The sequence below is a fragment of the Tamandua tetradactyla genome, chromosome 6, assembly GCF_023851605.1.
Source record: "Tamandua tetradactyla isolate mTamTet1 chromosome 6, mTamTet1.pri, whole genome shotgun sequence".
In the NCBI taxonomy this organism is placed as follows: Eukaryota; Metazoa; Chordata; class Mammalia; order Pilosa; family Myrmecophagidae; genus Tamandua; species Tamandua tetradactyla.
In genome coordinates, this window is record NC_135332.1 from 50,258,746 (window position 1) to 50,382,560 (window position 123,815).

Sequence of the window (123,815 nt, forward strand, 5' to 3'; positions counted from 1 at the left end):
ATTTATTGACTTTATAGACAAGGAGGAAGTAACAGACTCAGAGAAGTTGAGTAGTTCCCCAGGGTCACACTCCAGGGTCCCTGAGCCATTTGCTTGGTGCCTGGTGAAGGTTAGATGGAGGCATTTGCCTCCCAGCCCTTTACTCCCGCCCATTTCTCTTCTCTTGTTATCTTCTCTCCACCCTACGCACCATGCCCACCCCGAACATCCCTTAGAAAACATGACAGTCATACAGACTTTAGAGCTGCAAGAGACCTTCAATGTTAATGGCGTCCAAATCGCTTATTTTACAGATGGGCAGACTGAGGCCCAGAGAGGGGAAGATCACACAGTGAGACGACTGATGGTGGAGTGGGGCGTGGAATTACGGCCAAGGATCTCAGTATCATTGGTGAGACTAGCTCAGCCCCCTCTGCAGAGCAGCCCCGCAGCCTCCCTGCTGGCTGGTCCCCTGCGCCTGCTGCCCCGCCCAGGGTCAAGGCTCACTCTTGAGTCCGTCTCTCTGCGTGCCCCTTTGCACCTGACCCTTCCATGGCACCTACAGCCTAGGATGCCCTTTACTCCTTCAGAGTCTCAAGTGATCCTCACAATAGCCCGACGAGCTGGTCCCAAGTGCATTGGAGATGAGGAAACTGAAGCCCAGAGAGGTAACATGGCTTGCCAAATGCCCCATAGGGAGGGTGTGTTGAAGTCCAGGCAGGACTGGCTTCCTTGACATGTGACCAGTTGCACAGGGTTTAATGGACTTCAGTCTCCATCTTAGTAATTTTAAACAAGGAGTCCCACATTTTCATTTTGCACTGGGTCCAATGAATTAAAGCCAATCCTGAGCCCAGGCCTCCTGACTCCTCTGAGCCCCGTTTCACAAGGACATGCTCTTCCCCGTCCACCTGTGGACCAGACAGGGCAAGCCCTTCACGGGTAGGAGAGCACGCTTTGGCGAGAAGGGTCCAGGAATTGAGGGAAGGACAGGCAGACACTGAGGCCTGGACTCAAGGGTGTGACGCCCCCCCAGGGCTAGGGTGCAGGGACTGGCAGAACCCACTTTGGGAAGCACTCCCTCATCCCTTGTTGCCTACTAGGTTTGCTGAAGCTCTTATTTGGTTCCCCTCCTGAGAATTAATGGAGAAGGCCAGTGGCTGCCTACCCCTCTCCCCCTCCCTGCTTTGTGCCCTTTGTCCCCTTTTGTGCCCAGAATACAGGGCTCCATTGTGTGCCCTCATGTCAGGCAGCTGGGCCGCCTGGGAAAGTGGATAAGCAAGCAGCTGAGCATTTCGCCCTGAGGCCCAAGGGGCGGGCCCCCTGGGGCCAGGGGAGGAGGCTATCACTGGAGAAACCAGCCTGGAAGGAGTTTCGATTCCAAACTTATTTGTTGGGGAATGAGGCTAGGTGTTGGCTAGTGTCTCCAACTGTAAGATAAGAATGACAGCAGCTCTTTCACAGAGCCGTTGAGGTGATTGCAAGGGGTGATGTCCATGAAGGGCTTAAAATAGTGCCTGACACCAAATACTCCCCAAATGCTGCTGTCCTTTTAATGGCTGTGCCATCCTTAGTGCTTCCACGTGCTCCAGCGTGGCTCGCGAGGCCTTTTGCACCAGCCCCTGGTTCTTCCGTCTTCTTTAGCTTACACTGATTTCCAAACCTTGAACCTCTCTGACTTTAACTCTTGAATCACCCCACTTTTCACATGGTCTCCCCACTTACCCTCCGACCACCCCAGTCTACACCCACAGTCGGCCTCACCTGGATGCCTCCCAGGAAACTGTTCCACTGGCGCTGGTCCCGGGATTCTTGATGCCTCAGACACATGATGCCTTGAGTCCACGCACTGTACTCCAGTGTCCCCACGAGTGTCCCTCAAGCTTGGGGCCTCCAAAGGCGCCCTCCCCAGAAGCATTTCAAAGGTGAGCAACCGTGCGCCTGCGTAGTAGCCGCGCTGTCCTGAAGAGCACCTCCTCACCTGCTGCAGGGAAACTCAAGGAGCCCCGATGCGTTACTATGCTGGAAGGGCTCTCCCTGCCCTTCCCCTCTCTACCTGCCTGCCTTCCACTGTGGCTCGTGTTTTATGCTGGGGAGTTTAACACTCCACTCTAACCCCAAACCCAGCCCTGGAATACCTTGTGCAGGTGCAGGAGATTTCAGGTGCCCCCCAGCACCGGTGTCTGCCCAGGGCAGCAGGACTGGTAACTCCCAGGCCTATGGGGCACGAGGCAAAGCAATCTGCTGTTGGGGAGGCAGGCGGGGGTTGGGGGGTCTGGGGTGTAGGGGATTACCTGGTGCACTGGGGAGCAGAGCATATGCCTTGTCTAAAGAATTGCAGTTGTAACCAAAAGGAAGAAAAGGAAGTGTAACAAGTTAAGGCATCAATGGCTAGGAGAGCTCAAATAGAGTTGAGAGACTGTTCTGCAGGCTGCTCTTATGCAAGCTCCAGTGAGATATTGCGAATTCTGGTGGTTTGCCAAACCCCAACCAACAGCATTACTGTTAACTCTTAAGAACAGCTATAGAAGTTTCATGCACTAAGTTTATTTTCTTGGAACCTGTAACCTCCAGAGGGTTCGTAGGCCAGATAAATCCTGAAATCCAGAGGGACCAGCCTCTCCAAGATTATCAGCTGATTACATCCCCCTATTTTTTATTGTCGATACCCCTTCATCAACATGAAAAAGTTAGAATGGGCATTGCCCAAAGATCACTTATAGATTAGGAAAAAGATCAAAGGAGAAGAAGGAGTTATAACAGAGAAAGTAGGATTTAACAAAACAGTATGACTGCTGAGTCACTATATGGATATTTCTTTTAGACTCCAATGTTTTGGAGCAGCTAGAAGGAAAAATCTGATATATTGGAATGGTAACCCATAACAAACTCTGAAATCTGTTCTTTAACTACTTTGTTAAAATGTATTTTGAAAATTACTGGGGTTTTTCTCTTTCTTTTCTTTTTATATATGTTACATTTTATAATAAAAAACTTTTTTTTTAAAGAGTATGTCATAACCTCCCCTTGTTGCTGTGAGGAAATAGGACCTCGTGTTGCCCAATCTATAGATTAAAAAAAAAAGGTCAGACCACTGCATTTCCTTGATTTAGAAAGAATTTAAATTTATGTATAGTAAAATTCCTTTTGGGGGGTAGGAAGGAAATGTATGATTCCATAAATTTCATTTACAATAGATTCCTGTAACCCTATCACAGTCGGGGTACAAAACAGTTCACCCCCAAATATTCCTTCCTGCTGCCCCTTTTTTTCAAATCCTCCCTCTCCTCCTAACCTTTGTCAACTGCTGATCTGTTCTCTGTCACTGTAGTTTCGCCTTTTCCGTATACATAAAATCACACAGTTGGACCTTTTGAGATGGGTTTTTTTCACTCAACATAATGCATTAGATATTAATCGATGTTGTTATATTTCAGTAATTTGCTCCTTTTATTACAGAACAGTTTGCTTATCCATTCACCTGTGGGAGGGTATTTGGGATGTTTCCAGTTTTGGGCAATTATATATAATGTTGCTGTAGACATTTGTGTATAGTTTTTTGTATGCTTGTATGTATGTTTCCATTTCTCTAGGATAACGAAATTCCCTTCTGTTCCTAGTTGGCTGAGTTTTTAATCATGTATGGATGTTGCATTTTGCCAGTCACTTTGTATTTATTGATATGATCATGTGGTTTTTCTTCCTTAGTCTTCTTTAGATTACATTGATTGATTTTCACATGTTGAATCAGCCTTGCTGGATAAACCCCACTTGGTCGTAGGCATGTGTTATATATATCATATAAATATATGCATGTACTATTTGCTAGGTTCAATTCGTTAATGTTTTGTTGAGGATCATGCATCTATGTGCATGAGATATTGGTATGCAGTTTTCTTTTCTTATCCTGCTTTTGTCTTGGTTTGGGCATCTTGGTAATGCTGGTCTTATAAAAATGAGTCAGAAAGTGATCTCTCCTCTCCCATATACTGGAAGAAATTGCGTCAAATTGATGTATTTCTTCCTTAAATGCCTTCTGAAACGGTCTGGCCCGAAGTTTTCTTTTATAGAAGAATTTGAACTATGAAATTGATTTCTTTAATATCTAAAGGACTATTCAGATCCTGTGTTTCTTCTTGTATGAGTTTATAGTTTGTGTCTTTCAAATAATAGTTCCATTTCACCTAAGTTGTAGAAATTATGTATATAGAACTATTCACAGTCTGTAAGACTGTAGTGCTATCCCTGCTTCTGATATTGGCAGTTTATATCTTCTTTTTTTTTTGTCCATCTAGCTAGAGATGCACCAGTTTTGTGGGGGTTTTTTGCCTTTTTTTTAAATCAATAAAACCAATCAACATACAACATGAATGTTCTTAATGTATGAACATTCCATACTTGGTGTGCAATCAATGGCTCAAGCTATCATCACATAGTTGTATATTCATCACCATGATCATTTCTCAGAACATTTACATCACTATGGAAAAAGAAATAAAAAAGAAAAAACTCATACATACCATACCCCTTACCCCTCCCTCTCATTGACCTCTAGTATTTCCCTCTATCCAATTTATTTCAACATTTGTTCCCCCTATTATTTATTTATTTTTGATCCATATGTTTTACTCATCTATCCATACCATAGATAAAAGGAGCATCAGAATAAGGTTTTCAGAGTGACTGTGTGACTCTTATGTATATCGTTATACAGTCATCTTCAAGAAACATGGCTACTGGAACACAGCTCTACAGTTTCAGGCACTTCCCTCCAGCCTCTCTAATACACCTTGAACTAAAAAGGTGATATCTATATAACGCTTATGAATAACCTCCAGGGTAACCTCTCGACTCTATTTGAAATCTCTCAGCCACTGACACTTTATTTTGCCTTATTTCTCTCTTCCTCCTTTCAGTCAAGAAAGTTTTCTCAATCCCTTGATGCTGAGTCCCAGCTCATTCTAGGATTTCTGTCCCACGTTGCCAGGAAGGTCCACACCCCTGGGAGTCATGTCCCACGTAGAGAGGGGGAGGGCAGTGAGTTTGCTTGCCATGTTGGCTGAAAGAGAAAGAGAGGCCACATCTGAGCAACAAAAGAGGCTCTCTGGGGGTTACTCTTAGGACTAATTTTTTTGAGGGTGAAGGAGGTGTATGGACTGGGAATCGAACCTGCATCTCCCACATGAAAGGTGAGCATTCTACCACTGAACCACCTGTGCACCCAGGTCTAATTTTAAGGAGGCTTAGTCTGTCCTTTGTGGAGAAAAGTTTCCTATGAACAAAGCCCAAGATTGAGGGCTCGGTCTGTTGATTTTGCTGTCCTCGCTGCTTGTGAGAATATCCAGCCTTCTTCAAATGGGGAAGTTGAATTTTCCCTCTTTCTCACCATTCCCCCAAGGGGACTTTGAGATGCATTAGTTTTATTAGTTTTTTCAGAGAACCAGATTTTGGTTTCATTGATTTTTCTCTAGTGTTTTTCTGTTTTCAATTTTATTTATTTATGATCATATCTTTCTTATTTCCTGCATTCTTCCTGCTTTGGGTTTGTTTTTTCCTTTCTGTTTTTATTTTATTTTATTTTATTTATTTATTTTATTTTTATTTGCATGGGCAGGCACCAGGAATCAAACCCTGGTCTCCAGCATGGCAGGCGAGAGAACTCTGCCTGCTGAGCCACCTTGGCCCACCCTATTTTATTTTCTGTATACTATACGGTGAGGGTCACATTTCATTCTTTTTCCATGTGAGTGTCCCCTTATTGCAGCACCATTTGTTGAATGTTTTGTTTGGTTGGTTTTTTGTTTGTTTGCTTGTTTGTTTGATTATTTGGGAAGGGCATGGCTAGGAATTGAACCCGGGTCTCCCACATGGCAGGTGAGAATTCTACCACTGAGCTACCCTTGTACTCCTGTTTTTTTAGTTTTTTAAGGTGGAAAATTATATAATTAGTTTGAGAACTTTCTTCTCTTCTAAGTATGCATTTATGCTATAAAATCCCTAGATAATAAATATTCATAAATATTCGTAATTCAAAATATTCATAAATATGCATTTATGCTATAAAATCCCTGCTTTAGCTGCATCTCACAAATTTTATGTTGTATTTTAGCTTTCATTTAGTTCAAAGTATTTTAAAACTTCCTTGGGACTTCCTGTGTGACCCAAGATTATTTAGACATGTTGTTTGATTTCCAAATATTTGGGAATTTTTCAGATGTCTTTCTGTTATTGGGTTTTAGTTAAATTCCATATGGTCAGAGGACAAACTCTGTATGATTTTAACTCCTCTCAATTTGTTAAACTTTATTTTATGACCCAGGATTTGATTTATATTGGTGAATATTTCATTTTTCACTAACATTCATGTGAAATATTGGTGAATGTTTCTGCTATTATTTGGTGGCATGTTCTATGAATGTCCGTTATGTTAGGCTGGTTGATGATTTTACAATTAACTAGTTCTGTTGATATTGAGAGAGGAGTGTTAAAATTCCCCACTGTAACTGTTGATTAATCTATTTCCCCCTTTCAGTTACAATAATTTTGCTTCATGTGTTTTAAAGCCCAGTTGTTAGGTGCACACAACATTTAGGATTGTTATGTCTTCTTGGTGAGTTGGCCCTATTTTTCAGTTCTAAACTTTTCATTTAGTTATTTTTTATCGCTTCTGTTTGCCTGCTGGGAATTTCTATATTTCTACGATTCACGATTGTTCCCCTTTCCCTCACGGAGTGTGGTTATTCTGCTTTAATTCTTTAGTAACAATGTCTGGATCATCTTGGGCTTAGCGTCTATTGATTGTCTTTTCTCTTGTGCATTGTTGAAGTTTTCCTGTTTCTTTGTATGCCAACAAATGATGGATTGTATCCTGGGCATTTTGAATATTATGAGACTCTAGGTCCTGTTAAAATCCTCCAGAAAATGTTAGTGTTTTATTTGTTTGTTCATTTTATCGGGAAATCAGCCTGGTTAGCTAGAAGCCTCAGGTCTTCTGTGGACTGTAGTTTCAGCGTCAGGGCAGCTCTCAGAGTCTAAGGAGTGCTATTCGGATCCACCCATGGGCGTATGCTACAGGGGCCACTTTGGGACTTGCTGGTTACACGGTAGTTAAGCTCTCAAGGCCTTTGCTATGTGAGTTTAGGTCACTGCAAAATATGTGCAACTCAGGAGTAGACCTAGAACTTCCTGGGGTCCCATTCTCGAGCTCCATCCTCTCTGGGATGCACATACACACCTTCTCCAGATACCTGATGGACTTTTCTCCTGGTCCTTTGGTTGGTTGTCTGAGGCTTGGCCTCCCTGTGTTTGCTGTTGCCCCGCCTCCTGTGGTTGGTCCCCCTCCGAAGAGAAGTGGCGAGAGGGAAAAGAGAGAAATTTCACCTATACTCTTTGGACCAGAAGGACCCCTTTCCCCAGTTTCTCTTTTCAGGGAGAGGATCTTTTTCCTCTCTGAGAGTTTTGGGTGCTTGCATGGCTGCTGATGCCACTGCCACCACTCAACTTTGCAACAAGGGTTTGCCCAGGGGCAAGGCTGGGAGAGAAATAAACAGAGTATTTTTTCCTACTCTATCTGTGTCGAAGTCCCCACTCCTCTTCCCCAACCACTGATCAGGAGGCAAGGTTTCTTCTGCGGCTTTTTGTATCTGCACCTCCTGCACGGTTCTGGGATTTGAGCTACTTCTGAGTCAAGGCCGGAAGATGGGCAAAGATAGAGTAAATCAGGAAACTTAACCACCACATTTGTCTTACTTTAAGGTTTCCACTTCCTCCCCAGTTCTCCTGTTGCTATTTACTTTTCAGCGTCCTCATGTGGTTGCTTTGTGTATTTTGTCCAGGGTTTTTAGTTGCAGTTAGTGGAACGGGTAAAGCAGCTGAGACCTCAGAAAATTACATGGCTTGATGAGTTCGTGTGGCTTGTAGATCTTAAAATTAGGGAGGCGTGGGTGGCTGGCACAGGCTCCAGGAAGGTCTGCTGGCAATCCTGGGGCAGCTGCAATGAAGCTTTTAACATCATCTGGTCTGAACTGGAAGAGATGTGGCCCTGAGGGAATGAACGAAGGAAAATGGGCCGTAAAAGTCAACAGAAATAGAAAGGGAAGCCTGGTAATTGAGTGGCCCAAAAAAGGAAAGATCAATATTTTACTGCCAGGGAAACAACCAATTCCCCTGGCAGCAGGCGAGGCGGCCCAGCTGCATGTGCTTCAGAGACAACAGCTGCTCCTGGAGTCCCTGGCAGGTCCAGCACCCCTCTCCTTGCCTGGCGCCCTCAGCCAGAGCCCCCAGCGGGATGCCCTCTCCCATATGGAATGTGAGCCGACTGGCAGGCCCCAGCCCCTTCTGCCGAGGGCTAGGTTCACCATGAAGACCAGCTGAGCGTGATTCTTTGCCGTACCCAACACTCACGGGCAATGTGACATCCAGCAAACCCCTCCTGTCTCTGTGCTATAAAATAAACGGCTGGGTCAGTTGGAGCCTGTGAGTCTGTGAAGCACAAAGGCACCCCCTGGGGACACTGGTAGAAGGTTACCTAAAGGCTAATTGGGTCTGCAAGATTGGGGCCCTTTGGGATCAAGGTGGGAGGTCCCAGCCAGGGGATAAATGTCCTTTGAAACATGAGCCGAAGGGAAAGGGGGTTGGAACTCACACTCCAGTACAGACCACACAGCAAGAGCCTGCCTCTGGCCTACAGTGAGGCCACCCACAGGGCAGGGGTGCTGGAAGGCGGGAGAGGGCACTGCCTGATACCCTGGGGTCAGCAAAACCTGTGTTCAAGAAGCAGTTATGCTGGGTGACTTTGTCTAAATGTCTTAACCTCTCTGTGCCTCCGTTTCCTCCACTGTAAAGTGGGGGATTATAACAATAGCTACAGTTAAGATTGCTGTGAGGATGAAGTGAGGCCTCCTGTCCAGAGCTGAGCCCCATACCAGGGGCCGAGCTGAGCCCTCAGGCAGCCAAGTAGTAGTGATAGCTCCCTACATAAGCCACACTGCTGCTTGTGGGAAATAATCATTGAGCCTACATTTATGGTTTGTTGATCATAACTGGAATTTGTTGTAGTGATTTTGCAATAATGCCGAATGTTTTTTGAAGGGCTGTGTGGCAGCTTCGAGTTTTTGAGCCCCCTACTCTCCAGGGCCTCTACTCTTTGAGGAGCCCTGTGGGAGCAGCTACAGAGAAGGGAGGTCACAGCCCAGGCTTCAGACTGCCCTACAGCTCAGGGGTGCTCAGGGGTCTAGGCAATGGACCCTTAGAATTAGAACCCCTGTCTCTCTGCCTGTCATCAGAAAACCACCCCCACCCCCGCCCCCGGCTCCAGGTTTTCCCAGAAGCAGGAGAATGGAGAGCCTGGCGCCAGTGTGGGGCCTTCTTACCCGAAGGAATTACAGAATCTGAATCCATACTCTGCAACCTCTTAAGTGGATTTGAGGTTGATGGTCCTCGTGAGTCTTTCAGGATTTTGTGGCAGACACTGTCCTTGACTGGAGAGGGGTGGGGGCTACATCAGAGATGATTAAGGAGTAGTCCCCCAGCCAGCCTGCAGAGGATTGTCACCATGTGCCCTGGAAGGCTGAGAGACAGGGTGCCCGGAGCCCGTCTCTCCATTCTTAGAGCCCCCCTGTGATATCAGTGAAAAGAGGCAGGAGGGGAGGAGGCAGGATGCCAGATGGGGCGGTGAGTGGCCCCCCTGGCCCTGCAGGTGGCACCTGGGCATTTCTATTTTCAGAAGCCACATCATTGCTTGGCAGTGTCAGAGGCTGCCAGGGCTGGAGTGCGGCAGCCTTGGTGCCAAGGAAGCTCCAGCCAGGGCAGGAGCTGGCAGAAATCCACCTTCCTATTTCACTGAACTTCCATAAGCTTTCCCCGAGAGCCTGCTGGGCACCAGGTTCAGGGATTTAGGTTAATATACAGCCTCTGCCATACCTCCTGGCATGGACGCACAGGGTTGGCTGGAATAGAGATGCTACAACAGAGCCTCAGGACCCGGGAGGCGGGATGGTTGTGGTAGGGTCTCTTTCTTTCTTTTTTTCTTTTTTTTTTTTTTTTATTAACGGAAAGAAAAAAAAAAGAAATTAACACAACATTTAGAAATCATACCATTCTACATATGCACTCAGTAATTCTTAACACCATCACATAGATGCATGATCATCGTTTCTTAGTACATTTGCATAGGTTTAGAGGAACTAGCAACACAACAGAAAAAGATATAAAATGTTAATATAGAGAAAAGAAATAAAAGTAGTAATAATAGTAAAAAAAAAAACAAAAACCCTATAGCTCAGATGCAGCTTCATTCAGTGTTTTAACATGATTACTTTACAATTAGGTATTATTGTGCTGTCCATTTTTGAGTTTTTGTATCTAGTCCTGTTGCACAGTCTGTATCCCTTCAGCTCCAATTACCCATTATCTTACCCTGTTTCTAACTCCTCCTGGACTCTGTTACCAATGACATATTCCAAGTTTATTCTCGAATGTCGGTTCACATCAGTGGGACCATACAGTATTTGTCCTTTAGTTTTTGGCTAGACTCACTCAGCATAATGTTTTCTAGGTCCATCCATGTTATTACATGCTTCATAAGTTTATCCTGTCTTAAAGCTGCATAATATGCCATCATATGTATATACCACAGTTTGTTTAGCCACTTGTCTGTTGATGGACATTTTGGCTGTTTCCATCTCTTTGCAATTGTAAATAATGCTGCTATAAACATTGGTGTGCAAATGTCCGTTTGTGTCTTTGCCCTTAAGTCCTTTGAGTAGATACCCAGCAATGGTATTGCTGGGTCGTATGGCAATTCTATATTCAGCTTTTTGAGGAACCGCCAAACTGCCTTCCACAGTGGTTGCACCATTTGACATTCCCACCAACAGTGGATAAGTGTGCCTCTTTCTCCACATCCTCTCCAGCACTTGTCATTTTCTGTTTTGTTGATAATGGCCATTCTGGTGGGTGTGAGATGATATCTCATTGTGATTTTGATTTGCATTTCTCTAATGGCCAGGGACATTGAGCATCTCTTCATGTGCCTCTTGGCCATCCGTATTTCCTCTTCTGGTAGGTGTCTGTTCAAGTCTTTTTCCCATTTTGTAATTGGGTTGGCTGTCTTTTTGTTGTTGAGTTGAACAATCTCTTTATAAATTCTGGATACTAGACCTTTATCTGATATGTCATTTCCAAATATTATCTCCCATTGTGTAGGCTGTCTTTCTACTTTCTTGATGAAGTTCTTTGATGCACAAAAGTGTTTAATTTTGAGGAGCTCCCATTTATTTATTTCTTTCTTCAGTGCTCTTGCTTTAGGTTTAAGGTCCATAAAACCGCCTCCAGTTGTAAGATTCATAAGGTATCTCCCTACATTTTCCTCTAACTGTTTTATGGTCTTAGACCTAATGTTTAGATCTTTGATCATTTTGAGTTAACTTTTGTATAAGGTGTGAGATACGGGTCTTCTTTCATTCTTTTACATATGGATATCCAGTTCTCTAGGCACCATTTATTGAAGAGACTGTTCTGTCCCAGGTGAGTTGGCTTGACTGCCTTATCAAAGATCAAATGTCCATAGATGAGAGGGTCTATATCTGAGCACTCTATTCGATTCCATTGGTCGATATATCTATCTTTATGCCAATACCATGCTGTTTTGACCACTGTGGCTTCATAATATGCCTTAAAGTCCGGCATCGCGAGACCTCCAGCTTCATTTTTTTTTCCTCAAGATGTTTTTAGCAATTCGGGGCAACCTGCCCTTCCAGATAAATTTGCTTATTGGTTTTTCTATTTCTGAAAAATAAGTTGTTGAGATTTTGATTGGTATTGCATTGAATCTGTAGATCGGTTTAGGTAGGATTGACATCTTAATTATATTTAGTCTTCCAATCCATGAACACGGTATGCCCTTCCATCTATTTAGGTCTTCTGTGATTTCTTTTAGCAGTTTTTTGTAGTTTTCTTTATATAGGTTTTTTGTCTCTTTGGTTAAATTTATTCCTAGGTATTTTATTCTTTTAGTTGCAATTGTAAATGGGATTCGTTTCTTGATTTCCCCCTCAGCTTGTTCATTACTAGTGTATAGAAAAGCTACAGATTTTTGAATGTTGATCTTGTAGCCTGCTACTTTGCTGTACTCATTTATTAGCTCTAGTAGTTTTGTTGTGGATTTTTCCGGGTTTTCGACGTATAGTATCATATCGTCTGCAAACAGTGATAGTTTTACTTCTTCCTTTCCAATTTTGATGCCTTGTATTTCTTTTTCTTGTCTAATTGCTTTCGCTAGAACTTCCAACACAATGTTGAATAATAGTGGTGATAGTGGACATCCTTGTTTTGTTCCTGATCTTAGGGAGAAAGTTTTCAGTTTTTCCCCATTGAGGATGATATTAGCTGTGGGTTTTTCATATATTTCCCCTATCATTTTAAGGAAGTTCCCTTGTATTCCTATCTTTTGAAGTGTTTTCAACAGGAAAGGATGTTGAATCTTGTCAAATGCCTTCTCTGCATCAATTGAGATGATCATGTGATTTTTCTGCTTTGATTTGTTGATGTGGTGTATTACATTAATTGATTTTCTTATGTTGAACCATCCTTGCATACCTGGGATGAATCCTACTTGGTCATGATGTATAATTCTTTTAATGTGTTGTTGGATACGATTTGCTAGAATTTTATTGAGGATTTTTGCATCTATATTCATTAGAGAAATTGGTCTGTAGTTTTCTTTTTTTGTAATATCTTTGCCTGGTTTTGGTATGAGGGTGATGTTGGCTTCATAGAATGAATTAGGTAGTTTTCCCTCCACTTCGATTATTTTGAAGAGTTTGAGGAAAGTTGGTACTAATTCTTTCTGGAATGTTTGATAGAATTCACATGTGAAGCCGTCTGGTCCTGGACTTTTCTTTTTAGGGAGCTTTTGAATGACTAATTCAATCTCTTTACTTGTGATTGGTTTGTTGAGGTCATCTATTTCTTCTTGAGTCAAAGTTGGTTGTTCATGCCTTTCCAGGAACCCGTCCATTTCATCTAAATTTTTGTATTTATTAGTGTAAAGTTGTTCATAGTATCCTGTTATTACCTCCTTTATTTCTGTGAGGTCAGTAGTTATGTCTCCTCTTCCATTTCTGATCTTATTTATTTGCATCCTCTCTCTTCTTCTTTTTGTCAATCTTGCTAAGGGCCCATCAATCTTATTGATTTTCTCATAGAACCAACTTCTGGTCTTATTGATTTTCTCTATTGTTTTCATGTTTTCAATTTCATTTATTTCTGCTCTAATCTTTGTTATTTCTTTCCTTTTGCTTGCTTTGGGATTAGTTTGCTGTTCTTTCTCCAGTTCTTCCAAGTGGACAGTTAATTCCTGCATTTTTGCCTTTTCTTCTTTTCTGATATAGGCATTTAGGGCAATAAATTTCCCTCTTAGCACTGCCTTTGCTGCATCCCATAAGTTTTGATATGTTGTGTTTTCATTTTCATTCGCCTCTAGGTATTTACTAATTTCTCTTGCAATTTCTTCTTTGACCCACTTGTTGTTTAACAGTGTGTTGTTGAGCCTCCATGTATTTGTGAATTTTCTGGCACTCCACCTATTATTGATTTCCAACTTCATTCCTTTATGATCCGAGAAAGTGTTGTGTATGATTTCAATCTTTTTAAATTTGTTAAAACTTGCTTTGTGACCCAGCATATGGTCTATCTTTGAGAATGATCCATGAGCACTTGAAAAAAAGGTGTATCCTGCTGTTGTGGGATGTAATGTCCTATAAATGTCTGTTAAGTCTAGCTCATTTATAGTAATATTCAGATTCTCTATTTCTTTATTGATCCTCTGTCTAGATGTTCTGTCCATTGATGAGAGTGGTGAATTGAAGTCTCCAACTATTATGGTTTATGTGTCTATTTCCCTTTTCAGTGTTTGCAGTGTATTCCTCACGTCTTTTGGGGCATTCTGGTTCAGTGCGTAAATATTTATGATTGTTATGTCTTCTTGTTTAATTGTTCCTTTTATTAGTATATAGTGTCCTTCTTTGTCTCTTTTAACTGTTTTACATTTGAAGTCTAATTTGTTGGATATTAATATAGCCACTCCTGCTCTTTTCTGGTTGTTATTTGCATGAAATATCTTTTCCCAACCTTTCACTTTCAACCTATATTTATCTTTGGGTCTAAGATGTGTTTCCTGTAGACAGCATATGGAAGGATCCTGTTTTTTAATCCATTCTGCCAGTCTATGTCTTTTGATTGGGGAATTCAGTCCATTAACATTTAGAGTTATTACTGTTTGGATAATATTTTCCTCTACCATTTTGCCTTTTGTATTATATATATCATATCTGACTTTCTTTCTTTCTACACTCTTCTCCATGCCTCTCTCTTCTGTCTTTTTGTATCTGACTCTAGTGCTCCCTTTAGTATTTCTTGCAGAGCTGGTCTCTTGGTCACAAATTCTCTCAGTGACTTTTTGTCTGAGAATGTTTTAATTTCTCCCTCATTTTTGAAGGACAATTTTGCTGGATATAGGAGTCTTGGTTGGCAGTTTTTCTCTTTTAGTAACTTAAATATATCATCTCACTGTCTTCTAGCTTCCATGGTTTCTGCTGAGAAATCTACACATAGTCTTATTGGGTTTCCCTTGTATGTGATGGATTGCTTCTCTCTCGCTGCTTTCAAGATCCTCTCTTTCTCTTTGACCTCTGACATTCTAACTAGTAAGTGTCTTGGGGAACACCTATTTGGGTCTAATCTCTTTGGGGTGCGCTGCACTTCTTGGATCTGTAATTTTAGGTCTTTCATAAGAGTTGGGAAATTTTCCATGATAATTTCTTCCATTAGTTTTTCTCCTCCTTTTCCCTTCTCTTCTCCTTCTGGGACACCCACAACACGTATATTTGTGCGGTTCACATTGTCCTTGAGTTCCCTGATACCCTGTTCAAATTTTTCCATTCTTTTCCAGATAGTTTCTGTTTCTTTTTGGAATTCAGATGTTCCATCCTCCAAATCACTAATTCTATCTTCTGTCTCTTTAAATCTATCATTGTAGGTATCCATTGTTTTTTCCTTCTTTTCTACTTTATCCTTCACTTCCATAAGCTCTGTGATTTGTTTTTTCAGTTTTTCTATTTCTTCTTTTTGATCAGCCCATGTCTTCTTCATGTCCTCCCTCAATTTATCGATTTCGTTTTTGAAGAGGTTTTCTATTTCTGTTCGTATATTCAGCATTAGTTGTTTCAGCTCCTGTATCTCATTTGAACTATTGGTTTGTTCGTTTGACTGGGCCATATTTTCAATTTTCTGAGCGTGATCCGTTATCTTCTGCTGGCATCTGGGCATTTAGTCAGATTTCCCTGGGTGTTGGACCCCACAGGTTGAAAGATTTTTCTGTGAAATCTCTGGGTTCTGTTTTTCTTATCCTGCCCAGTAGGTGGCGCTCGTGGCGCACGTTTGTCTACGGGTTCCACCGTGAAAGTTGCTGTGGGTCCTTTAACTTTGGAAAACTCTCGCTGTAGGGGAGGTTCGGCAGCCAAAGCGTCTTGGAAGAGTGCCAGCTGGCCCGGGGGTCCGAATGCGGGGAGGGTCGCCGGCCACCGCAGCACGGGAGAGCACCCAACCAAATTTCCTAGTCGGCCCAGGGCGCCAAGCGTGGCGAGAGGGCGCCAGCTGTCACAACCCGGGAGAGTGCACCGTTCCCAGCCGGACCGGGGAGTCACGTGCTTGGAAGGGACCCCCCGGTCACCGTTCTCTGCAGTCTGGGGATCTCCGACCCAACTCTCTCAGTTGGTCCGGGGGGCCTTGCGTGGTGGGGGCGCCAGCCGCCACGGCCCAAGGGGACCGCCTGCCCAATTCTGCCAGCTGGCCTGGGAAGGAGGAAGGGAGGGACTCCGGCCGCTTGCCGTCCCGCCCGGGAAAGCCCACGCCCCTCGGTGATCTCACCAGAGCTGGTTCTCCCAGACAGTCAGCCGTTCCAGGATGGGGTACGCCGTCCCTTTGATCTCCGTCGTGGCTCCGGGAGCTGCTCTGTATTGTCTCCACTCCCCCAGTAGCTGTTCTGGAGGAGGAAAGGTGAGGGTGGCAAGGCTGTCGAGGCCGGTGGCAGAGGAGCCGGTGAAGGCGGAAGAGGGCACAGTGGTGGTTGGAGAGCCGCGCTGACAAAGAGGGGAGAGGAGGGTGGGCAGGCCAGCTGCTGCGGGGCGTGGGCGCCACGCGCCGGGCAGGCAGACAAAGAGGGGAGAGGAGGGCGGGCGGGCCGGCTGCTGCGGGACGTGGGCGCCGCGCCTAGGGTCTCTTTCCTACTGCTTATTTGCTTATCTTCCAAAGCCCACTAGACATACCCCCCATGATGTCTGGCCATTGGGAGTGACCAGGGCTTCAGACCATCGCTGCAGCTGCCACCTTGGAAAAATGTCTCATGTGTAGGTAGCAAACAGGGTCCTTAAGAATAGCTGACCAGCAGGAGTTAGAAACAGGGTAAGATAATGGGTAATTGGAGCTGAAGGGATACAGACTGTGCAACAGGACTAGATACAAAAACTCAAAAATGGACAGCACAATAATACCTAATTGTAATGTAATTATGTTAAAACACTGAATGAAGCTGCATCTAAGCTATAGTTTTTTGTTTGTTTGTTTGTGTCTTTTGGTTTTTTTCTTTTTCCTTTTTTTATATATATATATTTTTATTTTTTATTATTATTATTTTTATTTTTTTCTCTATATTAACATTCTATATCTTTTTCTGTTGTGTTGTTAGTTCTTCTAAACCGATGCAAATGTACTAAGAAATGATGATCATACATCTATGTGATGATATTAAGAATTACTGATTGCATATGTAGAATGGAATGATTTCTAAATGTTGTGTTAATTTCTTTTTTTTTTTAATTAAAAAAAAAAAAAAAGAATAGCTGAATCCTCCAACATGGCTTGGGCTTTGGTGCACCGTGGTGGGTGTGGGCTGGATGGAGAATTCTGCCCATAATAGTATTAACAATGATGACAGCAGCAGTGATTCCTTTCCTCCAAGCTGCTCTGCAGTCTCCAAAGAGCTTCACCGTCCATTGTCTGCAACCCAGCCCAGAATGGGTTCTGAGAGTGAGCTAATCCTTACCTGGCTTTGCTGCAGCCACCGATGCTGCAGATAGTGATTTCTGGGGAGAAGGGGAAGGAGTGGGCCCGATGGTGAGGGTGTGCACACATGTGTGTGTGTGTGTGTGCATAACTGCACGTGTGTGTTGGTGTGACCATATGTGATGGTCATCAGGTGCCCAGCATGCAGGAAGTGCCCAGACATCACATGTAGAATGAATAAACAAATGAATTAATGAATGAATGCAAGCTTGCACATGTTCTTTGGAAAGGCTGCCAATAAGGTGTAGGCTTCAGGAAGAAATACCAAGAAGTTGAATTTCAGATGTTGTCTGGAAAATGGCTCCAATTAATTGGAAAACAAAGTTTTTACAAAACTGACCACTGTCAAAAACTAGGGAAAAAATAGCTAGATCTGGTAAGTTCAAAGTAAGTTTCTCTGACTGAAGACAAACACATCTTTACAGAGAACAATTTGGCAATTGCTGTCAAAAGCCTTAAAAACTTAGATTTTTTTGTAGAATCATATATATTCACTTATCCAACAAATATTTGTGAAGCTTCTACTCTGTCAGAAACTGGCTACCAAGTATACAGTGGTGATCAAAACAGACATGGTTCTTGCGGCCAGGAAGCTCACATTCTAGAAGGGAAGATACAAATTAATCAAATAATCACATGAACATATAATCATAAATTGCAACAAATATCTTGAAGGAAAATAGAGGATGCTATAACAAAAGATAAGAGTAAGGTGGGCCCTAATTAGATGGGGGTGGTAAGGACAGGCCTCTCTGGAGGAGGGAAATTTAGTAAAGATACAAGTAGAGGCCTGAAGGATGCATAGATATTGCCAGATGATGAGTGGGGGAAGACCAGCATTTGAGAGAGTGAGGACAGCATGTGCAAAGGCCCTGAGACAGGGTACAACTTGGTTTGCTTAAGAGCTGACTGAGGACAGTGTGGCTGGAGCACAGTGAGTTAGAAAGAGAGCAGCCAGGAGATGGACTGGTGGGGCCAGATCACGTAGGGCATCATTGGCCATGTTGTGAAGTTTGAATTTTATCCTAAATGTAATGGAAAGTCACTGGAAGTTTTTATGCAGTAGGTAGGTGACATGATCTGATTGGAGTAGAGACTGAATTGGAAGGGGCTGGAAGAGGAAGAAGGGAGATGAACTGGGAGACTTGTATAGTCCAAGCGGGAGATGATTCTGTGCCCAGGCTGGGTTCTGATGGATGTGAAACAAAGGGAGCTTTGGGATGCAGTTGGGTGTGGATTGGATGTGAGTGAGAGGGGGCAGACATGATGACGCAGTGTGGTATTGGCACAAGGACAGGCTTATAGACCGATGGAATGGAATTGAGAGTTCCACAATAGACCTTCACGTCTGAGCCCAATTGATTTTTGACAAGGCTGCCAAGTCCACCCAACTAGGAAAGAATAGTCTCTTCAACAAATGGTGCTGGGAAAACTGGATGTCCATTTGGAAAAGAATGAAGGGTGATCCATATCACACCATATACAAAAATTAACTCAAGATAGATCAAAGACCTAAATATAAGAACCAGTTCTATAAAAGTCCTAGAAGAAAAGATAGGGAAGTATCTTCTGGATCTTGTGTTAGGAAATGGTTTCTTAAGACTTTACACCAAAAGCATAAGCAACAAAAGAAAAAAATAGATAAATAGGACTTTATCGAGATTAAAAACTTTTGTGTATCAAAGGTCTTCTTCATGAAAGTAAAAAGACAACCTACAGAATGGGAGAAAATGTTTGGAAACCACGTATCTAATATCTGACAAGGGTTTAATACCCAGAATGTATAGAGAAATCCAACAACTCAACAACAAAAAGACAACCCAATTTAAAAATGGGTTTACAACAAACAAAATAATAATAATAATAATGGATTTACAGACAGTTTCATTCCTCTACCATATAAGGTCAATACCCCTTTCCAGCACAAAGAAATTAAAATGGTCATTGCCCAGATATCCCTGAAGATTGAGAGAATGATCAAATGAGAGGGAAGAGGTGTAACTGAGAAACTAGGATTTAACAAATGATTGTGACTAAAGACTCATTATATAGATATTTCTTTTTAGTTTCTAGTGTGTTAGAATAGCTAGAAGGAAATACCTGAAATTGTTAAACTGTAATCCAGCTGCCTTGATGTTTGACAATGATTGTATAACTATATAGTTCTTATCATGTGATTGTGAAAATCCTGTGACTGACACGCCCTTTCTCGAATGTATGAGTAGATAAGTAATAAAATAAAAACCAAAAATAATAATGGGGGGCAAAAGGGAATGGGATATTTTGGGTTTTCTTTTTTATTTTATTTTATTTTTTTTTTGGAGTAATGAAAGTGTTCTAAAATTGATTGTGGTGGTGAATGCAAAACTACATGATGATACTATGAGCCGCTGATTGTATACTTTGGATGGATTATATGGTTTGTAAATATATTGCAATAAAAGTTGCATTTAAAAAATGGTTTTACAGAAGAAAAAATGCAGAGAACAGAGTTCCTGTATACCACCCTTATTATTGACCCCTAGCATTACTGCGGTTCCTTTGTTACAATTGAGAGAATATGACGATACATGTAATATTCACTGTAGTTCATCGTTTACCTTAGAGTTCCCTGGTGGTGGCCTGCCGCTCCGTTTGTGTCTGTTTGAACTTTTAGTCTAGTAGATCTAAAATTTCCCCCTTTAAGCCACTTTCAAATATATAATTCAGGGCTGTTAATTACGTCCATAGCATTGTGCCATCATCCCTACTATCCTATTACCAAAACTTTATCACCTCAAATAGAAATTCTGTACCAATTAAGCATTAACTCCCCATTCTCTACCCCTTACCCCAGCTCCCAGTAATTTATTTTTTAACAATTTCTTATTGAAGTGTAATGTACAAATAGAACAGAAAAATTCCACTGGCTATGTGTGTACAGCTCAGTGAGTTCACCCAGTAACCTGCCCCCAGGTCAAAAAACTAGAACATCACCTGCGCCCCAGAAGCACCCCACGTCCCGTCTCCCTCCTACACTGTGCTGCAAATGTAGGGGCCACCTTGATGCCAAAGACTGAAGTTGGTTTTGCCTTAAATCTTCAAGTAATCTGTTCTAGTTTGCTAGCTGCCGAATGCAACACACCAGAGACGGATTGGCTTTTAATAAAAGGGGATTTATTTTGTTGGTTCTTCAGAGGAAAGGCAGCTAACTTTCCACTGAGGTTCTTTCTTACATGGAAGGCACAGGATGGTCTCTGCTGGCCTTCTCTCCAGGCCCCTGGGTTCCAACAACTTTCCCCGGGGTGACTTCTTTCTGCATCTCCAAAGGCCTGGGCTGAGCTGCTAGTGCTGAGATGAGCAATGCCGAGCTGCTTAGCAGTGCTACATTGCAATCTCTCATATAAGCACCAGCCAATTAAGTCAAACATCACTCATTGCAGCAGACACGCCTCCTAGCTGACTGCAGATGTAATTGGCAACAGGTGAGGTTCACGTACCGCTGGCTTATGTCCGCAGCAACAAGATTAGGTATGCTTACCTGGCCAAGTTGACAACTGAATCTAACTAACACATAATCTTTTTTTTTTTTTTTTCTTTGGCATGAGCAAGCACTGGGAATCAGACCCAGGTCTCTGGCATGGCAGGCGAGACTCTGCCACTGAGCCACTGTCGCACCACCCAAAAATTGTATTTGTCAACACAGAGTTGGGTGAATATTTTCTCTTTGTCGACAAAGGAGACTTTGACCAGGGGTCTCTGAGAACTACAAGTTACAAAATAAAAAGCAGGGTGGTCTTTGGATGGATTGTATGGTGTGTGAATAGATGTCAATAAAATTGCATTTAAAAAAAAAAGAAGGGGGAGAAAAGAAAAGCAATGCCGTGAAAACTGTCTTTTAAAAGGAAAGTTTCAAGTGGGAAATGGTGGAGTTTCTGCCCCATTCTCTTTTCTAGATTTTCTGCAATGTGTTCAGATTATTTTTGTATGAAAGAAACCACTATTTTTAAAAGTCAGCAGATGCTTTCTTCCCTTGCCCTGCGCGTGCCACCCTGGGGAAGGGCTTGCAGAGGGAAGGCGGTGGAGGAGGCGCCCCAAACAAATCCTCGCTGTCTGAATCAAGGCTGGTTGTGCTTTTTCTCCTTTGTGTCCCCTGACAACCTGAGGAGAATAAAGGGACCCCACCACCGTCAGGGGCTTGGTGCTGGCCTCCGGGCTGAGGGAGGAGAGGGCCTGGAGGGCTGCGGGTGCTCGGGGCTTGGTGGCCGAGCCCTCCCCTCCCCAGCCTCCCCCACCCCTACCCCCACCCCAGCCTCGCCCAGCTCCTTCAGTGCTCAGATATTTTAGGGGGCTTTACACCTATCCCTGCTTCCTTTCCCGCAGGTGGAAAAACTTGTGAAATATTTGGATCCCAACGACTTGGGGAGAATCAACTTCAAGGACTTTTGCCGAGGGGTGTTCGCCATGAAAGGTGAGAAATACCCGGGTGGGGAGCAGGCCTGGGGCACTTCTCTTCCTCCCCTCGGGGGTCCTAGGAGCCCTGGATCCGTTCCAGAAGGGAGCTGTGGCCGGTGACCTGAGGGATGAAGGTGGGGGCTCAGGGAGGGTGTGATCTCTCTGAACCTTTGCCACGAGAGTCCCCGCAGTCAGGGTTGGGGTGGGGGGCTCCTGGGCCAGCAGGACCCAGCACTTCTGCCCTGCCCACTCTCCTCCCTGATGGAGGCTTCCTCCTTGCTTTTTGTTCCTCCTCCTTTTTCCCTCTCCCTCCCCCATCTCCGTTTAGGGTTTTCCCAGAAAGCGGGATTTTCCATTTTAAAATGAGGACAGTTCTGGGCAAACCGGGATGGGCTGGTCACCCTGTATCCCTCCATCCCTTCTTAGTTTCCTTTATTTGTTCCCTCCCCCTTCTCTCGATTTTCTCACGCCTCCTAATTCCTTCTTTTCTCCCTTTTAAGGAGTCGATATAAAATGTCTCACTGTTTCCTGCCAACTTCAAATGCCAGTCTTGAGAGGCCCAGGAGTTAGAACTCAGCTTCTCTCAATGCTTAGCTGTTTGTCTGGAGAAAGTGGCTTAGGACACCAGCCAGTGGGCTTGCTGAGGCCTCCCACGGCCACAAGGAGACAGCGCGTTTCCTTCTAAGAGACCCAAGGCTTTCCAGTTATTTATGAAGGAAGCTTTGCTTTCCTGTCCGTGGGGGTTGGATCCTTCTCTGTGGGACACCGCAGAGTCCTGGGAGGGTGGGAAGGAAGCAGGAAATACTTAGTGAGGAGCAAAGGGAAGTGAGGGGAGTGCTGGGGAGGTGGCACACAGCGGGAGGTGTGAATGGATTTGTTTACTGATATGGAGCCACCACTGACTGCATCTGCCACAGCCTGGCCCTAGGCCAGGCACTGAGCAGGTTTCATCCCCATTGTCTGATATAACTTCAGGGTTTTTGTTCAGGACCTGGGGAAGGGAAGGAGTCTACAGAAGGTGAACCATCCTACCTGAGGGTGAACCTAATGTTCTTGAGTTTGCAGACTGCAGGAGCCTCAGGACAAAGCATGTGTTTGGAGTCCCTGTGAACCGGGCAGGGAAAACTCGTTTTATAGCCCTTCCTACAGGAAGCCCTCCCTGATTTCCTCTGTCCCTAGGCTGGCCTCCACATTTAGGACTCTCTCTTCTTGCAAGGACCTGTGTTAGCTCCCACCACCATGTCCGAACCAGCTTCTTCATAGCCTGGGTGCTTGATCCCTGCCTTTGAAAGATCAGCTGATCTCTCGGAGACTCAGGGTCCCCTCCTCCCCTCAGCCTTTCTCACCCAAGGCTTATAAGTCAGAAGCAAAGCTGCCAAGCCAAGCTAAGGATCTGACTCTTTGCTGTGTCTGTCTGCAGGGTGTGAGGAGCTGCTGAAGGACGTGCTGTCCGTGGAGAGCGCAGGGACACTGCCCTGTGCGCCCGAGATCCCAGACTGCATGGAGCAGGTAAGAGGCAGAGCAGCCTCAGCACCTCGCTTCCGGGAAGGATGGGCAAGCCTCCTGCGCCTCTGCCTCATTGTCTTGATCTCCTTTCCTTTGTTTTACCTTTTCAGTATTTGTGAGGACCCAGCCCTTCCTTCCCAGAATCTTTTGGCTTTGAATTCCAGAAATCATTTTGGGAACAGGATAAAAGAAGCCCTTCAGGAAACCACAGCAGAGAGCGTTAGAGCTGGGGTGGGGGGGTGGGGGTGGGGCGGGAGGGTCCTCACAGAACATCTTTACTCCCCTTTTGTGGGACACTGAGTCCCAGAGAGGGAAAGTGATAGGTTTGTGGACAGCAACCTGCAGGATAGAAAAATGTACCCTTTCTTTGTGCCCACTGAGCTGGCAAGCTCGATGGCTCTGTTTCACTCTTATCATTGCCTAATGGTTTATTATAAAACTTGGAACAATTTTTTTAAACCTTTGCTGCTTCATACCTGCAGAGAAGCAGGCATGTGGTGACAGTCTCTAGGTCCTTTCTGACAGAGATACCCCAGGGATTTTTTTTTGTTTTCTCCTCCAAGTCAGCTCCAAAACCTCTCCTCCACCTCTAGTTGGTGCCTCATCTGGGCCCCCCAAACCTGAATATTTTCTATTGCCAGAGGAGGCCCAGACCCCGAGAGGCCACTCTGACCATGGCCCCATTCTTGGGACCCAGTTGACAAGTGGGGTCAGAGTCGGGTTCTATAAAGAGGGCCCTAGGTTACTGCAGCCTGCTAAGCAAACAGGGTTTGGAGGAGGACAAGGTTCAAAGTGCAGCACCAGGTGCAGGCCTGGGGTCAGGTGGGCAAACCACAGGGTGCTGGGCTCAAAGTGAGGGGCTCAGGAATGTGAGTGGTGCACCGAGGCCAGCGGTGAGAGCGCCGGGCTTCCCTGGGCAGGCCCAGCTCATGTGGGGGCTGAATACGTGTTTGGAGCCAACCTGTGGGTTAGACCAGGGCAGAGGACCCCCAGTGCGGGACAAATCCTGAGGGCCCAGGAGGTTTCTGGAGTGGGCCCTTCACGGATTGGCGGCCAGGAGGCCGTGTGGGGAGGTGGCTGTGAAGTCATTCTGGAAGAACTGGGTCCAGAACCACTGTGGCCACGGGCTGGCCATACAGCTTTGGCCCAGTTGTTCTCACCCCCTGTGGGCCTCAGTTTCCTCAGCTGTAGAACAGGGCATACCATACCCATCTCAAGGGTTTGCTGTGAAAACGGAAGACAGACCTTTAATAATTCCCTTCCTCCTCCTGCCGTTAAGGAAGTGATGCTGAAATCAGAAGTTTGCACCTTTCGTTGTACTCTTGGATACTGAGGTATCAAAATCATGTCTAAATAAAACCTTCCAGGTGCCTGCCCATGCAAAAAAAAAAAAAAAGGAGTAAAACCTGGCCTCTAGGGCGGTGCCTGAGAGTGGGTGATGCTCCTTGCGGCCGTGGGCTGTCCCCGCACTGTGCCCCTCCGCGCTGTGCCCCCACCCCTGCACTGTAAACCCCCCCACCCCACCCCACCCTACCCCCGTGCCGTGCCCTGACACTGCTGGAACAGACGCCGCCTGGAGGAATGATGAGGAATAGGCGGGAAGAGCTGGTTTCCGGGCAGGTACTCTTCTTTTGAAAGCAATTCTTAACCTCTGACTACAAAATTTGGAGATTATATTAGTCCTCTTCTGTCTGGTTTATTTCACTCAGCATGATGTCCTCAAGTTTCATAATACACCATACTCGTGCAAGCTGTTAATAATAAGGTGGTATATGGGAACGCTATATTTTATGCATGATTTTTCTGTAAACCTACAACTTCTTTAAAAGCAAACAAATAAAAGGAGATCTTAGAAACAAATCTTTCCACAAAACGCTGAGAAACTGACTAAAAAGGAGGGGAGAGATGATGGTAGCCTGTGCATTTAAATAATTTATGTTATCCATAGAGACTGACAACTCTTCTGTTCAAATGCACAATCGGTTCAGGTTTGCATCAGACAACGTTAATCTCTTAGAGCTTCGCTGAGTGGTGCTTTTAACCCCCTCCTGGGTGGACTCCTTTCTGCTGAGCCCAGCGAGGCTGGGGGCTGGCTGGCTGTCCTTTAGCGCCACTGGGCGGTGGGGTTGGCCCCAGCCCGGCTCCTGAGACTGGGAGGGAGCTGGAGGGGATCGGTTCAAAGCCCAGCCTGTGCGGCCCCGGAGCCCCGGCCCGGCCGCCTGGAGGCTTAGGCTCCGATCGGCGTCTGGAGCGGCCAGGCGGCTTCGTTCCGGGGCGCAGCCTGGCGCCGTGCTGTGTGGCCCCCATCCCCTAGGGGTCAGCTCGAGAGCGAGGAAGCCACCAGGAGCCCGGAGCACTGCTGGGGCTGACGGGTGGCTCCAGGGACGCAGATCTGTGGGACGCCTTGGGGACCTTGCAGGGACGTCGCGCTGTTGGGGCTGGGGCGCGAGGCCTGGTGGAGGTAGAGGTGTCCCCTCCCCGAGCAGACCCCCCTCAGAACTGCGTGCCTCCTCCCCTCAGGGTGCGGACAGGGGCCCCTGACCCCACAGCTTGGTGTGGGCCCCAGTTGACCCAGGGACGTCCTCCACAGGGCCTCTCTCAGTGTTTCAAGGATTAGACGTCTAGAAATGAATTCGCTGCATTTTATTTTTATTAGCTGCTTCCAAAGTACTCTTCCAAAAAGGCTACACCAGCTGTATCATTCAACAGTAAACGAGGGTGCCCATTTTCTCACCCCTCTTACCAACCCTGGAAGTTGTCCCTCTACCTGCTGCTATCCCCTTCCCTCTCTGTCTTGACAATCTATTGTTGCTTTCATTTGTGACTTCTTGTTCACTGCCGAGGTAGGTTATCTTTTCGTATGTTCACTGACCCTTTGGGTTTCTTCTTTTATGAACTGCATATTCATGTTCTTTGTTTATTTTCAGTTGTTTGCTTTTTTCTTGTTGATTTATGAGAAATCTTTGCATATCCTGTCAACTTTTATACATTTTGCTTGTATTTTGATCTTATTTTTTAGTATTGTGCATTGCACAGAACCTTTAAATTCTGATGTAACCATAGTTATCAATCTTTTTATGTGATTTATATTTTAGGTATTATTTTCTGACTTGATTACCTCAAGACTCTAACATATTCTCTTTTTTTCCCCCAAATACTTTTTAAAGAATGTTTTTGTCTAGCTCTTTTATCCACGTGGAATTTATTGTTGTTTTTTTATGGGTTTTTTGGTGCCATTGTTTCCCAGATGGATCACCAGCTTTCCCAAAAAGGACTATTCTGCTGAGTAGTCCTTTTTTCTCTGCTCATTTGAAATTTCACCTGTACCATATGCTGAATTTCCATGTGAATTTGGGTCTCTTGTCTGTAATGTTTATCTGTTTACCTATCTAAGCCAAATCTGCAGTTCGGTTACTCTTGCTTTATAGTCTGATATCTGATAGGGAAAGCGCTTTTTTTCCTTTAGAAAAAAGTTTTTGTTATTCTTACATGTTTTTCTCTTGCAAAATAGTCATTTTGTCAAATCTGTTTTTTAAATCCTATTAGAGATCGTGTTTGAAATTGGGTTTTTAGATCAGTTAAAGGGAATGACTTCATTACACTATTGAGTTCTGTCATCCAAGAATGCAGCACATCTCCTCATCAATTCTGGCTTTCTTTTCTGCCCTTCAGAAAAGGTTTATGATTTTCTCAAATATGCCCTGAACATTTCTTCTCGGGTCCATTCATTTATATTTTAGAGTTTCTATTGCTGTTATGAATAGGATCACTTTGCTATTGCATTTTCTGATTGGTTATGGCTAGTGTATAGGACAGCTTTTGATTTTTCTATCTTGGTCTTATAATGACAGCTTTACTTAACTCCTTTATTAGTTCTAACAGTTTACTTACATACTGTTTTCTAACCTGCTTTATTCTATGTAATAATATAACTATATTATATTTCTGCATAATTTTTAATGACTACATGCTATTTCATCACAAGAAGATAACTATTATTTATGTACCAGTTCCTCATTGTTAGGCATATATTTTCTAAACCTAATTTGGGGTATTAATGAAAATAATGTAACGATCATCCTTGTAGCTAACAGTTTCCCTACAGCAATGATCCCTACTTTAGAATAAATTGCAGGTTGGCAAATTAGAACCCAAGGATCAAATCCTAGCTCCTGTTTTTGAAAATTAAGTTTTATTGGGACACAGCCGTGTTTATTTGTTTACCTTTTCTCTGTGGCTGCTTTAGCACTAAATGAGACAGAGAATTTATGTCCCCCAGAGCCTAACATAGTTTTTATCTGACTTTTTACGGAAGTTTGCTGACCTGTGGGATAAATTCCTGTGGGTGGAAACCATTGCATCAAAAGAATGCAAAATCCTTAACACTTTTAACATACCTGCCAAATTCCTCTCCAGGAAAGTTGTATCAATCACTCTCCTGTCAGGATTATGTCAGAATCCTATTACCCTTTTGATACTGAGTGTTGCTGATTTCTCCAAATTGAAAAGCAACAATTAGAATGGCTCTCTAGGGTTATAATACAGCTCAGCTTCTTAAATTAGATGTTATTTGCCATTAGTTCTTTCTTCAAGAATTGCCTGCCGCATTCTTCACCCTTATTTCTATTAGTGTGTCCGTTTCTATTAATTTACAAGAGCTGGAAGTATTAACTCTTTCACATATAATTATTTTTTCATTTATTTTTTAACTTTATGACAGAAAATTTTTTATTTTTTGTAGTCAGTCTTTCCCATTTTGGTTTCTGCCTTTAATGTAATGCTTAGAAGAAAGGGCTTTCTCACACAAGACCGCAAACTCTTCTATTTTATGTGTTTGATTTTTGTGTTTCAAGCTTTAATCGATGGAATTAATTTTGATGCCTGAATAAAGCAAAGATCCAGCTTTACTCTTTTTGCCCCAACCCCCCGACCTTCCCCTTCCCACCAGCCCTGGAATCAGAAATTTGCAAGGCTCTGCTTGAGCACTTCCGTAAGCAAAAACTGTTGGGGTTTGCTGGGTATCCACACTTCAGCCGGAACCCAAACTGGCTCCCTTGCTCAGATTCAGAAGGAGCTCGGCCTAACTCCAAACTTGCCAGAAAGGTTTTGAAAAAATCTACAGTGAACCAGCCTGGGGGAGCTGACAGCCTTGGAGGTCCAGGTCTCCCCATTGCTTCGTTTCATCCGTCCTGAAGCAGGCAAAAAATCACCCACGAAGACAGCATGTTTAAATTCTAAAAATACGTTTTGTGACAGAGCTGGGATTCAGCTGGGCGGGTGGAGGTGTGGGCGGCAGCGCCCTGGCTGTGCCACGGGTGGAAAGCCGGGGAGGGTGTAACAGCCCCGGGTGGGTTGATCCTTGATCCTTTCTGCTTCTGTACGGCCCCACTATTTGGTGTGTGTGTGTGTGTGTGTGTGTGTGTGTTCCAACAACCTTCCCCCCAAATAAAATAAAAATAATTCATATACCCCAAACCCAAGGCTTTCTGTGAGAATAAAAGGAATCTGATCTGCATCTTTGGGAGTGGCTGATGCCAGTTCCTTCAAAGGTAGCTGGGACAGAAGCAGGACAGATGTAGAAGCCCCTTTTGTTTGTTCCCGCACCTGGTCTGTTCTGGACCGTCGGCCCCCACGCCCTTTCCGGAGAGCCCTGCCCTCTAGTTCCTGCCTAACCCAACCCTGGAGTTAGGTTCACGCATATCTTTAGAAATTAGACCCCAAAGTTAGAGCTTAATAAGCCTTTAAAGAGTGGCTCCTTATAGCCTGTCTGTTTAAAGGTGAACAGGAGGGAAAACTTTCGGTTTTATTATCCTATAGGACATTAGCCAATTTTACATCTGGCTTTATAATCTTATTCCAACATTCTTTATTATACTGCCTGTTTACTTTGATATCCTGTTCTTCTCTGAACCAGCTGTCTCAACCTGCTGGATCCCTCACTAATGAGTTAAATTTTTAACATACACACACACACAATCACCAAAAGACAGATGTTGGGTCTCAGAAACAGCAGAGTCAAAACTACCGGTTCTCTTCTCGACCAAAAGGGGGAAGAGTGAAATGAGACTAAGTGTCAATGGCTGAGAGATCCAAGAGTTGAGAGGTTATCCTGGAGGTTATTCTTATGCATTAAGTAGATATCACCTTGTTATCCAAGATGTAATGTAGAGGCTGGAGGGAACTGCCTGAAAATGTAGAGCTGTGTTCCAGTAGCCATGTTTCTTGATGATGATTGTATAATGATATAGCTTTCACAGTGACTGTGTGATTGTGAAAACCTTGTGTCTGATGCTCCTTTTATCTACCTTGTCAACAGATGAGAGGAACATATGGAATAAAAATAAATAGGGGGAACAAATGTTAAAATAAATTTAGTTTGAAATGCTAGTGAGCAATGAAAGCGAGGGGTAAGGGGTATGGTATGTATAATCTTTTTTTTTCTGTTATCGTTTTATTTCTTTTTCTGTTGTCTTTTTATTTCTTTTTCTAAATCGATGCAAATGTTCTAATGATGAATATGCAACTATGTGATGGTATTAAGAATTACTGATTATATATGTAGAATGGAATGATATGTTAATTTTTTTGTTTGTTTGTTGTTAATTTTTTAAATTAATAATAATAAAAAAATAAACTACCGGTTCTTAGCCCTGGCTGCACTTTGGATCACCTGGGGAGCTTGAAAATTTTTTTTGATGGCAGAATCTCACCTTCCAGAGATTCTGATTTAATTGGTCTGGGGAGAAGCCAGTCATCTATTTTTAAAAGCTCCCCAGGTGATTCTAAAGCACAGCCAAGGTTGAAAACCAATTGTCTAAAACAGGGGTTTCTCGAACTTAGCTGCGAGTTAGAATTACCTGGGAGGTTTTAAGATTCTCGATGTTATGTCACCCCTGGCCGACTAAATCAGAACCCCCAGAAGTAGGACCCAGGCGACTGTATTTTCTTAAATTTCTCAGATTACTCCATGAAGCCTTGATACCTACAGTGTCCTAGCCTGTGGCCAGCTGACATCAGCACTTCCAGGATGGGATTAAGAGATGGGGCGCCGGTGGAAGTGGGGAGAGTCTCACACCTTGACAGTGGCCAAACGCCTGGCGGAGCATTTGGGCTCAACAAATGTTGGCTGCCCTCTTTGCATGGTCCTGTAAACATGCTCTGGGGAGAGAGGTTGGGAACTACAGGGCTCTGACCTGAGGCAGGCATTCCCGTAGGCTGAGACCGCCTGGATTCCCAGACACAGGCGGGAGCATTCTTGGAGTGCGGTGAGCCATGTATTTGCTTTTCCAGAGAGGCCCCTCCAGGGCCTGTGGGCACTCAGGGGCAGCAGGGCAGGGAGCCCTTCTGGTGTCAGAAACGGAATGGGAATTGGCTGGATTTCCTCCCCACCAGCTGAGAAGCCTCCTGAAGGCTCAGGCTCCTGCTGCAGAAGGTATAGAGTGAGGAGTAAGTGGCTTTTGCTAACAAAGGCCTGGCAAACTGGCTTTTCCTTCAACTTTTTATTTTGACACTTTTCATCTTTCAGAAAGCTTGTGAGAAGAGCACAATGAGTTCCCATTCGTCCTTCACCTAGATTCACCAGTTGTCCTCGTGTTGCTACATGTCCTTCCTTTGCATATGCGTGTTTGTCCACTGTTCTAGTTTGCTAGCTGCTGGAATGCAATATACCAGAAACAGAATGGCTTTTATAAAGGGGAATTTAATGTGTTGCTAGTTTATAGTTCCAAGGCTGAGATAATGTTCCAATTACAAGTCTATAGAAATGTCCAATCAAAGGTAGCCAGGGAAAGATAGATACCTTGGTTCAAGAAGGCCAATGAAGTTCAGGGTCTCTCTTGCATCCGAGAAGGCACATGGTGAACATGGTCACGGTTTCTTTCTCAGCTGGAAGGGCATGTGGTGAGCAAGGCATCATCTGCTGGCTTTCTCTCCTGGCTTCCTGGTTCATGAAGCTCCCCAGGAGGTGTTTTCCTTCCTCATCTCCAAAGGTTTCCGGCTTGGTGGCTCCCTGCTTCTTGTGGCTATGTTGTTCTTCTCTGTTCTCTCTGAATCTCTCATTCTCCAAAACGTTTCCTCTTTTATAGGACTCCAATAAACCAATCAAGACCCACCATGGGTGGAGACATGTCATCACCTAATCCAGTTTTTAACAACCACTCTTGACTAAATCACATCATCCAGGGAGATGGTCTGATTACAGTTTCAAACATACAGTATTGAATAGGGATTATTCTGACTTTACGAAATGGGATTTTGATTAAAACATGGCTTTTCTAGAGGGCATACATCTTTTTAAACCAGCACATCCGCAGATACACCTTTTCTTTGCCCTGAACCGTTTGAAAATTAATTGCAGACATTATAACACTTCACCCTTAAATATTTGACCATTTCAATCCCCTACCTAACCACTATGCAGTTATCATTAGCTGGAAATTTAACATTGATACAATATATTATCTAATACAAACTCCATAATCAAGTTTACCCAATAATGTTTTCATGGCGTTATCTCAGAACCAATCCAGTATTATACGTTACATTCAGTTGCCACATCTCTTAATCTCCTTTAATCTAGCCCAGTTTTTTTTCCCCCGTTCTTCCATTTTTGGAGGCCTGAGGCCAGTTGGTCTGGAGAATGTCCTTCAATTTGGGTTTGTCCACATTGCTTTTTTTAATCTTTTGGGGTAATGTAATTTAAATCCAAACTAAAATGGGGTGGGAAAGATGTGCCCAGAAGGGGAGTTCGATTGTGTTTATCTTCAGGTCCAAAACGCATTTTCGTGGTGCCCACGCTACAGGTCTCGGTTCTCCAGCTGCAGCCTGAACTCAGAGGCCCTTCCAGCTCGTGTCCATTTTGGGAAGATAGAAGTCTGGCTCCAGGAAGGGATGAGAAAGTGAAAAATGGAGGATCTTGATTCAATTTCACCTGCCCTGTCTGTTCTGGTCTACCTCTCCTCTTCCTTCTGGACTTCTTGTCTCCCGAGTCCTGTGGGGTTTCCTGCCCCCCCAACCCCCATCCCCCACCCCGGCAGACCCTCCAGGAACCGGGGTGTGGAGAAGGTGGGGGGCACCCCGGGGCACAAGGGCTTGTCTGTGAGGGGCAGAGCTCCTGTCCCCCTCCCGGTCCCGGGAACTGGAAGGCGGGCGGCAGGCTCCATGCTGCTCTGGGCCCCGGCATGGGCCGTGGGGGTGTCCCAGGGGGATGGTGAGCCTGATGCTTGGGCAGCGGACGCAGGTCCTAGCGCTGTCGCCTTGGCCACATCTCTCTCCTCTCTGGGCCTGATTTCCTTAGGGGACATTGTGGACGTTGGGGAAGGTGTTTTTTCTCAAGAGCCAGTCTCACGAGAAAACCATAAAATGGAGCTAGTAAGATGAACCCTTTTTTGAGGAGTATCTGAGGTAGTGCGGGAAGCGCCCTACTCCCCTGGGGTGCTGCGGATGGGTCTTGGGGGGTGGGGGACAGCTGTGCGTGAGGGGCTCCGAGAAGCATCTTCCCGGGCATCAGTTTCACATGAAGAATTGGGAGAATCGCTTTCCAACCTCAGAACAAACACGGAACATAAATCTCATACATTGTAAAATCAAGAAGGAAAGCTTTCAAATTGTTGTACTTCAGAGGCTGCCTGGGCTGCCACCATGGGTCCCCTTGCTTCTCTCTGTTGGGGGCCACTTTATGAAAAGTATTTCTACTATTGATGATTTATTGTAATAAAATTAAAGCAATGCCCATTTTAATAACAAAATTGGCCTTGCTTTGGGAGGGGATGTGACAGGAAGACAGAGACACCCACCCAACCAGGACAGGTTCTGTGGGCAGGGTCTGCAGGTGACGTGATTTTACCGCCCTCTCTGGCCTCAAGGAGGCCTAATTTGAGCCCCCCTTTTTCTGGGGGCTGCCTTGAGCCTGCAAGAAACTCTCAGGGCCGATGCTCACCAGACACTCCCACTCTTGCAAGCTGCTTGGGGTCCTGAAATGAGCTCATGCGGGCTGAGTGCAGATTCTGCTCGAATGCATCCTCTGTGTGTCCTGGAACAAGTTGCTTTGCCTCTCTGAGCCAGGACAGCTCATTAGCCTTCTACATTTCCACCCTTGGGAACTTGGAGTCATAATGATTACAGGTTTGTGGAGGGAATAGGATAATGGTTAAAGGTTCCTGAAGAGAATGGGTGTCACCCCTCCCCCAGGACATGGCAGCCAAGATTATTGTCTTCTCCGTGCCACTAAAATGGCCGAGGGGAATCGATAGCCTTTCCTGACATTGCCTTCAGCTCCAGATTCCAACCACCTACTCTCTCTCTGCAGTGCTGTCTAGTGGACATTTCAAACATGTCCAAAACAAAGCCCATTCCAGGTACCAGGGGATGGGATGAAGCTAGGGTATGGAGCATTAATACTTAATGGAAACAGAGTTTCTGATGGGAAAGTTTTGTAGTGGAGGGTGGTGATGGTAGCACGAGGTTGTAAATGCAATGAACAACACTGGGTTGGATGCTTGGGAGTGGTTGAGATGTTGTATACGTTACACACAATAACAGAAAGGAAAAACTTAAACCCTTTGATCCTACTCCATCTTCTCTGCCCCAAACATGCTTCTTCTCCCTGGCTCCCCCATCCCAGTAAATCACACTTCATCCTCCTCATTGCTCAGACAAAGCCAAAGTCACACTTAGTTTCTCTCCTTCCTTCCACAGCCAGCTCATTCACATGGCCTGTTGGTTTCACTCACTTCCAAGACGTCCTGAGCCCTCCACTCCTCTCTATCTCCTGGGTCTCATGCCTGAGCCCTGAAGCCCTGCCGCCTTACCTCCACCCGCCCTGCCTTCTCTCCTGCCCTTCTGTGGTCCATCCTCCATACAGCAGCCAGAACTTTCTTTCACTCTTAAATCAGGTCTTGTAACTCCTTTGCTTAAGACCCTCCAGTGATTCGTCATCTCACTTGGAGTAAAATCCCAAATCCTAACTTTTCACCATGGCCTACGTGGTTTCTCTTTTGCCTGAATCCGACTTTGCCCCCTCCTGCCCTCCCCAGGAGTCTCACATTCCAGCCACACTGGCCTTTTTCTGTTCCTCAGACCCTTCCAAGCTAGTTCTGACCCAGGCCTTTGCCTTGCTGTTCCCTCTACCTGGACATCCCGCCCCTCAAGGGTTTGCATGACTGCTCTTGCAGCCTTCAGGTTCCGCGTGAAGGTCACCTGATCAGAGAAGCCTTCCCTGAGCACCCATCTCCAGCAGCCCCTCCGTTCACCCACACGCCCTGACACCGCTTCTTTTCCCAAGGGTAGGCCCCACGGTTTGCTGCTGTCTCCATCACCCATGTGTGTCTAGCCTGTCCCCCCAGCTCAATTGTGGACTCCATGAGGCCAAGGGCTGCCTGGCTCACGCTCTGCTGGGAACCCTACCCCTAGCCCAGGGTCAGGCCCACAGGAGCTGCCAGTGCATGTTTGTTGCAAAGGTGGAGAGTGGGCCTGAGATGTGGAAATGGGGAAGGCTACCTGTGTCAGCGAGGGGCGGGCTGGGCACTCTGCTTCACAGGGTCAGTCAGGGGCCTCCTGGCACCAGTGCAGGCCATAAAACACCTGCCCCAGGACCTCTGAGGGCTTCAAAAGGAGCTGAAAGGGAGGTGACCGGATGCTTTGAGACTACACCTGGCCTCTCAAATGTCAATGTTTAAATGATTTTATTGAAATGCAGATTCTGACCCAATAGTTCTAGGCCGGGCCTGAGACTCTGCATTTCTAATAAGCTCCCCACTTTGCCCCCAGGGGTGGGGGGGTGGGTGCTGAGGCCGCAGCGGGTAAGGGTAAGGGACCACCCAGTGAATGGCACTGCCGTAGCGGATGCTGGCCCTGAAGTGCAGGTCCTTCCCATCCCACCCCGCCCCTTAAAATCCCGGGAAGAGTGTTCTCCTGAAACAGGGAGGGTCTCCTCCTTGCTCCCTCTCTTCCCCTCCACCCGCCAGCAAATGTTGTTTCTAGCAGTTGCTGTCACCTCCACACGTGGGAAGCCCCCCTTGGTTTCTGTCTCCACATTTTCCCTGCCGTGACAGACAAGACAGACGCGCTGCCAGCAGTTGTGCTCTGCTGCGTGCTTCTGTCACCGCTCTGTTTTCTCTCTGCGCTCCTTATTTAAAGCTGTCTCCAGCTAGAAGTCAGGCCCCAAGGTCACACTGCCCGGTGCAGGACTGGACGGCTGACCTGGTGGGAAATTAGAGCCTCTGCGGTTCTGAGGCCTTGTGGAGAAGTTTCCATGCATTTGGTCTGGGGAGTAGGCATGTGTGCGCATACCTGATGGACCCTGGAGCCCAGGGGTACATTTAAATTTGGAGAAAGCATGGGCCTTGGGGGCTGAGGGTCTTGGGTTTGAATCCTGACCCTGTCCACTAGCTGAAAACCCTGAGCAAGTTACTTAACCTCTCTGAGCTTTCTTTATTTGCTAAATGAAGATTATAACTGGTGTTTATCTTATAGGGTTATGGTAAAAATGAAACATGAGGATGCATGGAAAGCACCTAGCACAGTGCCTCGAAAATGCTGAATTCCTCAATTAGGAATGCGTAGATTGTTGCTTGTGGTCAATTGATAAACATTCAGTCTTTTGTTCCAGGGATGCTAACAAGGAAGTCCCAAGTCCCAGACACCTTCCCACGCCAGCATCCTCCAACCCCACTACAGATCTGACTCCAGCAAAGAAATTAAGAAATTAATTTAACTAAGAAATTCAGCCCCCCAGGCCATATCCAAGAACCAGGCCCAGCCCTTCCTCAGATCTTTCTTGGAGGGGAAGGGAGGGGCCTGGTCACTGGTCACATGAAACCACCCTCTCCAGAGCCTGGGGGAAAATGCACAAGCGCGCTGTGAGTGAGATACACAGCCCCCCACCCCCACCCCAGCCACGCCGCTTTCTGATCCCCCTAACTGGGGAAATAACAGCGACTGAGAACAGAATAAGACCCAGCAGGAAATTTGGTTATTGAGCAGAGATGGAAGCTCCGGGCACGGAGCACAGAGAGGAGGTCCCGGGCTAGTTGGCGCTGTCCCCGAGCCTCTTTATTAGGGCCGCGCTGCTGCGGAAGAGCAGGAGGACTTCACTGTCCCGCGCACGGGGACGCCCTTCCCCAGCCCCCTGTCTGCTCCGTCATAGGCGCCCGCACTGCAGACCGAAAACCGAGGGGTCCCCTGGGACCCCCTTTGACTGTAGGGGAAGGCACCCACAGAAAGCCCAGACCTGGGTTTGCAGGGAGAAGCCCAGCTCCCATGAGTGATACTAGAGAAAGTCTGAAGGCGACACTAACCCCTCACTCCTTTTAGAGTTTCCATTCTCTATCCCAGTCTCAGGTTCCATGTTGGAATGTACTGTTTGATCTCACCTCCTTACAAAAATGGCTTCACTGACATATATATAAATATATATTTAAAGTTTTAAAATTGTATACTATAATGTATATGCAAAGCAAAGAAAGAAAAAAGCAGTCGTTTTCAAAGCACTCTCAACAAGTAGTTATAGGACAGATCCCAGAGTTTGTCGTGGGCTACCATACAATCCTCTCAGATTTTTCCTTTTAGCTGCTCCAGAATATAGAAGGCTAGAAGGTGTAAATATTTTATCATCACAATCGACTTTTTTTTGCTTTTTTTTTGTGAAAAATAACATATATACAAAAAAAGCTATAAATTTCAAAGCACAGCACCACAGTTAGTTGTAGAACTGATTTCAGGGTTTGACATGAGTTGCAATTCCGTGATTTTAGGTTTTTATTTCTAGCTGCTCTAAAATACTGGAGACTAAAAGAGATATCAGTTTAATGATTCAGCATTATATTCATTTGTTAAATCCTATCTTCACTGTATAACTCCACCATCACCTGTGATCTTTCCATCCCTCTCTTTAGGGGTGTTTGGGCTATGGCCATTCTAAATTTTTCATGTTGGAAAGGTCTGTCACTACTATGGGGTAAGAAGGTGAAACTATCTGATTTTCTATTCTGGAGAGGCTGGGCTAGGTAGATTTCAGGACTTATCTGGACCAGAGACCCATTTGGAGGTTGTAGGTTTCTGGAAAGTTACTCTAGTGCCTGGAACCGTTGTGGAACCTTATGTAATGCGCTAGGTGTTCTTTAGGATTGGCTGGAATGGTCCTGGTTGGGATTTGGCAGGTTATGATAGGTAGCAAGGTCTACCTGAAGCTTATGTAAGAACAACCTCCAGAGTAACCTCTCGACTTTTTTGAACTCTCTCTGCACTGATACTTTATTGGTTACTCTTCTTTTCCCCCTTTTGGTCAGGATGGAATTGTTGCTCCCCATCCCAAATCAGTGCCCACCTCCCCATGGCCCTGGACACCGCTACCTGGCAGTGAGGTTACTTGTGTCCACAGTGGGGCTCCTCTGTTGTTCCAGTTGGAACCTTACTGTGCCCTCTTGGTGTCTCCAGAGCCCGCATGGAGCCTGGACCAGGGCAGGGCTCAGGACGGAGGTACAGAGTGGCTTGGAAACTGGCAATGGCCACAGGGCTCTTTCCTGCTTCCAGGCCACTGCCAGCCCTCAAGTACCCCTTCCACGTAGGGAAGAAAACCAGGTGCTGACAGTACCAGCCCGGGCAGGATGGCCACTGTGCCACCTTCCCAGGCAGGAACACGTTGGGCCAGCACGACCAGTTTGTTAAGGCTTGCCTTGGAAGTGGGGCCTGGGCACTTCAAGTCCAGGTTTTTCTTTTTTTTATTAATTAAAAAAAATTAACAAACAAACAAAACATTAAGATATCATTCCATTCTACATATATAATCAGTAATTCTTAATATCATCACATAGTTGCATATTCATCATTTCTTAGAACATTTGCATTGATTTAGAAAAAGAAATAAAAAGACAACAGAAAAAGAAATAAAATGATAACAGAAAAAAAAAAGATTATACATACCATACCCCTTACCCCTCGTTTTCATTGCTCACTAGCATTTCAAACTAAATTTATTTTAACATTTGTTCCCCCTATTATTTATTTTTATTCCGTATGTTCTACTCTTCTGTTGATATGGTAGATAAAAGGAGCATCAGACATAAGATTTTCACAATCACAGAGTCTCATTGTGAAAGCTATATCATTGTTCAGTCATCATGAGGAAACATGGCTACTGGAACACAGCTCTACATTTTCAGGCAGTTTCCTCCAGCCTCTCCATTACATCTTGAACAACAAGGTGATATCTACTTAATACATAAAAATAACCTCCAGGATAACCTCTCGACTCTGTTTGGGATCTCTCAGCCATTGACACTGAGTCTCATTTCACTCTTCCCCCTTTTGGTCGAGAAGGTTCTCTCAATCCCTTGATGTTAATTCTCAGCTCATTCTAGGGTTTTTCTCAGTCCCTTGATGCTGAGTCTCAGCTCCTCCCAGGATCTCTGTCCCACGTTGCCAGGAAGGTCCACACCCCTGGGAGTCATGTCCCATGCAGAGGGGGGAGGGTGGTGAGACTGCTCGTCGTGTTGGCTGGAGAGAGGCCACATCTGAGCAACAAAAGAGGCTCTCTTGGGGGTGACTCTTAGGCCTAAATTTTAAGTAGACTTGACCTATCCTTTGCGGGGTTAAGTTTCATATGAACAAACCCCAAGACTGGGGTCTCATCCTATAGCTTTGGTTGTCCACACTATTTCTGAGAATATCAAGAATTCAACTTGGGGAAGTTGAATTTCTCCCCGCTCTTGTCATTCCCCGAAGGGGGCTTTGCAAATACTTTTCCAGTCACTGATCGAATCACTCTGGGATTCATCGGGGCATCACTCTGGACAAACCAACAAAATCTCATGTCCTACCTGAGATTCCAAGTACTTATGGCATTCAATCAAACTATCTACATAAGTTATATTAGGAAATGCACTAGTCAAAATATAAATTTTGTAACAAATAAATATTTTTTGCTTTAGTTTCACACATAAGGTGACATTTTAAAATATTAATTACCATCTATTTTCAGCACCCTGCAATAATGATGTTCCTTTGTTCTTCCTCATGCAAAAACATTTTTAAAATTTGTACATTGTACATTTCACTATTATTATACACTCTAGGCATTCCTAGATTATACCATCTCAATCTTTAACATCTATCTTTCTTTCTGATTTCATTTATGTTCCCAGCCCTCCTCCCTCTATCATTCTCACATGCAGCTTCATTCAGTGTTTTAACATAATTATATTACAGTTAGGTAGTATTGTGCTGTCCATTTCTGAGTTTTTTTTTTTTTTTTATTAATTAAAAAAAGAATTAACAAAACAATTAGCAATCATTCCAATCTACATGTACAATCAGTAATTCTTAATAACATCACATAGTTGCATATTCATCATTTCTTAGTACATTTGCATCGATTTAGAAAAAGAAATAAAAAGACAACAGAATAAGAATTAAAACAATAATAGAAAGAAAAAAAAACCAAAAAAACAAAAACAAAAAACCTATACCTCACATGCAGCTTCATTCAGTGTTTTAACATAATTGCATTACAATTGGGTAGTATTGTGCTGTCCATTTCTGAGTTTTTATATCCAGTCCCGTTGTACAGTCTGTATCCCTTCATCTCCAATTATCCCTTCTCTTTTTTTTTTTTTTTAATTAACGGAAAAAAAGAAATTAACCCAACATTTAGAGATCATACCATTCTACACATGCAATCATTAATTCTTAACATCATCACATAGATGCATGATCATCATTTCTTAGTACATTTGCATTGGTTTAGAAGAACTAGCAACCTAACCGAAAAAGATATAGAATGTTAATATAGAGAAAAAAATAAAAGTAACAATAGTAAAATCAAAACAAAACAAAACAAAAACCTATAGCTCAGATGCAGCTTCATTCAGTGTTTTAACATGATTACTTTACAATTAGGTATTATTGTGCTGTCCATTTTTGAGTTTTTGTATCTAGTCCTGTTGCACAGTCTGTATCCCTTCAGCTCCAATTACCCAGTTAAGTCCAGGTTTTGGAGTCCGTTGAAAAATCAGTTTTTGGGTCTGGTGGGAAGACCTCTTTGTTTGAGGCCTTGGCTTGCTGGGCTCACTGTTGTTTAAAAAAGAGAGAAAAAAAGGGCATTTAAAATGCTTAGGGCAGGGTGGGCCACAGTAGCTCAGCAGGCAGAGTTCTCACCTGCCATGCCAGAAACCCGGGTTCGATTCCCGGTGCTTGCCCATGCAAAAAAATAAATAAATAAAAAATAAAATCTTTAATTCAGGACCTAGCCCAGAGTAAGTGTTCAGTAAATGTTTCCTGCTAGTGGGAGGGAGGCAGCACAGCTTCCCAAGGCTTCCCAGATGAGAGAGTGGAGTTTCAGAGCCTGAACTGCAGATTGGCCCCTTCCTGCTGGCACATTGGGCAAGCGGCCTCACCTCTGCATGCCTCAGTGTCCTTGTCTGTGAACTGGGCACAATGGTGGCTGTTCCTCAGGCTTGTCGAGAGGATGAGAGGAGATGAAGCAGGCAGAGCTTGGCGGACGTGAGGGTGTGTGGCAGCCTGGCAGCGAGTCAGAGCGCTGTAAACATCAGGGGCTATAAATATTGCTACTTCGCGTCTGTTTGCTGGCAAAGAACTGCTTGTTTCTTGGACCTCTTCATTTTCTCTTGCCTTCTATGATGAGGGGTAGCAGGTGGCTCTCTCTCTGGGACTATTTTTTTCACGGTAACAAAGCTGCATGTGTACGAGTGTGTTTTTCACTTCCCAGGAGTTCTCACACACAGCTAATAATAAACAACCCTGTTTATTACCCCTCACTGGGCAATACCCCAAACCCCCACCAGCCTCATAACCTCCCCGTCTGCCTGGTAAATAACCTCAAGCCCTCTGCACAGAGGCTCAAAAATACAGGTGGGCAGAAGGTCACTCACGAGCACCCCCACCCCCACCCCCAGAAGCCTGGGACCTGCCACCCTCTCAGACAGCATCCCCTGTCCACACCTCCTGGCTGCAGACGCCCCAGCCCGTCCCCAGAGGGCACTGGCACTTGACCAAGCACCAGCCTCTGCTCTCAGCCCTTTACTGAATTCACACATTTAGTCCTTTGACACTGAATCAAACAAAAATTGTAGGACTTCTCAGAGGTTTGATATGCCAGCATCCCTCCTGATTTTCAAAAAGGGCGACAGCCAGTGTTTCTAAATTTACTCCCCTCTGGAGCTTACTTTGGAAACTGCCATTCTCTGCATTCTAGGTTTTTGCTATTCAAAGTGTGGTCCATTGCATATCACCCAGGATTTTGTTAGAAACACACACACTCAAGCTGCAACCAGACCCACTAAATCAGAATTTGCATTTTAACCAGATGTCTGGTGATTCGTTCATTTGCTCTTTAAAGTTTGAGAGGCACACATGTAGGTCACTGGTTTTCAACTTTAGCAGTGTATTGGAATTGCCTGGGGATTATTGATGGCGGAGGGGTGTGTGTGGACGGGGGCCCATCCCCAGATTCTGATTTAATTTGTCTGGCGTGTGGCCTAGGCATTGGGTTTTTTTTTTTTAAGTTCCAGATTATTCTAATGTGCAGAGACGTTTGAGGATCAGTGGTCTGGGTCTCAGCACTGGGCAAATAAGCTATTTCATTGCTTCTATTTTCAAGTAAGACTAGCTGAAAGAGATCAGGTGAAGATGGCTAGTTGACCGCATGGATGGATGAACAGATCGATAGGTGCTTTAATTTCTATTGCTGCAACCAATACCATACAGTGAGTTGGCTTAAACAACAGGGATTTATTGGCTCACAGTTTTGAGGCTAAAATCGAGTTGTCATCAGGGCAAGGCTTTCTCCCCAAAGACCATGGCATTGAGGATGGCTGCCAGTGGTTCCAGGTCCTTGGCTTTTCCGTCACATGGCCATGCCCATGGTGGCATCTTCTCCTTTTCTTCCAGGTTCTGTTGACTTCCAGCTTCTGGCTGCTTCCCAAGGCTTCTCTCTCTGTGGCCTTCTCATAAGGCCTCCAGTAATAGAATTAAGAGCCGTCCTGATTCAGCTTGGCCACACCTTAACTAAAGGAACCTCATCACAAGTCTTGTTTGCAATAGGTCCACACCATTGTGTGAATCCACAGGAACGGATTAAGATTAAGATGTTTTCCTGGGATACATAATTCCAAGTCACCACATAGGTTCAGAAGCATCAGCTTGGAAATTCACAAGGAAGCATTTGAAGCCTAGGAACAGTCCCAGGGAGGTACGGAGGGATAAGGGCTCCTCCCCAAGCCCATCACTGGCTGACTGCAAAGCCTGAACTGGGACTCAGTTTCCTAACATTGTTTGGGCTCTTAGAGGTCTTACCTCCATGCCACAAGCCATGAGAACTTCCTCTCCTAACCTTGGCCTTAGGGCTTGGGGTCTGATCACTAGGCCACCTCTGTGCTAGTATTTTGCTGGCTGCTGACACAGAATTCAAGCTAACAGCCCCTGAAGCCAATAAAGCTTAATCCACCAAAGCCAGGGGACTGAACACATTAACCCACCCAAGCATCATCCCCATATTTAATGAGCAGCTCAGCTGAATGGAAAGCCCAGGGGACCCCACTTGTGGCAATGCTGCCTCACACTGGTCCTTTAGCCTCTCTGAGCCTCATTCTCTTATCTATAAACCGTGCATAACAGCACTTCCCTGTGTGCAGATTGAATAAGACGATGGTGACAGAGCCCCAAACAGCGCCTCATACTGGTGGGCACTTGACCAGAGCTAGTTGGAGCCATGGAGGACACAGACACAGGAGGCATGTGTGTCCTAGTGGGGGGTAGAGGGTGGGGGTGGATCCCAGCTGCTCCACATGTCTCCATCCTATGCGACAAGAACGTCCTCAACCCTCCACACAGCCAGGGGCAGCTGGCATGTGCCTTTCCTTCTCCCCACTTGCTGCTCCTCTGCCAGCCCCCCAGGCCCGATGATTCTCCCTGCGTGTCTGGATGTGCTGTCAGCATGGGGAACTCCCCATCCTCTTGGGTGGATCAGACAGCAGAAATTGGCCATGCTGGCCGCAGTTGGTGGCACTCTTTCCATGCATGGGCCCACTTGGGACAGAGCAGCCATCATTTCCATGGTTATTTTATGTTTATTCCTCCCTCTGGGAGGCCAGAATCAAAGGGAAACATCAGTACTGCCTCATTACAGAAAGCAGTGAAACCGTGTGTGTGTGTGTGTGTGCATGTGCGTGTGCATGTGCATGTGTGTGTGTATGTAAGGGGGGCTGGATAGTCTTAACCAGGCCTGGCCAGCCTCAGAATCACAGCATCTCCGAGGGCAGAGTATGGGCAGACCGTTGATGTAGAATTTTCACCTTACAGATGGGGAAACTGAGGGTGCAGAGGGCCAGGGACCTCTCTTGGGGTACACTGGAGCCAAACTAGGACCTGGCTCCCCTGCTTCTCAGGTCTGAGGTCTTTCTCCTGCCTTTTGGGACTGCCGCAGGTTGGAAGGGGTCAGGGTCAGTGCTCCAGAGTCTCACCCTTTAGCAATGTTCCCATGTGAAATGCAGATTCCTGGGCCCCATCAACTGCCTCAGGATATTAGGGCGAGCCTGGGAATCTGCACTACTGGCAAGCTCACCTAACTGAAGTTGGAGAATTACTGCTCTAGAATCTCCCCCAATCAGTCCTAAATCCCCAGGCCTGTGTTCTGGGCCTCTCCTCTTATCTCCTGCCTCCGAAATTTGCCATTTGGGGATCACAGCCCCTCAAGATTTGCTTTCTCTTGGGCCATGGGGGAAAGAGGCATGATTTATTTACTCCCATCTGTAACATCACTTTTCAGACTCCCCTGACAATAGGCCGTCAGAGGCCGGATCACGTCACCAGGTGAGGCCATCATAGGCAGTTCACGTCCCAGTTCAGCTCATACAGCCCGGTCCCCAGCAGCTCACCTGCCACGGAACCCACACCAGCCGCTTTGCAGTTGTGTGAGCTCGGTGGGTTTGTTCGCCTGCAGGATGAGGATGGCGAGGCCTCCGTCCTCGGGTGTTGGGAGGATTAAATGAGTTAGTATAGAAATACGTATCATCATAGGCTCTGCGGGTTAGTGCCTGGTACATTGTAAGTGCTATATAAATGTGAGTTGTTATGATCCCCATTGTACAAGCTGACACAGTTATGCCGAGAGAGGTCAAGAGACTTTTCCAAGGCCACACCCAGCCCGTCGGTGGTTGGGACTACAAACATTGTCCCACGGACCGCCTGCCCGGGTGTGACTCGGCGTTCCTACCTCTGCGGCCAGCTGCTGTCGTGCTGATAGACTAGACCGATGGGCAGATAGCCTCCTTTGGTCCCCACTCATGCACTCGTGACTCTAGGGTCAGGAAACATTCCCGATTCCCTTAGCCAAGGAGGCAGAATCCATGGGAGACGGGTGGCCTTGGGGATATGGGGCTGCTTGGGGTGCTGCCCCACTCCCCATCTTGAAACCTTAGTTTTCATTATGCCAGGGCCCACTTATGACAACGCTTATGTGCGTTTTCTGGAAGAATTTACCCTTAGAAGTGCTGCATTCTGGTCTAAGGGAATGTTTGCAAACATCCTGCTCTCCTGGTTCTTGGCGTCAACAAGTCCCCTTCCTTGTCTGGAGAAGAAAGTAAGAGTTACGACCAGGTGTCCTTGATCGGTATCTCTGTCTCTAGTTTTCTAGAATTCCGGAAGCCTGTTTCTTCTCAGTACCCCCTCCCCTCCTCCCCACCTAATCTTTCTCTCTCTGATTTAACTCTCTTTTATCTGAGAGGTTCTGATGCTATTTGTTTCAGGAACCACATTGCAATAAGCCATAGTACCTCTTTTTTCTAGTTGCAGTGAGGGCTGAGGCACAGAGCGAGGCCATTTGTGCCTGGGCCAAGCCCCAGGGCATCTTCCCACCTCCCGCCCCTCTCCACTGCAGTGGCCTGGGCAAGGGCAGCTCCATTACCACTCCTTTTCTCTTCTTTCCTCCCTGCTATGATAGGATCTGCCCTGCATGGTCAGTGCCCGGCCAGCTCTTGGGGCCCGTTCTAGCGAAGGTAACCGATACCTGGGCAAGAAGCTGACCCTTTGCAGAACAGCAAGTGGAGAACCCGCCCTGGAGGGCCAGAGTGCCAGCTCTCTTTGCCTGAGGCTGGCGTTAGAGGCCAGCTGGGCCCTGCAGCTCCCGAAGGAGGGGCCAAGCAGGTTTATTTGGGGTGAGCTGGGCTGGCCCATTGCAGTTTGCACTCACAGTTATCAGGGGAGGTGGAAAGGCAAATGGTAGTTTCAAGTCACAAGGGGGTGGGGGTGGAGGTGAAAAGGAGGAAATGTTTCGATTAATCAGCATTCTCATGCCCAGCGGCTGGTGCTCCAGACTCCGAGCACTGGACTCAGAACCCTTCTGATCATAACCTCTCCTTCCCTGCTTTTTAACCCCCTCCCTCTGCTCAGAACCCCACCCAGCTGCAGAACTGCCCAGTGTCCTTTCCCAGGCCTGTGGCAGAGAGGAAAGGGCTTTGAAGACAGGTAGGCCTGCATCCAAATCCTGGCTCTGAATGTTGGACGGGTGACTTCATCTCTTTTGAGCCTCAGCTTGCTCTTCTGGGAAATGGGAATAGTAATGCATGCTCTGGATGGATCTAAGTTTTAAGAGACCTGAAGCTCTTAAATGTGTGGGGCCTTCTTTAAGGTAAATCATCTCAACATATCTTGTTTCTGCAAATTTTGCAAAACACGTGACCACGTGAACACACTGGCAGAGGCCCTCCCCAAGGTCTAGGAAGGAACAGAGCAGGAAGGTCCTAGAAGCTCAAGCGTCATTAGCTTCACAGTAAATCCAGCTGTGTATACACCTACCTTGCAGGACCGTAACGGAACACATGAGCTAATGTTCACAGAGCTCCCAAAACAGTGCCTGGCACAGAGTAGCCCCTGATAAATGTTAGCTATTATTTTGATGACCTTTCAGGGTTTTGTGAGTGTTAAGTGTATATGGTGTTGGGGTTTTGTGCTGGGCAGATGCCGTGTGCTTAAGACATTTGTCATTGGTTCACTTACTGTTTAGTGCTTGGGAAGGGTCAGGTGCTGTCCTGCATACCTTACCCAGGTAGTCAGTTACCTTCATTAAAATGGGCTCCAAGAGCTGGCTGGGCACTGACCACTCAGGGGACAAAGCTTTCCGTCTGGGAGGGATGGGCAGTTAAGCAATCAATCATGCAAATAGGGAATTCCAAATGGAATGGGGACAAGTGCTTTGAGAAAGCTAGATGATATCTAGGGCAAAGAAAATGAGGAAATCATTTTGATTTTGGATATAAAGAAAGACATTTTGAAGGTATTAAAAAAGAGTAGGAAAGAATCCTTGTTCGGATTTCTGCTTCATTCTTGGTTTCCGCATGTCCATTAGGCAATCTGGCATGACTGGGGTGCAACTACAAGCTAAGCAGACACTTATCAGTGTTGCCTTTTCTGATCCCCTCAGCAACTCTGAGGTGGGTATTGTTAGCTCCATTTTAGAGATGAGAACATGGAAACGCAGGGGCCGTGGGTGAAGTGCTTTTCTCTGGGCTGACACATGTAGTAAATGGTGGAGCTGGGATGCAGTCCTCACCCCATGGTGCATGGTGACACCACTGCAGGGATGCCCACGTGAGCTCGTCACGTGGTCTGATCTCCTCCCCTTTCACTACAGGAGGAAAGTCAAGGACCCGCGCGTGGCTGGACCCATCCTTGCAAAGTGGCTGTGGCCTCCCTAGTCCAAGAGCATCACAGAGTCAGGGAGCAGTCAGCCCCCAATGCCTTGGGAAGCTCTCTGGCCTCCTCATGTATGCACAGCTGAGGGCAGCCACACAGCCCAACCCCCTGGGGCACAAACCCCAGCCCTCTCCTGGCTTTCTGGTCTACTCACCTGGCTCATCTGTTCCTGGGTGGGTGAGTGATGTGCTGCCACATGTTGCCTGGAAGCCTGGGAGGGGCTCCCAGAGAGAGAGGTACAAGATGCACTCAACCCATTAGAACAAAGGTTAGAGTCCAAACTAGGGAAGGAAGCGGGGAGAGTCCAAGTATCAGATGCAGAAAACCACAGTGGGGGATAAAGCTTACCCCTGGGCTTTCTAGCAGCTGTGGTAGAAAGAGGAGGGGTGAGACACAGCACTCGTGAGCTGATGGAGGGAAGCAGCTCCATCGTGAGTGGACTAGGTGGGGTGGCCCGGGGGCTAACACTACCTGAGCACCTACTGGGTGCCACTCACTCTACTAAGTGCTTGAAACATGTTGTCGTGTGGCCCTCTTAACAACCTCGTATGGAGCTACTTTTATCCTCATTTACCTGAGGCCCAGAGAGGCAAAGAAACTTGTTAGGTTTCATCTCTGAATCTGACAGGAGTTTATGGGGTGGGTCATCACAGAAGAGACCATGGGCCCCACAGTGGGTGGGGCGTTCTATAGAAGTTTTCTTAAGTGCAGGGAATTTTCATAGTCCCATTAGCCCTGTTAAAAGCTGAAACAGAGTCAGGAGACTATTTTGGAGGCTGCTCTTATGCAAGCTGCAGTGAGATAGCATCACTCCGGGGACTCTTAACCCCTAGGGCTCTAACTGGGGCTCTATTCAGGTTTCAGGCACTAAGTGTGCTCTCCTGGAACCTATAATTCCCTGAGGGTTCTGAGGTCAGATAAATCCCGAAACCCAAAGGGACCAGCCTCTCCAAGATGATCAATTGATTACATCCCCCTGTCCTTTAGTGTCAACACCCCTTCTCAACATGAAAAAGTCAGAACGGACATTACCTAAAGATCCCGATCGATTGGGAGAAGGAGGGGGTATAACAGAGAGAATGGGATTTAACAAACGAGTATGGCTGCTGAATCACTATATTAATATTCCTTCTAGCCTCCAGAGTTTTGGAGCAGCTAGACGGAAAAATCTGAGGTGGTGGAATGGTAGCCCATGAGAAATTTAGGATCTGTTCTGTAACTGTTGGTAGAAGTGTGCTTTGAAAATTATTTTTCCTTCCTTTGCTTTGTATTGGCAATGGGAAGTGTTGGGGGAAAAAACAGTTGAAGCAAATGTGCTAAAATCATCATGTGATAAAAGTATGTCTGTGGGAGACCTGGATTTGTAAAGAGTGTCAGGATGGTAATATTTGCTCACATAACTCAGTGCCAAAGTAGTAGTAGCTGTGTATGTATATTAAGGGTATAAGAACCAAATACTTTGGGGACATGACCCCATTCACACACCTCAGCAGTCTCCTGAGGGGATGGTGTTATCATCCCCATTTCACAGGACAGGCTCACTATTAGCAGGTTGCCAGGGGTCCCCCAGCTGGTAAGTTGGGGAGCCCAGATTGAAGGGCAGCTCTGTAGGATAGGAGAGAGGAGCCTGGGATGGCCCCAGGAACCTTGTCCGAGGCACTCCCCTGAGCCCGGTGAGCAGGTGAGCCCATGAGCCAGGCCGGAGGTGCCAGGCATAGGGTCCGCTGTGGGGAAGCTCGGCCTGCCAGGGAGGCCGTGCTGTACCCACTGAAGAGCCTTCCGGCCCCACTGACGTTCCCGCTGTATGGGGGGCTGGGGAACCTGGCAAGAGAACAGCGATGTCTGCTCTGGTAGGGGGTCAGGGCCAGCTGCAGGGAGCTGGCGCTGTCAGCTGGGCCTTGAAACTGAATCACGGTAATCACCATAAAAGCTTAACTCGTTGGCCGTCTCCACGGTGTGCGCTTAATGCTCCTCATCTCGAGTCATCAGGACAGCTCCACAGGGAGTCCCGTTTTATAAGTGCATTCGGTGGAGGTACATGGAGCCCCAGACACCCAAAGCCAGGGAAAAGACAAGGCCCCTCCCTCAAAGAACTTCTGTTCTAAGAAGGCAAAACCAGAAATGTGAAAGTAAGTAAATTATGTCATTGCAGCTAGAGATAAGTGCTTTGAAGAAGACAAAGCAGAGTGATGGCTGGGATAGGGGGCAGTGTTGTCCCCAGAAGAAGGCATCTTTCGGGAGGTGACATGAGCCCGCCGGGGAAGTGAGAGAGGAACCAGGTGAAGATGGGGGGAGGGTAAAGGCCCTGAAGTGGGAGAAATCGTGGCTGGTCTGAGAATCAGCTGGAAGGCCAGTGCGGCTGAGGGGTGGTGGGTGGTGGGCGGTGGGGAGAATGGGGCAGGATCTCAGAGCACAGATAAGGAGTCCGGCTTCATGTGAGTGTCCCGGAAGGCCAGGTGAAGGGCTCCAGTGGGGAGGTGACCAGATGAGCTTGGTGTTTTAAAGAGATCCCTGTGGCTCCTGTGTGAAGACAGCACGGGAAGTAAAGAGGTGAGTGGAGGGGCCGGTGCAGTCATCCAGGGAGAGGAGGAGGCAGCTTGGCCCAGTATAGTAATGGGCACGTGCTGGGGAGTGGCCCGGCCTGGGTGGAGGTGGCAAGATTTGCTGATGTAGGAGGGAAAAGAGAGTCACCAGGGAGGATTCCGGCTTCCTACTCAGTTTCTGGGTGAACGTAGGTGCCACTTAGTGAGCTGATGGGGGGAGGGGGCAGTTGAGGGCTGAAGGAGGCAGCAGGTTAGAATGAGCATTCAGTGGTTCCCTTGTGGACAGGTTAACTTTGGAATGCCCCAAGTTTTTCATTCGAACCACAGAGATGCTAGTAATAGTGACCAGGTGGCAGGGTGATTGAGGAGAGGCGGGTGTTCTGTGAAATAATGTGCACAAGTACACAGGAGAGCGACAACTCAGTGTCTATTTTTATTGTTACTCCTTCTAGTACTTGCTGGTGTCTGAACAAACCACATCTTGATGTCTCAGCTGTTCCCTCTGCTTGCAGTGTCTTTCCCTGGGCCCAGGGTTTTCAGGTAGCCTTGGGGCTGCTTTTGCCCAGCACCTCTGCCATTAGCCGGGAGGCCTCAGGGGACGTGGGTTCTCCTCTCTCCTGTCCACACCCGAGGCTGACTAGGCAAGTGATGGGTAGTAGTAAGTAGCAGAGCTGGGGCTTGAGCCTGGGCTGAAGGCCACGAGAGCTCCCCACGCCTGTGAAGGCAACCTTGTGGTCCAGTGGGGATAGCGGGGGGCCTGGCCTGGAAGAAGCGCTGCTTTTTAGGGCACCCACAAGCCGCCTCTTGCTTCCACTCCCTGCACTGGCCTCCTCTGGGCCTCTCCAGTTTCTCCCTGAACACAAGCGGCTCCTTCAGCCTGCCTGGGCCGCGGCCACGGGGCTGGTCCAGGTTGTGGTTTCCTCCTAAGTGGGAGGAACACTGGCCCAGTGTCCCTGGCCGGGCCACTTTTGGTTTCCCTTTGCAGAGCCCAGCCCAGGAAGGAGAGCCGTGAAGGAGGACTGTGTGCTGGAGGCACGAGGCCGGCTCCTGTCTCCCCACAGAGCCCACCCTGTCTGCCGCTGGGGATGCCGGGCTACTGGCCCTGCTGCCTTGTCCATCCTGCACAACCCGCAGCCCTGCCTCTGGGGTTGTGGGGTGGCTCGTTTGTTGTGGGTTTGGGGTATTTTTTCCTTCTAGCATCACTAAGATAATTTCAGAGACAATTGTGGGGAGTGTGTTTGCTTTCAAAGTGGAATTAAAGCCCTTCCGTCTTTCTGACCTGAAAAAAAAGGTGTCAAGTCCTCATCACCCACTGCTGTCCTTGTCTGAAATACCATTATCCTCTTGGGGAGCTTAATTCCTAGAGATTGATGGCCTCCAGCCTGGAGGGTCCCTTGGGTGGCTGAGCACTGGGGGCTGGGCAGCATTGAGAAAGCAGTGAGGGTGGCTTGGGGAGGTGGGTCACACCCTGCTGGGAGACAGCAGATGACAGGCTGCGGTTCAGAGCAGCTCAGGGGAATTCCACAATGACCCAGCAGAAAATGCAGCCCGAGTGTGAGCTGTGGGGTCAAGAATGCAGCCCAAGTGTGAGCTGGGCTTACAGTGGAAAGGACTGGGTGCAAGTCCCTGGAACCCTGCCTGGGCCCTTTGGATCGCAAGGATACAGGACTCCAGCTTCTTTGGTGTAGGCCTGTCTGGTGAGCTCACACCCACATACACGCACACTCACGTGTACTAGTGATTGGAAGCCCACCTGATTTACAGCATAGCTGTAGGTGTCCAGGAGGCTGTGCGGAGAAGGGCAGCATTCTGGTGTCAGAGGCCTGAAGAGGTAGCCAGCAACTCCAGGACAGGGACTGTGTCCTGTTCTTATATCTCCAGGTGGCATAGGACAGTGCCTGACCTATGGTTTCTGCTCAGGGAAGGTTGTTTGAGTTAGCGAATGAATGAATGAATGAATGAATGAATGAATGAAAGGTCTTGGCACCACTATAGTTACTTTGGGGAAATTATTTTATGAATTTGAGCCTTCCTTTCTTCATGGTGCACAGTCTCTGGAGCCAGGTAGTCTGGGTTCTCATCCTGGTTCTCCACTTACTAACCTCATGTACTTGGGTAGCCTCTCTGAACCTCAATTTCTTCATCTGTAAAATGGGCATGATATCTGCCTCATAGAGTTGTTGTGAGGATTAAATGAGTTAATAACACGTGAAGCTGTTAGAACAGTGCCTGATACATATTAAGTGCTAGGTCTATTATTACCTTTAAATATATTTAATGCAGTATATTTAAAATGAAGACGATAACATCTGCCCTGAGCATGAGTTTGGAGGGTGAAATGGGCTGATGCATACAAAGTGCCTGGAGCATTGTTTTCCAAAGGACGACTGAGTCCTTAGGGTGTTAAATGAAAAGGGGTCCTGTCTTAAGCCTTATAGCCTTAAGAAACCCTGGGTTAAAACAAAGCTAAACCATTTTCTTTCTTGCTAAGGTGCTTTGTGATTTCTCCAAAGGGGAGTGAAGAATTTCACCTGATGATTTGACCGCAGAGTCTCTTACTTGCTTTCTGGGACTGGGAGTACACAAAACACATTTTGGGAAGCATTAAATATTTCTTCTCTCCCTCTCTCCCTGGAGCCCTGGCTCTGTCCTGCTCATCTCATCCAGTGGCACCCAGGGAAGTACCAGGGCGCATCTTGCTATGCTATGGAACTGAGGCAGGGAGCGGCAGCTGAGTCACCTACAGAAGGGTGTCTAGCCCTCAGCTCTTACCCAGACCATGGACCACTGAGCAAAGCAGGCTGTAATCACATCCTCTGGGCAGGTCACTCCCCAGCTGGCCTCACAAAGGTGTACATGGGCAAATGGCAGAGTGCTGGTGTGGGCTGCAACTGATTAAAACACTGCAGAGCTGGACAGGGACGCCTTCTCCTCTGGGATGATGGGAAGGCACAGGAAGACCTTACAAGCACAAGATCTTTTTTCATCTTTATTAATTTATTTCTGCTGCTTCCCAAACAATTCTAGTTGCTGTCATTAAGCTGCTGATGCTGTAAGAGAGGCAGCAGGGAGACGTGGACACAAACTAGATCTATCTGGGAGCAAATCTTGACTCTGCCAGCCTGGTCATATGCCGTCACTCTCCTGAGCCTTAGTTTCCTTGTCTGTAAAAATGGGTGCGACATTCTGTGATGCAGAATAAGCCAGAAACAAAAGAGAAAAGCAAACAAACGTGTGCAGTAACATCTGTCCTACAGGATTGTGGGGTTAAAATAAATTAGAAGAAATGAAGTGCCTACTGCATAGTAGGTTTTTTGAAAAATATTTTTATTATAAACAATGAACTGACATACCAACATTCTTGACATACAGTCCTTTTTTTTTCATACAGTCATTCTTGATATACGAATATTCTTGACATAGTTACAATCAGTGGCTCACAGTATCATCACATAGTTGTGTTTTCATCACCATGATCATTGTTTTGAACATTTGCATCTCTCCAGAAAAAGAAAGAAAAAAGAAAAAACTCATGCATGCCATACCCCTTACCTCTCCCTTTCCTTGATCACTAGTATTTCAATCTACTCACTTAATTTTAACCTTTGTTCCCCCTATTATTTATTTTTTAATTATATTTTTTACTCATCTGTCCATACCATAGCTAAAAGGAACATCACACACTAGGTTTTCACAATCACATAGTCACATTGCAAAAGCTATATCATTATACAATCATCTTTAAGAAACATGGCTACTGGAACACAGCTCTACAGTTTCAGGCACTTCCCTGTAGCCACACTAATACACCATAAACTAAAAAGGAATATCTATATAATGCATAAGAATAACCTCCAGAATAACCTCTTGACTCTGTTTGAAATCTCTCAGCCACTGACACTTTATTTTGTGTCATTTTTTCTTCCCCGTTTTGGTTGAGAAGATTTTCTCAATTCGTTGGTGCTGAGTTCCAGCTCATGCTAGGAATTCTGTCCCATGTTGCCAGAGAGGTTTACACCCCTGGCAGTCATGTCCCACGTAGACGGAGAGGGTGGTGAGTCTGCTTGCTGTGTTGGCTGGAGAGAGAGGCCACATCTGAGCAACAAAAGAGGTTCTCTGGGGGTGACTGTTAGGCCTAATTTTAAGTAGGCTTATCTTATCATTTGTGGGGATAATTTTATAGGAACAAACCCCAAGATTGAGGGGTTGGCCAATTGATTTGGTTGTCCCCAAATGCTTGCAAGAATACCAGGAATTCTCCAAATGAGGAAGCTGAATTTTCCCCCTTTCTCCCCATTTCAAGGGGACTTTGCAAATATTTTTTTATTCACTGTTCATATCACTCTGGGATTTATCAGGGTATCACACTAACCTGGACAAACCTGCAAAATCTCATGCCTTATTCAAGGTTCCATGTACTTATGGTGTTCAATTAAATTGTTCATATAAATTATATTAGGAAATGCACTAGTCAAAATATACATTTTGCATCAAAGAAACATTTGCTTTAGTCTCACACATAAGTTAAAGTTTTAAAATATTAGTTACCATCTATTTTCAACACCCTGCAATATTGACATCCCTTTGTTCTTCCTCATGCAAAAACATTTTTTAATTTGTGCATTTCGTCACTATCATTGTACACTCCAGGCGTTCCTAATTATACCATCTCAGTCTTTATCATCTGTCTTTCTTGTTGGTTTTATATGTGCCCCCAGCCTTCCCCCCTCTAACATTCTCACATTCAGCTTCATTCAGTGTACTTACATTATTGTGCTACAGTCTACAGTCAGGTAGTATTGTGCTATCCATTTCTGAATCAGTCCTGTTGCACAATCTGCATCCCTTCAGCTCCAATTATCTACCCTATTTCTATCTCCTGATGACCTCTGTTCTTAACTGAAATTCTCCAAGTTCACTCACTAATGTTAGTTCATATCAGTGAGACCATATAGTATTTGTCCTTTTGTTTCTGGCTAATCTCACTCAGCATAATGTCCTCAAGGTCCATCCATGTTGTTACAAACTTCATAACTTTATTCTGTCTTACAGCTGTGTAATATTCGATTGTATATATATACCACAGCTTGTTTAGCCACTCGTCTGTTGATGGACATTTGGGCTGTCTCCATTTCTTGGCAATTGTAAATAATGCTGCTGTTAACATTGATGTGCAGGTGTGCTGCCTTCTGTCCTTGCCCTCATGACCCCTAGATGCCTAGCAATGTTATTGCTGGATCATATGGCAATTCTATACTTAGCTCCCTGAGGAACCGCCTGACTGCCTTCCACAGCGGTTGTACCATTTTATGTTCCCACCAACAGTGGATAAGTGTGCCTCTTTCTCCACATCCTGTCCAGCAATTGTTGTCTTCTGTTTTATTGATAATGGCCATTCTGGTGGGTGTGAGATGATATCTCATTGTGGTTTTGATTTGCATTTCCCTAATAGCCAGGGAAATTGAGCATCTTTTCACATGCCTTTTGGCCATTTGTATTTCCTCTTCTGAGAAGTATCTGTTCAAGTCTTTTGCCCATTTTTTAATTGGGTTGTCTTTTTGTTGTTGAGTTGAACAATCTCTTTATATAGTCTGGATACTAGACCCTTATCTGATATGTGGTTTTCAAATATTGTCTCCCATTGTATAGGCTGCCTTTTTTTACTTTCTTGACAAAGTTCTTTAAATGCACAAAAGTGTTTAATTTTGAGGAGTTCCCATTTATCTATTTCTTTCTTCAGTGCTCGTGCTTTAAATGTAAGATCTAGGAAATCACCTCTTATTACAAGTTTTATAAGATATTTCCCTACATTTTCTTCTAAAAGTTTTATGGTCTTAGCTCTAATGTTTATGTCTTTGATCCATTTTGAGTTAATTTTTGTATAAACATACAAACATTCCATACATGATATACAATCAGTGGCTCACAATCTCTCCTGTCTTTTCCTATCTGTCTCAGGTGCTCCCTTTAGTATTTCTTGCAGAGCCAGTCTCTTGGTCACAAATTCTCTCAGTGAGTTTTTGTCTGAAAGTGTTTTAATTTCCCTCTCATTTTTGAAGGACAGTTTTGCTGGATATAGAATTCTTGGTTGGTAATTTTTCTCTTTTAGAATCTTAAATATATCATACCACTGTCTTCTCGCCTCCATGAGTTCTGTTGAGAAATCTATGCAGTCTTATTGGGCTTCCCTTGTATGTGATGGATTGCTTTTCTCTTGCTGATTTCAAAATTTTCTCTGTGACATCTGTTTGATTAGTAATTATCTTGGAGTATGTCTATTTGGATCTATTGTGTTTGGGATATGCTGCACTTCTTGAATTTGTAATTTTATATCTTTCATAAGAGATGGGAAATTTTCAATGTTAATTTCCTCCATTAGTTTTTCTCCTCCTTTTCCCTTCTTTTCTCCTTCTGGGACACCCACAACACGTATATTCTTGTGCTTCTTGTTGTCATTCAATTCCCTGAGTCCCTGCTCATATTTTCCATTGTTTTCCCTATATTTTCGTTTGTGTGTCAGGTTTCAGATGTTCAGTCCTCCAGTTCACCAATCCTTTCTTCTGTCTCTTCAAATTTAGTAGGTTTCCACTGTTTTTTTTTTTATCTCTTCTACTGTGTCTTTCATTCTCATAAGTTCTGTGATTTGTTTTTTCAGTTTCTTCTTTTTGTTCAGCCATTGCCTTCTTTATATCCTCCCTTGACTCGTTGACTTGATTTTTTATGAGGTTTTCCATGTCTGTTTGAACATCCTGAATTAGTTGTTTCACCTCCTGTATGTCATTTGAATTGTTGGTTTGTTCTTTTGACTGGGCCATATCTTCAGTTTTCCTAGCACGACTTTCTATTTTTTGCTGGCATCTAGGCATTTGATTTCCTTAATTAGCTTATTCTGGAGATTGTTTTCATTCTTACCTAGGATTTTCTTGCTGGATGGCTTTGTTCTAGATCTGCTCTTTGACATTCAGTTCAGCTTATTCTAGACCTCTAGCAAACAGATTAGAATTATTCCTATCCTGCCCAGTATGTGGACCTTGTCTGCCTGTGGGTCCCACTAGCATAAAGTGATATGGTGCCTTTAACTTCAGCAGACTCTCCCTGCTGGGGGCATGGTTGAGACAGAGGAGAGGTTGTAGGCTGGCTTTAATTGCTTCAGTTTTCCAGTTCCTGAGGTCTGAATTCCTTGAGGGAGGGATTCCACCTGAGCTGGGGCCCACCCCTCTCCTGGGGAAGGCATAGCCTCCAGGGAATTACTTCCTTTCACCTGACCAGCCTCTTTGTCTCTCAGACAAGCTTAATTCCACCCTTGCCTGGGGCAATTGGAGCCAGAGAAGCCTTGCAGTTCTATGTAAGGAGCTGTTAAGTAGTAGAAACAAAACAAAACAAAATCCTTTTCAGAGCAGGACCCCCCCCATTCCTTGAGTTTGTTAATTAAGAGCTTAAGTTTGTACATTGCTCTATGTATCTCCAGGTTTTATGTGCCCCCTTTTTTCTTTTAGGGTCCAGCCCTTTTCAAGTATTTTGTGCTCTCTGATCCCAAAAAACTCTGTTTTATTTTTTCTCGTCAGCTCTGCCCCCTTTGTGCCAGGGCAAAATCTCCTAGTACCTTTATCTCTTATTCCAGGTTTATCTGATCTGGGGGCCTATTTTCATAGTCAGAATTTGTTAATTCTGCCGTTGAAGCTTGACCAAGGTAAGCCTTTGCTGCTAGTAAAGTCTCTTTCCTTTCTCCTCAGGGAAGCAGGCTGTTGTGCCCATGGGGGAGGGCACCAGCCTCCACAGCTGGGGGTCTCACAGTTCTGGGTAGGATCACAGCTGGTCCAGTTTGTCCAGACTGGTGTACACAGTGTGTCCGGTCTGTTGTTCTGACCTGTTCCTGGCTATTTACTAGCCAATTTAGGATGAACTAAATTCCACACCTCACTAGGCCCTATCTTGGAGGGGTCTAGGATGGGACCTTTCGATTAGACTGTTTCCATGAATGTGACTCATCCATTTGTGAGTGGATTTTTGGTGAAATGAAGATGTGACCCCACCTATTCAAGGTAGTTTACTGGAGTCCTTAAAACTGCTCATGGAGAGAAAGAGATCTCAGAGCCCATACAGAGAGCAGACACCTAGACACAGATGTTTGGAGATGCAGAAGGGAAGTCCTCCTGCCAGGAGCCAGAGTCACCGCTGGAATCAGAAAGCAAAGCAACTCCAGAGCAAAGAACCAGGAGATTCTAGCCACATGCCTTCCCATTTAACAGAGACACCCTGGACATGATTGGCTTTTCTTGAATGAAGGTATCCTCTTGTTGATGCCTTAATTTGGACATTTCCATGGCCTTAAAACCATAAACTTATAACTTAATAAATCCCCTCTGTAAAAGCCAATCCATTTCTGGTACATTGCATTCAGCAGCTTTAGCAAACCAAAATAGTGCTTAAATTCAGGGTCCAGGGTGAAAAAGGACTTTTTCACCCAATGCGTCTGTATCCCCTGACCTGGCTTTGGTCTTCTTTAAAGCAAATATCACATATATTCATTTGTTGGCTGTCTGACTTCCCCTGCTAGAATGTAAACTCCCTGAAAACTGAGACTTTGTATTGGTCACAGCTTTAACTCCAACACCTAGAACAGAGTTTGGCACATGGAAGACCCTCATTAAATACCTGTTGAGTGAGTGAGTGAGTGAATGAATGATAAATGAATGAACGGTGCCCTCACCTGTGATTGTGGTCCACCTCCCACTGTAATCAGTAAACTTTTAGCCCAGTGGTTGCCAGGCTTTGCTGCAGACTGGAATAGCCTGGGGAACTTTAAAAGCTGCCAGCACCTGGCTCCCACCCGAGTCATTTGGGTTAAATAGCCACGGGGGAAAGCCTGGACATTGATGTTTTTTAAGTTCCCCAACTGATTCTAATGTGTGGCACAGTTTGGGAGCCTCTGCACCACTGTCCACTCCTAACAGTTAAGGGAGAACCTGAGGGCTGGCCTGGCACCTGGGGTTGGCCATCCAGGTTGCCTGAGTATGGAAGGAGATGGGAGGTGAGGTGTGGGATTGAGGGAGAGGACAGTTGCTTATGCTCTCCTGGGCTGCTAGTCACCTGTTACCAAAACAAGGGAAAAGGAAGTTTTCTTCCTGCTTGCTTTCGTCCAATCCAAGCCAAAAGAAGACCTTGCTTAGCCTTCCTCCTCCCCCTCCTCCGTCTCCTCTTTGATGATTGAATGAGTCAGAGGAGATGTTTGTTAAGGAGGAAACTCAGGGTTTTTCACCATTTTCCCTCCCATTGGGTTTGCATGAGTAAGAAAACCCGTTGTATATGTGGGCACACTTTGTCAAAAATAGTGCTTGGCACCTCTGAGGACCCAGCCTGGTTTCCAGAGTCAATAAGACCTGGCCTCTCCCTGTCTGCACAACGTGCAGCCAGAAGTTCCAGGGAACCCAGCCTCAGGGGCAGGCTGCTGAAGGCATCCTGGTTAAAGGACCATCTCCAAGACTGAGGCATTTGCCATTGGGAAGTGGCTCACATTTCCAGGGTGTACACCTGGGCCCCAAAACTGTTCCTGGGCTATTGCAAGTTTGGAAAATTGGAAGGGAGCCTAAAGATGTCCCTTCAACCCACAGATTTTCCAAGGGAGGGATCTAAGGCCACAAATCTGGGGAGAGCCCAGAACCCAGGCCCCCTGTGTCTTCACAGGGTTTGGCGAGGAGGAGGCACAGGAGAGAGTGGTCATGGGTTCTCCCCTCTGCTCACTGCAGGCTCTCCAGTCAGTGAGGCCTGGGGAGGATGGGCTCTAGGATTCAGGGAGAGGTTGGGATGGGCTTTCCCAGTGTCTCCTTGGGTTCGAGAGGCCTCTGGAATCCCAAGGTCTTGCTACTTGCTCAGTGCCTGTTTCTCTTTCCTAAGCCACAGTTCAAGTCATCCAAGGTTAAATTTGTCCCCTGAATTGAAAGCTGACGTGTACCAACTGTGGAGTCAGGGGACTTCTAAAGAGAGGCTGAGGGGTGGGGTGGCTTTTCCTAATGAAAGACAGTAGCTGGTAAGCCTATGGTTAGGCAGAAAGAATGTTTTGTGCTAATGTCGGTCAGGCTTCACTGATGTTGACAGTCCTGACTGATGACTAGTGCCATCTCGGCAGGTCAGACCCCTTAGGAACTCGCAGCACTGGGCAAATACCGTCAAGGAAGTCAGCTCTCTCTCTCTCCCATCCCTTCCCTGTCTTACCCCCATCAGTAAAGCAGTCCAATCAAACCATGAAACAGAGGCCTCGGCACTGGCAGCCAGGAGTCTAAGTTTCCATCCCTGCTCTGCTGACCCCTCACTGTGTGGCCTTGGACAAGTTCCCAGCCCACTCTGGGCCTCATTCTTCTCATCCATAAAATAGGGAAGTGGGGAGGACATTAGATGCTTATCCAGAGATTCCTCCTAGCTTAAAATGGTTTGATTCCTTAACATCCAGAACATAGCTATCCAAAGAACCAGGGACGCTAACTGAAGAGTCCCCTTTCCTCCCAGCCTCATAAGTGGGGCTGTGTCCGGGAGGATGGACACAGATCCTAATAACCCTCTCTTAGCCCCCTTGGAACCAAAGATACTGAGTCCTCCAGGAGCCCTCACTTCCCACATACTGTCCAGTCCCACCCCTCAAACAGCCTCTTGCCCCACCAAGGCTTCCCTTGGCCCTGCCCGAAAGCATCAGAACCGCCACTGCAAGTCACTTTCCCAGATTCTCCCACTAGATGTTTCAGGTTCTAACCCTCACCTCAGTTCTATCCAGACTCTCAGCCATAAGAGTAATAAAGGCTACTGTGTTTTGAGTACTTGCTGGGTGCCAGGCTCTGTTCTAAATATTTTATGTGTCCTGATAATTTTGATCTTCACAATAACCCTAAAATATATTCTAACAGGTGAGGGAACTGAGGCACAGGGAATTTAATTAAACTTGGCCTGGAGTCACCCAGTTATAAAGCAATGGAGCCAAGATGTGACCCTACGCCCCTGCGGCTCAGTAGCCAGGCACATAGCTACCTGGTGAGGCCGCACTCGCTGGTGCCCCTGGAGATAATCAGGAGGGACTGTTAATGAGAGCCCACAGCATGGCAGGCATTGGACTAGCACTTTTTTATCATTTCCTTTAAACCTCACAACCAAAAGAGGAAATGTTTTATTCTCAATTTACAGAGGATGAAACAGGCTCAGAGATATTGAATGACATCCCAATGGTAAGTCGTAGAAACAGGCAAGTTTCAGACTCGAGTGTCCAATGCCAGTGTCTGTGATCTTCCTCTCTTACCCTCTCCTCTTCAGGACATTTGAAGAGATGCTCCCTTTCCACCCTCTTCAAGAAGAATAAAGGGGGACCTGCCAGACCCTCTGCCCCTCAGAGCTCTGAAGATGCCATTTTCAGGCTGCCCCTGGTGGGAGCAGGAAAGAGGCTTGATGAGTCTTATTTGCTCCACTGACCTTCCCAGGGAGAAAGCCAGGACCCAAAGAAGCAATACTCTTCGTTGATTTCTGCATCTCACACATCAGTTGTGTGCTTTGCTCTCTGGAGCCCAGGAGTTCTCAGGAATAACATGGAACTCAGAAGGGAAGAGGGGAAACTGAGAACAATTCTAAAACCTTGTGGGTAGCCCTGAGCTGAGTCCCCAGGGGTGGAACAGGAAAGACAGGTGGAGCAGGCCCTGGGTGCTTGAGCTCATTCATGCATCACACCTTTGATGAGCACCTAAAATTAAGTGCCCCAACTGCGCCAGGTGCACATCAACCCATGGGGTAGTACTGTGCCAGTCCCATATTATAAATGAAGGAATTGAACCTCAGAAAAAAGGTAAATGATTTTCCAGGGATACATTGTTGGCAAACAGGATTCAAACCCAGGTCTGTCTGTCTCCAAAGTAGTGCTGTTTATGACATACCCCCCTACTCCTGTGAGTAGGTTCTATGGACACAAACAAGGGTAGGCAACAGTCTATGCCATCTACACATAGATCTCTGAATTGTAAAGCATAAGCAGAGAGGAAAGGGTCAGGGGTAGTGGAATTTCCACTTCACCCCCTCCCTTTCAGCCTCCCCTCTCATGTAGCCCCTGCCAGGAGGACCCCTATAGCTAATGGTGTCCCTTTTAGAGTCTCCAGCAGGCCTGCAAGCCCCAGTGGCTGCTTTGCCTCAGACAGTCCCTGGTAAACAGAGGGGCAGCTGGGAATTTATTTGCAGGAGAGAGACTGGAGAGAAGGTAGGGAAGGTGTGTACATGTGTGCACGGGCTTGTGCACGTGTGCATGTCTGCGGGGAGATGCTGGACTACCTCCCCAGAGAAGGGGAGGGTGGCCTTCTCTGACTGCCTGGCAGCTGTGCCTGTTCCCAAGTGCCACCTTGCTGGCCAGTGAGGTTCAGGAAAGTCAAAGGCGACTTCATGTCTGCCTAAGCCAGACAATTAAGATAAATCTGCTGTTGCCCCAAAGTTACACGGTGCAATAGCAAATCAGAGGGAAACCACATTTGCAATATTTGCTGCTTCACAAACATCGCACTCTTTTTGCCTTCTTAAGCCGGAGTCATGGAGAAGAGTTGTGAGGGGGGCACATTTTCTCTTGACTTGAATTATATTTACTATGATTCAACAGAAGGTGTTAAGGGTTCCCCTCCTCCCCTTTTTGTTTTGTTGTTTAGTTCTTTTTGTTGCTGCTTGGTTTTTTTTTGGCTGGTTATAAAGATAGCTTTGGCTTTATACGAAATGACTGGAAGCGTTGTGGGTGGAATGCATGATGAAAATCAGACTCACGCCGGTGGGGATGAGAGAGTGGGGCGGGTACGCAGATGTGAGCCAGGGAATGCAGGCCAGGAGCTTGCAGTGAGGGTAAGGGTGGCTTGGAACAGGCATCGGCGAGCACAGCGCCTGTATGGCAGGACAATGAGCTTACAAACTCGGTCTACCCTACTCCCAGGGGCACGACCGCACAACTCCGGTAGCACTAACTTCGCGGCGCGGGCTCTTCGGAGGCGCGCCCTAGATCGCTTAAGCCCCGCCCCGCGGCCGCGCGGCCATTGGCCGATGCCGCCTTAAGCACCTGCCTCCGCCCCTACCTTGAGTGGGCGGGGTTACCTGAGCCCCGCCCCCGGCGGCTCGGGTTCCCAGACCGCGGCTTCCTCTACCTCCGGCCCCGCCCCCAGAAGAGGCTCCGCCCTCTTCGGGTCCTCGAGCCCAGGCGCCTCGTGATGTCACGGCAGCTTTTGATACAAAGAGCCCTTCGGCCCACGCGGGTCTCCCGGCAACGGCGCGGGTGGGGGCGGGGCCGGAGCTGAGTGAGCCGCGGCGGCGGCGGCGCGTACCGGCTACTGCTCGCGGCTTCCCTGCCGGTCCCGCTGACCGGTGCCGGCGGCTTCTAGCCTCTGCGGCGGGCCGACGGGGAATGCGCTCCCCGACGGCACCCGGGAGCCAGGTAAGCGGCGGCCGGGCGACGCGGGGCTCCGGCCACGCGCACCTGGCCCGGCCCGCGGCCCCAGGGAGGCAGCCGCAGCGCGGAGCTTCGCCCGCTGACCAGACGCCCCTCCCGCCCGGGAGTGTCGGCCCTCTCGGCCCTGGCCGGGCGTCGGGTTACCTGCGCCCGGGCTCGCTCGGCCCCGGGGAAGCCGCTGCCTCCTCGCAATCCTTTCCCGACTCCCGGCCGGCACTCAGGTGCGGGTGGGCCGGATCAGCCCGGGGCACGGGGAGGGTGGCCGCCCTCTCCTTGACCCGGTTTTAAAGTGTGTTTAGGTGGCCCAGTGGTCTGGGGGGGAGGCTCTCTGCTCCGGATGCCTCCCTTCGGGGCTTGCTCCCGGGGCGGGAGGCCGCTGCCCCGCGTCCCCTGCCCCCCTGCTCTCCGGGACCGGTGTTGCCCCAGCGCCCTGCCCGTGGCTCGGCCGGGTCCGGAAGGGGACTCTGCGAGGCGAGGTTTGTCCCTAGCTCTTGGCGCTCCCAGCCCTTCGCGCCCCGCGTCCCCCGAGCCGACACGTCTTCCCTGGGAGTAATTGCTGTTGTCACGGCCGCTTCTTTGCGGGCAAGTGTCTCCGAGGCCTTGGCGGAGCAGCTTCTGGAGAAGGTGTCTGCCCTATGGGACCCCCTCCCCTCCTCAGCCCTCTTGTCATTCCTGCCACCCGTCCTCTGTCAGCTCTTGCCTCTTTTTCCTTCTCGCTCCGTCGCCCTGCTCTCCCACAGGTGGCTGGATATGGCACATCCCTTGGCCTTGAGGGGCCTGAGAGTGTACACCACTGACTTAGTTATAAGCCTCCTTTCTAACGCAGTTTTAGGGGGCTGGCGTGGCAGCTGAGGGCTGGTCCCTGGGCCTCTACCCAGCTCTGCTCTGGAGGCAGGTTGTGATGCTAGCCTTTCCGGAAAGGGGGTGGGCGAACACATTCCTTGGGGCAGCCCCAACCTTTCCCCAGGTGAAATGTGGTTACTGTGTTGGCCAAGTTAGGTAAAAAGGAATCTCAAAGGAGAGATGATTACCATTTGTGTGGTATCAGACTTCTGCAGCTGGAATCTCTCTCACTGGCCCACCCTTTCTGATATGCTGATTATGTGCCCGGGGAGATACATCTTTCTGACCTCGGAACTTCTTCCCTGCACTCAAAGTGTCTGGGGGCTATGAGGAAGCTTTGAAGTCAAATCTTGCCCTGCCCACCTCTCTGAGCTGAGCACTTCTGTCCTTGATTTAAGGGTCTCCTCTGTCCCTGATTTAAGAGTGAGGGGGTGGGGTCTCTGAGCTGGAGGGAGAAGTGAGGGAAGCCAGAGAATTTGGGATTTGAGCTGGGCAGGGGAAAGGGGAATGTGCAGCAGACCGACAGCACAGCCTGGGCAGGTGGGCTGGTGGAGACCAACCCTGCAAGTTTGGGGACCCTGGGCTTTGGCAGAGGGGGCGGGGTGGATGACTAAGGCCAGCCTGAGAGATAAGTCAGGGCCGTGGGGGTGGGACCTCACTAGGCAGGACAGGTGAGCCACTGGGCGGCAGGTGTGACCTTTGCCCCAAGAAGAACTGTGTAGGGAGACTGCCTGGAGTCTGTTCTTGGAAAGGACTTTTAGCCAAGGAAGGGAAAAAAGGAGTAGAAATTAGAGAGCCAAGAGTTTCTGATTTTCTCCCTCAGGGTCCCAGGAAGCAGCCTGCCCTGGGGAGGCTCTGGACTGCGGCTTGAGGGCTTCCTGGTGGAAGTTCAGCGGGCCCCAACTCTCCGTCCTTCCTGCCGTTTGTGCCTGAAGCCCCTTCCTGGCCTCCCAGCCCCCTCCCCTGTACGCTCAGGTCTGCCTCCCAAACCCAGGGCTTTCTCTTCAGCTGTTCTTTTGGGGTCCTCATGACCTGTCCTCCAGCACCACTCTCCAGATGCTCACTCTACAGAGTGGCTAGAAACCTTACTTCCTGGGCTGGCATTCCCTCTACTGGGGTGGACTCGGTTATGCCAAGGGATATTTCACAACTGACTCTGCTTTGAAATTTCACTTCACTTTGTATATTTTAGGTATGGGTAAGGAGGAGGTTGAGGGTGTAGGAGGCTCCCAGGGAAATAGCAAGTGAGCAATTCCTGAAAGGCAGGCAGCACAGACGCAGGGCACGAGACACTGGAGGGACAGTTTGGGCAGGGGGTGTCCATCCCCCCTCTGGCCCTTGCTCTGCCTTCCTGCCTTTTAAAAAAGCATCTTTATCTGGTGTACCTATTGCGTGGTGTTAGCAATGGGCACAGTTCCTTGGCCTTCCCAGGCTTACTGGACCCTGGGGTTGGCTCTGTTTTCCTCTGGGTCAGCCCTCCTATCTTTTGACTTAGTAACTGTTGATGGTGTCAAATCACTGGCTTAGAGGATGAGGCCATGCAATGGATCCTATTGTCCAGTCTCACGGCTGCATTAACACCTGGTCCTGCTCCACTGCCCGCTGGGCACTTTGGTCTGATGGCTCACTTTGTATCCTACTGGGCCTACTACTGCTCTTCTCTCCTGGATGTGGTAGGGCAGTCTGCTGCATCTGTGTTGTCCCAGGACCCAGACCCTTGCCCATCTCCATCTACCCAGCCCATAGCATGTTGCCTGACACAGGGCAAATGCTAGCTGAATTCATTCATCCAACAAGTATTTGGGTATGTAACATGTGCTAGGTTCTGTGCTGGGTACTGGAGATGCAGCAGTGAACACAGCAGACAAAGATCCCTGGCCTTTTAGAATTCACCTGAAGTCAGTTAGTGAGGCACAGGAGTAAAACATGCAGCACATGAGATGAGACGAGAGCAAGGGCAGAGAAGTGTGTGTGAGTAGTGGGCTGTGTTTGTTAAATAGGATGGTCGGGGAGGTCCTTGCTAAGAAGGTGGCATCCTGGTGGTGGAGGTGCAGGTAGAGGGAACAGCAACTGCAAAGAACCTGAGGTGGGAGCATGGCTGGTGTGGTGTGCAAGAAGCTGCAGAAGGTCACTGTGATTGAAAAGAAATAAGGGGACGTGGGAGGCAAGCTCCGAGAGGTTGGGGGGAGCACTTGAGGCTGTACGGTGACTGCCGAGAATCTCAGCAGAACAGAAAGGGACCAGCAGTACAGTTGAAACTAGAAATCCGCAGGCACAGAAATGCATTTCATGCCCTTCTCTCTTCAGACCCTTGCCGTGGAGGGGATTGGGGCCTTAAGGCATTTGTTGGTATCCACCCACACCTGTCACTGGGGAGAGGTGCTGTAGCTTCCCTGGCTTCAGCTGGGTAGGAACAGATATTCCCAGCCACTTGAATGTGAAATCCACCATACAAATTGATAACAATAAAAACCATGCTAGTGATTTGTCTCTAAGCAGACAGAACACGGGTTTGGGACCTCGCTCCATGCTCCTGCAGGTCAGCCTCTACCTGGTGGGGACAAGTACAGCCCACAATACCCAGGAAGTAGCTGGCTGCTTGAGCTTGTACATGCTCTGTCTGGCACCTTCTAGGATTCCATTTCCTCATCACTTTCCTGATTTTCATGGCCACTGACTGCCTTTCCCTTAGCCCCAGGGTGCCCAGGCCTCTCCCTTCCTTCCCTCCCTCTACCCAGTTACGTGCTCTGGTATCTTAAGAATCCCAGAGAATCTGGGATCTGTTGAAGTATGCTTTGAAAATTATTGGTTTTTTTCTTTGCTTTGTATATATGTTATATTTTACAATTTAAAAAAAAAGCATTAAAAAAGAATCCCGGAGAAGGCATGCACACCTGGGCTGTGGCTGTGGGTTCAGTCCTTGTCCAGCCTCGGCTCCCAAAGTGTGTGTGTAGCGGGAAGGGCGTCCAGGCTTGGCATGCCTTGTCTGTGTCCCTCCTGCTGGGGGGTGCTGGCTGAGGGTTGGAGTACCCTCTGTGTTCCTGGTGTTGTCAGGCCTGTGCCCCACCCGGGAGCAGCCTGAGCAGTGGGTGGGGCATCACTGAGGTGAGTGTGTGGCCACCTTTCCTGGCTAGCAGATGGTCCCTCGGAAGGACTGGCCGGTGTTTAGCCCAGTTCCAGTTCTGTGTGGTGTGATGAGGAGCCCCTCTTCAGGGAGCCCTTCTGTCATGGGTTTTCATTTGGAGCTGTGGTTTTAATGTGCCAGGTGTCTGACAGTCCCTACCCCAGCATTGGGCCCTCATCACAACACCGTTAATTAAATGGAGATTGGCCTTGGCGCGTCCTTGTGGTCTCCGTTCACGCTCGGTGCACTCCTGGGGAACTAGGCCGGTCTTGCCCAGAGGTGTCCTGTGGGGCTCGGCTGAGTCACCAGAGCCCTTACAGCTAGGAGCTCGCGTTTTGAGAGCGCGCCTCTCTGAGCACCCAGAAGGGCCCATTGGTCACTTCCTCACAGAAGGGTCAGTGAGGAGGGGAGAAAGATGTAGACAACCTGAAAAATGTGTCTCTTCCATGGTCCTGTGGAGGAGGGTGGAGGAGGAGGTGGCAGTGGTCCAGGAGTGTGGGGCCCTGGTGACCCTCAGCCCCAGTCCTGGTTGGCAGTGTGCGACTTGAAGACAAGGTCTCTAGGCCTTGACTTCCCTTAAGAAACGGGAAGTTTTCCCATTGTTGGACATATTTTTAATTGATTCAACTTACTTCTCCTAGATAAGTGGGTTCTTTCCCAACAAATGTAAACACTACTCAAATGAAAACTAAGTTCTCTGTAAGTTCTCATTAATATCGGGGGCTATATCCATGGGAGCCTTTCTCTTGAGGCAGCAAAATAAGGAAGAGCTAAACAGTAAGGGATGTGAGAGAGTGGGAGGAAGCTGTCACTCCCAAGGCGTCTTGTGTCATTCTCAAGTGACTTGTGTCATTCCACCCTCCTGCGCTCTGCAAGCCTGATACCATAAAAAGGAACCCTCTGAAGAAGTCGCCAGGGCTGCCTGCAGTGGACTTGGGGTAGGAGAGCTGGAGGGGTATCTGTCTGCTCTTTGCAGCAGATTGAAGTCTCCCTCTTAGGATAGGAGAGAGAACAGGAGCAAGTTCTTGCAAACTTCTACTGATTTGTGCCTGATAGTCTTAGCATGTAATAATTTCCTTCCTGCTCACTGCTTTTCCTGGGAGAAATACCCACCTTAAAACACAGCCTTAAATGTTCTAAGAAATGATCATGATGATGACTATGCAACTATGTGATGATATTGTGAATTACTGATTAAATATGCAGAACAGAATGATCATATGTTAAGAATGTTTGTGTTCTTTCTTGTCATGTATTTTTTAAAAATTTAAAAATTAATTAAAAACTTTAAAAAAACCCGAAAAACCTCAGAGTTCTTAACACAGATTAATTTTTAAAAAATGTTTGTGGATTAACAAGGATATGTTGTTTGCCCAATACAAAGCAGGTAGAAGCACACGCACAAAAAAAGGTTCATAGATTCATACACTACAAACAAGAAGAATGGAGATTGGAGGAATCGTTCCCCTTTCTCTTTCACGGCAACCTTTGACTCAGGCTCCATAGTTAGAAGTATTTTTACATTATTAGAAGCTGTTTTATACTATGTGCTCATAAAGTGCTTCATTTGTGAAACTTCAATAAACATAACATGATACTAAAAAAAAAAATAAAAACAAAAAAACACAGCCTTTATCTCCTGCTCAGTCACCCAGTGCCTTTTTTTTCTTTAAGTAGAAAATATTTTGGAGCTAGAAAACAGCTGGGTCTGTAGATCCTGGCTCTGCTGCTTGCTAACTGTGGGGCTCTGGGCAGGCTCCCCTCACCTTTCTAAGCCTCAGTTTCCCCATCTGTAAAACGGGGTTGATAAGAGTATCTACATCATTGGGTAATGGGGGGATAAAATGACTTTGTGCACAGGTGAGCAAAGCATTTATCCCAAAACTGCAATCCAGAAGTCCAGAAGTTGAAGATTATATATTTTTCTGGTATAAGAATGAAAAAAAAAGACACTCAACATATTTATAGACGGATGGCAGAATAGACGAATAATTATAATGGCATAGCTAACATTTATCGAGCATTTACCATGTGCCAGGCACCATTGTACCACTGTGATTTTTAAACGCATGGAGCGAGGATTGACACTTGCTGCGTTGGTGCCGGGTACCTGGTGAGGTAGTTCAGGAAAGGCCAAAGGGCTGGACTCCCCAGGCGGGCAGCCCCAGTTCAGATTCTGACTCTGCCATTGATGTGTATGGAATCTTTAGGCACCCCCCAGTGCCTCGGTTTCCTCCTCAGTAAAACAAAGTTCCGGCTAGGACCTTCCCGGGGTTGTTTTGGATTAAAAATGTAAATGTATGTAAAGCACTCAGAGCAGTGCCTGGCACCTGAGAGCTGTTTTTAGTTCTGCAAGCTTCTGCTTTGATCCTCATGACTGATAACCTTAGCTCCTTACAGAGTTTCTCGCAGAAGGAATGTCCGTGCTGGAACAAGTTGTTTGTGGGCGGAGAACTCCTTTACCTGAAGGCCTCTACAGGTGGAGCAAAACTCCACTTCCTCCAGCTTCTGTGTTTTTAAATAAGCCCACTTGGCCACAGCAGAATAAAGTGATTGGCGCCCTCTGGGCACCTGTGAAGTAGATGCAACGTGAGTTCCAAGGTTACAGCCATCTTCCCCCTGGGCTTGGCATGGGCTGCATCTGGCCCTTCCTTCCAGAGGCCACGTGCTCTATTGGCTGAGACCAGATCACCTGGGGTTCTCTGTACCTTTGCCCACCTGCCTTTTACCTCCAACTGGAACCTACCTGCCTGCTTGTCCCCAGTTGGAAAGGTTGGTTCAGTGCAGTGCTCTTTCTGCCACTGCCAGCCCACAGGATTCTGCCTTATTAAACACTGTTGATTGTAGCCAGCTGCAGGCCCCAGAGATCTGGAGTAGAGCTAGACAGAAGGGCACGAACTGTGCAGCCACCCGGCTGCATTGGATCACTGCCCTGGATAGTTTTCTAAGGAGTGGTAATCAAGTTGGCTTCTGCTTGACTCCATGACTTTAAGTTACCTTGAATTGATAGACTCTTGCCAAAGGTGGATTTTTTGCTCCCAAGGCGGGTCTGGCTGGCACATCTTAGTGTGATTATCTGCAAGATTGCATCATTTTTAGCAAAGAAGGGTCTTGTAGCCTCAGGTGTGTGTACACGTACACATGCATGTGTTGGAGTCAGTGTCTGCCTTTCAGCACGCGCACAAAGTCTAAGGAACTGTGACCCAGTCCCCCTTCCTTGCTGACACTCACACTGTGTATCATAGATTCAAAGACACTTTTTTCTTCACATTTCAGCATCTCACATTGGTATGTGTTGTACATTCACTGCTGTGTTATAATTTGACAATGTCTTTTTTTTTCTTAGTGGTACTTAAAATGATGAGAGTATTCTTGGATTTAATGAAACACGGAAACTAGGTAACTTCTTGAGAGCTTACATAAATCGCCCAGTTTCTTCAAGGAAGTGGTGGCAGGATGATGTGTGGTTCAAGCAGGGACACTGGGCAGACCGGGGCTCAGACACCAGCTTTACAGCTCAGCAGCCCTGTGGCCTTGTGGATCATGATTGTGGACAGGGGGGCACCCTTCCCTGCTTTTCCCTTACTGGGTGTAATCTAAGGTCATGTTGCCCCATTCCACCCGGGTTAAGACAGGAAGTGAGGACAGACACCCAGGGAGTCTCTGGGCTTCCCAAATGTTTTAGTTTCCCAGCTGCTTAAACAAATACCATACAATGTTGGCTCACAGTCTTGAGGCTAAGCGAAGTCCAAAATTGAGGTGTCAGCAAGGTGATGCTTTCTCCCTGAAGACTCTAGCATTCTGGGGCTGATTGCCTGCCAGTGATCCTTGGTCCTTGGCTTTTTTGTCAGGTGGCAATGCACATGGCATCGTCTTCTCCTTTCTCGTCTGGGTTCTCCTGACTTCCAGCGTCTGGCTGTTCCCAGTGGCTTCTTCTGTGTCCAGTTTCCTTTGCTTTGCTAAGAACTTCAGTCATGTTGTATTAAGTTCTACCCACCCCCCAGTTCAGTTTGTACACATCTTAACTGATGACATCTTCAAAGGACCTGGTTACAAATGTGTTCTCACCCACAGGACTAGGGTTTGGGACCTGCACATGCCTTTTGTGAGGGACATGATTCAGTCCCCACCAGCAAGTTAGCAGAGGGAAGCTGGTGTTACAAGGGCTTCTAGACTCGGGTTATAATCCCTGAACATCATCTTTTCCCTCCACTTCCTGCCACTTTGCCCAAGTTTTCATTTTCATATGTGTTTTCCTTTTAACAATTTTTTTTCAAACCTCTCTCCTACCTTTTCTGTAAAATCTTTCCACATGTAATCCTTTTGAAGCGCCCTGTGGTGGGAAAGGGGGTGGTTTCTGCCAGTGATTGGGATGATGCAGGTCTCAGGAGCCCAGTGTGCTGAGGTCCCTGCAGTGTTCTGCTCAAGTGCCCGTTCTCACGCCCCTGCCTTGCCAGCTCCTGTTCCTGGGGCCTGCAGCAGTTGCACTGTCCCCCAGTCCTGAGCGCTGTCTCTGTGGGGCTGGAACTGCCATCACTGAGAGTCATTGGGCTCCTCTGTACCCTCCCTCCTGTATTAAAATCAGTCCTAGTTCGGATTCTAGCCCTGCTAGCTCTGTGACCTTTTGGAAGTTATTTAACTTGTCTGAGTCTCAGTTTTCTCATCTGAATATGGCTGATACACAGAAACATCTGGTGCTTAATGGATGGCTTGTCCTTTCCCAATCTTTAAGTGCTTAGTGCCACCTTCTGTTCCTTTAGCTAGGTGCTGAGGGCTCGGGGAGCACCAGTTGACGGCATTGCTCCACGTACATGCCCTCGCACAGATGGAGGGGTCCTGGGAGGGCACAGGGACATGTGTGAGCAGAATGTGTTGGGAATGCCATCGTTCAGGGTGGAGGAAAAGGAGCACAGGGGCGATGAGGTGGAGTGGGCCACCCAAGACAGAGAGGGAGCCGAGGCTGCCCAGGGCAGAGGCTGTGCAGGGGCATGGGAGGCGTGGCCTGGGGCGGAGGCAACGCGCGGGAATGTCTAGCTGACGGCGAGCCGCACCAAGCACGGGGTTTGGTGCGAGATGCCCGCTGGAGAGGCAGGCCGTGGTTCTGAGCCTTGTTTTCCTCATAGGCCTCCCTGATGAGCCTCCAGCGTATGGACGTTCCTCAGTCCCTTGGGTGACCGAGGGGGTTTCAGGAATTAGGCCATGCCTGAGGGACTCCGGGAAGCTAGGCTACCACTGGGCTCCTGGCTAGGACACAGCCAGTGAGCTGTGCCAAGGCCGCGGTGGCGGGGGGAGGGGGAGAAGGGGGAGAAGAGCCTGGAGGTGAGGCTGAGGCAGCAGGGCACAGATAACCCCACGTGGCCCCCGCGGTGGGGTGTGGTGGGTGCCCACCCAGGGTCCCGGGGAGAGAGTCATGTGAGAAGAGAAAGGGTGAGGAAGGGTTCTAGGAGCCCGACTGGGGAAGGGGTGGGGTGTCCTTCCGGGTGCAGTGAGGCTGCATTGTTGATTGGTGACAGGGGTTTGCAGAGCTGGAAGAATTGTTTCAGGCAGAAGGTAGCATGTGCCAAGGTGCAGGGGGAGGGGCTGTTAGTAGGGGTGGCAGTGAAGTCGGACAGGGGCTTGGAGTTTGGAGGGAGGGGTGTGGCAATATCGTGCCCTGAGGCTGAGACCCATCTGGAAAGGACTTTGGGTGCTGATCTGAGGAACCGAGAGCTGATGCTGTGGATCCGGGGGAACTCACAGGTTCTCTGAGGGGCTCTGATGCCCTGTAACGTTGGGCCCCTAGGAGGAACTTTGTGCCCAGCTGTGGCTAGACCTCTCCCACTGTGGGAAAGCCTTGGAAGGGACCTGAGCTGCCTCAGCCCACTTTGCCCTCCAGTCCCCCAAGCTGGGCTCTGGTGTCACTAGAACATGACTCCTGGAAAAGGCAGCCTGGGCAGCTGGGTCTGGCTAAAGTTGCAGGACGAAGAGGAAAACCTCAGCCAAGCCTGCCAGGAAGACTCTGGGGCTCTGGGTTGATGGGGGGTGCAGAGGGTGGGGCAGGGGAGGGCTGGGAAAACAGGGCCCTGACAGGAGGAAGGGCCGAGTGGCAGGAGGAGAGTCACCTTGTTATTGCCTGCCTGCGTCCCATCCACCTGTTCCTAAAGGGCCAGGTCAGGTGGAGCCCGGGCCTTTGGCTCTGGGTAAACACTGGGGCTCTGGCTCTCCAGGCCCTGATGGTTTCTGTGGCAGAGAAGGGGTGGGGTAAATAATGTGCCTGGCTTTAAAGCATCGTCCCTTCCTGACTGTTGGTCTGCTAGTCCAGTTGTGATTCCCCATCACAGGTAGTGACCTCTCCCTGAGAAATTCCATGGCACCTGTTTTGAGGACCCCTCACTGGAGGGATGCTGCTTGACCATCTATTTGCCTGGCTCCCCAGAGTGGGCTTGGTAAGACAGCTTTCCTGCCCCAGGCCCTCACGTTGCCTTTAGATCCTCTTATCGTGATGATAAAATATGGAGCCCCCAAAGCCAGCCCCACATACTCTTGACTATGTGAGTAATTAAGCCCTCACTTCAAACAGCCACATCTTCAAAAGCTATAATTTGTAACTGAAAATAGCTACTTGTTCAAAGAGCCAGGAGAGCCCTTGATATGCACCCCCTTCAGCTGGCAGCCTGCTAAATCTGCTTTTGACATTTGAGTTGCCCTGACACCCGGCCATGTGGTTTTCTCAGGAAAACTGGAGATGCAGCGGTTGGATGGAGCCTGGAACTTTCCAGTGCAGATACTTGGGAAGTCTCTTTTGAGAACTTAGATGGGGTGATTGAGGTTAGGGGATTCTTGATTCAGGTGTGCAGGACCCCACCTTTTTTGTGGGATCAAAAAAGGAGTGGAGAGAGAAACCGCAGTGTAACTTTGGGGAAAGCTGGTTAAACTCTCTGGACACCATTTCCTCATCTGTAAGGAGGAGACCACGTTTACTTACAGGGTTTTTATGAGAAGAAAATGAGACCACCCCTGAAGGCACACACAGCAGCTGCCAGCCACACAGCAGGCGCCAGGGTAGGTTCCTTTCTCTGGGGTGTGGCTCCACCGGCTTCCACGGAGACAGGAGGTAGGAGGGTCTTGTGTGTGGACTCCGGTAGGCGGATGGGGCCTCGATGCTAACAGGAAACATCTCCCTCGACCTGCAGTTTCTCCGTCAGCTGACATGCCTGGCATGCTTGGGGCAGGCTGCTAAGTTTGGTTTCCAGATGTGGAAACAATTTACGTTCTGTTTCCATAATCCTCTACAATTTGCCTCTGAAGTCCACATTCTTATTTGAAAATGGAGGCCATGGGCTCTACTTGGGAAGCAGGAGCTAGTCTGGGCTGCCTCTTCTAAATCCTTTTCCTTTAGACAGCAGGTTCACTAGGGCAGTCAGGTCTGGGACTCCGGGCTTTGTTGGGACAGTCAAGGGACTGTCCCTGGCTGGAGAAGATAGGCTTGCTTTGGACCCAGTGTGACCATGAAGCTGCACGCGTGCACACACGCACACGTACGTGGGTTTGCCTTGGAGGTGAGTCACTTAGCAGCAATCAGCTGCAGCATCTGCCTGGCCTCTGCTCAGTCACGTTTCTGTCCTGGGACAGCCAGCCCGGGGAGGGCCCACATTCCAGCCATGTCAGAGGGAGGCTGGCACAGCTGAGCAGGGTACCCATGTGTCCCATGAGTGGCAGGTCCCGAACTGACCACAGCAGAAGAAAGAAATCTGCTCTGGATTTCAGGTTGCCAGAAATACTGCCTGGCACGGAGAAGCTGGCAATCAATATCTTACTGAATTACTGAGCACTGCTGGCCGCAAAGGCAGCCTGGCCGCGCGGGATTAGAGGGTCTGTCTTCAAGGGCCTGCAGTTCCAGGGCCAACTGCTGACCTTCTTTCATGTAAACAATCACTATTTAGGTAATATAACTTGTACATTTGTCTTATAACTTGTACATTTTGTTTTGGGCAAACAAAAATCGTCTTTGCGGTTCTAAATGTCTCTGGCTGAACTGCACATACACGTCTTGCAAGTTAAAATCCAGTACTTATACTACTTAGAGAACACAAGAAAATTGAAATGACTTACCCATATTCAAATGTAAATAGTATTTACAAGACATCTCAATAATCATAGATCCATCAAGCATGAGTTTGAGAAAAATATAGTCTCTTAAGTAGCAGTATATCTTAGAAGGGAATGTAGCTTTCCTTTTGAGGAAATACAAAAAACGCACACAGTGATGTTTCTTGATCACGAGGTTCTGGAGAGTTCTCTTTGGGGGGTTAAGTTGATTTTCAAGAAATATCCTTTTATCATCATGGTGGGAAGGTGGCTGAAAAATCCAGACTCAGGTGAGGGCAGAGGCACCGGGTTCCATATGGGCTTTCCAGGGAAGGAGAAGAAAAGATTCTTACAGAGGGAGAGGAAGGTGAACAGAGCCTGGTGCCCTGGGATACCTGGGTGGGGAGGAGGCAGCTCTGCTTCCTCCAGAAAAGGAGGAGACCGGCCATTGGCAGATGGCTTAGCCACATATTCCATTTGGGAAGCTGCTAATTATGTGATAACCATTGACTTGTCTTCTAGAGAGTAGATCATTCTCGTACCTTCAGACATCGCTGCCTCTTGATCTTGGAATCCAGATCATTCATTACTCATTCTTGTGAATTTATTTCATCCTCAAAGACTGTATTGACACCCCTGCCCCCAAGCCTCATATTTCTGTTGACTCTACTTCTAGGATAGTGATCTTATTTCATATTCCTTTTAAACTAAGCTACCCTTGACAGGAATTTTATATATTTCCTTAGTCAGTTCAGCAAGTTTGGGGCAAGCTACCTTTCATATCTTGTATAAAGTTTACTTTATACCAACAACAAAAGACCTGTGTGAAAACTGTTTATGGCTGCAGATGCCACTGTTGGCCCTTGGAACGGGGGTAGGGGGGTGAGCTCAGCCACCAGTTTCTGGTTTCCAGCCATTAACCTGTGTAACTTGTGGTTCTCCCAGCCCTCCTGGCTCCAAACCCACCAGACAGGCCCTCCAAGAGCCATGGCTCCACCAGCCCAACATGCCACAGGGACTACCCCAGAATGTTTCCCCTGGACCCAACCAGTGCCTGGCAACCAGACGGACCATTCATGGAGCCCATTGAAGGGGAAGACAGAAAAATCAAGAATGCAGGCCCCATTTACTCATCAGTGCAAAAAAGATTTCATTTTTAAAAAATTTGTTATGAAAAATGTCCAGCAAAATGGAAAAAACTAGAAAAATGAATACCTAATATACCTACTACCTAGATTTAACAGTTAGCATTTTTTTGTTTTTATCTCTGTATAAAGTCTTTTTCCCCTTTTAATCATTTCAAATGAAATTAGTCTCTTTCATAATTACATACCATCAGCAAACCTGCAAAATTAAGTATAATTCCCCAAAATCATCCGATTGTAGTCCATATTCCAATTTCCCTAATTATCCTTAAAATGTCTTTACGGTCGGGTGTGGGTGGGTGGGTGGTTGGTTGGTTGGTTGAATTGGGATCTAATCAAGGATGACATTCAATTTTTATGTCTTTCGATTAATCTAAAACAGACACTTTGAAAGGACAAGCAGCATCCGTAGATGCAAATTCTTGGATCTCTCTGCTGATCTACTGAATCAGAAACTCAAGTCAATCTGAGTTTTAATAGCCCCCCTAGGTGATTCAGATGCATGTTAAAGATCGAGAACCAGTGGTCTAGAAAAATACCCTCTCCCTCTTTTTTTGACATTCTCTTTTTGAAAAGACCAGGCCAGCCATCCTGTAGATGGTCCCGTGTTCTCTTTTAGTCTGATTACTTCCCTGTGGTGATACGTGACTTCTCTATCCCCAATTCTCCTGATAAATAGAAGTTAGAGCTTAAGACTGTGTTATTAGGTGATGCTGCATACTTCATACTATATCATGTCAGGTTGCCAACGTCTGGTTGTTTCCAATTAGTGATGCTAAGTTTAATCACAGCATGGAAGTGACAATAACCATGGTAGAGGTATGTGTTTACTTTTGGGTTTTCCAGTATCTATAGAGTGATTCTTTACTACCGTGCAAGTATCCAGTTTCCATCAACCTTTAACCTTATGGTTTTATTCTATAATTGTTGGGTATAGAGTTCTATTTGTACAGTTAGAGAAAAATTCACATTTTTTATAATCCTTCTAATTCTCTTGATTGCTTGCTTCATTGATTACTGAGAGAGATGGATGAGAATTTCCGACTTTTAGTTCTAAGTTTTGCTTTACATATTCTGAAATGTTATTAGACACATAAACATTTAGGAGTGTTAAAACCTTCTTGTAACAACAGTAACAACAAAAAACCTTGTAAAATTGCCCCTTTATCTTTTTTTTTAGAATAGCAAAAATATTTTACTAAAACATAAGATTTACAGAAGTTTCCAGATAAGTCATGTAAAATGGTCACAAGCTTTTTTTTCACTTTTTTTATAATTAATTTTTTAAGTTTTTTAAAAATATGGCAACAAACATTCTTAACATATGATCATTCCGTTGTACATATATAATCAGTAATTCACAATATCATCACATAGTTGGCGTGTTCATCATCATGATCATCTCTTAGAACATTTGCATCAATTCAGAAAAAGAAATTAAAAGACAACAGAAAATAATTCATACATACCATACCCCTTACCCCTCCCTTTCATTGATCACTAGCATTTCAATCTAAATTTAACATTTGTTCCCCCTATTATTTATTTTTATTTCATTTGTTTTACTTGTCTGTTGATAAGGCAAATAAAAGGAGCATCGGACACAAAGTTTTCACAATCACACAGTCACATTGTGAAAGCTGTATCATTATACAGCCATATTCAAGAAACATGGCTACTGGAACACAGCTCTACATTTTCAGGCAATTCCCTCCAGCCTCTCCACTACATCTTGACTTACAAGGTGATATCTATTTAATGCTTAAGAATAACCTCCAGGATAACCTCTCGACTCTGTTTGGCATCTCTCAGCCATTGACACTATTTTGTCTCATTTCTGTCTTCTGCCTTTCAGTTGAGAAGGTTTTCTCAATCCCTTGATGCTGAGTCTCAGCTCATTCCAGAATTTCTGTTGCATATTGCCAGGAAGGTCCACACCTCTGGGAGTCATGTCCCACGTAGACGAGAGGGCAGTGAGTTTGCTTGTGGTGTTGGCTGGAGAGAGAGGCCACATTTGAGCAATAAAAGAGGTTCTCTTGGGGGTGACTCTTAGGCCTAATTTTAAGTAGGCTTGACCTGTCGTTTGTGGGGTTGTTTCATATGAACAAACCCCAAGGTTGGGGGCTCAGCCTATTGCTTTGGTTGTCCCCACTGACAAGCTTCTTTTTTGAAGAGAGGATTCTATACTTGACAGCAAAGTCACTAAATGTGTTAGTGAGGACTGTGATGTTTGTTTAATGTTCCAATTTTGGTTCAGACAATCAAGCTTGTCCATCTACAGCGTTGAAATAAAGTTAGACTTGGCTAGAGGGTATATTCTAAAGAATAACTGGTTTCGCTGCTTTTAACCAATGCATTTAAGTAGCTCACCATAAAAGGGTTGGTGGGGGAGCTTATAAAAATAAAACTAACTACCTCCTCAAAAATGAAAATAAAGAAAAACACCCACACCCCTGCAGCTAACCTGACAACTACCTTCATTCTCAGTGCTTTATACTTAAACCACTATGGGGGAAATGAATAAAAGCAAGAGAGTGCCCACTGCTTTTAAACATTTCGCAACAATCCAGATGATACTGCTAGCCTCTGCTCGTGCTTTTCAACAGTGAATCAGGACAAGACATAGATTTGCTGATGTGCATTTAATCACCAAAGGACTGAAGATGTCTGAGCTTCTATTCTATAATGTTTCTAAAACTGTGTCCATTAAATGCAAACAAAAGATAATGGGTAATTGGAGCTGAAGGGATACAGACTGTGCAACAGGACTAGATACAAAAACTCAAAATGGACAGCACAATACTACCTAATTGCAATGTAATTATGTTAAAACACTGAATGAAGCTGCATCTGAGCTATAGTTTTTTTGTTTGTTTGTTCTGTTTTTTATATATTTTTTGTATTTTTTATTTTTATTTTTTCTCTATTATCATTTTATTTCTTTTTCTGTGGTCTTGCTATTTCTTTTTCTAAATCGATGCAAATGTACTAAGAAATGATGATCATACATCTATGTGATGATATTAAGAATTACTGATTGCATATGTAGAATGGAATGATTTCTAAATGTTGTGTTAGTTAATTTTTTTTAATTAATAAAAAAAAAGGAAGTCTTGGCAGAACAGGAGAAGCAATGCACACTTGATCAGATCATCAAGCTCCAGCTGTTTCTATCTATGGCTTGGACTTTGTTGTCTCCCACTGCTCGCTTATCATTTGCTGGTGGTCATCTGGATTGGGAGCAGATAACAAAGCCTGATCAATAGCCGAACTGTGCAAATCTGCAGTGCTGGGGACCACTTGTCTTTCAAAATATCTAAACGTATTCTCCCCAATTTGTCTACAATAGGGTGATAAATTTTGGTCATGATACGTACTTTTGGGGCTACCATTGGGTATTTTTCTGGAAGGAATAGTTCAAGTTTAAAAGTCCCTCCCTCGAAGGGGGAACCTTGGGGGCCAGCAATGACCACAAGAAAATAACAGGCTTTGCTCTCATCTGGTTCTGCCAGCAAACGCTGGGTTTCCTTGCTAATCCCACGGGGCAGTCCAGCATCTTGCCAGATGAGTTCAGCCACTGGTCTTGTCTCCGGCACTGCTCACCTCATGCCTCCTTTATCATTTTTAATGTCCCTCTGTCTCTTATCTTAAAGTCTATTTTGTCTGATTCTAATATAGCCTGACCAGCTTTCTTTTCATCGGTGTTTGCTTGGTGTGTGTTTTTCATCCTTTTACTTTTGACCTATCTGTGTTCTCATGTTTAAGTTATGTCTCTTGTAAATGGCATGTAGTTGGGTCTTGTTTTTTATCTAGTCTATCTTTTAATAGGATTGTTTGTCTTTTAATAGGATTGTTTAGTCCATTTTCATGTACTGTGTTACTGATACAGTTGAGCTTGTCCACCATCTTGTTATTTGTTTTCTATTCGACCTGTCTGATCTTTGATCCTTTAATCTTCCTTTCTTGTATTCTTTTGGATTACTCAATTATTTTTCACTCTTATTATTTTCTCAGCTGTTAGATATTTAGTGTTACATTTTAAACTTCCTGATCACTGATTTTTTAAATTAATTTTTTAAAAATATAACAACAAACAAACGCAAACATTCTTATGATCATTCCGTTCTACATATATAATCAGTAATTTGCAATATCATAACATAGTTGCATATTCATCATCATGATCAATTCTTAGAGCATTTGCATCACTCCAGAAAAAGAAATAAAAGGACAACAGAAAAAAATTCATACATACCATACCCCTTATATTGATCACTAGCATTTCAGTTTAAATTTATTTTAACATTTATTCCCCCTATTATGTATTTTTGTTCCATATGTTTTACTTGTCTGTTGATAAGGTAGATGAAAGGAGCATCAAACACAAAGTTTTCACAATCACACAGTCACATTATAATCACTGATTTTTGACATGCTCAAAAGTGGGGATAGTGGGTGAGGTTGTCTCCCGGTGGGGTGGCTGGCCTGGCCATGAGAGCATTTCCATCAGGGACTCACCATAGTCTGGGGGCTAGCCCACAGCCTAACAGGCTTGGAAACCAGATCTTGTTGGCACTCCCCACACCCCTGGCACTTGGGTGCCACTCACACCCACATGGATTCCCTAGGTGCCAGTCAGTTGTTTTCCGTGAGAAGTGCATTCAGCAGGGAGCTTGGTAGCCCTACTCTCTCTCCCTGTTGACTGGCCCCTGGGAAGCTTGCCCTGACCAAGGGGCGTTGGGTGAACTCAGAACAGGGAAGCTGGCTAGAGGTGTTTGAATGGACGTAGAATGGTCTGGACTCTGCTGAGCCAGATCCCCGGGGCCTTTGGGCTCAGCTGTAAATAATACATCTGGCCAGTGCCTGGGTTGATCCGTCCCAGAAAACCATTTCCTCTCAACTCCTTACTGAGAACATGTTTTGTCTTTGTTTTCCTTAATGCTTATGGTCCTGCTGCTCTGCCACCCTTCAGGAAACTGCCTGTGTCTACTCTGTTAGGACAGACAAGACTGATTTCAGTTCAGCTTCCAAGGTCTATCTGACATCCTTCATTCTTTTGGGGAAGCTGTGTCATGCGCCCCCCTTCCACTTATTCTGCTAATGATACTACTTTATCAGTTGTGTGGGTGTTTGGGAGGGGGTCTGAATGGGGGAAGGGGAGACAGCTCAAGGGTTGTGATTAAAACCCTGAAGAAAAAATGTGAACGTGAGCTCCAACACTGCTTCCGTGGTATGTGTTGGGTTTAGGAATGGGACTTGTTATCCATCTGCTTTTGCTTTCTGTAAATGGCATGGGAGTTCTTGAGAAACACAAGCCTTCTTTTCTGTTCATTACCAGCCTGGGGTTCCACCGCTGGTGGGTTCTAGATCCAGGACTGAATCATGGTGCCTGAGAGCTTTGGTCACCCCATCTGTAAAATGGGGGTCATTTAGTACTTCCCTCCAAGGTATGCTGTGAGGATTAAGGCTCTCTTAGTTCCCACCTGAGGCTAATGAACCCCGATGAAACACCCATTGTCACTAACGGCCCAGTCCCGGGATCTATGGGCCCACCTTCTGATGAAAGTAGAGTAGACTCCTTGGGGAGTCTACCCTGAGTTGGGTCCTAGAGGCCCCAGGGGCAGAGGAGTGAGCCCAGTGCAGGGCAGCCTTGAGCTGCCAGTGATTCTCTCCCTGTGGCAAAGTTCAGGGGGTGGGTCTTGGAGCCCCTGGGAGGAGAGAGCCTGAAAGATGCCTTGATTGCCATCCCCCTCCTCACTGTGGGGGGAGTCCTTGCCCCCTCTCTCTGATGCCTTGGGGCCTCTGGTCTGGCCCCTCTGGGTGGCCACATGGCAGTTTTCCTGTCTTTCTGTCTTCCTGGCCTAGGCCTCCTCCCCCAAGCTTGGCACTGCAGGGCTTTGAGCTCACAGGACAAAGTCAGTCCCCAGGGCCTGCTGAGATGCAGGATGAACTCTGGAGCTTGGTGACCCAGTTCTCCCATGTTTGCCCACCTCATACCTTGTGGGGGGAAAGAGCCGAAGTTATTTTTATTAGTTTGTTAAGCTGCTAGAATGCAATATACCAGAAATGGAATGGCTTTTGAAAGGGGAATTTATTTAGTTGCAAGTTTACAGTTCTAAGGCTGTGAAAATGTCCACATTAAGGCACCAAAAAGAGGTTACCTTTGCTCAAGAAAGGCTGATGCCATCCGGAACACCTCTGTCAGCCGGGAAAGTACCTGGTTGGCATCTGCTCGTCCTTTGCTCCTGGGTCCATTGCTTTCGACCTATTATCAGTGGTTTCCTTTAAGTGTCTGTGGGCCTTCACTTAGCTTTCTGGGACACAGCTCTGGGTTCTGGCTTGCTTAGCATCTCATGGGAAGACACACGTGAGGTAGAAGGTAGAAGGCAACATCTGCTAGACGCTGCATCTCCAAATGTCTGGGTCTCTGGGTCTCATATTGGCTCTGTAGCAACTGTCCTCCGTGTGCCTGCATCTGAGGTTTTTCCAAAATGTTTCTCCTTTTAAAGACTCCAGTAAACCAATCAAGACCCACCTTAAATGGGAGGGGTTGCATCTCTAGCTTATCAAAAACTCATACCCACAATTGAGTGAATTAAATCTCCATGGAAACAATCTAATCAAAAGGTCCCACCCAGTAACATTGAATGAGGATTAAAGAACATGGCTTTCCTGGGGTGCAACGGTTTCAAATTGGTACACTTGTGTTCAGAGGCAAGGCCGAGATACCAGCCTCCCTGTGGGGATGCTTAAATCCCCTTTCAGTTCCATCCCGAGGTTTTGCTCCTTGACTGGCACCCCGGGCAACCTTTTGTTGAATCAAAATCTCTATCAGCTGCTGATGAGCGCTGCCAGCTACCCATCCTGCCTGCAGAGCAGGGCCTGGCTTCAGAGTAGGGGTTGGCAGCCACAAATGGGTAGGTTACAGCCTGGACCGCTTTTTGGTCTCAGCTGCCAGCTCTTTTATTAACCTAATCAAGGTGGTTGAGGGTCCTAGACGAGGTATAACTCCCCCACTCCCCTGCAGACCTGGGGGCATTGGCATCCTGAGTTGTCTCCTTAAACCGAACCTTCTGCCACCCTAGGGGAAGATCCAGCAAGACCCCGACCCTGATCCCTTCTCCATCCCTGGGCTCTTGTGGCTGAGGTGGAATGAGGGATTTCCTCACCAACCTGGCCCACATTAGACTTGGTCTGTGTCCACTCCACCCCCTCCCCACAGTGGGGTTCCACGTGTACTCACTGTGCCTTGCTGCGAGGGACACTGGGACATGCCCGCCCAGGCTATTTTTACCTCGCCTTGTCCCCACAGAGCTGTTCTTTGGCTCCGAGTTGCTGCCTGGGGAGTGGAGCTGTTGCCAGGGCTGGGGGTGTATGAGATGGAGCTTTGGAGTCTCTTGGGCTCCCTTCCCCAGGCAGCATCTCATCTTAACACTTATTAAAGGGTGTAATTAAAGTGCAGAGACCTTCCAAGAGAGTGGGCAGGGGAGAACCGTGGTGGGGAGGAAAGCAGCACCCAGCATTTGAAGGGCAGACTTTGGAACTTGCAAAAGTCTGGCTTCTGGAATCTGAACCCAGCTTCTCTCCAGCCCAGTGCATCACTGGGGGCCAGAGAAGATGGTTCCAGGGGCTGGATAGAGCCCACAGGACAGGAGGCACCCCGATCTGTCTTTTCTCCACACAGTAATAACAACTTGGAATTACTAGCACTTTCTACATGTGCAAGACTGTGACGTGCATAGAACAGGAACCAATTCATTTAGTCGTAACCATTCTCTCCAACTTACAGATGTGGAAACTGAGGCCCTGACAGGTTCAGTGACCCCACCTAGGTTCACAGAGCTAGCAGGTGGGGGAGCCTGGACTCAAACCCAGCCAGTCCACCTCCAGAGACTGCCCCGATGCCATCCCACCACCCCTCTGGTCTCTGCCGTGTTTTCAGCCTCTGTGAGGTAGAAGGCTTTGTTCTACATTCTCTGCTGCAATCCTGGCTCCCACCAGAGCCGGGTGAGGTGTACCAGGTGCTGCCACAGCGTTGCCCTCAGCGCACAGACAGTGGGGCGCATCCAGCACTCTGTGCATGAATGGCTCCCCCACGGGTGTTCATACTTGGCCTCTTCAGCTGCAGTTGAATTCAGCCCTTGCCAGTTTCCTCCAGAGGAAGTGTAGCTTTGGGGCCTGCTGGTAGGTCCATGTAGCTCTTGAGGCTGGAGAGGGCCTCTAGGCCTCACACCCAGCTCCAGCCAGCTCTGGACAGAGACAGGTTAGAAAGTGGAGGGCGTTGAGCTGGCCCTGCCATAGAGGCTGGCTGAGCCACTTTTCCCTAGCCTTGGGCCTCAAATCTCCAGAAACCCCTGGCCTCGGAGAATTCCCCACGCCCGGCCTCTTGGAGGAGAAACAGCCCTCCCACCCTCCTCACTAGCTGAGCAACCAGGGACCCTGCTGGCTGTAGGAACAGCTCAGCCCCTACACTCGAGTTCTTCGCTGTGCTGGTCTGGATTTAATGCTCCCACAGTTGTCGCCATAGGGCAGCCCTCTGAGGGGGCAGGATTTCCCGTTCTGCAGAGGAGGTGGGGGTTCCTGTCCGGCACCAGAGCTGAGCGTCACCCAGCCCCACTCACGGGGTCTCCTGGGACTTGGAGAGGAGCCCTCGTCTGCTTTCACTCCCGGGACCCTCAGCAGGGGCAGGGAAGGGGCTCTCTGTGCTCAGGGCTGGCTCCAGGTGCCAGGGTCAGAAGCCCTGTGGACACAGATCGCCCCATCACAGTGCCCGACACTGCCTGCCTGGGGCATCGTCTCTTCCAAACATGCTCCCAAAGGCCAGGCACACCCTTGCTCCAGAGACCCCAGGGGAGGCCTGTTAGCTCCGGTCCGGGGTCTGCCCCAGATACCAGGGCTCACTAATGGCTGTGCTGGCTCTCGTGGGCACCTTTTTAACAGCGCTGGGGAGTAGGGGCTGGGAGGAGCTCTGAGTGGCAGAGATCTTGGGAGCTGCCCAGTGCCACCTGGGAATGGGGCTCTCTCAGGAGCTGCCGCCTCTGCCCCTCTAACCCTGCTGCCGGCTGTGCCGGCTCATGAGCGGGAAATTCGTCACCCACCTCGTGAGGAAGAGCAGGCTGTGGAGGCCACAAGGAGCCTTCCTGTCCCGTGCCTCCTCTTGGGCATGACCCCTCTGTCTCAGGGCTGCCACAGACCCCACTGCTCCGAATCAGCCTCGGGCTGGTCTGGCAGCAGGAATCTTGCAGTAGCAGCAGAATTTGCATAACCACTCCCAAGGTGGGTTAGTCGTTAGCTCTGCCACATTCCCCAAAGAGCTCTCCATGTGAGCAAGGCAGCCTGTTCAGGAAGCTCCTACAGCAGGGGCCTGGGTGCCGGAGGGTAACCACAGTCTATCCATGTGTCTCAGACTCAGGAAATGAGATGGAGCATCTCCCCAGGCCTCCTAGAAACCTTGAGAGGTCAATATTTTTATTATCAACATGTTCTCCCATTTCTTTACAACTTTGCTAAAAAAAAAAAAAAAAATTCAGCCTGTAAAGGGTTTCCATCCTGACTGTGAGTCCTGGCAGCCGGTGTGAGTAGAGGAGAGAGGAGGCTGCTTTCCAGCAGGGGGTCTTTCCCCCCACCCTGCCTCCCTTCCCTGCCACCACGGTGGCCCTCCAGGTCCCATGGAAGGTGGAGTTGGTGACTCTGCTCAGACCTTTCCCTGGAGGGACCAGGATTGAGGCCCTTGGGCATGAGTGAGGGTGGTCAGGGCCACTTCCGTCCAGGACAGATGTCAGATCAGATGGGTCACCAGACAAGGACAAGCCAGTTCTGCCCTGGACACGCCAAGGTATACAGTACTTTACTGTACATTTGAATTTAGAGGACGTCTACTAGAAATGGTTTGGGTAACTTTTCTACCCTGAAAACTCTACCTTTACTATCCAGGTTAAGCTCTTTCAGAGGATGAGCACAAATCTGTTCGGAAAAGACGTCTTCATTATGACTTTGGCATGCACCCAAGAGGTGGCCCATCCCCCAGCCTGAAGGCCTAGTGGGCATGTCCACAACCCTGTTCTGGACTGTGGCTCCGGGGGCTTTTCACAGCTGTTACTCCTGTTACCCTTCCTGCAGAAAAGCCACTCTCGTGGGGGCCCAGCCAGCCCCGGCCAAGGAGCACAACCTTGGGAACAGGTTGACGTCTTGGATGGGAGGGGGTAGAAGCAGTGCCACTGGGGTTTGCAAAGAGCTGTCCCTCAGGCGAGGGTAAACTGAATAAAGGCAGAGATTTTCTCCCCATAGTTAACAACTGTAGCAGAGGGCTCAGGCCCATCTTTATTGTGCCAGGCAGCATGCTGGGCCCTGGAAACCCGGCGTGGACAGACCTGGCCCGAGGTTGGCTGGTAGCATTGCCCCCCAAGAGGGCTGAGACAGACCGTTCCCTCCTAGGCTGACATCAACATCCTGTGACCAGCATTTATTCCTTGATGGGTCCTACTGTGGACCATTTACTTATCTGAAATGTCTTAATTGACACAACGATCCTCTTTTTTTAAGATTCTCTTGCCATTACCAACTTACAGAGGAGGAAACTGAAGTTCAGAGAGGTTCTATGACATGCCCAGAGTCATGGAGGGTGGATCTCAAGTTGTGCAGACTTCTCTGCATCAAAAACTACTAGGTCAGAGGCATTCTTGGAGGTCATTCAACGTGGCTGTGTCTTACATCTGAGGTCACCAAGCAGCCTTCTTGGAGTCATCCAGCTTCCCATGCAGACTATGAGAAGGCTGCCCTGAATGATGTGGCTGGACTGGCCGTGGACAGCCATGAATGACTGTCAACTTGGGGTTCTGACTCCTCATGAGTTGGCCAGTGTGAGAATCCCCTTAGGGCTGGGTCTCCCTGGCCCCAGTGTCCACTGTCCTTGGTCCTGTTGACATCCTTGAAGTCTGGGGGTGCGGGGACACCAAGCCCTAGGGGCCCTGACCTCATTCATTCTCAATCTGTCCCTCTCTGTTTCTCCCAGGACAGTGAGGTCCCAGACCCCACCTTTGCAGATGGCGATCTTGTTACCAGGGAGCCTGGTTTCTTTACTGAGGATGAGGAGGAAGAGGAGGCTATGACCCTGGCCCTGCCCGAGGGTCCCCAGGAGTCAGACATGGACAGCCCCGTGGAGAGTACCCAGGGCCTGGAGGGGCCAGTTGGAAGTCCTGCTGAGGACAAGGACGGGGGGCTTGGAGGCCTGTTTCTGGAAGACAAGTGAGTTAAAACCGAAGCCCGATATGTGCTGTCTGGGTCCAGAAAGGCAGCTCTCACAGTGTACCTCCAGGAAGTAAGCATGAGACATACTCAAGATTCATATCACGGGCATCATGGTGGTGAAATAGCAAAAAATTCTAAGCACCCTAAATGGTTGACAATAGAGGCCTAGTTCTGGAACTATCAAATGCCAAGTTCTAGTTGATTAATGATAAGGGATAAATGATCTTAACTAGTTAATAAAAGTCAGGTTACAAAGATGTCCATAAGATATGATCTTATTTTTGTTAAATACCTGTATATTGGGACGTGCCTGGAAAGAATTATTTTAGAAAGTTAAGTGATTATTTCTAGATTATTGATCAATTTAATTGTCTCACATCTATTCTGTTCTGTATCCCATAATTTCTATATTGCTTTTTTACTCTTCTAATCAGAAATATTATTTAAAAACAATTTTAAACTGGTTTCGCATCCCAGCTCTCCATGCAACTGCCCCACGCCTCCCAGCCAAGGTTTCAACAGACCTCACCAAAATGCCATCTCAAATGCAACATGCCATGGGAACTATGATGTTTATGTTTCACAGATTTGCCAGGGAGAGAGACAACAAAGGAGGACCCGAGAGTACTCATGGAAAAGGAATTCCCCAGATTTTTGGAAAATCAAAAAGACCCTCTGGCTGTGGACAAAATAATGAAAGCTCTGGACCAGGGTCAAGATGGCACAGTGGGCTTCCAGAGCTGCTTTTCCCTAATTGCTGGGCTCATCATCATGTGCAATGACTATTTTATAGTATGCATGAAACAGAAAGGAAAGAAGTAGATAGAATTGAGGAATTAATCCCCTCTACCCTCGTGAGAATTATCCCAAGAGTTGCTTAAAGAATTTGCCTCACAGCTTCCCTCTGCATAAGGATTTGAAAAACAGTTCGGGGTCTTTAGAAAATGTGCAAATAAAATCCAGCTCCCATTAGAGAAGTAGTGGAGAAAAAGTCAATTAAATGCCAAATAAACTTTTAATTTTTATATTGTTTACATCCTCTTGCCCTCAAAAAACCAATTTCTTTTTAATTAAAAAAAAATTTCAGACCTAGTGACTTCCTGTTGGGTAATCTCTTCTTTTTGTGTGTCAGCAAAAGGAATTTCTTTCCACTGGAGCACCCACTAAATCCCTGGAGGGATGTGGTACTTGTGGGCCATGGGAGGCAGCCACCATCATGGCTGAGGAGACCTTGGAGCTTAGGCATGATAAGCTACCCATTGGGAGGTCAGAGCTTCAGGATGACCCATAGAGATTTGGAGAGGGAGCAGAGGGGTTTCTGTATAAGTTGGACCATATGAAATCGCCAATTTTCTATCATTTTTGACATAGGAAAAAGGCAATTTCATATGTTTTGACTTAATACATTTTTTTTTCAGTGCAGGGATTCAAAAACTCAAATGGTTCTGGAAGTCATGATGTTCTTGGTAGGGCCCCTTGGTGTTCATTAATAGAGGAAGTTTCATGGTGCTTCCTCTGAGCCTTTCATCTATACCTGGTTTGGTTTGGTGACCAACCAAACAACCCAAGGACAAATGGTCATGAATAGCAGACTCTTTGACCTCTTGGCTAATCATTTGGCACTCGGTCTTTTCTCACTGTTTTCTGGAACCAGTCCCCAGGAGGCAAGCCAATAATAGGTGCCATGTGTTTTTTAGTAAATCTTATAGGAGAAATGACTGAGAAATACGATGTTTGACTTAAAGTGCTAAGGAACCTGAGGCAGATCAGTAAGTCAAGTATGGTTGGGATGCAGGGGAGACTTGATCTTTAGCATTCCATCATTAAAACTTTGATCCTTAGAAACTAGGGTCCCTCAAGGGTGTAGCTTGACAACTACTGCTTTAATATTTTTTAACATTTTTGAGCATAGAAGTAAGGTTGAAGAAACTCCAATTTGAGAGCAGCAATACACAGAAATTACCTTGTAATGACTAAATGTAAATATATTTTGGCACAGGCTGAGTTGTACTTTCTCTGTTTTTAGGTTGCAGTTGGGGCTCAACCGGGTCCCTAATACTGTCATATGGGGTCTCCAGCTGCGTTCTGTGGGGTTAGGCTTCTTTGGGCCAGAAATCTCCTCTGAACTGGGAGAAGTTTGTTATTAATTTTACAACCATTTCATTTTAAAGAGTACATGCCAATCAAAGAAAACTTGAAAAACCTGAGAATAGGAGAAATAACTTACTCTACTCTGTCCTATGACCCAGACACAAGCCCTATTAACCATTTTTTCTTTTTCTGTGTAGATCTTTTATGTACCCAGTTGTCTTGTATCTAAAATTAGGTATCCAACTTCTTACAATAATGTTATTCTACTATTGCCAGTCATTTCTGCAAGCCTTTCAATAACGATTTGCTAGTCTATAATCACTGTAATTTAATTTGCTAATACTAATAATCACCATAATTTAATTTAGCCCTGTAGCTAAACCTTTAGGTTATATGCGACATTTTGCTACTTTAGAGGGCGTAGCATTGCTCTGAATAGCTCTTGTGTAGAAACAGCTTCTATAGTAAGGCTCTTCCCTTAGTTTAGGGTCCCCAAAGGCTGGTCAGAAGGTACCGATGAATCAGGCCCCTGAGCCGTAATGCCAAGTGGCCCATTCCACTGTCCTGTGATGCTTTCTGGCCCTCAGGTCCCTGGTCCACACCCCGTCCATGACGACATCCGACCTCTCCACACACTCCACCACCTCGCTCATAAGCAACGAGGAGCAGTTTGAAGATTATGGGGAGGGGGACGATGTGGACTGCGCCCCCAGCAGCCCCTGCCCCGACGATGAGACCAGGACCAACGTCTACTCGGACCTGGGGTCCTCAGTGTCTTCCAGGTGGCGCCTCAGTCTGGCTTGGTGTTTGAGGTCCAGGAAAAAGGATTGGGCAGAACCAATTCAAGCCATCCTAGGGGTACCAGGCAGGCAGAGTCCGGAGCTGCTGTGGGTTCTGTTCCTGGTGCTGCCTTTACACCCTGATTGGGGGCCTGGAGTTCTTTCTCCTTCTGTCTTGGGAAAGAAATGGAATTAACTGACCTGGATGGGTGCAAGCTGGGTGGGGGTGGGGTAGGGGTGGCTAAGGTTAATGTCTATAGTCTTAGAACCTCAGTGTTGAAGGGTTGACGGGTCTTTCCAGGAGGGTACTGTGATACTTTTCCACCCACTTGAGTTATTATTGATTTAATCCTGCATTAGCTTTCATCTGCCTTATCTGTTAAGTGGGTACAACTCATGGGCATCTTTCTGAGAGTCCTAGAGAAGGGATGAAATGTTGCTGTGTTTTTACCCACACCCACACCCATGGTTCAGAAACACTGGGGCATCACGTAAAGGTATAAAGTAAGCTCAGCAGGGTGGGCTATAGCACTAGGTTGGCAGCAGTTAAGAAGGTGACTTCTTTCCTTTCTGTGAATCAGTGCGGGGCAGACACCCAGGAAAATGCGGCATATGTACAACAGCGAATTGCTGGATGTTTACTGCTCTCAGTGCTGCAAAAAAATCAACCTGCTGAATGACTTGGAAGCCCGGCTGAGAAACCTGAAGGCCAACAGGTGAGGCCCCAGGATCCAGCACAGGGGCAGGGACCAGAGTGGGGACCCAGATGAGATGTAGCAGGCACGGCGTCCCCATTCTCTCCTGGCCAGTGAGAGCAGTCTCTCAGTGGGGTTGATCCTTGGGGCCAAAGACTCTGGCTTGACTTTTTCTGCATCGGGAAAAGCAGGGTGTTTCTTCTCTGGACCAAGCTGATCAGTGAATTTTCCTTCAGCCAGAGGGAAAAAGCCCCATCCTGTACTCTGGGATCTTGCTGCAAGGGCAGAGTAAGGGAGTCGAGTAGGAATCATCTCTGTTCAGTGACTGCTTCCTTTCTCTCTTTAGCCCCAACCGAAAGATCTCTAGTACAGCCTTCGGAAGGTAAGAATCCCTCTTGGGAGGGATGGATGGGTGCTGTCCCCTTGAGCTGTGTTCCTGCTGCTAGGGTGGCTGGGACTCCGCTGCCCAAACCCTGCTGTGCTGTGAGTGTGGCTGTAGAACAGGGGGAATGAGGCCACCCAAGGCAGAGCAGCCAGAGGGGACTCCACTTCTGAAAAGGAAGGGCCAGCCTCCTCCCCCACCCCTTGTCACTGCTGGCAGCAGTGAGAATCTCCAGGGGCCCCCACCTCAGACAGGCTCACCAGGGATGCCCTAAGATACCTAGCCCACCAGCTGTCAGTCCCCTGCCCTCTGCTCTGAAGCTGGCAGCTATGCCAGCTGAGTCTCCTGCCACAGAGGTCTGGTTGTGAGTGTGCCCCACTGGAGCCTGTCACTTGCCAGCTTACATCCTGCCTCCTGGGGCACGTGGGGATCCCCCCTCTGTTCACTGCAGACTGACCACGGGTCACACCTGGGGCTTTGACATGCCAGAGAGTGCCAGGCTCCGGCCTGGGTGCTGGGGGTGTGTCCGCCTTTTGGCAGAGATCCTGGCTACTGCCTGTCAGGGAGTGGGGGAAGTGGGTACTTCTGGGGAGAGGCACAACCAGATTTTGCCAGGTAAGGGTTACCTGTTTCCAGGCCCACCCAGCTAACTCAGTGCTCTGCAAGGTTTGGATGCGTCTCCCTCCTCTTCGCCGTCCCCCAGAGTCCCCAAAAATGTAGCAGGAACTGGTTTGGTGGAAGGGATTGGTTTGGTGGAAGGGATTGAGTCTGGTGGGGTTTGCAGGACTGCATTGATGATACCTGAAGCCAGGCTGTCTTCACTGAGCAGCTTTCTGGCTTAGGGGCAGGGGTGCACTCATACACCAGCTCTGGTCACTTGGAAACAGCTGGCTGGACTTTGGAAAGTGTTCTGAGGCAGCAGGAAAGAGAGCTGTGAGTGGTTGGCTATATTAACCAGGGGATCAGAAAGGAGGATAGTGACTGCTTTGTCATTCCTTGAGCTCAGATGATCTGTTGGGTTCAGAGGTCAGGCAACTCTCCTCCCCTGGCTGGGTGAGGGTGGGGGTTCCTAGCAGCCTCCCAAGGTACTGGTTACTCACCCAGCTTGTTACCTGAGTCTGGAGACCCCCAGCCTCCAGGGGCCTCTGCAGCCATGTGACACCCCCCCCCCCCCCCCTCCGCAGGCAGCTCATGCACAACAGCAACTTCAGCAGCAGCAACGGCAGCACTGAGGACCTGTTCCGGGATAGCATCGACTCCTGTGACAATGACATCACAGAGAAGGTGGGCCCTGCGTGATTGGAGAAGGGTCTTGCTGTGTCCTTGCTCCCTGGGCTTGTGGGCAGGGCTCCAGCCCTTGGGATACCCTTGGCCCTGGCTCAGGAGCTGGATGCAGGAGGCCCTGATCCCATGGGTGATCCCATCCTCCCATCCTCACCCTCACCCAGCATGACTCTTACCGTACATGTACATTTGGGGGTCATGGCCATCAGTCTCACAGGTCTTCTCCATCCCCCCCCATGCACCTTTCTGCAGGTGAGCTTCCTGGAAAAGAAGGTGACAGAGCTTGAGAATGACAGCCTGACCAATGGGGACCTGAAGAACAAACTGAAGCAGGAGAACACACAGCTGGTACACAGGTCAGAGCCACCTCTGTCCCAGTGCAGGGTTAGGGTAATGGGCTTAGGGGCCTTGGTTGGCCTTTGGCTGTGACTCTGGAAAACAGGAGGGCTGGCCCTGTTGTCAGGCCCCAGGAGAAAATGGAGGAAGTAACTGCCATGTGCCTTTTACTTACAGCTCTGATTGTCTATGACCCATCGGTCCTTGTCACACGGCTCTGCCCGTGCAGTCTGCTCAGGGAGGCAGGTCTTTGAGGGACAGGAAGACAAGCTAGAACTTGACTTCGAAGCTAGGCCAGTGGGCTCGGCCCCCCCATTCCTTAGCCCCAGGGCTGGACTAAGGCAGGAGTTGGGATCTACTCTCGACAAGGGCCGGACCTTCCTTTCTGGAATACAGGATCTTCAGAGGAAGAGGCTAGTGCGCCCTGGAGAAAGGCGCCATTGTTGCTCCATCCTCCAACCAGTGGAGGCCCCTGAGCTGACAGTCCCTGTGCTGACTGCTGCTGGGTAGATGTCACGTTTAATTGCCCTCACGAGGTGGCACAAAACTCGGTAAAGGTATCCTGGCCCAGGGTCTACTCCTCAACCATGTGGGGTCCAAATACGGACCCCCTTGTACACCCACAAAGGTCTGCCTGTGGACGGACTACTGCCGATGCAGTGCGCTTCTAGTTGGTGCATCCACTGTGGGGACTGGCCCTTTCCCACTCTGGCCTGCTTGGAGCTGCTAGCCAGGACATGGCCATTTTTGGAGTCCAGGTGCCCAGTAAGCTGAATTATTGATCAGAAACAGTAGTAGCAGGGAATGGAAAAAGATGAGGTGTGACCTGAGGGCTGTTTAATCCAGGTCATGGCCAGGCCTGCTGTCCCCACCTCATCCCATCTCCGCTGAGTCCTACCTCCTCAAGTACAGCCCTTTTCCCCTCTGGACGCCCTTCTCCCCTCTGGACTGGCACTGCTGGGTCTGCCTTGCCATGCATGTGTGGCCAACACACTTCTCTTAGATGTCTTCAGTGTCCCTAATTCATATAGCACAAAGCTGCTGGCCCACAAGCCTAGCCCCCACACCACCAGCCCCCTAATACGAGTGTGTGTGACTTGGGGTCTCAGAGTCTGGGGCTTCCCATGGCCACAGCCTGGTGGGGATGAGAAAGACCCAGACCGCCAGAACTTGCCCCAGACTAGAGTCGTCCTCCTTAGGGTGCATGAGCTGGAGGAGATGGTGAAGGACCAGGAGACCACGGCTGAGCAAACCCTGGAGGAGGAGGCACGGCGACACCGTGAGGCATACTGTAAGCTGGAGAGGGAGAAGAGCACCGAGATTGAGCTGCTTAACACCAGGTGAGCCCTCACCCTTCCATCCTGCCCCCACTTCCACCCTCACATTCCTAGTCCAGCCCTAATGGGCCGACACCATCCCCATTTTATAGATGGAGACACTAAGGCCTGAGAGAAGGTGTGCTCCTGTGCTCATTCCAGGGCTGTACCCAGTGTCCAGGCTTGGAGCTCCCTCTGCTGTTGGATTCTCCCCTGATCCTCGATACCCAGGCATATTGCTTCTGGGCCCAGGGGCAAGGAAAATGTAAAACTAGGGCCCCAGATTTCTTTGGGTTCCTGTAGCTCTGAGATTGTTGGAACCTTGAGGCAGGCAGAACAAAGAGCTTTGGCCCAGGACTCAGGAAACCTAGACCGTGGACCGTGCTGATCACCCACTAGCTCCGTGACCTTAGATACATGATGTCGTGTCCCTAAGCCTCAGTTTCCCTGTCTGCCATGAGGGTGAATGAGCTCACGCACAACAGAGCACAGCACACAGAGGAGGACTGTAACAATCCCCCAGTGCTGCCGTCAGCACCGACCAAGGAAAGGAGGCTGCTCGGGAGCACCCAGCCTTCAAGGCACCCATTTCTGAGCTGAGCTTTCCTGGCATCTGCCAGGTCCCAGCCATGGGGTGCAGCAGGCTGCTGGGTGACTCTCAAGCAGGTACTTCTCTTTCTGCTGAGATCGCACAGGCTCCTCTGCAATTTGGTGAGGAGGCCCTCCCCATCCCTATGTAAGACATGTGACACAGCTAGTTTGCCTGAGGCCCGCTTTAACTTCATAAACCCGTGTGTTCCAGAAGCTCCTGCTTTGCATCTGTTTCTGGAGGTTGATGCCTCATTAAATGTGACTGCTCTCTTCCTACTTCTGGTGGCTGGTCCGTTCAGCTGGCTGAGTGAGGTGGCTAGGATGTGGGATGGTGTAAGAAGACATGTGAGCAGGAGCCAGAGGACAAAGCACAGAGACCTGGCCTTAGAACTGCTAACCTGGGCCCCCCTTGCACAGCTCCAGAAAGTGCCATTCACTCTGAATATCCTCTAAGTAGTGTTCCCAGAGCCATGCAGTGTATTTGGTTCTTTGCAGCCTCCTACCAGCTGCCCTGTAATGTGGCCTCATCAGAGTGTGGGTGGTGGGTCTGAATTCCTCTCTGGCCCTGGCTTGCAGCCTCTCCTGGGGAGCCCAGAGGGCAGGAGAGGTCATTGGCCCATCTGTCCAGGAAGGAAGAAGGGAAGGTGGGAGGGAGGAGGGGATGCCATACTCCTGCATTCTCTGGTGCCACTGAGCCCAAACTCACCCACAACTCTACTCAGGTCATTTAAGGCCAACCTGGGCCTTAAATTGATAAATCTTCACACACATGCATTCCATACATGGTGTACAATCAGTGGCTTGCAATATCATCGCATAATTCATCACCATGATCATTTTTTAGAATATCTGAATCATTCCAGAAAAAAAAAATTAAGAAGGAAAAAAAAAAAAACAACCTCATACGTACCAAACCCTTACCCCTCCCTCTCATGGACCACTAGTATTTCCATCTACCCTATGTATTTTACCCTTTACCCACCCTCCCCCATTATGTATTTATTCTTTATCCATATTTTTTTACTTACCTGTCCATACCCTGAATAAAAGGAACACCAGATACAAGGTTTTTCACAATCCCACAGTTATATTGTAAAAGTTATATCTTTATACAATCGTCTTCAAGAATCAAGGCTACTGGAACACAGCTCACCAGTTTCAGATACTTCCCTCCAGCCACTCCAATACACCATAAACTAAAAAGGGATATTTATATAATGCATAAGAATAGCCACCAGGATAACCTCTTTACTCTATTTGAAATTTCTCAGCCACTGAGACTTTATTTTGTCTCACTTCTCTCTTCCCGCTTTTGGTCAAGAAGGCTTTCTCAATCCCTTGATGCTGGGCCCCGACTCATCCCTTGAGTTCTTTCCCATGTTGCCAGGGAGATTTACACCCCTAAAAGTCACATCCCACATAGGGGGAAGGGCAGTGAGTTCACCTACTGACTTGGCTTAGAGAGATAGAGGCCACATTTGAGCAACAAAGAGGTTCTCTGGTAGTGACTCTTAGGCCTAATTTTAAGTATGCTTAGTCTATCCTTTGCCAGGAATAAGTTTCACAGGGGCAAACCCCACAATCAAGGGCTTAGCCTATTGATTTGGTTGTCCCCACTGCTTGTGAGAATATTAGGAATTCTCCAAATGGGAAAGTTGAATATTTCCTCCTTTTCTCCCTGGTCCCTCAAGGGAACTTTGCAAATACTTCTTTATTCACTGCCCAAATTACTCTGGGATATATCAGGGCATCACACTAACATGGACAAGCCAATAAAATCTCACATCCTATCCAAGATTCCATGTACCTATGGTTTTCAACTAAACTGATCATGGAAGTTGAATTAGGAAATACACTACCCAAAATATAAATTTTACACCAAACAAACATCTCTCTGTCTGGACTCACAGAGAAGTTAAAGTTTTAAAATGTAGATGCTATCATCCTTTACCCTGTACTCTGATTTACCTTAGTCTTACCCAAATCAGCTTCATTGATATTTCTACTTGAACTCTGATCCCTTTTTCAACATTTTCAACAGTTCCTGTATGGGGTACTGCTGACTTTTCTAGCTCCAGAGCTCTAACTCTGAGTCTCAGATGTCACATAAATACCCAGAATTTCTAGAAATGACCAATTATAAACAATTATCTCAGTATCTCAGAAATTAGAAATAACAGTTACAAATATATGTGACTGCTATAAGAGCTTACAATCTAGGACCCTTTACAATAGGCCCAACCTAATAACCCATGTTCTTGACTTCAGTTCACTGAATTTTTATATTATAGTTAGTCCATACAATTGAGGCATGGTGTTCTAGTTTGCTAGCTGCCAGAATGCAATATACCAGAAATGGAATGGCTTTTAAAAAGGGGAATTTAATAAGTTGCTAGTTTACAATTCTAAGGCTGAGAAAGTGTCCCAATTAAAACAAGTCTACAGAAATGTCCAATCTAAGGCATCCAAGGAAAGATACCTTGGTTCAAGAAGCCTGATGAAGTTCAGGGTTTCTCTCTCAAGTGGAAGGGCACATGGTGAGCACAGTCAGAGTTTCTTTCCATCTGGAAAGGCACATGGTGAACACGGTCAGGGTTCTTCTCTCATCTGGAAGGGCACATGGCGAACACAGCATCATCTGCTAGCTTCTTCTCCTGGCTTCCTGTTTCATGAAGCTCCCCTGGAGGCATTTTCCTTCTTCATCTCCAAAGGTCGCTGGCTGATGGACTCTGCTTCTCGTAACTGTCATTCTCTGCTCTCTCTGAATTGCTCATTCTCCCAAATGTTTCCCTTGCCTTTGCAAAATGGGATTAGGATTAAAACATGGCTTTTCTAGGGTACATACATCATTTCAAACTAGCACACATGGTAATATTTGTCTTTTTGTTCCTGACATTTCATTCAACATAATATTTAAGATTCATACACATGTAGTTGCATGTCACACCTTCATTCCTTCTTGCAGTCGGCTCAGTAGTCCCTTGTACACGCCACAGTTCCCCCTTCCATTCCTCAGTCGTCGTACCCTTACACCACCATTCATGGTGGATCGGGAACACTGCCGCCATAAACAGCAGTGTGCAAATGTCCATTCCTGTGCCTACACTCAGTTCCTCCAGATATATACTGAGCAACGAGTGTTGAGGATCATATGGCAACCCCACCCCTAGCCTCCTGTGGAACCACCACGCTGCCCTCCAAGAGGCTATACCTCTCAGCTTCCCTACCGACAGTGAGCAGGAATGTTTCTTTCTTCATATTATCTCTAGCACCTGTTTCTCTCTGTTCATTTTTTTATACAATCCAACCTAAGTGTATAGACATGCCTTCATCACTGTAATCTACATGAAGATATTTCCTTTTCTTCCACAAAGAATCCATACTCCTCCCCCATGCTGCCTGTTGACGTTTAGTTTTAGCATAATGCCTTTATGACATTCACTGGAAGCATGTTACAGTGTTACTGTTGACTACAGATCCTAGCTTGCATTGATTGTGCTTTCCACCCCACCCCCCACCCCCCACCCCCTGTATACCATCTATTTTCACTACCCTGCAATGTTGAAATTCATTTGTTCTCCCTCTTGCAAAAATGTTTTTTTCTTTAAACATTTAGTCACCATCATTGTCTACTCTAGGCGTTCCTAAGTCTCAGTCTTTATCCTCTCTCTTTCCTTTTGGTTTCATACGTGCCCCAGCCCTTCTCTTTCAGTTATACTCACTTCAGCTTCAATCAGTGTACTTACATTATTGTGCTACAATCGGGTAGTATTGTGTCATACATTTCTGAATTTTTACAATCAGTCCTATTGCACAATCTGTATTCCTTCAGCACCAGTTGCCCAATCTTTACCCTATTTCTATTTTCTGATAACCTGTGCTGTTAACTTGAACTCTCAAAGTTCACCCATAAATGTTCATATTAGTGAGACTGTCTTTTTGTTTCTTGCTAATTTCACTAAGTATAATGTCCTCAGAATTCATCCACTTTTTGTTACATGCTTTACGACTTTATTCTGTCTTACAGTTGCATATTATTCCATTGTATGTATATACCATAGATAGTTTAGCCACTCTTCTATTGATGGATATTTGGGCTGTTTCCATCTCTTGGCAATCATAAATAATGCTGCTATAAACATTGTTATACAAATGTTCATTTGTGTCCTTGCCCTCATGTCCTCTGAATATATACCTAGCAATGGGATTGCTGGATCATATGGCAATTCTATACTTAGCTTCCTGAGGAACTGCCAAGCTACCTTCCGGAGCAGTTGCGCCATTCTCCATTCCCACCAACAGTGGATAAGTGTGCCTCTTTCTCTACATCCTCTCCAGGACTTGTTGTTTTCTGTTTTTTTAATCATGCCATTCTAGTGGGTGTGAGATGATATCTCATTGTGGTTTTGATTTGCATCTCCCTAATAGCCAGTCTGTCTTACTTCTTGCAAAATCGCTTTAAGGATAGTCCTTTGTGAATACTGTATTAGTTGGGGTTCTCTAGAGAAACAGAATCAACAGGGAACACTTGCAAATATAAAATTTATAAAAGTGTCTCACGTGACCGCAGGAACAGAGTCCAAAATCCACAGGGCAGTCTGCGAAACTGACGATCCAATGGATGGCCTGGATGAACTTCACAGGAGAGGCTCACCAGCCAAAGCAGGAATGGGGCCTGTCTCCTCTGAGTCCTCCTTAAAAGGCTTCCCATGATTAGATTTAGCATCACTAATTGCAGAAGACACTCCCCTTTGGCTGATTACAAATGAAATCAGCTGTGGATGCAGCTGACGTGATCATGACCTAATCCTATGAAATGTCTTCATTGCAACAGACAGGCCAGCGCTTGCCCAATCAGATAAACAGGTACCACAACTTGGCCAAGTTGACATGTGTCCCTAACCATGACAAATATTAACATAGGGGACTTTTGCTCCTGGTTCTGATGCTTTTGGATCAGGGGCAGCTGCATAGAGCACTCAGAGGGAAGGCCCCCAGCAAGATGCTGGGGATGGAGAATGAAAGCACACAGCGTCCGTGCCTTCAAAGTGCTTATTCTAACAGAAGGGACATCTTCACAGCCACAGGGAGAAGATTGTTCCACCTTGCAGGGAAACATTACCCCTACATCATTTCAGGGCCCTTTATAATGGTGCGTGCATAGATTCTGGTGTTCTTAGTCACACATTTTCTTTTATTAAAAAAAAATAAGAATAACAACTCAGTCTTGACTGTTTTGCCTTGGCTATCAGGAAACTCAGGGTGGCTGTATTATCAGTTGGAACAGTGCCTCCAGTTGCTTTCTGGTATCTTCCCTCCTCCAGGAAGCAGAGAATAAGTGCAGATTGTCAGTCTATTGTGAGATCATCTCCATTTGAGATTTCTGAGGTTTCTGTCCTTCGTTCTCCAGGGTACAGCAATTAGAGGAAGAAAATACAGAGCTGAGAACAACAGTGACTCGGCTGAAGTCGCAAACAGAAAGACTAGATGAGGTAAGCAGCAGGCCTGGTGTCCCTCAGGCTTGGATGAGGGGCCCAATCCTCAGGAAGGCACCAGAGCCTTTAGCTTCTAAAAAAAATAGATCCAGCAAAGAAATGCCACAAAATGTGAACAGTTTGTCTTTCCATATTCTGATGTTCCAAGTGTTTTACAATGAATATATTTCCTCATGTAATGGGGGAAAATAATCATCTTAGAGGCTGAGATTAGCTTCTGTTTGGGCTGCTGCCTTCTGTTCTTCTAAGCTCCAGCTGACATTCTTGAAAGACTGCAGAGGGCTGAGGTTTTCTAGCTGTGTTCTAGAATCAGAATCTGCCCATTTTCAGCCATGAGCTGGAGGGCTCTGTCCAGAGAGCTGGTCTGTTTGTCCATTTGCCACACTGAGGTGGCACATCCATTAGGAAGGTACCCTTTGGGGACTGGCTTTGGGCCTCCGGAACTCTGCCCCCCTGACCGTGGTCTCCATGCTCCCAGGAGCGGCAGCGCATGTCCGACCGGCTGGAGGACACCAGCCTGCGGCTCAAGGATGAGATGGACCTGTACAAGCGCATGATGGACAAGCTGCGGCAGAACCGCCTCGAGTTCCAGAAGGAACGGGAGGCCACACAGGAGGTGGGTCCCCAGCCGAGAAAACCGGGGCTCACCCCCCACTCCCCTGCCCCCACCCACCAGCCTCTCCCCCGCAGCTCATTGAGGACCTGCGCAAGGAGCTGGAGCACCTGCAGATGTACAAGCTCGACTGCGAGCGGCCGGGCAGGGGCCGTAGCGCATCCTCGAGCCTGGGCGAGTTCAGCGCCAGGGCCCGCGAAGTGGAGCTCGAACATGAGATCAAGCGGCTCAAGCAGGTGGGCACTGAAGCCTCTGTCCAGCAGGATAAGGGGACAGGTAGGGAGGCCCACCTGGCTGGCTGTGTCCCTGCCCTGTGGGCTCCTGTGCAGGAGCAGGGTAAGGGACTGAGCACACACTTTCTGGGGTGTTCTTCCCGGCGACCTGACTGTCAGGGTGGTCAGGCAACCCCATTTTACAGTTGAGGAGACTGAGGCTTGTGTGAAGTAACTTACCTCTAGGGTATGGACTATATCCACATCTGCTGATAGAAGTCCCAGGATCATTCTTTGTATCCGTAAAATGAAGCCAATACCTTTCTCTTGTCTTTAACTAAACCCAGGTGCACATTAGTCTCTTCTGTATTGGCTTCTCCTAGAAATGGACCCTGAGCCCAAGATTTCCACTTCCTGGGAGAACTTCCTTAATTGGAGACCAGTAAGGGGTGGGGGAAGCAGGATCAGGAAGGGGCAGTGGCCAAGGAAGGGAGCAATGCTGCCTGAGGTCCCACGCTCAGCCCCAGCTGAGGAGCGGTAGGTGACTCTGCATTTTGAATTAACCCTCTGAATTCGTTCCACACTCAAGGTGCTGTATAGCTGTGCCCCACAGCAATCCTAAAGCCCCCAGCATACCTCCCCACCCAAGAAGGGCTCCAAAGGTACCAAGTGTAAGCAATTTGAAACCTTTATGTAAAAGCTGGAGTGTGGAACTGGGCAGGGTGCCTCAGGGTCAGGGACAAGGATGCCCCTGGCACAGCGTGCCCAGCAGGACGAGCTGAGCTGTGAGCCCACAGACCCCAGAACAGCACTTTCTTCATCAAGGGCCAGTGGTGGTGGAGAATGGGTGCTGGTGGGTGGTGCCCCCATAGGGGCCCTCAGAGGCTGCCCCTCTGGCTCACCTTCCCCCAGGCAGGAAGGGATTGCCTGGAGCCTTGCTCTTGTCCAGAAACACAAGAGGTTAAAGTACCTCAAAACCACCTGGACTCCCAGGACTCCAGGCCTCTAGACCCAGCCCTTCTCCTCCGCCCAAGCCTGACAAAGTCAGTGCATCCATGGGTGACCTAAACTAGCCTTGACATTCACTGAGGGTGATGGTGATGCTGGTGGGAGTTGAGATAGTGGATGCAGAGAGGTGGGTTTGGATGCTTCAGGGAGTTGATCTGGCCTTCATCCCACTGTCACTAGGAGAATCACAAGTTGCGGGATCAGAATGACGACTTGAATGGACAGATCTTAAGCCTCAGCCTCTATGAAGCAAAGAACCTCTTTGCCACTCAGACCAAAGCTCAATCTCTGGCTGCGGAAATAGATACAGCCTCGCGCGATGAGGTAGCCATGTCCACTTGCCCTTGCTTTGGGTCCAGGCCCCATCATGTGAGTCCTACCCCCACCCTCCATGATGCCGAGACCCTGGCTGCCCGGGGTCCTCATCAGTAGCCACCCAATAAAGGAGGCAAAGCCACGGGCCTTGTTGGAGACCACGCAGCAGACAGTGTGAAAGCATGTGGTGGAAGGAGCACAGGTTTAGGGTCAGAGCTGAGTTTGAGTCTTAGCTCAGCCAGAAAGCCTCACAATGGCCCAGTGATTTCAATAGCATGGAGACCCAGTTAATTTAGACTGTAATTCCCCTCCCCCTAGCCAGGAAGGGAACGAAACCTTGAGCATCTACTTGCATTGTGTTCTCATTTTACCGTGACACTAACTCTAAGGCTTCCTGAACATTCCCTTTCATAGGAGACTCAGACTCAGATGGCAGAGGTGGACTTGGTATGTCTCTAGCTCCAAGGTCCACTCTTTCGGCCACATCAGGATGTGGTTATCTTACCCTGACTCTATGTTAACATGAATCTTAAACAAACTGAACCCATAGCCTGTGTCTGGGATGCAACTAAGAGCTGATTTCTGCACACACACACACACACACACACCCCGCCATGAGGCTCCAAGATCTCCTAGTCCAGCGTAGTGGATGTGAGGCTGGGTGCCCATCCCACCCGTCCCAGGGCAGAGGCAGCATTACAGTTTCTTCCTGAAGGGAAAGTTGGGAGTTGGCCTGGAGAACAGCAGTGGCAGGGCTGGGGTGGGGTGGGCTCTCCCAGGCAGAGGACACAGCTGGCAGCTGTAGGTGTCTTAGGGGCCCTGGAACTTCAGATGTCAGTCTTGATTATGAGTGCCTCAACCTGGTGTTCTCAACCTCTGCAAACACAGTACCCATGCCTAAGAGCCTCCGCATACCAGCCAGAGCAGGACTTGTGGGGGTGGGGCCTGGGCTTCTGTCCATTGCGCTCTCGATGTGAGCTGAGGCATGCTCTAAACTCTTGTCCTGGCTCCTGAGTGCTAAGGTTGTCTTGGGGCCCGCCTGGTCCTGGGTCTCCTGAGCCCCTCTGTCACGTGCTGGCTCTCCTGGGAGCCCCAGGAATCTGGGACCCCGACCACACGGGCTGAGTCTGGGCTCTAACGAGCTTTATCCATTCCCTTTAGCTCATGGAAGCCCTAAAGGAGCAGGAGGAGATCAACTTCCGCCTGAGGCAGTATATGGACAAGATCATCCTCGCCATCCTGGACCACAACCCCTCCATCCTCGAGATCAAACACTGAGACATGGGGCTTGGCTGCAGAGCAGCCTGGGGACCCTGGGACCAAGGGAGCAGGCCCTGCCTGAGGACGTGGGCCCAGTCCTAGGACCCACACTCGCAATGTAAATGTATCACTGGCTACCATGTGTCACGTGTGCTGGTGTGTGTGTGGGGAGGCCGTGTGTCCTAGTCAGGGGAGCGTGTGTGTGGCCGTGGTCCTGCTCACAGCCCACGGGCGACAGCTGCACGTTAGCTGTACATGCACTTTGTGGTGCTTTTGAAAGCAGGTGGGAGGGGCAAGGTCTGCTGTCGTGAGTTACTGTGACAATAATAACTGGATGCTTGTGTTTCAGGTATTGGGTAAAAAGATTCTACCTCTGGGAATAAGGATAAAAAAATACCCTAGTGAGAGAGGCCCTTTCATCCCACCTCTTTTTCCCCTGGGAGTGAAAACAAAATTGTCATCTTTTCTGAGCTTTGACTGGCCTGGGCCAGGCCGCCTCTCAAGCCCAGAGAGGAATAAGGGGCGTGGGGGGGGGGGCATGTAAGGAGGGCCCTCAGCAGTGCGTGTGCTCAGTGTGTCCAAGGGATGCAGGTTTGCAGAGCAGCAAGCACTGGGCCACCTTCATTCTGCAGAATTCTTGGCATTTCTAACATTCTCCATGTACTTCCCAGCCCCCCTTAGCCACCTCTTCCTTTCTGTTCTTAAGACAGTAAAATACAAGCAACATTCACTTGGGTATAAATGAAAAGCAGTAAAGAGGAAGGAGAGGGGGTGGCAGGAGGCGGGCATCTGAGGCAGGTGTTGGCATCGGGTGACCAAAGAAATGACTTGGGGGGAGGACATAATCGATGTCCCTGCTAGTTAGTGTCCTTCCCCATTTGGAGAGTGGCACACACTGGTCCTTGTCTGATGGTGGCAGGCTTTGTGTTTGGGTTTTCACAATCTGTGCTCTGGGCAAGGGAACTTTTAGGAACACACCAGTTTTGGTTCGCAGCCAGGGGGAATGCTTTGCTGACGGGGAGATGTATGGGGCAGTTGCAGGGACGTCTTAGTCTTCCATCCTCCTGAGACACGGGAGTTCACATTGTGGACTTTTAATTTGTCCTAGGCAGCTGGGAGTAAATATAGTACATTTCTTTTGAGTTTTCTGGTTTGCCTCAGTTTTGTATGCCTGTGATTCATTTGCTTAATCCAAATGTAGATAAACATGTATGGTCTTTTTCCCTGCAGTGCTTGTTTACTTCAGCACTTTTAATGTGAAAAGGAAGGTTTGGGCATGTTGGGGAGGGCGTGAAGGGCTGTACACAGAGAAAGCGGTCAAGGGTGAAAGGGCAGTGGGGAAGTGTGGTGTGTTTCCCGCCTCACAGAGGAAGGCAGTGGCCAAGATCAGTTTTTATTCCATCCCAATCAACTTTTGCTTTCGTTGGGTATCCGCAATTTCTTCTTGCATGTAATGGGATTTGTCTCAAATACTTGAGTTGCATTGGTCTGATCAGGGCTCGGGGCCACCCATGCCGGAAGGACTGGGCACCCCACTCAGCCTTCTCCTCAACCTTCAGGACACTGTCTCGGGGGCCCCCAGGGGCCTGAGAAGATGCCAGCAGTGGAAAGGAAGCGAGAGGAGTGGGTCCTTGAGAATTTGCTAATAGGAAGAGTGGCAACAGATGAAAGGAAAGGACATGCTGACTTCTGGGCTTTAGGTAGGGAAGGGGTACTGCAGGGAGGCCAAGGCCAAGGAATATGGCCGGGTCAGGGGCTCACGCCGCGGAGAGGGAGTGTTAGATGAGCATGTTATGTGTAAAAGGTTATATGCCTTTTAGCTGTTTTGATGTGGCATTGAGACAAGGCAGCAGAGGGCCTGAGTTTCCGCCAGGTGCTCACGAACCCCTAACGCAGCCCGGGATGGCTGTCTGCTTGCGGCGTTGTCGGCTCCCGCCGCTAGGGGGCGCCGTGGGGACGGAGGCCCAGCCTCGTGCCGGGCAGCGCGGACTGGAAGAGGGCGGAACCGTGTTCCTTTGACCTTAAAATGAGGGATTGAATTCCCTGAAACCAAACCTAAAGTTAAATCGAACCTTCTTACTTTCTTCAGCCAGAATACATTTCTTATATAACTGAGTGTGTCGAATTGGGTTTTTTAAATTTTGTTTGTTTTTATTTTAAATGTTCTGAGTGGTGGCTTGGAAGCTCACTTTGAAGAGGCAGGTGCCCCAGGAGGAAGCTCCTGTAGACCGTAGGCAGGTCCCAGAGCTGTCCCTCTGCGTGGGAGGGGACCTGCCCTCCTCCGTGCTTCCTGCCTCTGCTCTTTTTCCAGTCGGCAGTTCTGCCTCTCTCTCAGTAGTGGGGCTGCAAGATAATATACAGGATGCCCAAGTAAATTTGAATTTCAGATAAGCTGTGAATTTTTAGAACTATGTACTTTGCAATATTTGGGACATATTTAGAATAGGGAGATTTTAAAAATTCTTATGGTTGGGCTGAACCCTCAGAGGTGTAATTGACGTGGGGGGTGACCCAGGCATGGGGAGTTTAAGGGTATCCCAGGTGATTCTAATTTAACCAGGCATCCTGTGTTTTGTCTTTGTTTTTGTGTTTTGGCTATATCTAATAACCCTACCAAGTAAGAATTAGTAACTTTAGAGGTTTTTTATTTTTGCAGAGGGAGTGACATTCTACAGTAGGCTCACATTTTATATGACACTGAGCTATCCTTGCATTCATTCAGAAGTCAAACCAAAGTGGCTGAACCAGGGAGTGAGTTTTTATCTATCTAGTAGAGAAGGAAGCAGCTTCTGGTTCACCTAGGCCCTATCCTAGGGGAGAGTATAAAAAAGTTATAGTGAAAATCAGATGTTTTCTTTCTTTTTTTTTTTTTTAACTGCATATTGGCCAGAGTTAGATTTAGGTTATTTTATTTTAGAATTGTAAATTTGTAGATTTCTTTGAGAATTGTCAGAGGAAAGTTCCTTCTTGGTTCTCTGTGTCAGCTGTGCACTGGAATCACCTGGGGAAATTGTAAAAATTCTGATTGGACTGAACTCCCAGAACCAGAGGTTCTGATTTAACTGTGTAGGGTGTGGCCCGGGCATCATAAGAGCCCCCAGGTGAGTCTAATGTGCAGTCCAAAGTTGAGCTCCCTTGTCCTAGAAGGCTGCCGGCCTTGGTAAGCCAGATGCTGAATAACAGCAAGTTTTACTGAGAGGTTGGTGGCTTTTCCTGTATGGATGTTGAATAGTGAGATGTCAGCAGGTCCCTCTGCCCCCAGGATGGGAGGCCAAGTACCTTCAGAACCTGTGGGCCCAGCTGCTCTCACTAGTTTGAAGGTTAGCAAATCTGTGAGCAGGTGGCATCGCTGATTGGCACCTGAGGAGTCAGTAGGTGACGAGTGTTGGGGTATATTGGCCACAGGCCCCGTCTCAAAACGGGAGTAGGACAGAATGAGCCGCCTTCCCCTGAAAGCAGCCACCTACTTGTACAGCTGAGAAGGAGGGAGCACTTGGCTTTGTTAGTTTGCCTCTGATCCCTTTTCAGGGTAGGTGGATGAGGGAACCGCCAGCTCCTTCCCTGTTAGTAGCCAGACTAGCAGACATGCAACTGGCTCATGCTGCCGGGCTCCGGGTGCTCAGCTCCACTGGCCAGGCTGATTCCAGGCTCTGCCTGGTCCTCAGGGCGCGGAGGGCAGAGCCGGGCTCTTGTGTTTCAGTGAGGGACTTAAGAACTGGCAAAGTTCTAAAGGGGCCAGTGGGGCCTGGTGGAGCTATGAGGCATTGAGCCCTCTTTCTGTGCTCTGTGTGTCAGTGTATTTAATGCATCAGCAAATTCCAACCTAAAACCTAACTCTTGCTGTGATGGGAACAGGGGAAGGCCTTCAGTGACCATTGTGCCGTGGAGATGATTTTGGTCCCTTGACAGATCCCTGGTGACCTTTTTAAAGGACTGAGGTGCATTCCAGACTGAGGAGAGGGGGCATTCTTTTTCTCTACTAGTAGACCCTGGCCATCTCTTTGGGACTCAGGGCCTGTCCCTGTAGGGAAGGTGTGTGACTGTGTCCTCAGCCCTGGCTCGCTAGACAACTCTGAGCAAATCCCTTCTCTGCACTGATCTTTTGGGACTTTCCAGGTCTTGACATCCTGTTCTGGTTGAGTGCACGCATCATGTGTGGGGTGGGGGGCAGCAGGCAGGAAGGAGGAGAGGCAGGGCAACACCAAGGCTTTTGTGCATACTCTCTGCTGCCTATCAGAGAACAGGCTGCTTTCTAGAAAGGTTTGTGTCTGAAAGTGTGGTAGACCCTGGTGAAACATGAGGCCGCCCTCCCATCCTGTGCTACTTCCTTGGAGGTGCCCTCTTTCCGTTGTGACGGGAGTGTAGGCGTGCCTGCCTGGGAGCCACCAGCAAGGGGAGCAGCTGGGCCCCTTCTTGCAGGAGCTCAGTGCAGCGGCCTTCCTCCCGCTAGGACCCGTCCGCTTCCTTGTGCTGCACAGGCTGTTTTTGTCTGCATGATTTGGGGTCTTTGTCCTGTGCCTTTTTCTTCCCTGTCACCACTGTACAGGATTCTCCATGTTCCGCTGCCCCTTTTTCTCCATCTTCCCATTCACCCGGACCTCGCCTGAGAACTGTGTGTACATACGGCGTCCTCCTTGGTAGCCACGTGCCTCCGCCATGTGAGTGAAGCCATCCTGAGACCTCTCCCAGGCCAGGTGCACCGGCCACGTGCATCCTCGAGAACCTGGCTCCGCTTCCCTTTCAGTCACTCAGCCCTGTAGACTTGAAAACTTTGCACAGAAGTTCTCATTCCTGCCCCATGACTGGGGACCAGAGCTCGCTCAGCCCCGCATCTGGCCTGCAGCTAGTTTAGAATCTTCATATACCACCAGAAAAGGGTAATTTTTTATAAAGCAGCTTGTCCCACGAACTTCTTCCTGTGCTGGTGTCATATTTATAGCAGGCAATGTGCACCGTTTTAAGCTTGGCGCCAGCCAGGGCAGGGGTGTTACGGGGTTCGCAGCAGCTCTGCAGGCCTCCCGGGGTGGCTCCCAGCGCTTGGCCTTGGGCCTGGAGTTAGGGCCAGAGCAGCTGGGACCCCATGTCCCAGAAGGAAGGGGCTTTCCGCTGCTGGCCCTGCCTGCAGCTGCTGATCTCCGCCCTCTCCGGGGGTGCTCAGGCCAGAGTGCCGCCAGGCCCTCTGTGGGTGGCGGGACGATCAACCCCAGCGCTGCCAAGGACTCGCTGGGTGCCCCTTCCCGCTCCTCCCACACTCTCGGTGGGGCCTCCTGCCACAGGCTCGTGAGGCTTCCTGCTTTGTGTTGGTTTCACCTTGAGATTTTTGCCCCGGGAGCCTCCCTCTGAAACAAAGCTTGGGGTGGAGAGAGAGAGGGAGGACACAGGCTGCACCCCGGGCCTCCGGCTCTTCGCCTCCAGCCTGCTTCTATCCAGAAAGGATCAGGCCCTAAAGGCAGGGCTCCTTCTGGGGGACTGTAATGTACAGACCAAGATGTAAATAAACTGTTTGCTTTTCTTGTCTGCCGTGACAGTTTCTGTGGTGTGGGGAGGGGCGGGGGGCCAGGGCAGCCTCCCCGAGCAAGCCCGGCCCGGCCATGTGGCAGGTGCCATCAGCCAGGGGCAGGAGGCCCATCGCCCGCCTGCTGCCCCGAGGACAGGAGGCTGCTCCCAGGCTCGTCACAGGGCCGTGAAATCTAAAGCTGCCTCTCTGCAGCCATTTTCTCTTTCCCAGCGAGGGCCTCCAAGGGTCCTCCTCCTGCTTCCTCCCTCTAAGTCAGCCACCAGGTCCCCGGGGTCACAGGTCCTAGTTCCCCACTCCAGCCTGGTCTTGGACCTGCCCCAAAGTGGCCCAGTCCCCCAGGTTTCTGCCCTCTCCTTGTCTGTCCCCTCCTCTTATGGGATTCCAGGTATTGAAGGGGCATCACAGGTCCCCCAGGCCTGGCATCTGGAGATGTCCCCTCTCTCTGCTCAGGCTTAGGGCAGACGGGACCAGCCCCCAACATGGGCCTCCATGCCACAGGCCCTTTGCGGGGATTGCATAGCTCCTGGGCTCAAGGGAAAGTCATCTCCCAGTACTGAGAGCTGTGTATTTTGGACCTTTATTCCCCTCTCCCCTTCCCCACTAGGGCTGCCAGGTTCAGCAAATGAAAGTGCAGGACACCCGATTCAACTGAATTTTTCAGAAAATTATTTTTCATTTTAAGTATATCCATTGTAATACAAAGAGTCTATTGTATATCTGAAATTCAAATTTAACTGAGCCTCCCGTATTCTATCTGGTAACCCTGTTTTCAGCCCTGCCCTGGGACCCCTCTGAAGCTTCTCCATCTAACTATCCTCGCACCATCACCCCGGACACCTGGCGCCTGGCCCAGGGCCTGCTTGGCTGTCCCAGGTCAGAAAGGAGTTCTCCCAGGCAGCAGCAGGACGGGAGGTGGGCTTCCCTCGCCCTCTCGACAAGACCTGTGGAGGGAGTGGGATTTGACAGGCACAGGGAAGGCCGGAGCCCACCTGACCGGGCGGGAGGGAAATGGCAAGGCACGCAGCGGGCTGAGAGGGTGGATGGCAGGTTCTGCCTCCAGCTCAGTTTAGAAGCCAAGCTTCAGCTTCCTCAATGGCCTGTGAGCAGGAGGGGACTGCCAGGTTCACTCCTCTTGGGGGAAGAGGGCTCACACTCCCTGAGGACCTGTTCTAACAGCCACCCTGCCCAGGTAGGGCCTTCTCTCCCCATTCTGCAGAGGGAACGTAAGGTCCTTAGAGGCACAGTGGCTGGCAGGGAGTCAGCCAGCAGGCCAGCATCTGAGCTGCCTGGGGACTGATGAAAGGAAGGGGGCTCTCCCTGGCAAGGTTTGCAACCTCCTCTTCCTCGTGAACATCGCCCTCCATGGGGGAAACGGGGTTTTGCAGACGGCAACCAGGAGCACCTGCTGTGCGTCAGGCGCAGAGCTGACACCAAAAGGCGGAGGGAGTATTCGGGTCTAGAAAAGCCAAATAGCTCCTGGAAAATGCAGACATGTTTAGGATAAGAAAGAAAACCTGGTTCTCTAAGCTGCGACCAGCCCAGCCGAAGCTGCCGGCTAACATTTGCACAGCAGGGCGGTTGGTCGTTTACAGATAGGGAGGCAGCGGCCAGTTCTGGCTCTGGCTCTGCGGTGAGTTGTGGCTCCAGGTGTGAAGCGAGAGGTCAGGGTTCAGGGCCTCGGGATTGGGAGAGACTTAGGGCATCAAGTTGAAGCCCCTGGCCTGTAGAAAGGCTCCCACTACACCCCTGACAAGAGCTCACCCCGCAGCTTGCACACCCACCGTGGCCAGGAGCGCTCAGACCTTCCCGGATGCCCGTTCTGTGCAGCTTCTCAGCAGTCAACACCCCCAGAGCCTGACTGCCGGGTCCCACCCCCTCCTGCCCACCACCAGTTACGCGTCATTTGTTCCCAATTCCTTGCACTCCAGTTTTGGAAACAGGTTCCCTCTCTTCGTTTGCCACTACCTTCTTCGAGACTATGGCCCTGCCTTCCCCACTGCAGCCATCCAGAAGGAAGTGGCCTGCCTCAGAGCTCCCACTGCCCTTTGCTGAGGCTGTAGCCCCTTCCCACCCTCCCATCCGACCCTGGCTTGGGGTGTCTTTGGAGATCTGGGTCTCTGGACATGCTCAAAAGGACTCGACATGCAGAGGGACTCAGACAGTAGTCAAGGAAATTGAGGGTGGGAGTGAGGGTGTGGGTGGAGAGAGCAGTGGCGTCTTGGGAGACGGGGGCAGGAAATTGCTAAAGAATGCCCATATTAATTTACCAATCTACTGAAGCTTCACAATGCAAATCAAGCCTCTGAGCATCTTCTAAGCACTGACTCTGGCTGTGCTCAAGGAAAGGCTCCTGGACTTGAAAGCAGAGCCTGCACATTGTGCAAGTTTTGTCACCTCTGAGTTTCAGATTCTTGTCGGTAAAGCAAGAGAGATTAGAGTCCCTGCCCCGTGGAGTTAATGCAAGGAGTAACGGAGTGGGATGTTAAGGCCCCAGGCAGGGACCCAGCAAGTGCTTTCTGAGTCCCCTCCCACTCCCTCCAAGACTCCTGGTGACAGCATCTCCCCTATTCAAGGAGATCCATGGAATTGCCTCAGTTTACCATTCTGGAGCAAGGTGGGAGCAAGCACTGCTGTGTGGGCACGTGTGCCCTCTGCATGGGGATGTTCCCCTCTCACCAATCTTGGAGAAAATATCCTGCCGGTCTTTATTACAAACGCCGCTGCCCCTAGGCCCTCGAGGTTACGGCTCCCACAGAGGGGTTTCACTGTGGATCCCATTAACCTCACAGGCCCGCAGGCCAGAGTCTCCTGAATGCATCAAAATGATCTGGGCATGAAATTCACTCAAGCATCCAACGTAATCTACTGGTCGCCAGTCACATGTGCCAAGCTCTGTGCCAGGCCCTGGGAACGAGCACAGAAAAGATGGCCAAGGTCTGTCTCCTGGGGCAGGGTGGAGACACAGCTGATTCCCAGAGAGGTGAGTGGCACCAAGCAGAAGTCTGGAGGGCCGCGGGAGTAGGGTCAGCTTCCTGAGGAAGGGACGGGGACGCAGGGAGCTCTGGAGGATTACAGAGTCCAAGGAGAAGTGCCCATGGGGACACTTGTGGAAAGCACAGCCTGTTCTGGGTGCTGTGGCTGGGAGGACTGCAGCCAGGCCAGGCAGTGTTAGCCCGGTGGGCCAAGGGTGATGTCATTCATCCATTGAGCAAACGTCCCATCCGTACCTCGTATATGCCAGGGCGGAGCTGGGTGCCCGGCTTAGCCACAGTGATCAAAACAGACCCACTCCCTCAGGGCACAGGGAGTCACCAGAGAGCACAAGAGCAGTTTGCAACCCTGGCTGCAGGTTAGAATCACGTGGTTTGAAAACCACATGGATGTCAGGACTCCACTCCAGTGATTCCGATTGGGTTGGTCAGGGCTGGGGTTTGGGCACTCAAAGGTTTTAACCGATGGTGATTCCAGTATGTAGCCAGGGGTGAGAGTCCCTGGTGTATAACAAGGCAACCTGAAATCATTTAAAGAGTCAGGAGGTGCCTCATCTGAGGCCTGAAGGATGAGAAGGAGAGGATGTTCACGTGAGGGAGCCCGGCGAAGGGAGGGGAGGGGAGGGGAAGGAGCAGCACAGGGAGAGGGAGCAGCTGGTGCAAAGGCCCTGAGGTGAGAAGGAATGGACAGGCAGCCAGCATGGCACAGAGCAGGGCTGCAGGACCACAGATTTCAAGCCAGGGAGTAGATGTGCGTGTTAGAGCAGGGCAGCGAGCCCAGGTGGGGAGCTGTGGCTCCGGTACAGCGAGAGACAAAGGCGGCCTGGGCTTGGACAAGACATGGCCAGAGCTGAATGAGAATGAGACGTTCCACTCACCAGGCTTGTGGTGATAGCTTGAGAAAGGGGGCCAGGTGTCTCACTGCCTTGTTAGCATGTTCAACCCCAGCCAACCTCTGTCTCCAGAAAACGACTCAACTACACCTAAGGGTAGAAAAAGCCACTTCTGCAGCCCCCACAATTAAAACAAGACTTCAGGGCCAGGGACCTCAGGAGGAGCAGGTGGCAGTGCCACCAACCATAGGTCCAGGCCCATCTGTGCTGTGCAGCTGGGGGCACCCCGTGAGGGATAAGTCAGTTTCCTTCGTGGTCAGTCCATCTGGCTGGCTGTCCTCTGATTTTTGAGCCCTGGAGAAGTGGGATTTGGCCTTGTTCTCCCCCACACACACTTGTCCCCTGCACCCCCACCCCAGTGCCTAATGTAGTGGTTGACCTGCAGGAGGCGCTAACAAGTTAACAAGCACTAACCTTGATTGGAGGCATACTTTGTGCCAGGCAGCGCTGTAAGTGCTTTGCATGCATTGGGTCATTTACCTTCACGACATTTTTATGGGTGGATGGTATTATCATCCCCACTTTACAGATGAGGCAACTGAGCCACAGGTGACATAATCAGCCACAAGTTATCTGGATTCATTCCTGCACAGCTGTAAGGAATTCTTTCAGAGCAAGACTCAGTTGACTTGTCCCAGGAGCGGGTCACTGCAGGCCAGGGAGGCTCCCGGGAGGAGGCAGGACATGCTCCGAGCCCTGGACCCTGGGTCAGGTCTCCGTGAGCACTCAGGTTTGGGAGTGGAGGGAAGGGCACGGTGAGAGTAAGAGCCCGAATGTGGGGACATTCAAGCCAAGCCCTGTCACACCAGGAGGAGCAGAGGAGAGGCCGGGATGGCCTTAAGGGGGGCTGGGGTGAGGTCAGGCTCTGGAGCCCAGAACTGGGAAGCCAGCATCAAGCCATTCCTTAGGGGCACTCAGCAGGAAGCTGAGGATGGGGCTGCGGGAAGTTCCCCTCACCCACCTGCCAACCCTAGCTTGGCCCCAGCTCTTATTCCGGGCCCCAAACTCCAGGTCAGGCTCTGACCCGGGCTCCATGACATTGGCATGACTTCTGGGTTAAAAGAAAAAAAAAAAAAAAAGCACTGGAACTCCTGAAAGGTTCAAACCAACAGGGTAAAGGCGCTGAGGTCCAAGCCTACTTCCTACAGCGTGTTTAATGGCACCAGGCACCAGGGAACCCTTGGTACCCCGATCCCCTGCTTTTTAGCCCAGCTAGGCCCCTCTGGGGGAGAACAAAATTTCTCAGGCTCTGACCCCAATTTGCCATGATTTCAAGGCTGGCTTTCCCAGCTTATCCAGGCCAGCAGGCCACCCTTACACGGCAGGCTGGCCCTGCCAGGGGCTGGCACCACAGCGGGGGGTGTTGTGCATGTGTACTCAGGAGGCTGCTGGGGCTGGAAGCCCTCTGGGAGAGTGTCTGGTCCCACCTGTCCATAAGAGATGCCCCCAAGAGGAATCCGGGTTTTTTTTTGTTTTTTTAGGTGGGAGTAGAAACAAAGGAGACCCACTTCATACCCCCTTGCATCCTTTGTAGGACCCACCCTGGGGCTGAGGGCAAGTCAGGCTCCTCAGTCTATGTCCACACTCAAAGACAGGCAGTGACTTGTCCAAAGCCACAAAGTCAGCGAAAGACAAGTGGAGATTTCCCAAAGATAGCCACCATCAACTTATTCCCTCCCTGTTCATGGGGGCCACAACCCAAAAGAGAGGCAGAGTTTATTCCCTCCACGACCCCCAGCCCCATCCCCCTCCCACCCTTGAATCTGGGCTGGCTTTGTGACCTTTGACCAATCGACGGGGAGAAGTGACATCCAAGCTGTGGCCTTTACAGGACCAGTGGCTTCTGTTTCCTTCGTCTTGAAATGCACCAGCTTGGAACCTCACTGCCATGCTGTGAGCAAGGCTGTCCCGGCACTCCACCAGCCCACACGGACAAAGCAGCAGAACTGCCTGCTCGACCCGCAGGGATAAAAAGCTGCTGATTTAAGCCACTAGTTTTGGGGGAGTTAGTTGCCCAGCAATAGATAGTTGAAAGCGGCCGTCCACAATGTCCTCTCTCCCAGGCTCGCTGTCAGCAGAGCCACCTTTCCCTAAAGGAATCCACAAGCAGAGCGGATCTCGGGGAAGGACACAGTCCTTCGGTCCCCTGACCCCAACTAAGCGGGTCTCCTCCTGTCCTCGACCACAGCGGGAAATGCCGACAGGCTACACAGCAGGACCGTGTTCCGGGAAAGGAAGGCCACAGGGCAGCTGTGGGGCGGGAGAAATGCCCCCGAGGCTCCTGCCTGGTGTCAGGGCATCCGAGAGCTAGTTTTTTTTTATCCCACAATGCACCTGTGAGCTCACTCTGCCCTGAGTTACACAGCACCCCTCAGGCATTTTGTTAAGATTAAATACTCTACTGGCAAGTGGAAGAGTCAGAAAAAGGCCACTGAATGAGACCGTTGGAAGGAAAAGAGAGGGAAGAAAAAAAAAAACAACTGCATTGACCCTGAGTATGAAAAGCAGGCTAACTTAAATGTCTACAACTATGGCCACACTTCTTTCAAAAGCACCGCTCTCTCCTCCTAACAGCAGTCTTAATTTAGAGCTTTCACATTGCCAAGCAGGCCAGGAGGCTTGAGGGAAGGGAAAAGTATCAGGTTGCTACTGCACCAAGGACAAAAGGGGCGGGTTAAGTTTAGCAGTGTGTAAAGAAGCAACTTGTCCACTTTTTAAATGAATGCAGGGCTGTGGCTAACAGCTAATTCCCCTTTACCATAGGGGAGGCAAGTGAGAAAAATGGTAGCTGAGGAGCAATGGGCCCTGCCACAAGAGTTCTAATTCCATGCAAATAACCACCAGCCCATATCCATAGAATTCAAAGGTGTACAAGTCAGGGGTGACCTCCTCCTTCAACGAACTGTTACTGCTGTGTTAAAAACCACCCTCAAATGTAGGGAATTACAATAAGAACGCTTTATTATTCTCACGGTGCTGTGGAGAGGCCGGGCAGTTCCTCCGCGGGGTCTGGCAGGGCTCAGGCAGCTGCACTCGGCTGGAGGCTGGGCCGGGCTGGAAGGTCCAAGCTGGCGGCACTGGCCCGCCTGGCAGGTGGTGCTGGCTGGTGGCTGGGATCGGTCGGTTTTCCTCCCCACGGCCTCGTCCTCCGGTAGCTACACTGTCTTCCTCACAGGTCAGGGGCTGCAAGGCCTCTTGAGGCCTAAGCTTCGGCACTGACACAGCATCTCTTCTGCCACCACCTTCTACTGGTCAGAGCAAGTTGCGTGGCGAGCCCACAGCCTCCATCTCTGCGTGGGGAAAGCTGCAAAGATTGTGTGGCTGGGTTTACTCCAACACAGCTCTCTATTTAAAATGGCAATCCTTCCTCCTCGCACTCAGAACTGCCTATCCTTCTCCCCTGCCTTCTTTTCCTCTGTAGCACTTATCACCTCTGACAAACTGTGAGTTTTGTTGACTTGTTTGCTTAAGAAAGGAAGCTCAAAAACAAAAAACAAAAATATATATATACTAATGGTCAACGAGAGGGAGGGGTAAGGGGTATGGTATGTATGGGTGTTTTCTTTTTATTTCTTTTTCTGGAGTGATGCAAGTGTTCTAAAAAATGATCGTGGCGATGAATATACCACTATGTAATGATATTGTGAGCCACTGATTGTCTACCATGCATGGAATGTATGTGTGTGAAGATTTTTCAATAAAAATATTAAGAAAAAAAGAAGAAAGGAAGCTCCCTGAGGGCAGGGCTCTATGCTGTTCAGTTCGCTGCCACAGCCCCACACGGTAGGTGCTCAGTGAGGATTTATGGAAGGAATGAATGACTGGGTGCTCTCACCGTTAGCCTACAGGGAGATGAGATTGCAGAAAGATTCACTTTTAAGGACCTGGGAAATTTCATCCTACAATGGGCAAAAAGATCAGAACACCATAAAACATATAAATGTGCAAATATGAGCCATCCTCCTAACTGTATTCTCCCCATTCTCCTAACTCTATTTTATCAAATTCATAACATACTATTATTTTATATGCCACTAAAAAGGAAGAAATAAAAACACTGCCAATTAATTTTAAGACTCCAGCAATTGTCGTCCATTGTCATCCTGATTTCCAATTTGTTGAAATGTACAAAAAACATGCATCTCGGAACAAATGGATCACAGCATGTTTTATACCCATAAGCACAGACACGCTGCGCTTCTCTCTAGTGACAAGACTGCAAGTCCTTTGAATTCTCCCAATGCCTTTAAAAACACTCCTGATTTCTCCAAAATCTCCACAATGTATACTTTTTAAAAAGATCAACAAATAAATAAGGATAAATTTGGCAGTCAGTGGTAGAGGCAGGGAGGGCAACAGCATAACTGCGGGTGACTGGGCTCCCTCTTCGTGTCACGGGGGCCCTGGAGGGCTGGGCAGGAGGGAGCCTGCCTGTCCCCTTGCCTGTCCCCACTGGACGTCAGAGCCTTGCCCTGGGAGGCTTTCTCCCCTACCACCCATCCCCACTCAGTCCCTTCTGGAACAGAGGCTGTACAAGGACTGTGCTGGTTTGAAAGGATGTATGTTCCCTAGAAAAGCCATGTTGTAATCTAAATCCCATTTCATAAAGGCAGAATAATCCCTGTTCAATACTGTATGTTTGAAACTGTAATCAGATCATCTCCCTGGAGATGTGATTTAATCAAGAGTGGTTGTTAAGCTGGATTAGGTGACGACATGTCTCCACCCATTTGGGTGGGTCCTGATAAATTTCTGGAGTCCTGTATTTTGGAGAATGGAAGATTCCGAGAGAGCAGAGAATGCTGCAGCACCATGAAGCAGAGAGTCCACCAGCCAGCGACCTTTGGAGTTGAAGAAGGAAAATGCCTCCCAGGGAGCTTCATGAAATAGGAAGCCAGGAGAGAAAGCTAGCAGATGACGCTGTGTTCGCCATGTGCCCTTCCAGCTGAGAGAGAAGCCCTGACTGTGTTCACCATGTGCCTTCTCACTTGAGAGAGAAACTTTAAATTTCATCCGCCTTCTTGAATCCAGGTATCTTTCTTTGGATGCCTTTGATTTTTTTGATACATCTCTATAGACTTGTTTTAATTGGGACATTTTCTCAGCCTTAGAGCTGTAAACTAGCAACTTATTAAATTCCCCTTTTTAAAAGCCATTCCGTTTCTGGTATATTGCATTCAGGCAGCTAGCGAACTAGAACAAGGACCAAGGGAGCTCCTTTGCTTTTGTTGTTGTTGTTCTTTTTAATTTTGAGAAAATAAAAGACCTCCAAAACAAAGTATAAAGAGTAGCAACAGAAGCACTCATGTCCCCCCCACCCCAGGGAATACAAAACAAACATCACCAATAAATTTAAAGCCCCCTTTGTCCCCCATCTCCCTCTCTCTTTCATGTTTTTCCAATAAATGTTGCCACTTTGACATGCTTTGTGTCTTTCTCTTTGCTTTGATAAACGGTACTACTGCAGCACCCCTTGACTTAAAAAAAAAAAAAGAGCTTTTGCTATCTATCCGCGTTGATAACCATTTCTTCTGAGTCTTGATCATTCCTTTTAATAGCGACCACCTATTCCTGCTCCATGGTGTAGAAAGACAACCAGCTTTATCCATTGCCCTTCAATGTGCTTTGCCTTCAGTTGTTCATTATCAGTAGCACTGCCGCCAAGAACATTCTGGGGGCGTCTCCTCGTGTGGCCACACTGGTTCCCCTGGGCAAGGTCATGAGAGTAGAGTCTACTCCGCCCGCGTCAGGAGCTGGAGGGGCGGGAAGGAGAAAACTGGAAAAAATTGTACTTACACAACCGGCCGTTTCTTACGGGATCAGTGAGAGGAGGTCACTTCTCTTGCTCCGGTAGCCCGACCCCCGTCCCTCCTTCTCCCCGAATCTTCCTCCGAGCGCCGGCCCTATCCACCCCTGCATCGCCCTTTTTCTTGCCCCCTGGAGTCCCACCGACTCGGCCCGAGCTCCTGGCGCGGCCCGTGCGCCCTGCAGGCTCGGACTGAAAAGACCACTGCCAAGGCCACACGACCCGCTCGCTCCGCTTCCGCTTTCGTCCTAAGAGGCGTGAGTCGTGGTTTTTCTGCATCTCCAGGCTCTCGGCTTCTCCGCCGCAGGAAACTCCGGTCTCGCAGCCGCTCCTTTCGAATCCCCCGCCGGCCTCCGTGCCCCGGGGGGACAGCCGAGGCGGGTGCGCGCCGAGCCGGGATCTGGCGCCACCGCGCCTTCGAGTACCGCAGTAGGCGCGAGGTCTCGTTCCGGACCCGGGTGGGAGCTGGGCTCCGAGCGCGGGGTCCCTGCGGGGAGTCTGGGCAGATACGCGGGGGCGGAGCGGGGGCGGGGCCGGGGGCGGGGCTTCGCCCCCTCCACGCGCCTACGGCCACCTCCCCTCCACTGAGAGCTTCTAGCACTTGCTCGGCTGTCAGGCGCGGTGGCCAAGTGGTAAGGCGTCGGTCTCGTAAACCGAAGATCGCGGGTTCGAACCCCGTCCGTGCCTCAGACTGGAGGTTGGGGTCCTGGCTGCGGGACTTGTGGTTCCGGCGTGTGTGCTGTCCCTTCTCTCCTATCCGTGGCGTTTTTTGCTTTTCGGATCCTGCCCAGGAAGATTGGTGCCGCGCACTCGTCACCTTCCTCTTCTCCCCTCCCCCAGCCTCCGCGGTCAGATGCTCCCGGGCGCGCCCTCCCCACGGCCAGCGCCCCAGGACTCTCAGGACATGTCTGGGGCCCCTTTTCTGGCGAGCCCGGCCCCACCTCTCCCATCCCCGCAGCTCCCCTTCCTCAGCCGCTTTGCGCAGGGCAGACATCGTCTTCCGGATGTTATCCAAGGAAACACTGCGGCCCAAGGAGAAGGGCCCGGACTGGGCAATGGTGTCGCCAGCGGGCCCTCGTTTCCATTTCGTTCTGCGAGTGTTGCGGAACCTTCCGGAGAGGGTGCTTGAGCTTCTGGAACGATGGTTTCTGGTTATTCCTTGTTCGATTTAGAGGAGAGTGAGTTATGCAGGCTGTGCTGACCCCTTTTTTCTTGTCTGCAAAGCCAACCACATCGTTCGGCTGGTGGGTGCTTAATTCTTTTCCCCCTCTGGTGAACTGACCCTTTCATTCTGACTCCGGCCTTATAAAACCCACTGGCCTTTTTAGCCGGTCACGACACTGTCCAAGTCCTCTCTAGGATAAACAGCCCAATTTAATATGATGTGATGTTGAGTGCCTCCCATTTCTGGATCCTCTTTTGATACACTGCAGTCTGTCCCTCTTTAAATTGTGACACTCAGCACTGAACGTTCTACTCCAGATACATCCCCTACTCTGTTGAGGCAGCCACAAATCACATTTTATCTTTCCTGAGAACATTGCACAATTGCAATGTTTAATCCATGGTGGATTAAATATCGGTGGAATCTTCTGGGGGCAGAACCCGAGGGTTGTCAGAAGACAAAATGTGGCGCTCAAGGAGCAGGGAAATATTGACCTTTTCCCTAAAATCCCAATAAATGAAAGAGATGCTCTTGGCCTTTGAAGGGAATGCTGAGCTGGGGTGTCGACATTCATGGATTTGTTACTGAAAAACAAATCAAGGCCATTTCTGACAAATGCCTTAGCCTAGACAGATTCTAAATAGTCAGCAATAGGAAGAGAAAGATCCTGGACTATTGGATGTTGCCTTGAATCCTGTCCCTGAATTTGAATTCCTGGTGAAAAAGAAGAGCTCAGAGACTGAATGTTGAGTTTTCTGGAGTGGCTACAGTAGAGAATTCCACTCTTGTCTAGTAACAAGCTAAAGTAAACAAAAGAATCAAGCTACCAAAGAGGTCAGTGTAAAGATGTTGGGGAAACATGAGTGCCCAAAGGTGAAGGACCAGATAGAGGCAAGAGTCAAGTATAGACAAGGTAAGGCTTAGGAAAGAAGATGGAAGTGAATGCCAGTCAGACACAAAAGCTCCAGGGTGAGTCTGGCAGCAGACAGCTTGTGCAATTGCTTGAAGAGCACTGGGTATCTACATTGACTTCCATGGGGCTGGTGATAGATCATTAATATAAAATATGAGGGCAGAAGTCAAGTGGCAGGGGCAGGAGAGGCATCTGGTCTGGACATCTACATGAGGCTTAAAGGATTACCTCCTTTAAATTGCTTATATTCCCTGGACTTTAACTGCTTTGGTTGCAAAATTCAAAAGTTGAAAGGGATGTTTCCTAAATACCTTGTGGCCTGAAATTCTAAGTTTCTACCTCAGAACGTAAACTGGGGGAGAAGCCAGGGGACCTCGAGCCACCTTACCCATGTCCCTTATGGCTTCCAAGATGGTGAATTACAGTAACTCTATTCATAACCAGATCTGGTCACTGCAACCACATGATGGCATCTATGTGACCCTGGCTTCCGCATCTGGAGAGTTCCAGTCAGTCCTCCCTGATGGGCAGGACTAGAGTTGCACTGGCCCTGGCCCTCACCAGTTTGCAGTTGCGCAGAACTCTTTCCCTTTGCTCCTCCCAGGGTCTGGGACAGAACACAGGGCCTCTGGCAGTTTGCGAGCCACAAAGGCAGACATGGTCATTTGTGGGCAGCTAAAACCTCCAGGATATTTTAAAATACATAAACCACTTTAAGTCAGGCCTCTTCCTTTGGTGAGTGAATACTGTTTAACTTAAAAGCAGAATTTGGCAAGTTTATATACTCTATCTCATGCTGTCACTATTCTAGCCTGGAGAGAGATATTTTTTACTCTTTTATTGTAAAATAAAACACAGGTTGAAAAGCCACACAAATTACACGAATGGCTTAATGAATTGTAAGGAGAGCTCCACCCAGGTCAGAGAACTTTGCCACATACCCCAGAAGTCCTTTCCATGTGTCCCTCCCAATCATAGCCCCCTCCCTCCTGCCATAAGTAAATGTATCCCCAACTTTTATAGTAATCAATTACTCCCTTGCATTTTTATCACCTAATCGTGCATCTTTATACTCGCTAGTTTAGTTTTGCTCATTTTCTGAAACTGATATATCTTTTTTTCCAGTTATTTGGAGTCTCTTCCTTTCCTTCCATTTCCTTGCACTGTATCTGTTGAAGAACCTGGGCTGTTTGACCTGTCTAGATTTTGCTGACTGCAAACTCTTGGTGCAGTTCAAGAGGTTCCACTGTCCTCGGTATTTTCTGCAAATTGGCAGCTCGATTCACAGACTGGATCAGAGTGGGGTCCTGTGCCCAAACATCACCTCCTTTAAGAAGCCTCCTCTGTTTCTCCAAGAAATAAGTCACTCAGTTTCTTCTGAGCACCTTTTAGCTCTCGTCATGGCTGGGGTAGTGTCTCACTCATATCTGTACAGAGCCCTGGCACAACAGAGGTCCCTTCTGGGAGGGTCAGGGAAGTCTTCCTTGAAGAGATGATCTCTTGGCTGGGTGCTGGAGGATGACTCGGAATCCACTAGGGGCAAGATCGTGGATTCACGATCCTGATTCATTGACCCTGATTCAGTCATCCTTGCTACTCAAATGTCATGATCTGGGTTGCACCTAAGCAGGCAGTGTGCTTTTCTTTCCCCTGGAGCCCCTCCAAACTACAGGTAAAATGGGGGATTTTGAATTAAGAAACAAATACTTACTCTTTATAGATGGTTTTATTAGCAAACCCTAAAGGGGCAATCCCATTCTTGGAATCATGAACTGACAGGAAGGAAGGCAAGTATCCACCCCTCTCATTTTACAGAAACAGAGACAGGCAAACAGAAGGCAAGTGATCTGCTCAAGTTCACCCTGAAAGCTCTCCCTTTACTATACAGGTTAAAGCCCTTTCACAGGATGAGCACAAATCTGTTTAGAAAAGACGTCTTCCTTATGACCTTGCCATGCACCCAAGAGGTAGCCCCTCTTTGCCATCGTGGGGGCCAAGTGGGCATATCACCTCTCTAATATTCACCCCTGGCCAATAGGAAAAGCAGAGTCCCTGGACTTGACTGCAGTATTCTGGCTGTGGGGACAGGGAGGGACACAGGCACACACGGTCACAGGTTGGAGTCCCAGGAGGCAGACTCCTAGATGGGGGGTAGCATGCAGGGTATTTATTCCACCCGTGGAAGCAGAAGCACCTCGCCCCGCCACTTGTCAGATGTGGGCTGCCCATAAAGGGGCCTGATCTTGGACTAGGTGCTCACCCCAGCATTCCCTGGAGGGACTGATAGCAGCAGGCAGTGCCAGTGCTGGGGTGACAAATCTGTCCTTGAGTTACACGTTACAGTGACTACCACACATATATACACACACACACACACACAGAGGGAACTTAATGACAAGAATTAATTCAGTTATAGATGGCAAAGGCATAGAGAAGACTCATATGGCTATGGCCAAAGGCTTAACCCCTGGACCAACGGCTAAAACATTTGCCAGACCCTTGCCCTGCCCTCTGGGGTACCAAGGAAGTCCTTTCAGGGAATCTGGTGCAGGGGGATGAATGAGATGGCTGGGAGCCTGGGCCAGTATGGGCCATTGCAAACCTCAATTCCTAGGAGCTGCCTGCCACCCCCGCCTCACTCCTTAGGCCATGTTCGGAAGGCAGTCCCAGCAGACCACCTGCCCTTTCCTCGCGCTCCACGGTCTGGGAAAACTGGATCCTGGCGTTGCCTTGTTATTGCTGAAATATTATACCTGGAGAGAATTGGCTCCTTTGTGGGGAGTCCACTCTTCTGCTGTTCCTTGGGGGACAGGGATTGTACCTTTTCCTCTCAAGGGACCTGGTAGATAAAGGGGCTCTTTAAATAGTAGCTGAATGAATAAAGGAAATAAAAAAGTCAGTAACGTCTCTTCCTAATCATAGAAAAATCAAGCTGGGAGAAGTCCCTGAGAAAATTTCCTAAATTTGCTGTGAGGACACTGAGACCAAGACAGGAAA

The 123,815-nt window shown here is 48.1% G+C and overlaps 1 protein-coding gene, 1 non-coding gene and 2 pseudogenes across 9 annotated transcripts; 3 read left to right on the top strand and 1 right to left on the bottom strand.

Moving 5' to 3' along the window:
* The first annotated feature begins 293 nt into the window (after positions 1 to 293).
* On the top strand, positions 294 to 103,668 carry RAB11FIP4 (RAB11 family interacting protein 4). 8 transcript variants are annotated; one of them, XM_077165260.1, is made up of 16 exons: positions 590 to 647; positions 1,721 to 1,904; positions 21,463 to 21,550; positions 22,955 to 23,043; positions 86,921 to 87,153; positions 89,835 to 90,029; positions 90,608 to 90,742; positions 91,068 to 91,103; positions 92,288 to 92,387; positions 92,640 to 92,743; positions 93,923 to 94,063; positions 100,041 to 100,122; positions 100,604 to 100,741; positions 100,816 to 100,974; positions 102,139 to 102,327; positions 103,435 to 103,668. In XM_077165260.1, the coding sequence occupies exons 3-16, from the start codon at positions 21,544 to 21,546 to the stop codon at positions 103,549 to 103,551; spliced, it is 1,725 nt and encodes a 574-aa protein (XP_077021375.1). In that variant the 5' UTR covers positions 590 to 647; positions 1,721 to 1,904; positions 21,463 to 21,543; the 3' UTR covers positions 103,552 to 103,668. The 8 variants fall into 8 exon arrangements, with proteins under 8 accessions (XP_077021373.1, XP_077021374.1, XP_077021377.1 ...); XM_077165258.1 differs by lacking the exons at positions 590 to 647; positions 1,721 to 1,904 and adding an exon at positions 294 to 391; XM_077165259.1 differs by lacking the exons at positions 590 to 647; positions 1,721 to 1,904 and adding an exon at positions 294 to 391 and having other exon boundaries at positions 102,139 to 102,282.
* On the bottom strand, positions 79,063 to 85,074 carry LOC143685643 (ubiquitin-conjugating enzyme E2 N pseudogene; annotated as a pseudogene).
* Positions 87,161 to 89,821, top strand: LOC143687872 (protein S100-A10 pseudogene; annotated as a pseudogene).
* A 15,687-nt stretch (positions 103,669 to 119,355) lies between the features above and the next one.
* On the top strand, positions 119,356 to 119,427 carry TRNAT-CGU (transfer RNA threonine (anticodon CGU)). Its single transcript has one exon. It is a non-coding gene; the product is annotated as a tRNA-Thr (tRNA).
* The last annotated feature ends 4,388 nt before the right edge of the window (positions 119,428 to 123,815 follow it).

Bases quoted from the DNA above. Each gene is read 5' to 3' on its own strand.
- RAB11FIP4 (XM_077165258.1), top strand. From the start codon at position 344: ATGGTGGAGTGGGGCGTGGAATTACGGCCAAGGATCTCAGTATCATTG. The intron at 90,030-90,607 runs GTGGCGCCTCAG...TCTGTGAATCAG, and splicing joins GGGTCCTCAGTGTCTTCCAG to TGCGGGGCAGACACCCAGGA. The intron at 92,744-93,922 runs GTCAGAGCCACC...CGTCCTCCTTAG, and splicing joins AACACACAGCTGGTACACAG to GGTGCATGAGCTGGAGGAGA.